This window comes from Psittacula echo (genome assembly GCF_963264785.1).
Source record: "Psittacula echo genome assembly, chromosome: 12".
NCBI classification, from domain to species: Eukaryota; Metazoa; Chordata; class Aves; order Psittaciformes; family Psittacidae; genus Psittacula; species Psittacula echo.
This window is the reverse complement of record NC_137747.1, coordinates 15,998,150-16,139,190: the sequence shown is the minus strand read 5'-3', so window position 1 is coordinate 16,139,190 and position 141,041 is coordinate 15,998,150. Positions and strand designations below refer to the sequence as shown.

Below are 141,041 nucleotides of genomic sequence, written 5' to 3'. Positions count from 1 at the left end.
AGCCACAGCTTCTCTGGGCACCCTGTGCCAGCTCCTCAGCACTCTCACAGGGAAGAACTGCCTAAGAGCTCATCTTAATCTCCCCTTCTGAAGAAGCTACAACTGTTCTGTGTGTTTTCTGATAGGAGCTTTTTAAGCTTACTTGCAGGATAAAAGGGAGAGGTTACTGATGCAGAGGATGCTGTCAGGTGCCGAACAATTCTTTTGTGAACTATTTTGAATGCTGCCAAAGCATGCACACCATAATATCTGGTGATGAAGGCAAAGTGTCTGTACATGCACAGTTGACAGATAGTTGGTTGCCCTGTCATCACAGCTAACTCTGTCTGTAGGAACTTTTAGAAGATGGTCAGATGGATCAATTCCACAAAGCTTTGGTGGAGCTGAACATGGACTCTGCAGAAGAACTTCAGTCTTACATCAACAAATTGAGTCTGTCTGTTGAACAAACCAAGCAGAAAATCCTACAGGCAGAAGTCAGTATTGAAGTAGATGTTGTGGACAGCAAGCCAGAGGTATAGTGTTTTCACCAAGTTAATCCTCCTCTTATGTCTGAGAGATTTAAGTTTCTACACTTAAAAATGTGCCCTTTCAGACTTTTGCTGATGAACTAAGCTTTTCCTTTAACACACTGCAACTCATTAATTTGGCAACTGCTTCTCTCTTTTCCGGCTTTCCTATGCAGCTACAGAAAATAACAGTTCAGTAGGCCTAAGATCAATAACCCTTGTGCTGGTCTGCACTGTGCTCTGATACATACCTTTAGAGTTATATTCCATAGAGTTCTAAGCAAAATCTCTAGGCTTCCTGACAGTAGTTGAAGTATAGCTATATGAAATCAATAAGTTGCCTTAAAAATTTCTTTCACATCTTTAAAGATTTGGAGGAGACAAGAGAATAGTTCTGGTTACTTAAGGTTGACTTGCTAGGAGGTTGTAAATGCAGCAGTTAACATAATGGTTTTGTTCATACTTTAAACCAACCTCCAACTCTGCTTTTGCATTAATTTTGGTGAAATAAGTGGGCCTGGAATGTTAAAGATTTTTTCTCTACCCCCAGTGTCTGACAATTAAAATGACATTAAATTTAAGTACTTAAACAGCAAGTGGTTATGATCCGAAGACAACCAGCCTTAATTGTCAGTAGCCATCTATTAAAGATACAGGAGAACATATGAAGCTTTTTGTTAAAGAAAGCATTAGTTTTCCTTTCTGTTCTTCCCTTTCAGGTGCAGAGAACTTCATGGTAAACAACCACCCTTTGCCTTTATTCTTGCTATCTTTGTTTGGTGCAGTTAAGCAGTATATTCTATTTTGTTTACTTAACAATGAAAGATGGATTGCTGCACTTGATTTTTAGGCTTGTGTTGAAAATGAGAAGCTTAATTGTCTGCTTTGTCAGACTAATACAGACCCAACACATAGCAGCTGCATCTAAGAGATAGTCTAAGGCTGCTCGTGGATTTACTTAAAATTGCCTTTCAAGTCACATAAGAGAGAACTTTCTTAGTTAAACCAGTCTTTGCTTAGCAACAGACAGAGAGAAAAACAGAAAATTGAAGCACAGAGAGTTGTGCCAGGTGCAGGAGTTCATGTGTCTTATATGGAGCTTGAGATATAGCCAGAACTAGCTGGTGAGCTGATACCTTCTAGGTGTTGTATTTTGCCTATCCTTGTCAGTAAGGCTTGTGTAAGAATCAGAATGACAGAGTTTGAGCGAAATTGAAGTAGATGATGAGCTCCCATTGTGCTAAAGAGTCTTTCTGCCCTCCGGCAAAAGAAATTGTCCTAAAAAAAAGATAGCCGAAAGACTATTAGTTTCTTATAATTTTACTCAGTGGTTGTGCCTAAGTTCCATCATGTCCCTGTTCCAACATATCCCATGCTCCTCTTCTTTACTAGGTGTAGCCTCAGGCCTTGGAAGCAAGTGGAAAGCCTTTTTGTTAGGTCAGTGCTTTGTGAGAGCACCTATGGTTATCACTGAATCCTTTTGTGAAGATGGGCCATCCCTCTGGCTGTGCAAAGGAGTCTGAAAGCTAATTATGTTGTCCTGGGGTCTGTGCCAAGTCTTTAGCTGAGTTTTATGCTTCGTGTTGCTGTTTGCTTGGTTGTTGTTTGTTTTTTTTTTTAAGACATAAAAAGAAAGGGATTTAACAAAGCATAAGTGTTGGAGATAAGTTCAGGTGACTTAAGATTTGTTTGCTGTATGGAGGAACACTGCTTACACTTCAGTTTGAGTAATTACTTGGGTTTTAAGTGGTTGTAAGCTAGATACTTGAGAATGCTTGGATGATCTAGCTTTGTCTCATCCTGGTATCGCTTGCTAGACACTGCAGCAAACCTTACAAGTGTAAAATAACAAAACCAAATCTTTAGCAACAAAATACCTAAGGTAACACTGTACCACAAAAATAAAGAAGATAATTAAAACCCTGCTTTTACTTCACAACCATAAAGTACTCTAGGATTTTGAGCAATGCTTTAGGAAAGAGTTTTTGGAGCACCTTCACCTCTGTGTAAAATATAAGGGCTTTTGGTATATTCAAATGCCAGGCAGTTGAAACTGTCAGACATTGTGTGGCAGCTTTGAGCTAGCAAATATTTGTTTTCCAGTCCCATACAAGCTAGGCAGGGAATTTAATGGTAATTATAGAGCAGTTAGAGGTGCTGTGAGTGTACTGAGTTTTAACTAATTTTAAAAGCTATTTTAATAACTTTCAGTATGTTGTTATGTGTAGGCCATGGCTGGCCGGGAGCCTGGCAGTCAGCCTGTTAACTGAGGCCTTTCATTTCCCAGCTGTCATCACAGTAAATTTGTTGAAGGTGTTATCTTTTTATGCTTTGAGTGAATGTCTGTCTTAGCACCTGCTTTCTGGGGTGTTCACCATTTTGATTTCTGTTTTCAGTGCTAGAGAACAGCATGTTTGGTTTCAGGCATGTTAAAAAATTGAGATTTGAGAAAAACAGCATTGAATTTTCCAAATGTGTTGCTAGCATTGAAGTTGTCTGTGCTCAGCGCACCTGAGCTAGCCTCCCATAATATATTTTCTTCTGTTTCCAGACTCCTGATTTGGATCCATTGGGCAGTGAGCAGTCACTGGAGGATGTGGAAAGTGTTAATGAGTTTGAACCTTTATTTGCTGAGGAACAGCCTGAAGTTGAGAAGCCTGTTGCTGCAGTGCAGGTTTGATTTCTATATCTACACCTCATGCCAGAAGTTGCTGCCTCCTGGTTGCACAGCTAGTCTGCTAACACTTCTCCAATGCAAACATGGTTTGCCTGCTCTTGGAAGAGATGCTTAAGCTTATCTGAACAGGACATTGAGAGAGGACAAGTCCTTGCAGTCTTAGCTGATGGTTTAGAACACGGTTATACCCATTTGGCTCACACTGCAGGCAGTGCCTGTTCAGTAGTGCCATGTTATCAGGGAAAAAAGTCCACAGTGGTTTTGTGTGTGATCCATAGCCTAATGTTGCATCACCATGCACACAGCTTTCAACTTGTGATATTGAGCCTTGGGGACTGCGTGGCAGCAAACAAAAAGAAGTGTAGGAAAAGTCCAGCTTCCTTGGGTTTTTGGAAAGTTTTGCAGCATGGCACTTCCTTCGCGAGAGCATAGTAATCTGTTTTTTGTACACATTGTTTGGAAACATTGCCCATTCTAGAACATTACTGTTCTTTAGCTTAAGTTCCTACTACTTTTCAATCTCATCTTTTCAAAGCCCGTGTTTAACCTGGCAGAGTACCACCAGCTTTTCCTTGGCACTGAAAGAATCAGGGCTCCAGAGATTGTTTTCCAGCCTTCCCTGATAGGAGAAGACCAGGCTGGTATTGCAGAAACCATGCAATATGTCCTTGACAGGTGAGTTTATGAAGCTGCTTGACACTCACTTCAAACAAGCTAGTCTTGTTTTGATACCAGCTTTTGCAATTCTGGTTGCTTAGTGATAATTTGAGAAAATATATTTGAATAGTTCTTCTGGTGGGGTTGAGCAGTGCAGGTTAGACGTATCTTCCTGTTCCTTGTCTTAAGTCAGTGGGCTCCAAACTTTTTTTGATTGATTACCCATCAGTAAAAACTTTTTGAGTGTGCACCTCCAATATATGTGTATTTATAAATTACAGGTACTACTGAACTATTATGTACATTTAAAAATATACACAAAACCAGAAATTAAAGAAGGACGAGATAAAAGTGAAATAAACACAATTTTTGTTTATTTATTAATGGTACCAAAAAAGTCACCTTCCTGCACCCCACTGAATTGTCCACACCCCACTTTGGAGACCCCTGGTCCAAATTTGTTACAGAGGGAGACAACAAACCCTGGTAATTATACATCCCATGAAACAATGAGCTGGCAGCCTCTGTTTCTGAGACCAAAATCAGGGGGGACGTTTTTAAGTTACGATATAAGCAGGCTTGCTGGACAGCTGTTTCCAGACAACTTAGCACTGGCAAAATGTCCCTCCTGAACTGTGTGAACATAGAGATTGCATTTTCTGAACTGTGAGAATTGCAGCTCTACTGAGCTGTTGATTTATGGTGCACAGAGTGCTTTAAGGATTTTCTCCTGCCATCCCAGAATTTTCACAAAACAAATTAACACAGGTTTCCATGGTAGGGAAGTGAAGGAAGATTCTGAAAATGAATCCTGAAGACAAGGTATTGGTATTCCCAATAGCTGTTCAGTTCCTAGGAGAGATGTCCTTGAGGAGAACTGAGACTGACATTGATTTTTGTTCCTTGTAGGTATCCAAAGGAACAACAAGCTATTCTTGTCCAGAATGTTTTTCTCACTGGTGGAAATACAATGTACCCTGGACTGAAAGCCAGGGTCCAGAAGGAACTCCTCGAGATGAGACCATTCCAGTCATCTTTTCAGGTATGTGTTGACGCGATGTTTGCATGAACAGCGGTTTGTCTGTGTTCAGGAGTAATTTGGGTTGAGAAAAGTACAGAGCAGGTGGACTTGGAGCATGGGAATGGAGAGTGTTTTATGATGAAACACTGCAAATGGCTTTTTTGACCTGAGAAGGCAGATGGTGGGAGGCCAGTAGCAGTCCTCCGGCATGCTGGACCTATGGCTTCCGGAGTCGCATTGCTTGGGAATGCAGCCCAAAGCAGGAGGTAAACTCCATCTGAGGCAGAGAGTTGTGGCCAGCAGCTCAATGTCCAGTTGGAGACTGGGGATGAGTGGTGTCTCTCAGGGACTGGTGTTGGGACTGGTCTTGTTCAACATCTTTGTTGGTGACATGGACAGTGGGACTGAGCACTCAGCAAAGTTTGCCAAGTGGTTCGGTTGATACACTGGAGGGAAGGGATAGATGCAGAGGGACCTGGACACGCTAGAGAGGTGGCCAGTGCCAACCTCATGAAGTTTAACCAAGCCAAGTGCAAGGTCTTACGCCTGGGTCGAGGCAATTCCAGGCGCAGCTACAGGTTGGGCAGAGAAGGACTTGGGGGTACTGGGTGAGGAGAAACTGAACATGAGCCACTTCAGCATGCGCTTGAGCCCAGAAGCCGTCCATGTGCTGGGCTGACTCAAAAGGAGCATGACTGGCAGGTTGAAGGAAGTGATCCTGCTCCTAACAAAGGTCACTTGTTCTAGATAGGAGCTGTCACAGTCTGCACATTTCCAGCCTAACATACCTGTGTGTGCATGGTCCTTTACCTGAAGCAGGTTTTCCTTTTCCAAGACATCTACCCTGCTCTCTCAGATGTCTTCGGAAAGAGCACCTGTAGCTTTCCTTAACCTTTACCTTAGAATCATAGAATCACAGACTGGTTTCGGTTGGAAGGGACCTTAAGATGATCCAGATCCAACCCTCCTGCCATGGGCAGGGATGCCTCACCCTAGACCATGTTGCCCAAGGCTCTGTCTAAGCTGGCCTTGAACACTGCCAGAGAGCTGTGGGTTGGGAATGTGATACACCCATTTGCTTTCTCTACCTGTAGGAACAAAACAGCCTCATAGAGAATTGATCTCAAGGTCAAAATACACTTCAAACCCATTCTTAATATTGCTCTTACCCAGAGGCACTGAATAATCAGCTCAGACTTCTGAAATTCAGTGGTTTGTGTCATATACCACTATACTCAGGTGCAGGAGAGAAAAGGGTTTTTCTCTCCAGTGTTAAATTGACATCGTTGTTGTTCTGTTTTCCTTCCATCCAGGTTCAGCTTGCTTCCAGTCCTGTTTTAGATGCCTGGTATGGGGCTAGGGAGTGGGCAGTGGAATATATGACTCGCGATGAAGGCTGGATAACCAGAAAAGACTATGAAGAAAAAGGGGGAGAATACCTCAAGGAACACTGTGCTTCAAATGTCTATGTGCCTATTCGCCTTCCAAAGCAGGCCCCACGGACAACAGAGGCATTAGCTACCTAGCAGAGTGCTGACATCCAGCACAGGCAACGCCTGTGAACAGGCATAGCACCATGCCTTGGTCACGAACCCTTGGATAGAGGTAACAGCACCGGGAAAAGAAGTTACTGGTGTGCAGCATGAGCTGGGCATGGAGCACAGGCCTCAGCTGCTTCAGAGAGCCCCAAGCATCTCATCCAGTCCCTTGAACAAGGAGAGCGAGCCACACTGAGGCATCAGCTGCCTGGTCTTGACGCTTGGAATGCTCAGCACAGAGCATAGGAGTACGCATCAGCAAGGAGGAACACCCCAGAAGTACATTCCAGAGAGAAACACCATCTGAGAAACTTTCACAGCAAGACCCAGGTTGGGGTTTTTTTGAGAGTCTGTTTTACAGCTTTTTTTATTCAATTAAAATGTTCTGGTTTTATACTGCTTTCATTGATGATCCAGAAGCTGTGCTCATCAAGCGGTCAGCCTAGCAGGCACCCCCCACGCCTGGCCCGGCGGTTGTTTGTCAGGACGTGTGGTGTTGCTGGATGCTGGTGGGGCTGAGCTATGCCTTCCTTCTGAGGCCTCCTGCACTCCTGTCCGCTTTGATTTCCTGCCTGCTACACGCTTTCTGCTAAACCACCACTGAATCAGCTGTGATTTCAGATACTTTTGACTTAAATTAAGTCAGTAATATTGATGCCTTGGTTGAAACTTTAGAGCTGGTCACATGAAGCACTGTCCAGCTGTAATGACAGGGTGCTTCATAAGGTGCAGGCCAAGTGCAGTTAGGCATTAAGTGGCTTTACAAAAGTGGTGGCTAAACAAGGCAGTTCTTGACTGATGGGACTTTTAGATCAAAATTTGCATTAGCAATTAAGTAAACTTTTTGCTTTACCACTGACTTACATGTTTCAGTGATTTGACTTCTTTACAGACCCCAGCAATACAGATGTATTTGATGGGTTGTACCTTGGAGGTTTGCAGCCAGGCCCCAGTTCTGCCTGCACAACATACTGGAGCTGAAATTTGACTGAGGATTCATTTATTGCACTGAACAACTTGCTTGCTTTCCCAAAAGAATAATCAGTGCCAAATGGTGAGCTGAAATCTGAGCAGACTCTATCACTTTGGCGAAAGCTGTAAACTGTTAGGCTGGAAAAGGTTAGACCATGGGGAAAATATCCAGACCATAACTGTATAAAAAAGGTGAAGAGGTGATGGCTTACTGTCCCCAGGGGCTGCAGAGCATCAACATAAGTTGTCTCTCAGGAGGGATAGAGGTCTTGGTGGATGTCTGCCCTGGTCCTAATAGGCTGCTGGGCAGGGGCAGAGGAGGAGAAGGCAGCTTGCTACCTTCAGGTAACCTTAAGTTTGGACTAATGATCCTACATGGAGGCACACTAACCTTCAGGACTGTTAAGGCAATTCTATGGGTAATAAGGAATGTGGAAAAACATGCTGTGCTGAAACACCAGCATGTCTTTGCTAATATCAATGGCCTGGAGTATGTGATATCCCATTGCTTTTTGACCCCTTTCTGACACATCTTTAACTATTGCCAGAAGTGGCTACTTAGGATACAGAAACCTGGATTCTTGGTGTTGGTTGCTGAACAGATTAGAGGGTGTTGTGCGTAAAACTGTTCCAAAATGAAGGCCTTAAAGGGCATCTGTTACAGATGGTTTTATTACTTTTAAATGTTTAGCCAAATTGAGCCAACCACTTCACTTGCATTAACTCAAAGCAGAGCTGTATAATTCTGTACAGAGATGCCAGATCAGCTGCTTAAACAGCTTCAAGGAAGCATAATTGTATAATCTCCTAAATATTAGCTGTTAATTTGTTACTTTATCCCCACAATAGCTGGAGTAACTAATGAACTTGGACAATGTCATCAGTCACAGGCTGTTCTGAAGGAGCTGGTGAGCATTCAGTTCCTTGGATTAGCACCATGAGAAGTGTGAACGTTGCAGGATTAATCTTAGCCATTTAAGTTCAGTTGCCCCATAGGATTTGCTACCTGAGCATTGGTGCTAGAAGGAGAAAAAAGGAAGGAGAAAAAGGAAGGAGTGAGAGGGAAGCAGGCCAGTTAAGGCACCCTACTTGGCCTCTTTTTAATGGGACTTCAGGTTGTGTGAGGAAGTAGGCAGTAGGAGGAATTGTTACAAAGATCATTCTGTGGACAGGAAGCTTAAACTGATGCTGTGAGGGCCTTTGCAGGTGATGGTAGGACTGCTGTTGAGTGAGCTGCTGTGCAGACAGCTCCAGAGCCTGTGCTGTGTTTATCGTGGCTGGTGTCCTGCAAGCTGCGAAGTACAGAGACCAGTTCAGAGATGGTCAAGTGGTTCCTGTTTGAGCCTCAGTATATTAAGTTCAAAACAACCTGTAACCTTATTATACGATTCACTTATCACCTAATTCAGGTCAAAGAATACAAAAGTACAAGTTTTCAGTTTAACAGCCATGGTGGTCTATTTATTCTGAAAGAGCTCAAATTGGGTTCCACCTTTCAGTGTTCCTAAGACCTGCTCCGAGTGGAAACACCACGTCAGAGAGAAGCCCTGGAGACTAAACATGGATCACGTGTTTAATGTCCCAGATTTCCGTTCGAGCTGCATTCGAGCCTTGGTTTTTGGTCTTCAAGGCTTCTTCTGTTTCCTGTGCCACAGCAACTTCAAACATGAACCGTTCTTTTCTAAATCTCCACTAGGACACCAAGATTAGAATGCTTTGCTTCAGTTACTAATCTCCAAAATACTTAATGTGCTGTGTAAGGCAGCATTCCAGAAGAAAGAGAAGATTCCCATGAACTGTCACTTGAAATTTAGGATTATCCCTCCAGAGACAGCCTGCAATGATCCTCTAACAGTCATAAACCAGAAGTTTTGAAGCTTGTGTGGGATGAGCAGGGGAGGGGAGAATACTGTAACAGATTTAACATTATCCCTAAAGTCATATGGTGGGATTTCTACTCTGGTTCCATACGTCAGGCACGAAGCAGCTGTGCTGATTGCCATTGCTCACTCCCACTGCTTCTGCAGACAGTGAGCTGCTCCCCGAGCATCAGCCTCAACAAAGCTGCTTGGTTTTAACCCCTGACATGGTTTGTCAGTTCTTCAGGCTCCTTTTGCTCCCTCCTTCAGGATCTTTCCTTCCGCTTTTTGAGCAGTGGGCTCAGTTTCCATTTCTTAATGCAGCAGAGACTGTGATGAGAGCACTGCACCCAGAGTCAGGAGACCTTCATCCATTTTTGTGTCTGTTCACTCATGACAGATCATGGCTGTTTGCTCTGACCTCAGTTCTGTGCCTCAGCATCTGGAACAGCAGAGCTAATGCAAGAATGCTACTAGCAGAGTGTGTAGTTACTGTAGAGGACATTAAGGATGGTGGGAAGGCTGGAAAGGGGTTTGTGGATTAGGAGGGGGAGGTCAAGTAAGATGAAGGAGAATAGACCCATCTATGCTTAATGCACAATGGGCCAAGTGGAAGGTGCCTGAAGATGGAAGAAGTGTATAGGAGGGTCAGAATCACTCCGTGCAGGTGTGCTTTTCTTCTGAAGCAGTTGCTGTTGACCACTGTCAGAATATGAAGCAAGCTGGATTTAAGGTCTGACTCAGAAGCTTTTACTCTCTGTTAAAATTCCTGGATTTAGGCAGGGCTAGTTTTTTAGCTTTTTATTTATTTCAAGGCTGAGATGAAGTATGAAGTATCTTCTCTCTTCATCTGTCTGGAAATAAATGTGCTGTGCTGGTGGGGACAGCATCTTTTACATTGCCAGTGAGATTCTGTGAGGGCATCCAGTTTCCTGCACTCGCAGTAGCCATAGTCAGGCTGTTGTATCAAGAGGAAGCTCGCCCCTGTGGAAGCTCAGGGCACTGCTCTCACCGGGTCTGGCTCCACAAATGAGCCTTAAGAAGGTCCCAGACTGCTTTCTTAGGCATATCCACAGTGACATGTCTGTGAGAACTCACCATGGGCGCAGGAGGGCTGTCACAAGCTAGATGCCATCTGCCAGCACTGCACTTGAGCTATTAGTGAGCTTTTTGGCATAAGACTTTGCATAGCTTGTCTAGTACTGAGGAAAGCACCTCCGATTTCTGGATGTGGTAGGGTTGGGTTTTTTTTGTCTTTAAACTGAGTTTTGTCTCCCTTGGGTTAAGCATTGCCATGGCTGGCGTAGCTTCTCAAGAAGCAATACAAGAAGAAATACATTTCAAATCCTGATCCTTAGATTGTCTTTTTTTTTACCACACTACAGCTTAGTTAAAATACACCCCCCTCCTCCTCTCACCCCACATTCCTGCCACATACCTGACATTCCTTCATCCTTAATGAGATGGAGTGGGGGATTTTGCCTTCCTGGAATTTTGGTGGAATACTAAGTGGATTTATCATGAAAAGTCCCATTTAGGGTACAAATCTCCCTGAAAGAGAGCCCCCATATGGCAAACCTTGCTTTAGCTGATAATGGTGAACAAAGTGTTTAAGTCCTCATTTAATCGCTATTTTGGAATATATATATAACATAAATGAAATATATACCAATAGCAACCTGGCACAGGGTGCCCAAGGGAAGCTGTGGCTGCCCCATCCCTGGCAGTGCTCAAGGCCGGGTTGGACACAGGGGCTTGGAGCAAGCTGCTCTAGTGGAAGGTGTCTCTGCTGGTGGCAGGGGATTAGAACTGGATGAGCTTTAAGGTCCCTTCCAACCCTAACCATTCCATGGTTCATTGATTCTGCTTCAGCCCTGTTGTAAGTATTGCTGTTGATGGAGACCATGTTGGAACAAGCTTCTGGAAGTGTGGATGAAGCAGAAGAGGCTTAGATCCTTGCAAATATAGCTAGGGACAGCAGTGGAGCTCCTGGGCTGTTGACACTTGAGATTTTACCAGTCACTACAGTGTGGACACACTCTCCATAGGCAAGGCAAGGTTGTTAAGTCAAAATAGTTTTCTTCAGTCTCAGTGACTATTAATTGACCCTAATAAACACAAAGCTGCCTGGCTGGATCAAAGGTTCTTCTGGCCTTATCCTGATAGTTACCTCCAGGAGATGCTGAGGGAGAAGTATAAGAATAGGAGCAGTAGTGATCATGTGTGTAAATCAGGAAGAAGATTGTAAGTAATTCCAGCTGGTTAACACCACGTACCCAGGAAGGCATGTGAAATGTGAATGTGGTGCGCCTGGAGCCCCTTTTTCCATGGGATCCATCACTATTGCAGGACTCTTTGTTGTGTTGAAAGGACAAGTTAAGGTATCCAAATTACAAGAAGTCCACATTGATGTGGATTTTTCAGTAGCAAAACCGTGCTGGACTGTGACCCTCCCTTCAAAGCACTGTGCTGTGGATGTTGTGAGTCAGCTGTGATAGTCCCGAGCTGTGCTCCAGAAGGGCTGGGACAGGACTCTTGCATCTGGCCGGTAAGCCCAGCCCGGCCTCTTGCTCTGGGAGAGGGGCTTCATTGCAGCCCCCAGGGCAGGTGCAAAGGCAGCAGCAGCTCTGGGCCTGTTGTATGACAGCCTCACGCTGCTTTCGTCCAGCTCCATGGTGGCAAATGGCCACGGGCTGTTCTTGCTGCTGGGGAAACAATGGAGAGGAAGGCTTTGATATCACCAGTGATGGACACCCTCCTGCTCAGGGGTGGTGCAGATGGAAGGAACTGAGGGCCAGGGCTCCTTTTTTTTTTTGCTTTTATCCTTTGTTAACTGCTGGTAGCTTCTTGTTGTGAGAACTGCCACGACCTCTCTTGAGGGTTTGTTTATGCACTTTGGCTGACATTGTTTGCAGCAGGACTTTGATGCACAGCCCCCGGGGCATCCTGTGGCTGGAAACAGGAAGAGTTGAACCCGGCTGAACACCAGTGCTCTCCAGCCCGGGAAGAAGAAGGGCTGATGGCTTGTGCCATGGTGGTGGCGTGCAGGGATGCGACTTCCCATCACCTGGGGAAGATGAGTCAGTCACATGCTATTATGGACTGTCGCCAGGCTGATGGCTTGTGCCCCCCCCCTCCACAGCAGCATCTCATGTGCGCGGTGGTTATGGCCAGGCTGGAGCAGTGGATGGTGCTGCACTGCCAGTGGGTGGAGAAGATGCAAAGAAGAATCTGGCATTTATGGGGATTTGTTGTGGTTGTCTAAGAGAACAACCAGGAGGTTGCATAGGTTTTATATGGGGTTCAGGCTGCAGAGTTGTGCCTGTTAAAGCTGGGAAATGCCCAGCACGTGATCTGGGGAGCTTTGCCCAAGCCTCCTGCCCATGGCATCCTGGGGGTTTGCTGGCTGCTCCACCAGCGCCTTGTCAGGCTGAACTGAGGAAGGAATGATTCCCAGCTTCTGAGGGCTTCACTTCCCAGTGTGCTGTAAAACTTACATATCCATACCTTTTGCAATAGATCTTGTTCACAGGAGGCTTTGTTTCTGCCCTTCACTGCCCAAATCCTTCTGGGTATTGAAAGCAAACAACCTTACTAATGATGCAGGAATGGAGAGGATGGTTTCTGTTTGCAATACTCCTGAGCCCATTCTCTTAAATGCCTTTTAAAAATCACAGTAAACACTGTATTTCACAGCACAGCAGATTCTGCAGACAGCAAAGACAGCTCCCAGGAGCTGTAACCCCCCCGTGAGGATGTTTACCCAACTCAAAATGCACTTTCTAATATTATACTGTGTCCTGGGCTGCACCCGCAGAGCGTGAGCAGCGGCTTAGGGAGGGGATCCTGCCCCTCTGCTGTGCTCTGGGGAGACCCCCCCTGCAGTCCTCATCCAGCTCTGGGGCAACAGCACAAGAGGGACGTGGAGCTGCTGGAGCGAGTCCAGAGGAGGCCACAAAACTGCTCTAGTGGAAGGCATCCCTGTCCTTGGCAGGGGGTTGGAACTGAATGAGCTTTAAGGTCCCTTCCAACCCAACCCATTCTGTGATAATATGATACCACCTTCAACCTATCCTGCTATCTTCCATGCTGGCATCTGATATATGTATAAGCACTGGTTATGCCTCACAGGGTTTGGAAATGAGTCTTTAATTGCAAGCTGGGTGAGCAATGGATGGCAGTTTTTACAAGCAGACATCATTTGAGTCACAGGAGCCAGCAGTCATGAGCAATTGACTGTCAGGTATCAAAGTACAACCTTACAACTGGGGAAGTAAGGCTCATCGAGAGGGGTTTTATCTCAAACTCTAGGCTTTAGGGAAGGTTTGAGAAGATGGTCAAGGTTTCAAGGAGAACTTTAACTCTCAAGTGCCCTCCAATGCCTCACTGCATGGAGCAGCAGCAGCAGGACTGAGCTACACCACTCCACTGAGGCACGCAGAATGTGCAGCTGGTTCAGATGTGAACATCCCTGTTCTAGGAGAAGCAGATAGTGAGAAAACAGCAACAACATAGAAATATCCCCCCAGATCCCGCTGTTCCGATTTTGAATCCCAACCAGCGCTCTGGTGTTTCCACAGGAAAAAACCCATGTGTTCTGGGAAGCTACACTGACAATTCCTTATTTTAATCCCTCCTGTAAGGGTGTCTCAGCAGCTCCCGGTCCTGAACTGGGGAAGTGTTTTCCTGAAATGCAAACAGGAATTCTGCAGGGTTTTCTGGCTCAGGAAATGGGTCCTCAGATCTGAGCCTGACTTCATGGAGCCATGGATCCCAGCAGTTCCCACCAGGCTGGTGGAAACCCAGCAGTCAGGTCCTGCCAGAAGGGACATTTCTATTGCTCCAGCTTGGCGGATTTCATTCCTTGGCATATTTTTGCTCTGTTAGACGATTTTAAGCCAGGCTGCCCCTTCCTTTTTAAAGAAGGTGCCTTGGCTTAAATCTAGGCAAAACCAACCCCAAACCAAAACCAACTTCCCCTCAACTGCTCCTTGGGTTTTTTCCATAAGCATCCTAAGGACTTTCTTGAGATAAAAACAAAACTCTGTCTATTTTGAAAGTGTTTTCATCCTTCAGCTCTCACTTCAAAAATAAAAGGGTTGGAGCTCCCTAAATGTGGCTTCAGTTTCTTCTGAGATGTGTAATTTAAACATTTTGAAATCAGTGGAGGCCTTTAATGTCTTAATTTCTTACTACTGCTGCCCCAACTGTTTAGACATATAAGCCTCTTGATTACAGTTTTATCTTATATGATGAACCATAATTAATGTGATCATGTTTAATTCCTTCCTTACTGATCATAAGATAAAATAATTTCTCCAGAGAAAAGGGAGTTCCCTCAAATAACTGAGCAGGAAGAGTTTTTAAATAATTTCAGGTTTGGAAAAAGAAGTGTAAGCCATTGGCTGGGATCAAAGCAGGATGTATGGAATGCAAACTGCACTACTTGTGGTGTGGGGAGAGAATCCCAGGGGGCCTTGTCTGTGCCTGCACCATCACCCTTTGCCATTGTTGTGGTTTAACCCCAGCTGGCAACTGACCCCCACACAACTGAGCCACTTGTGTCCCCCATGGTGGGATGGGGGAGAGAACTGGAAGGGTAAAAGTGAGAAAACTCATGGGGTGAGATAAAGACAGTTTAAGACAAGAAAACTGGAGAGGGGCTTTGGACAAGGGCCTGTAGGGACAGGCCAAGGGGAATGGCTTGAACCTGCCAGAGGGGAGACTGAGATGAGCTCTTAGGCAGAAGCTCTTCCCTGTGAGGGTGCTGAGGCGCTGGCCCAGGGTGCCCAGAGAAGCTGTGGCTGCCCCATCCCTGGCAGTGTTCAAGGCCAGGTTGGACACAGGGGCTTGGAGCAAGCTGCTCCAGTGGAAGGTGTCCCTGCCCGTGGCAGGGGTTGGAACTGGGTGGGCTTTCAGGTCTTTTCCAACCCAAACCTGTCTGAATCTATGATGATAGGTAAAGCAGATGCCATGCACACTTCCCTTGGTCAGGGAGGAGTTCAGCCACCGGGACAGCAGGGCTCCATAACACAAAAGGGTGACTTGGGAAGACAAAGGCCATCACTCCCAGCATCCCTTCTTCCTTCTCCTCCCCAGCTCTCTACACTGAGATGACCCCATATGGTGTGGGATATCCCTGGGGTCAGTCAGGGTCAGCTGTCCTGGCTGTGTCTCCCCAGCTCCTTGTGCCCCCCCAGCCTGCTCGCTGGTGCGGTGAGGTGAGGAGCAGAAAAGGCCTTGGCTCTGTGAGCACTGCTTTGCAGTAACAAACACATCCCTGTCTCATCAACGCTGTCTTCAGCACAGATCCAAAACACAGCCCCACAGTAGCTGCTATGAAGGAAACCAGCTCTATCCCAGCCGAAACCAGCACACCTCGCAGACAAGGCACAGGGGGAGCAATGGGAATTTCCTGGGTGGCTCCTTCTCCTTCTCCCAGCACCATTTCATGGAAAACACAGAAAAGCCTTTGGTTGTCAGAGCTCTCCAGAAGACATGCTCCGTTTTTCACTGACCTCTCCCATTTTTTGCTAAGCTCCATTTACTCGCCACTTTGGGAAGCAGAAACTCTGTATAGAAGTAGAAATCTCCCTGCTGTCATGCTCAGCCCGTTGGCTTGTTCTTTCAGAGGGGCTCGTGGGTGGTGCGTGTGGCACCATCAGCAAAGGAATATACAAGTTGGGAGCCTGAGCACATGGAGCCGTCCTCACCCACCACAATGTACCTGTCTGTCAGTGTCAAGCACACCAGTGGTGCCATCTAAATGGGAGATGCTCTGGAAAGGTGCATTGGTGCATCTTTATAATGTGCACTTGCACAAGCCGGGGGCATCCTCCATGGCAACATCCCTGCCCATGGGTGAAGCATCCCATGCAGCTGGCAATACTGCCCATCCCTGCAACGCCCTGGTATATCCCAGAGAGTTCACAATCCCAGTAATGATGTCCCATCCCTTTATCTTCTGAACAGCACATCCTCTGCAATCAAGGCCTTGAGCCTGACAACATTTATCTTCTCCTGAAATTCAGTATGAGCAGTTACGCAGCTGGAACGTACTTCATCCGTACCCTGATGTGATGTGCCTATCATAGCCATGTGATGTGCCATAGCCTTGTCCTCACATCAGTGGTTCATGATGGAGCCCTCAGCCTCCATCCCCAGTTTTTGGTGCAACTCAAATGTGTTTGTGTTTTTTCCTTCTACGTGGCTGCAGCTGACAGCCACCTTCCACCGCTCCGGAGGAAAAAGCCACTTTGATGCTCAGGTTGTACCCTCAGGAGAATGCAGCTGAGCAAAGCGTCACCAAGAGGGTGTTGAAACAACTCGTGCTCGAAAATGTGACCTTCAAATTATTTGCTTGAACTCTTGAATGTAGAGGGAGGAGAGTGCACTTCCAGCCATCTGCGTGTGGTGCTGGCAGAGGAAATAAGGGCTGATTTCTGCCTGCAGTCGCTCCCTGAGCTGATTCCCCAGAAGCACTTTGGTATTAAGTTTCCCTCCCGGATCTCTGTGACCTTATTACCAGCAATGGTCACTCAGGTGTGCTGGGAGGGGAGGAAGAGCCTCAAACAGAGATGTCAATTGCAGCACTAGCAGGACAAAAGAAAACGAATGTTTGCTGAGCAGGAAGGGTTCCAAACCCCGGCAGGGGAGGGAGGAGAAGGAAAAGCCATGAGCCTTTAGAGAAAGAACTGTAGAAAATACTTGATGATGCTTCTTAGGGCTTGTCAAAGCAGCAAGGAGCATTCCAGCGTTTGTACCTGCTGCCTCACAGTGATTTGACTTTGGATTCACAATTGTATAATGTGTTTTGCAGCCCGGGTTTTAGCAGGGGCTGAGGTAAGTGGATCCAAGGCCATTGTATTGATGGGGAGAGGAATGTGGTTTTGTGCTCTTGATAGAGGTGGAAATTTGGGCTGCGGGGGGGATTAGGTTAGCGTCAGCTCCCAAAGCTGCCTTGAGGCAAATTGAATTTTTCACAGAAAAAGAGGAAGAAAAAGCCCTGTGACTTAACTGCAACTTAATCACCTGCCACTAACTATGGTGCATGAGCTATTCCCCACCTCCACTTTGCTTTCTAACAGTACTGCAGCAATTACATGGCCCGTTTGACCGGAGCAGTTCTAATCCTTGCAGAATAAAAGTGATTCTGAGCAGCTCTGGCTGTTCTGGGTGTCTGATGATCTGATGGGTTTGAGCTGTTGGTAGTGGGCAGGCAGGAGGTCAGCTCAGTGGGATGGGTTTGAGCATGGAGAAAATCATAGCATCACAGGATGGTCTGGTCTGGAAGGGACCTTAAAGCTCATCCAGTTCCACACACATCCACGGAAGGTGACAGTCCCTCCACTGCCAGGGTGCAGCTCAGTGGGTCCCCACCAAAACTGGCAGGGCTCTAAAGGGACGTGCTCAGGTCACTGGCGTGCTTGACTAAACCTGTTTGTCCCGAATATTCTGTTTCAGCCCAATCCTTAACATACCTGCACTACCAACACACAGGTCCCTGACCTCCTGGCACCAAGCCCATGAGAAGCAGTCACTGGTTGTCCTCCAGAACAATCCTTCTCAAAACCACTTAGAAAATGAGTGGGTTTAAGGGTGATGGTTTCGTTAGGCTTGCAGAGCATGGGGGGCAACCAGGTATTGCTTGGGCACCCTTCCCTTTGGGTGTGTTTAGCGCCTTGAGTCCCCAGGTCAAGTCCTGGTACCAGCACCGAGTCCTTATACCATTAACTCCGCTGGGATTCTGCTCAGAGTGTTCCAGAGAGGACCTATTTCCAAAACTGGGCTTTATTCCTTCACCTGTGGGTGGAATTAAAAGCAAGAGCAATTAAATGCTAAGCAGTTACCAAAATGTAGAGTTCTCATGTGCTTTGCAATAACTGCACCCAATATCCTTTTATCTTTTCATAATGCTTCTTCCCTTCTACATTTCCCTCTTCCTGGAGCTCAAGTAGTGTAATGGCTCCCTCCTTGTTTCCTTGCTATTGAGCCAACACCTCGAACTCTTTCAGACTGAAATGGGCATTTATGTTGCAGATGTTTATGTAAGGTAAGTGGCATAAGGCTTGGGTTTGATAAGTTCATCTGCAGTGGTGTGAGTTTTCACCCATACAGGCACATTTGTATCAGCTCTGCTCAACAGTAACTCTGTTCAATACTAACTCTGTTACTGTGTAAATAGCAATAGCAAAGTGCCCTGCAGGGACAAGGGGACATGGGATGCGGGTAAAAACTGGGAATGAAGCCCTCTGTGGTCTGCCTGATCAGACAGCAAACCTTTTCTCTGGAACTAGGATGTAACAGCTTTTTTCTTAGGAATGGAGGAGTGTGTGAACAGAACTCACCTGTGAACAGCATCATCTTGGTCTTTGCTCCTTTTTTCTTTCAGTATCTATTTTTCCTCTAAGTTTATCCTTATGTCAAAACAGATTAGAAAGACAAACTGTAGGAGAGTCATGTCTGTTATCAGGCTGGCTGCTGCCACACTTAATAAGCACTCGAGCTCCCAGAACAGGAATCTCCCAATTAATAGTGATTAGAAACACTTTTTTTTTTTTCCATTGTAAATACGCTAGCGCAGTGTACGTCATCATCAGCGCTTCTCTGGTTACAGCTGTCATCTTCAGTCTTGTCTACTCATTGGATCTCAATGGAAAGATGGTCTTTCATTTATTCTCTGTCATTAACAAAGCTGATTAACTGGAATACATATGAAAGATCTTGGCCTGCAACAGATGTAGAGCCATGCCTGGACTGACTGCTGAATGTGTTAAGGAAGGAGAAAACATTCGTCTGCTCTGCTAAAAGCTCAGTAAAAGTGGGAACAGTCTGGGGTGCTGCAAAATCAAACCCAAGTTTGTGGTAGGAGTGACTGTGCATTCCCCAAGTGTTTATACACAGGGCTTGTTCTGAGTGTGTTCTGCTCTGTTTGTTGCCTTGCTACATCATTAAACCAGGTCTCAACAGCCTAGGGGAAAAAAGAAATCCCAATGTTATGTGAGTTGTGTAAAAATGAATATGCAATTAAGGCCAGATACCTTAACCTTGAGTCTGCATCTCTCATGTCAGGTAACTTTGATAAAGGGCTGAGCTGCGCATGCCTCCTGATGTTTCTGTTAGTGTTGCTTAGTTCCCACTGTTCCTAATTGCTGATTATTTAAATGTTCACCTATGGGTTTAAAGAGGAAAGGCATTTTATCCTCATTTGGAACTGGGCATGTGTGATGGGACAGACTCTGATACAGCTGACAACATAACCCTGGTTACCTGAGTGCTGCTGCACCAGTCTCTTTCACCTGTACAGTAACATCACTGTGGGGGCACCTGACACTGAGGCTGGCCTTTTTAGGGAGGAGAAAGTCCTAAACATGAAATGTCTGTGTTTAAATCCCTATAACCCAGTCCCTGATTGCCACAGCTCTATGTCTGAGCTGTAGCTGTCCTTGTGTGTAGCTGCTCAGCCCTGGGTCCAGCCCTGCTAAAACTAATGGGAAGGATTTTCATTAACTGTAGAAACTAGATCTGGCCCTGAAAGATGGACAAAGGCTTCTAACACTCCTGCTCCTGGTGAGTCTTTTATGCTTTCAGCTATCAAATGTGTACTGTGCTGAGCAGCATCATTAAAGATGCACGAGCCACTGTCAGTGTCTCCGTTTCCTGACAGGGCAGGCACGTGTTCTGCCCAGGGCTCTGAGCAGCGGTTCCAGCATTAACAGTCTCCTTGTGCTCTTTCACTTCACCAACAATCAAGACCTGATGAATCTGGAGCACCTCTGAAGCCAGACCTGCCAGGTACAGCTGTCTGGTACACTGATGGAAGGACTCGGAGTCAAGGAGGGGTGATGCTGGACATGGGCTGCTCATTGGGGTGCTGGTCCGAGGAACCAACAGTGTGTGGTCACCCTTAGGAGAGGAGCAGGACCTGCAAGAAAGCCCTGCAGCCATGGGAACAGACGGAGAGAAACGTTCCATGAATAAACTCATCTGGAAAATGGAAGATGAAGCTCCTCAGGCAGCAGAACCGGGGACTAAACAGGCTTCAAGATGCAGCAGGGCTGGTCCAACTCAAGGATTGTGTGATGCAAGTGTCAGAGCAAACCAGGGGCTTGGGGCTGGGATTCAGGAAACCTGCTTCCAGTTTTTCTGTACCAAAGGGCTCTGAGGCCAAGTTTCTGTCTGAGATTGGATTCAAAACTACGCTAAACTGTTGTGTATCTGAACAGAAATGCCAGGTGCACCCTTAAACACTTCAGCTTGTCAAATACCTGAATGCCACAGAGGATTGTTTGGCTAAATACCCTGGGTACTTAGTGTAAGCCAGATTATTGCACAATATTTGCTTAAACTGGGGAGAAAGCTCTCCGATGATGATCAATCACTGATGAGTTTCAAGTGGAGTGCAACAGGAGATATTTTAGTTAACTGCCAATCAATGGCTGTCCAGCAGAAGGCAGAAGGCCTTTAATGGGATCAGTGTGTGACAGTGGGTAGAAAATGTCATGTTTCTCCTTTGGTAGTGCTCTGACCTTCCCTCGCACTGCAACAGACTTCTGAAAAACTGGCATTTGCCTTCAAAATTAGTGTTGCTTTTTGTATTTACCACACGTTCCTGTGAGCTGGGCCTATGTTGTTGGGTCTGGGCTATTTCCATACATTTACTTTTTTCAATGGATTGAGGAAACCAGAGGCCAGAGAAACATGTGGTGGTGTGGGTGTTTCTTAGGATGCAGGAGACCCCGTTTTTCAGCTGAACCAGACTCGCCAGCACAGCTCCACGCTGGGTTTCTGTGCAGGTCTCTGCCCCAGGCTGGACAGCAGGAGCACGGCAAGCGTTTCCCAGATTTCTCTCAGCTTTGTGAAATACAATGTGAAGGAAACCCCCATTCCACAAGTGAATTATGGGCTGGCAGTGTTCAAGGCCAGGTTGGACACAGGGGCTTGGAGCAAGCTGCTCCAGTGGAAGGGGTCCCTGCCCGTGGTAGGGGTTGGAGCTGGATGAGCTTTAAGGTCCCTTCCAACACAAACCAGGCTGGGATTCTGTGACTTCTTCAAGGCCAGAAATTGAGAAATTCAAGGACATTATCAGAAATGATGGTTTATTTCAGTCAAGAGAAGAAAGTGGATGTGACTGCAAATGAAATAGCATCATCTTATCTAAAAGCTAAACAATTCTTTAGTCCAATGCTGAGATCTTTTAGTATCCTCTTACTTTGCCTAATGTGATCTTTTCCTAAAAGCCTTCAGCACTGACCCAAGGACTGACCATAAATGCCTGTTTTCAGGTAGCCAGAGGGTCTCGCTTCTGATTCACAGTCCTTTTGGAGGCTGTTTTTTGAGGGTCCCCTCTTCTTGAGTTGCTGTCACTTCTAAACTCACTAAGACAGCATCTGTTGATAATATGTTAGTGCGAGGAGCTTGTGCAGTACCAGAAGTGCGCCGCGCTTCTACGTTTTGACTGCAAGTTGCATCTAGGCCTCAGAACGTCTTCTCAAAGCTTCCCTCAGGCACAAAGGTGTCGAGTCAAAGCGGCCTAATTCTGACCTTCAACATTTGCAGCCAGATGCAGAGTTTGCACCTTGAGACAACCTTTCTAATGAATCTCCCCAGCCTGCTGTGAGGAAGGGGAGCACCAGGCACTAGCTGCCACCCGAGGGCCGGCGGAAAGAAACGCGATGCAGAGCTGTGATAACAGAAACGATTTTCAGCTCCCAAACTGCAGGCAGAAGGAAATGCTCTGCTGTTGAGAGGCTCTTCCCACAGAGCCTGTGGAGGTGGCACCGACGCCACAGGTTTCTCTGCGGGAGCCATGGCAGGGGACTTCAAGCACTACAGAAAATGCAGGGATTAAGTCTGTGATTCTGTGATTAAAGCCCTTGTTACTGAAGGTGCTGCTGCTGCTCCAGTGGGCTCTGAGCTGCTGCACTGTGTGAGGAGCTGGGAGGAGAAAACCGCCACCAAAGCAATCCTTCCTCCAGAGAGCTGCCTTTGTGCTTCCAGAAAAGAGGAGGAAGGAACAGTAGCCTTTGATAAGGGTGAGCTGTGCAAATAGTGGGTGTTGATCAATTAATCTTTTTTCTTTTGCTGTATTTACAAGGTACAAACTGCCACTGGCACCACCCCAAGTCTTGCTGGTTTTTGTGATGGTGAGGATACACTTTGATAACTTGTTGGAGTGTTGGGAAGTCATTGTGCCAGTTTAGTGCCTCCTGCTCAGTTTGGTGCAGACTTTCCTAGGTCAGATGGAGTAACAGTCCCCAGGGCCAAGGCCCCTCCTGCCAACGTTTGCAAAGTTGGTTTTTTACTGTTTCGATGCTCAAGAATAAAAGATGAGTTACTCTTGACTTCTCTTGCTGCAGCACTTTGTTGTTCTGCTGATTGGAGCCAGATCTGTTGTACCCTCTCTCTTTGCCTCCTAGTTTATTTTTTGTCTAATCTTTGACTTCCTTTCATAGCCTTCTACTGAAAGGAGGATCCCAGATACACCCCTCAGCTCTTTTAGTCCCATATTTCTGCTGCTGCTTTCAGCTTTCCCTTGGTATCCTCCTGTGTTATTTTCTCTCTTACTGAGTTCCTTCATCTAATTTTCTTTTTTCATTCAGCCCCTGGTTACTCCGCGTGCCCTCTGTAAGATGTCTGAGAGCCTTTCCGTATCTTCAGCACTTTCCAAGACCTTGTATCTGTTGTTTGTTCCCTTGTTTGCTTTTTTTACAGAGAATAACCACTGTCAGTGTTCTGACTCATCTATCTTTCTGTAGATCACGTTCCACCACTGGCACCCCTTGGTTTGAACATAATTTCCTTTTGTTGTCCCTTGCTGCTTCCTTCTCACCAGCCCACAATCCACAGCTGAATCGCTCCTCTCCTGCCACCACTCCACAATTCCCCTTGCCCTGCACTGCTCATTTCCTCCTGCTATCTCTGTTTGAAACCTCTTGCCCTCACCATTAAGACTGTAAGATTAACATTTCCTTCTGTTTTCTTATCTCCTGTACCCTCTCGGTGCCTTCCAAGCCTCCCTGCCCAGTCAACTTTACCTCCTGCACTGGGCAAGCCTCAGTGCTCGAAGCAGCCCATATTCACCAACCGTGACCAACTTCTGCCTTCACTTCTTGTGTCACGGCTTGCTTCTTCTTATCCCAAGCCCTTTGTGTGCTGCCAGATGTTGCCCATGAGCACTGCCCAGCTGTGCCATGCTATTGCATAGGACACCAGAGGGTAGGTTGCTCTTCTGCTTTGCAGACGCTCATGCTCATTTGCAGTAGGTTTAAGTATGGATATGGTCAACTTCCTTACCATCCACATTGCTTCTTAGTGATGGTAACTATTAGCTGGGGTAAAATACACTGGGAGACCTTGAAAGATCATGACAAGAAAACTTTGCTGTGGAGTTAAGCCTGCAGAGATGTAAGTGTAAATTGAGGAAGTGAGAGGGGAAATGGGGCAGCAGCTTCAGCCCATGCATGGCACTGCTGTCACAGCTCCTCTTGCAGCACCCGGCTCCCATGCAGCCTGCCCACGCTCAACCCTGTGTGTTTTGACAAGTTGCCGCCATGCGAGTGACAGGCACACGCTCTACAGAACAAGGACATGAATTTTACTGTCCCCTCACTTCTACATTCTTAAGCTCCCAGCACAGCCTAAGACTGGCAGCTCTTTGCGCATCCAAGCTACAGGTCTGCTGAGCATCCTTCGGTTGCTGCAGGTTTCCATCTATGATTTTAATCCAGAAGACACAACTTGGTGGCCAGCACCTATTCTGACCGCTGAGTAACTTATGTTTTACGAAAGCACAAGAGAAGAAACCTGTTCTTGGGCCCAGGTGAAATCTCTCTAGCAAATAAGGAACTTGCTAAAGAAAGGATTTTGGAGGACCAGAACTACCTGTGAAATTACACTGAACACTGGATAAGGAAGGAGGTGCCAGGAACTGTGCCTCTGAAAACGCTGGATGTTTAATAATGCTTTTTATGAAACTTTACTTTTGAAATATCTTTTTTCTTAACCTGGATCTCTAAATCTTTTAAATTGTACCCAAAAAAAAAACCAAACCCAACCAAAAAAAAACAAAACAAAGAATCTTGACTGTATTAGCGAACAATACATTGTATTTCTAGTTTAGCTTCAAAGCTTTGTGTTGGCAACAGAAGCAAGAACTTTGATTTGCCAGCAAAGCCGAGGGTGCTGCGGATGCCTGCAGGCACTGACCTGTGCACCCCTCCCTCTGCCCTGAATCTCCACCTTCTCCATTCCTGAGCTCTGGACACCACAAGAGCCTGATTATGTGGTGGCTGTTACTTATCTTCCCAATCACAATGCTCATACCCAGATCTGAATAGCAAACAAGTTGGTTTTGGTGTTTGGTTTTGATCCTCTAGCTGTTCAGATGCATTTCAGGTCTTGGCGCTGACTCACAGGTTTGGAGTGGAGCCAGTTTGTGTGACTGCCCCATCATTACTATACATGCCTCAGAAAGCAGCTGTGCTTACAACACATTTTACATAAACAGACAACTGAATCAGGGACTTCAGGGACTGGTCCAGTGTTGCTCGGCTCTCCAGTGCCCTGGGCTGAGGCTCCAGCTGCCAGACTTGGGATTTGGAAACCTGCCTCTGCCTGGTGCAGCCCACGGCTGCCAAGGTCTCTGGCTGGTGAGGATCTAAGTCTTGTCTGAGATCTAGAGGGGAGACTGAGATGAGCTCTTAGGCAGAAGCTCTTCCCTGTGAGGGTGCTGAGGCGCTGGCCCAGGGTGCCCAGAGAAGCTGTGGCTGCCCCATCCCTGGCAGTGTTCAAGGCCAGGCTGGACACAGGGGCTTGGAGCAAGCTGCTCCAGTGGAAGGGGTCCCTGCCCGTGGCAGGGGTTGGAGCTGGAGGAGCTTTAAGGTCCCTTCCAACCCAAACCAGGCTGGGATTCTGTGATCTGTAACTAAACTGTAACTTGGATAAAAATTTCTCCTCTTGTCCCATTCTGCACCTACACCTCCGTGAATCCAGTGAAGAGGAGGACATGGGCATTCTTCTCATCAGCTTTGTGTTCCAGGTTTTTGCATGTACAAATACAGCAATAAAACAAGCTTGTACACACTAAGACATGTCTCCGTGTGTCGCTTGATGACCCTTAAAAGATGATTCTGCCATGTCGCGTCAGTAATATATGAATCCTGACAGAGCTCCCAGACACTCCTTGGAGAAAACTCCCACCTTCAGCAGACTTTCACGCTCTGGATGCTCTCTCGCACTTCTGTACAATTAGTTGCAAAGTCCAGGTTTATTACCCACAAACACTTCACCTTATGTTTTCTTGTTCAAAGGAGCGAGTCGCATTTCAAACCAAAAGGCATTCGTTGAGCAAGAACATTTGAATGAAACCCTGCAGCTCAATGGTCAGAGCTGTCTCCCTGCTGATCTGTTAGGCCTGGGTGGAGGCCCTTTCTCAAGGAGGAATAGCACTGGTGGTGATTAATCCTCCAAACCTCCTGAAACCCATTTCACCCTGGAGAGGCAGCCGGTCCCAGACACACGACCTGACAGCAGCATCAGGAATTCTCTTTGCACGGCTCCCAGCCCGCACAGGGTAAGCGTGGGCTCCCAGTGCCGCTCCCTGGCCCAGGAGGCTTCCTGGCTTCTCTCCCAGCTCTGGAGACAGGTTTGGCTCCTGGCAAAGACTCTTATCTGCCTTTCTTTGTCCGTCTATAAAATGGGCATGAGGCATTCTTCAGGAATGGTGTTTGTTGCCAGCCTCAGTCACTGTGCTTTAAAAGCCTGACGTTGATTACATGCGTTGGGGATGACTTTTAGTTTCTCCTCAAAAGCGCTCTGAGACTTCATCCCAGAGACTTCATCGATTCACTTTGTGGCATACAGGAGCCTGCTGCTGTGCTTGCTACACTGAACCAAGGGCAAGCCAGTTTTTAATCCAGATCCCTCCCCAGCCCTTTCACTGACAGTGCAGGCAGCAGCATCCCAGAGCTTGTGCTCAGCCAGCACTCAGGGCAAATCGCAGCTACAGCCACACTCGGCAGCCGCAGGAAGGCCGAGATGTGATGGCTGCCTTCCACCAAAGCTTGGGGACCTTTTTTTAATATTTATTTATTTAGAGAATCATCAGAGAATCCCAGCCTGGTTTGTGTTGAAGGGACCTTAAAGCTCCTCCAGCTCCAACCCCTGCCATGGGCAGGGACCCCTTCCACTGGAGCAGCTTGCTCCAAGCCCCTGTGTCCAGCCTGGCCTTGAGCACTGCCAGGGATGGGGCAGCCACAGCTTCTACCCCCGCAACGAGCCCGAGCCCAGCCCGCACCCCCGGGGCTGCCGCTCCCCGCCCCGCGCCTCAGCCACCTGCGGGCCCCGCGGCCCCTCCACGGCCCCGCCTCGGGGCGGAGCTGCGGCCGGAGCCGGAGCCGGAGCCGGGCGGGGGCCGGGGCTGCGCGGCGCCGTTGCCTGCTGCCTGCTGCGCCGGGCCCGCTGCGCCGCAGGGAGCTGCTGCGGGTGAGTGCGGGGCCGGGTGGCGGCGGAGCTGGGCGGGCCCGGCCCGGCCCGGTTCGGTTCGGTTCGTCCGGGGGGGGCAGCGGCCGAGCGGGATGCGGTGGGCGCGGTGCGGGCCTCCCCGCGCTCCTTCCCCCGGCGCGGGGGAGGTGTCCGTGTGTCCCCCCGCGCGTCTCCGTCTGTTCGGGTGTGTCCCTGCCCGTGCTCCCCGCCCGCCTGCTCCGCGGGGTCCCCACCGCGGCCCGGGCAGCGCCTGCGGTCGCCCCGCGGAGTTGGGGTAACTCCAGCCCTGCGCCGTCCTGGACCGGGCTGGCCGGAGCCGCCTCACTGGGGTCACCGGTGCCTTTCCCGGGAGCGCCGCGGTACATGTGGGCAGCCGTACCCCAGCGCAGCGCGTGGTGAGGACGCGGGTACCCCTTGAAGCGGTTTTTATTCCATGGAAGGGTTTCGCTGGTGCTGGAGTGCGTGTTTGTACCGAGGGGCGTTGTGCAGAACCCAGGATGTTAATTTCTTGCGTTTGTTCGTGGATGGGTTTTGCTTATTGCCTCTAGAAACCCTCTCCCTTTTGGCATGATTTGGGTGTGGAAGAAACGCACTGGAGGTAGCAGAAATACAAGCAACCGTAATTCCTGAAATGGCATCAGGGTTGCAGTTGCTGGTTTCTGTGGGAGATGAAGGTCTTTCTTGGAGACAGTCACGTTCAGATACAGGCAGACCAGGCAAACTTTACTGTGAACTTCAGCCCCTTCTCAAGCTCCAGGGTTGAGGTGGCAGTGCTGCCAGAGATGCTTTTGGTTGACTTCACAAGCCAACAAGTTCATGTTTAGATCTTTGCTTACTTATTCTGAAAAGATCTTTTCTGCATTGTGGTAACCACTCGAGGGTAGGATGGAGGATGCTTCAAGCTGCAATAGCACCACAGAAAAAGTGGCTTTTCACAAATGGTTGGGGAAAGGAGAGGGTTCACAAACCAGGACAAAACCCTGAACGAACCCTGAGCCCTCCTAACAAACCTGCAGAAAGCCTCGGGCTCCTGCCTGCCCTGCCCTCCACCTTGACCCTGCGCCCTGCCACTGCTGCTCTGTGCTTTTTCCAAGGTGGAAGGGTTATGGCCGAGAGCAGAGGTGAGTTTTCTGTCTGGAACTGAACGGAGCCTGGAAGGGGGTTGTGTTTGTTGTGAAAGATGTAATGTATTAAATCCTGAACATGCAGAGCATGATTTAATTTATGATTTCCCTTCCTTTTCTAATCTCTACACTAAGGGTTGGACCAATGGATGATATTGAAGATACACTTATTACATTATTTTCATGGGTTTTCCTTCATGTCTTGAGATGTCTCATGAGGTCAAAAAAAGCCCCCCAAAAGGCAAAGCAGTTTGTTTTCCTTCTGATTGGAAAATGTACGTATCTCATGCGAAAGAACAGGTTTAAAGTATTGAACTTCAGATATCTGTGGTGGATGGGATGAAATTCTGAGATACTGCGTTGTCTTCTTGCTATCAAGACCACGTGTCTGTGCTGCCCGTTCCTAACAATGTCTTGTTGTTGAGTCTGTTGTTGCATGAAAAATGACTCTGTGTGAGTTGCTGGTACCAACTGTACGAGCTCCTTGGTGCTTCTGCAGCCACTTTGTTGGAACCTCATTTTCCCTTGGTTTAATAATTTATAAAATGCCTGCTGCCTCTAGGCACGTTTCATCCAGTAAGAAAAACATCAACCAGTGTTTACTGCTTACGGAGCCTGAGATTGACGAATAATGAAGCTTTTGTGGCTGAGGGCATGTCTGAATTTTATCTTACATAAATGGGAAAAGACGGGGTTCGTGCTAAGTCTTCTGGGGATGTTGCTCCTTTCTTATCCCCATTCTTAAAAAGGTCTCTTGCTCACTGGTGGCAAAGTGTGACCTTCCTTAAGGTGGTTTTGGGTCTGCTTCTCCTTTTTGCTTTTACCTATGTCTGACTCAAGTTTGGGAGCTCTTGGGTATTTAATGATTGTAAAGTAAGATAGCAAAAATCAGGTCCTACCTCTTCACAGGCTTAGTTTTGTTGGCGTGAAAGAAGTCAGTCTCTTCTTGGGCAATACATTGCACTCTCAAGTCCTCTGCCAGATGCTTATGAACCATTATCATTAACTGCATTTCGAATCACTCATAGGGCTGGAGGGGGAGAATTGGCTTGCAGTTCATCTTGTCTCCTTTGAAAACTGCTAGGTGATGATTCAGTGACCTTAGTGGGCAAATTATACCACCAGCTAATTTGCCGAAGAAGAAAAACTTGCCTGATGTCAAACAAACTGGCATTCTGGCATTATGAAAACTTTGGTGCCCCAAGTGATACCTCCAGTTTCAGACACTTACGGGTTTTTGTTGTGGCACTGGAAAGGGGACATACTAAACTCAGTCATATTTGTGCATGGTATTCACTCCACCTCCATCGGGTTTTGAAGGTATTGTCTCTGAAAGTATAAAAATCACAGAATCATGTAATCCCAGCCTGGTTTGGGTTGGAAGGGACCTTAAAGCTCCTCCAGCTCCAACCCCTGCCACAGGTAGGGACCCCTTCCACTGGAGCAGCTTGCTCCAAGCCCCTGTGTCCAACCTGGCCTTGAGCACTGCCAGGGATGGGGCAGCCACAGCTTCTCTGGGCACCCTGGGCCAGCGCCTCAGCACCCTCACAGGGAAGAGCTTCTGCCTAAGAGCTCATCTCAGTCTCCCCTCTCCCAGGTTCAAGCCATTCCCCTTGGCCTGTCCCTACAGGCCCTTGTCCAAAGCCGCTCTCCAGGTTTCCTGCAGCCCCTTTAGGCACTGGAGCTGCTCTCAGGTCTCCCCTTCAGGAGCCTTCTCTTCTCCAGGCTGCCCCAGCCCAGCTCTCTCAGCCTGGCTCCAGAGCAGAGCTGCTCCAGCCCTCGCAGCATCTCCATGGCCTCCTCTGGACCTGCTCCAGCAGCTCCACGTCCCTCTTGTGCTGCTGCCGCAGAGCTGGATCAGGACTGCAGGGGGGGTCTCCCCAGAGCTCAGCACAGGAGGGAATCTTAAAAATGTTATTTCAAGCTTTCCCTCCTTCATGGAAAACTCTCTCCTCCTCCTCAGGATGTGAAACTCCTCACTGGGGTGTAATGGTTTCGGAGGACTTGGCTCTGCCAGGGATCCCAGCAGAGCTGAATTTATTTAAGAAGGAGGCTGAAGTGTGGTTCAGGGGTCTTGCTCATCACCTTGCCATTCCCATCCGTGCTTCAGCAAAGCCCTATTCCAGAGTGATGTGCCTCCTCAGACTTGCCTGGCTGCTTGTGGCTGGGTGCTGGGAACGTGGATCAGGATTAGCCCTGGCGTGGGCAGCCAGAGCTGGCTGGCTGGGGGGGCAGCGCAGGACGGGGTGCACTGTGCCCGTGGCCAGCCCGGCCATGCTGCCTGTTTGCTGTGCAAAGCAGTTGGGGCTGGTGGCTTCTTGGCAAGGCGGGCTGTACTGGCAGGCAGGTGCTGATGTGGAAGCATCCAGGCACGGCGCACTCAGCTCTCCTTGCTGGAAGAGCCGCGGGAGTGAGTGGGGATGTGTGAAAAGGGTCAGCTGGCGGCTCTTGGCAAGGCTGTTAGTCAGGTTACACCACCTCCCGGGAGGGCCCTGCCAGCTGGCTCATCTGTTAGGGAAGTTTAAAGAGGCTTATCGCAATCTTACTAGAAATCTGTCGTCTTCTATTAATCTCCTTGTCTTTCCTCATCTCCTCTCCACGTGCTCCTTTGCTCATTCATTTTGACAGCATCATTCTGCCTGTGTTGCTGCTGGTCGGCGCCAGCTGTGTCACTTGTCCGAGTCTTGTTTTAGGGGATGTTATTTTATGGACTGTCATTTCTTGCTGTTCAATGTTGGTTTTATATATATATATCTATTCTAAATTTCAAGTTATTTTTCTTCGAAGGTGACACTCAAGCTGTGCCAGGAGAGGTTTACACTGGGTATTCAGAGCAATTCCTTCCCCAACGGGTGCTCCAGCATTGGAACAGGCTGCCCAGGGAGTCACCGTCCCTGCAAGTGTTGACACACCGTGTAGACGAGGTCCTCAGTGCCATGGGTTAGTGGTGGCCTTGGCAGTGCTGGGAAATGGTTGGACTTGGTCATCTTAAAGGTGTTTTCCAGTCTGGTTGATTCTAGTACTCCTGAAAGATCAGCAGAGCCCTGGTGCTTTGCTGGCTGGGGTGGAGGTGCAGGAGAATCACAGTACCCAGGAGCAGACTGCAGCTCTGAGTAAGCCAAAGCCCACTGCTCTGCCAGGTCCTGCTCGGCAGCGGGCGTATTGTGGGGCACAGCTCGCCTCGCTGCTGACAGCAGCTTGAGGGACTGGTAATAGTGGATGTGAATCACGGGCTGCTGGCACCTTCCCCCTGGCAGTCAGGACAGCTTCGGGGGGCAGTCCTGCACTTGGATTGGGCAAGGAGCATGGATGAACGGCAGTGGAAATAACTGATGAACTCTGGGAGGTGAGAGGAATGAACGGTGCACCCCGAGTCTCATGGCAAAGTGGGAAAGGGTTCATCAGTTTGAACTGGTGATACTGGACTGAGTCTGAACTCATCGGCACCCCTCAGCGCCTCCATGAGCTGGTGTTGCTTTCAGAGTAATGCCATTTTTCCTGATGGACCTTTTCCTTGCAGGTCTTCCAGACATGTGTCAGTACTGGGGTTAACAGCCACGTAGGCACCAAGGGAAAGAAAAGAATAGCTTGAGGAAGGCTGAGCCTTAATACCCAGACAAAGCAAACAAGTGGTGTGTGGTTTGACCTGGATTAGCTGAGCTGTGAGATCGCTGGCTCTAGAAGCCTGGGCAGGGAATGCCAAACCTTCTGCAAAGATGTCTTGGCTGTCCTGCTTCCAGAGACAGCATCCACATGCTCCTGGGAGCCACCCCTCTGCCTCTCCGCTCCACTGTCCCAGGGATGCTTTTTCTCCTGCACAACGTGTTTGCTACCCGTGTATGTTGCTGGCTGACAGGGAAAGAGATCGGTGTGGTTTTTTTCCAGGATAGTCAGCTGATTTCATCCCGGGGGAAGTAGTTGAAAAGCAGGAGGCAGTTCCTGCTCCTTAGCCTTCCATAATTCCAGCCGGAGAAGGATAAAGCAGTGCAGTTGCCGGGTACTTCTCTGTGTTTGCATTTGAAAGAGCTTTGATAGGCTGTGATTAATGAGGCTAAAGGGAAGCTTGATAAATGGTAAATTCAAATGAACCTCAAACAAAAATGGCTTTATGAGAAGGCATTTGGTTGGTGCAGAGTGCAGCTCATGGGTTTCACGTAGCACTGTTTGGTTTATGGCTGTCAGAGCATGTTGCGTGGGCTGTCCCCCCACCGAGGTGTGTCCCCGTGTGCCTGCTGCAGGAAGAGCTGCTGTGCAGCAGGTCCTGCCCAAGCCGTGTCCATGCAAGCCCTCCGGCAGGCGGTTGTTTCTTTCCGGGGTTAGCTTACTATGTTTCCAAATTGGACTGTCTGCATCCTGCAGCCCCCGTGTCCCCATATCCAGGCTCTAATTAAACATGCTCTCAAAGCAGCAGGCCAGCTGCCAGGGCCTTGCAGATGAGAACCATTGGCCTAATCTATTTTTCAAGTGAGTTAAACTAGGAAATGATACTGCCATTCTAGAATAAGAAGTTACCTGGGGAGTTAACCCAGAATAGTTGTTCTGCTTTGAATTCGCACACTGTCTCACTTCAGAATAACTTTCCTTTCCCTATATGCAAGCTCTGTAAGCACAGAATACAGGGCATGACTTAGGCAAGATCACCCAGCAGAGGCAGGAAAAGTCTTACTTTTCCTGAGGTGTTCTCTGCATTGCCTCCTGGCAATACACACACGCTCCTTGACGTTGGCATCCTTTTCTGTAGGAAATCTGCCCTGTTTCTTGCTCCATCCCATGGAGAGATCTGCACTCCTGTCCCACCCCCACCTCTCTGGTTTGCTCTAACACCCTGACTGGAGCTTCCCACAGCCACATCTGCTCACCTCCTCTGTATGGCTTCTGTGCTGGTCCTGCACAGTTGGCATGAGCATCCCGAGTGCTCATCTCCCCTAAGGATCGTGGCAGGGTTGCACAAAGATCTTTTCTTAGGCTGGATGGGACCTTATCCCCTTTCTGGGTGAGGCAGTGTGAGCGCTGGGTAAGAGACAGCGTCAGGCGCCTTCATGTGAGCTGGGACCAATGACCTGAGCTGGGACCAATGACCTGAGCTGAGCATAGGTGGCAGCTGTAGATGAGGTGCTGCGGCTGGGATGCTCTCGTCCTGCCTGGGCTGGGAGGAGGAGGGGGATGTTTGCACAGTGTTTTGGGTTGTGCTGAGGCACTCTGCTGTTACACTGCTCCTTCGGATTTGACAAGCTCAAGTTCAATGTATATAATTTTAACATCTCATGATTCTTTAGAGGCTGACTCATGGTTTTTTGGCCTGAATGAATCATAGCTCTTGAACTCCATTGCTAAATTCATTATGCAGCAATTACAGGGTTGGAAATGCCACCTTAAGTGCACACAGACAAGCTGGCAGCAATTTTCTCCTCCTTTTCTCTCGCCCTGTGTTGCCAAGAGACCTTCCTTGTGAGTCTGCTCATCAGCTTTTGCCTCTGCTCTGTAGCTGAGGGGCTTCTCGGCCACATCTCGATGCTTTGCCCTTGAGCTGGAGGGTGCAGGAGTTGCAGGTTGGGTATTTCTGGAAGGGAAAAAAGGGGACAGCCTAGGAGGGAAGGCTGGAAATGCGCAGCTTCACTCATCTATGCCAGTTCCCTTAATCTTGTCCCAACTGCTCCATGGCCATTATGGTGTAGTCTTGGCATCTCTAATGATCCGTATGGGAAAACCCCAAGTATGAGGCATTGCTCTACAGTGGCAATGCTGGATGTTGGCAGCACTTCACAAGCACAGATTCTGCTGCAAGTGCTCAGCAGCTCACAGGTCAAATACCCATTGGAGGATAAAGACCAAGGAAGGTGCTGGCTGTGAAGTGTCTGCTAATATGCACCATTGTTTTCTCTACTTCAAGGTGCTAAGTCTAGATTTGGGAATTTGCATAGGACTTGGCTTTTTATTAGGGAGGTCTTGAGCAAGAGCTCATCTGGTGTGTTATATTGAGAGGGGCTTTGCGCTACGTAGGCTTTGCGCTACGTAGGCTTTGCTTGCTGACTTCCTTAACCCACCAGAGCAGCTAGTGGGAGCTGTGCTGTAGACCTGACATACAGAAGGGCCATCTCCACCATCTGCAGGCTCAGATCAGATCTCTGCCTTTTAAGATGCCCCTGCTACCTGAATTACATTTTCACTGCCAGAACACTGATTTTTCTGCCATCCAAATAAAACTGCTTGTTGGAACAAATACTGAGCTGAGGTACATCCCAAGTGGCAGGGTGTGTACCTGTGCTCAGGATGCCCACCAGAAAGTCTTCCTTAAGAGCAGCCGTTCTTTCCAGCTGAGTTCTGGCCCTTAAATCTCCATATCTTTGGAAACAGTCTCTGCCCTGGGCAGGTCTGGCTGTCTGCACATTCTGCATATGAAGACAGCAGAGAAGGATGGCAGAACCTTGTGCTCATGGGTCATGAGGTTCTCTTTGGTGGTTCTTGGCTTGTGGCAGCAAAGCCCTAGTGCTTGTAATCCCAGAAATGGCAGAAGCAAAGTAAGATCTAGAGTGATGATGAGGAGAGCAGTACCAGCAATTCTGGTGCCGTGGTCATAGTGAAGTTAACTTACAGCATCCAAAATCATCTTTTCAAACTAAGAAATGGTAAATATTTGAAACTGAATTTCAGAGCAACTGTATTGTCAGAGCAGCAAGCCAACGCAGTGTACCGTCTCTGACTGTGGTCAAGAGTAGATACAGAAAACACAGAAAGTTGGGCATGTATGGTGATGTGGAGGTTGATAACTGTGCCTAAAAAATAAGGTGCTTTAGAAACACAAAATCTGCCTCGCCAGCGAGGCAGTGGCAAGCTGTTCCGAGTGTCTGATTTAAGACTGAAACTGGTGATGTTGGCACTGCAGAGAGCTGTGCTAGTATTTTGTTAGCATTTTGCTAGCAAAACCTGTTGTTTCAATCTTATGACCCTTGTCTAACATAAGGCAAGTTACTCTGGAGCTGTGCTTGGGCAGAGGTGAAAGCAAGGGGCTGTTGTTGGAGGTGCTTTTCCTCAGCCAAGCCCTGCCAGCCACAGCCTGCTTCCTGTGCAGGGTTTCTGCTGATCTGCATTTTCAGAAGCCTTTGTCCCCTTGAAGTGTTATGGCTTAACTTTCTAGCAGATGCACTTACCATGTTCCTTCAGGCTTCAAGGAAAATGGTCTTGATTGCTCTGCAGTAACAGCTCGGGTAGTGCTGATCTTTGCTGCTGTTGTGAATGGGCTGATGCTGGTACCCTGTAGCCGCGGTACCATGCTGCTTGTTGGCACGTGCAGGGTAGTCTGACCCACTGTGCTGAAGGTTTCTTAGTGTTGAATCAGCATCCTCAGGGAAAGCCCCTTTCTTACATGCTGGACTTTGACCTACAAAGGCTGGGTGTACAGGAGGATGAGCTCTTCGGAGTGGAAGGGTGAAATGTTCATGGTTTAGCAGTGGAATAATCATAGAATCCCAGCCTGGTTTGGGTTGGAAGGGACCTTAAAGCTCCTCCAGCTCCAACCCCTGCCACGGGCAGGGACCCCTTCCACTGGAGCAGCTTGCTCCAAGCCCCTGTGTCCAACCTGGCCTTGAGCACTGCCAGGGATGGGGCAGCCACAGCTTCTCTGGGCACCCTGGGCCAGCGCCTCAGCACCCTCACAGGAAAGAATCCCCTCCCTCGACCTGCTGTTCACACTCTGGGGTTGAAAGAACAGCACACGAGGAGGGTTCTGGGTTGCAAGCACATGCAGCCGGGTCATGGAAAACTTCACCAAGGTGTAAGGGCTGTGTCTTAGAAAACAAATCTGGATGTCTGAGCCATATGGAGCAAAGCACCCTACACCATAGCATGGGTAATTAATTTTCCCCAAAATCTCGCCTCTTTACTGTCCCAGCAGAGCCTGTGGGAGCCTCACTGGTCCCTGCACAGCAGAGGAAGATGAACAACACCATCCTGAGTAGACATACAGGCTTCTTGATGGATGCAGGATGGGTTGGAGGGCATGTTTTTGTGTTATTTGGTAAAGATCTTTTGAGGATTATTGGAATTGTTATGGATATGCTCAAGAGTGCCCATAAGCATTAGAGCTGAAAGCATTTTTTTTTTTTTGCAATAACTAAATACAAATGCTGTTTAAAAAGGATAAATGAGATTGTTGGGAGGAATATCCTCTCTTAAATCTCCCACAGCATCAATATTCCTCCTGTGAGGTGTGTAGCAAACACTTCCAAATCTTGCCAGTTGTATCCAAGCCCCCCATGAATCACCACATCGTTCTGCCAGCAGCACTTCTTAGGAGTCTCTCCACACCTCTCTTGGTGCTGTGGTGGCTGTTTGGCATGTTTGACTCTGGCACTTGGGTGCTCTGGGTTGGGTGATGGTTGTGCCCAGCTGGTGACATCTGTCCTATGGCCAGGGGCGAACACCTGGTGCCAGCAGGCTATGTGGTATTCGTGTCTGTGGTCTGGTAGTCTGAGCCTGCAGAAGCCCTGCTGCTGACACATCCCGTGTTGGCACGGCCGAGGTGCCTAGGAGCTGTAGATGGAAAATCCAGGCACTTATCTGCCTCGCTGCTGTGCCAGAATAGGGCTGTTCCCAGGATTTTTTTTCTTTTCCCATGGGCCAAAACGTGTGTAAGTGACCTTAAACAATGGAAGGATTTCTGTTATAAAGACTGGGGTGCGGGCGAGCAGGGCTTTAATTTGTATCTTAGGGGAAGGGTGTGGGCTCTTGCAATGGTGTTTTTGCAATTCGCTTGGAAATTAGCTTTGGTTTTCCCCCCCCCGTCTTATTTTAAAGCCTGTTTTAGGGGGAAATTTGTTGTTTTTCAAATGATATTTCTCTAAACGCATAGTTTAAAATGTCAGGAAGGGGAAGACTCCGCACATCTTCTGTTGCAGGGTTGCTAAAAACCAGAATCTTTAACCAGGAAAGAAACCCCCAGAAATCCAAAGAAAAGGAGGTAGTATCACTGTCTCAGATGACTGGGCTGCTTTCCCTGCAGGTGCCTGCGTTACAAGCCATGCTCACACATAATGTGCTGTGGAAAAAATAAATGGAAAGCTGAATCGGAGACTTATGCCCTCAATTAATTTTTGTTCCACATAATTGGAACTGCTGCATGCCTTTCCCTCAGTGTTTAGCTGCCTGACACAGAAGATGGGGCTGCTCTCGTGCAAGGGAAGTTGGGATTCGGTTCATGTTTGCACAGAAATCCTGTTCTGATCTATCTTTCTTTGCCTAAGGGCAGGGATCCCGCTGCTTCTCTGGTGCTAGAGATAAATTTTGTTAGCAGATGCTTTTCTGCTAAGGAGAGCAAAGGGGAGAGGGGAGAGGTATGTAATGAATTCTCAAAGGAATAAGATTTCCTGGTTTTCAAGCATTGTCTTCTCTGGAGTTCTCTGTGCTGCCTCAAGCCTGTGACTGTGCTGCCTCCGGTGCAGTCACTGGGAGCACAGGGGAGAGCTCTGCTCGTGGCTTCATTTGTGCAATCCTCATCTGTGGAAAGCATGAATGAGTACAATTAGTGCATATTCTCTGCAGAGGTACAGGCTATTGAATGGTTTTCTCTATTGCAATAGGTTAGAAGGGGATGGTTTGTTCTGGGGGTAGCTTGAAATGGAGCCCCGAACTTTGTTTCTGATTTTTTAACTCACTTCAAAATCGCAGTTAGATTTTCAAGTTCAAAGTAACTGCAGTGACCCTCTGCCTGCCTTCAGTAGAAAGGCAGTGACCAAGAGCCCAGGGTGTCTGGCTTTAATGATTTCACTGGTGGACCAGAAAGCAGGAGGCAAACCCAAGGCTTCACCCTTGTGAAGCAAAAGGGAGCTGAGCAGTTCCTGCAGCTCCAGGGTACCCTCAAAGGTGCGCCCAGCACCCACCCAGAGCTACCCCTCAACCTGGGAGTCAGCAGAGCCTACTGTGCCCATCGATGCGGGGGGAGAGCCAGCGAGAGTGGAGCTTGGCCACCGCGCCTTGGGAGCCTGTGGTCAGGAGGGTGCTGGGGAAGCTCTGGGGCAGCAGCACAAGAGGGATGTGGAGCTGTTGGAGTGAGGCCAGAGGAGGCCATGGAGATGCTGCGAGGGCTGGAGCAGCTCTGCTCTGGAGCCAGGCTGAGAGAGCTGGGCTGGGGCAGCCTGGAGAAGAGAAGGCTCCTGAAGGGGAGACCTGAGAGCAGCTCCAGTGCCTAAAGGGGCTGCAGGAAAGCTGGAGAGGGGCTTGGGACAAGGGCCTGTAGGGACAGGCCAAGGGGAATGGCTTTAACCTGCCCGAGGGGAGACTGAGATGAGCTCTTAGGCAGAAGCTCTTCCCTGTGAGGGTGCTGAGGCGCTGGCCCAGGGTGCCCAGAGAAGCTGTGGCTGCCCCATCCCTGGCAGTGTTCGAGGCCAGGTTGGACACAGGGGCTTGGAGCAAGCTGCTTCAGTGGAAGGGGTCCCTGCCCGTGGCAGGGGTTGGAGCTGGATGAGCTTTAAGGTCCCCTCAGCCCAAACCAGTCTGGGATTCTATGAAGAAAAATGGACGGGGAGGAGAAACCCAGACCTTGTAGTGAACATAAAAACTGTCCATGTGAAATGTCTGGATTTAAAAATCTACCCGGGCAAGGACAGTTTTGTGCAGAACAGTGGCAGCCTCGGCAGCGCTGCGTGGAGCAGGTGGATAAAAAAGCATTTCCTCTGCAGAGCTTCTAGATGAAGGTTTTCCGAAACGCCTCCAAGTCCCACTGCCTCTCACTGGGAGTTTTGCTCAAGGAGCAGCTTTGCACTGGAGCCATGTGGAGGGAAGCAAGCGCTGCGTTTGGGTGGTTTTGATGCTCTGGTGTGCTGCTGAATCATGTGTGTGGTCTGTGCCTGGGCTTGTGTCCTGCGGAACCAAAGCCGTGGTGGCTGTGTCCACTGAACAAAGACGCAGCTCTCTGATAGGAGGTATATATACATCTGGGGACCTGTGATGAGCAGATCTGTTCTGCTCGTCACTGAGGTGCCACTGGAAGGAGCAGCGTGTTTCTAGCATGCTGATGAGGGGGAGGACTGCTTGGCACAGAAAGTCTTTTCTCAAGGAAGCCCACGTTGAAATATTGATAGGAAAAAGAATGTATATTGTGCTGTGTGGGGTGTTTATAGGAAATATAGAGCGAAAATACTGAGGGGCTTTCCTCAAACAACTGCCAGTGTTGTTACAAGTGGGACAGTTGGGAGGAGGAAGGAATGAGGCACTTCACATGTCCTGTTCCTGCACTGGCTCCAAAGAGGGGTGAGAGGGGTGGTTTTTTTACTTGCTGTTTTGCTTTTTTCCCTGTGCTTGTATTTAATTCCCGCTGCTGGGAAGGAGCTCATTGAAGAGGGAGGGATCATCAGGAATAGAGATAAAGCAGCCAGGCCAAAATGTTTTTAATTCTCTGGAGAAGAATTTCGCTTTAAATTTTGAGCTTTCCTTGAAGCTGGAAACTCAAGTGAATGTTGATGCCCCTTCAGGACCAAAGTGACAGTGAAGCTTACAGTGAAACTTCCTTTGCTGCAGACGGGTGAAACAGTAACTTCACTTCAAGAAGGTAATTGGGGCATAGATGAGGTTACTTACTTTGCATGCATGAAACCTGTGGGAAAGCCAAGAATCTCTCCTGAAACTCCTGATTCCTGATGAGATCTTTCTTGTCCCTGCTCCTCCTCACCAGCACTCCAGGCAGACTGAAGGAGCCCCTCAGGGCTCTTGGCTGAAATACCTTATTTTTGTTTTTTCTTGAAAGTGATGTTTCCTGACACTTTCCTCTTCATTCCTTCAGCAGGAACCATTCATCCGGTAGTGCTGAGCATGTGCTGCTTGAAGTGCTGCAGAAGCCCTGAGTGAGGGAAGGAGCTATTTGCTTCTGAGATACCAGCACAACTAAATCGTGCAGCAACAGTTTTGATCGTTTTCACTCCTCCGTGTGGTTACCCTGTGGGTGCTGTGCAGCACGGTGCAGGGAGCATCGCATGCTGCGTGCAAGAAGAATTTGCTACCAGAAGCAACAGTCAGGGCTGTCAGAGTAGCACCAAGGGACAAGTAAAGTTTCCCTCATGGCTGCAGCGCAGGACTAGAAATAATAATCCTGAGGTGGGAGTGGAGCTCTTGCAGTGAGTTTGCTGCCTGGAGTCGGGCAGGTGGCCTTGTTCTGCATTCATCTGTTCATCACTGGCTGCTCTTGAGCCCTGGAGGAGGCTTTGTTGCACATTATTTTGAAGGTAGCTGTAGCTGTGTTGTCAGGCTGTGGTTTAGTGCCCAGCCCTGGGCTGTGCTCCCAGGGTGTGTGTTACCAGTTTCCGACTTCAGCTTTGCTGCCAGCCCTGGCATTCCGGAGGAGACGGTGGTCAGTGCCCGCTGCCAGACAGAGGATGTGGTACAACCTGTCTGGCAGGGTGTGATATTAGAGAGTCATGGAATCCATTCCAGAAAAGAAAGCAAACCCTTCAGGAGGCTGGAAATGCAGCGTTTCGACGTGCTCACCCCTACAGCCTCTCACTGCGAGCATTCTCTCCTTCCCTGCGCTCTGTGGGAAATGTGGCTGTCCTGGAGCTCTGCAGGTGAAAACAAGTGTTTTGGGACCATTATTCCTCAGAGGAGCAGATATGTCTCCTGTGATTTGAACTCCCCTTCGCAGTCTGCTGTATGGTTGCTGTTGGTATCTGACTGTCTCTCTTCATTTGTAAGACCCAGTGGCTGAATCCCCTGCTGTGGGTATATAAGGCTGTAACAGTTTGGGTAGTTGGGTGGTAGGGCTCGATGCAGTGTCCTTGTGGACAATGCTCTAGTGAAATGTTTTTCCAAAAGGCATGAGAGGAGAGGAGCAGTTATGGTAAGGAAGGAAACCCTGGTTCTGGGCTATGGCTGTCTTGGCATGAAAAGACCCTCTTGTCTTGATGCACAAACAACCCAAACCAGAATACGTACAAACCCTAGAGCTCTGGCTCCAGAGCAGGGCTTGCTCTTCCCACCACAGGCCAGAGGGCAGCTTTGGCTTCACATCTTCCCAAAGGTATTGCAGGCTGCTGCAGGGAGCAGCTTGTGTGAGGGTGGAGAGATGGGGAGTGCCTTGGCTGAGCCAGCACCGTTATGTGCTCACCCGGGATATGGGTCAGGGAATGACTTGGAGTGTGTTCCTCTGGGGAGGGTGGGGAACACTGCTGCCCTTCTCAGCCCTGGTCTGGCTGCAGAGAGGGAGGGGATGGACCTCAGTTCTTTGTGTGTGACCAGCCCCATGGCGCATCCACGCCTTGAGCAGCCCCCCTGTGTCCTCTACCTTGTTCTCCGTTGGGGAACAGTTGAACTCCTGTGCCTGCCTTTCCCTATTGCTCCCGCCTGTCACTCCTTCTGCCACCTCCTCCTCTGGCTGGCTTCCTGGCTGTCTCTGGGCAGGGTGGTGGCTGCTGGGCTGCCAGTGGTCTCTTCCCTTCACTGGGGATCAAGCAATGAAGAGCTGCTCTGCTGCTTCCTCCAGACCTCTGCGTGATCCCGGCCAGCGATACAGAACGTGGGTCTTTGGCTGCTTTGTGTCACCAGTGACAATCCTGGACGTGACGCCTGACAGAGAAACCTGTGAATTCTTTGTGCTCATTGCCAGAGGATGAGTTCAGCAAAAGGCTGCAGCGGGCTGTCAGCTAGCATGTCATGGGGCAGGAATAGGACAGGTTGGCCTTTGCCCTCGTGGGAATCAGAAGGGGTAAATCTGGCAGGTCCTCACCGTGCCATGGGGCAGGAGTTGACTCTTGATGAAACAAATAAATGGGGCAGCCACCTCTTCTGCAGGCTGCTTATGTGCTCCTATCCTTGCTGTAGGCTTTGGTTCTTGGCTTCGAACTCCAGTGAGAGAAAATTAGCTTGAGGTGTTGCTCTTCGTGCCACTCACTTGACTTTATGCTGCAAAGGCAGATGCTTCACCTAATCAGCTGGGCCCCATCCTGCAGCTGCCTTCCCACAAGCAATCCAGTGAATAGGAACAATCTCCTTGACTTCAGAAGTGGCTGCTCACATATCTGGGTCTTGAATTTTATCTTTGTTTGAAAGATGCACGACCTAGAAGACTTGTTTAGTTGCTAAACTATTTCATTTCAAGGTGTTTCATTCAAGGGTTGCTCTTCCATGGTTTGTATTCATTCTTAAGTGGAATAAAACCCAAGTCAATTGATGACACTTAAGTGAAGGACTCTTGAAGTGTTTGTGTTCTGCTTCAGTGTCATGCTGTGCTTTAAGTAGTGCTTTGGGGAGATGTGAGGGAGGATTTGCAGGTCTTTGCTCCAGCTTCATTATCTGATGGGGAAATGAGGAGGCTCCCCAGCATCCCTCAGCAGTGTGGCTGTTTTAATGGATCCAGCTCCAACCTCGGCAATGTTATGGCAAAGTGTCTGCAAGTGGAAAGCTTTGTAGGAAGGTCAAGGGGGGCAGCTCCAAGTGTATGCTGGAACATGAAGATGAGCGCACTCGGTTTTCTCCTTTGTGGGAGGCAAGTGCCAGCCTCTAAATGCCACATGGAGAGAAGTATGTGTAGAGGAGCTGAAGGACTGCTCCAGGCAGGGCTGGTGGTGAGGAGCTTGTAGCAACCACTGACTTGGTAAACTCTCACTTCGCAGCATTGCCATCTCTTCTTGTACTGCAAGTGAGTAACCAGTGCCCCAAAAGTCCTCTTGAGCTCAGTGAGATGAATCTCATACTAAGGTGAGACAGAAGATTGTGTTTGCCCTTGCTTGCATGCCCTTTGTAGGGGCTGATCTTTGACATGGTTCGAGCGGGTCTTGCTCTGCCACAGCGCCCAGAGGATGGCAATGGCACAAGCACAATGCACTGTGAGCATCTGGCCTTCCTCTTGACCCCTGAAGTCATGGTCCGTTGTCGCTGCGGGGCTGTGTGTGCCTGGCAGGATGTGCTCGGCATGGCAGCTCTGATCCGCTGAGCTCATGGAAACACGGCTCTGTCACACATGAGGAACAGCACTTTTCTTCCCTCCCCCACCTTTGAATAAAAGAGAAACCAAAATGCGATGCCTTGCAAACCAGAGGCACCCACGCAGCGACACAGCCAGCTTCTGTGTCACTTTGCAGGTAAACAAATGCTGGGGCCTGAAACTGGGCTATAGTTACACCCACCAGTTTGTGCCATGAGAAGTCAATGTGCCACTTGTTTGGTACAGGAAGAAACTAGGTCCTTGGAGACAGGCAGCTGGAGCGATGGAGCCAGTCTTTCTGAGGCTCTGGGGTCCATGGACGGTGCAAGGGGATTTGTACGTCAGTCTGGAAGAAGTTGAGCGGTGTCTCCTGCAGGAAGATCTCTCAGGGTGAACTCTCTGATCCTTTAGAGATCCATTTGCTACTTGGGTTGAAGAGATGCTGGTGGCTGGTACTTCAGAAGTCTCTTGGTGTCTGCCCATCTCTCCATTTTATTCCCCTCTGCAGGCCACCTGAATCCCCCTTTTGTTCTGTTGTGAGAGCAAAAGAGCTGCTAGAGGACAAGGTGTGTGCAGGAAAGCTGAAACACGGGCAAGCAGAGCAAGCACACTTCTTTCTTTATAAATCAACATCCTGTTGCTCTTTGCAAGGTGCAGTCCTAATACCACCAAGAAATACTGCAGCTTTTTTTGCGTAAACAAGGAAATGCTGAAATAAGGTTTCTTTGCTATTAGGAGAACCCAGCCCTGCAGAAGTAGGTCCTTGCTTCTGCTTCAGGTGTGTTTTGGAAAATATTTGTTCATCTTTCAGCACACAATGGCAGAAGTGGCCTGGAAAAGGAGCAGGGTGGGGGTGCCGCATATTTTATGCTGAGAGGCATTTCCTGCCCTTATCTCCCCTCCTTCGAGGTATTGTGAACGGGGCTTCAGATCTGCAGCCTGTGTTACTGGAGTGGAGATCGCCAAACCAGATACCTTCCCAGGAATGTCCGCGAGGGGCAGAGCCTCTGCGGAGCCCAGCTCACAGGAGGTGCTGAAGAGCTTTCCATCCAAGTGCTTGTGCTTGGAAAACGTGCCTGCCCCAAAAGGAAAGTGTTTGGAAAGCTGCGTTTCCACCGCTCAGGTGGGCAGGGCGCCTGGGGATGTTGTGAATCCCTGTGGGCAGGCAGAGCTGTGCAGGGCGCTCGCCCCATGGAGCAGCCCTGGAACACTTTCCTTGCTTCCTGACATTCCCAGTCATGAGTTGGTATTTTTCATCTCGAGCAAGTGCTTGATTTCTAGGTTAGTATCTCTCTTATGGAAAGCTTTGCAAGGGTTTGGCTTTGTTGCTATGAGGAACTGAAGCATTTTTTGTTTTTTTTGCAATCTTAAGTTCTCATGGGATGGAACACTGTTGTGGTTTTTTGTTCCAGTTTATCCTGAAACCCTCCAAGCAGGGTTTACAGGCGCTGCTGAAGCTGCCCTTGGCCTTCTGTTGACCTTCTTGCTCTTTGCAACAACCTGGCAGGAGGACGAAGCCAGGAAGGGGCTGGGCTCTGCTCCCAAGGAACAAGGGATGGGACAAGAGGAACCGGCCTCAAGCTGCACCAGGGCAGGTTTAGATGGAGCTGAGGAACAATTCCTTCCCCAAAGGGTGCTCAGGCATTGGAACAGGCTGCCCAGGGCAGGGCTGCAGTCACCGTCCCTGCAAGGGTTCACACAGCGTGGAGACGAGGCCTCAGTGCCATGGGTTAGGGGTGGCCTTGGCAGCGCTGGGGAACGGTTGGATCTTAAAGGTCTTTTCCAGCCTGGTTGATTCTAGAATTCTGTAATTTACTGGATAAAGAGACTGCTCAGACCTGCCTGTGTGCTCTCGCTGAGTTTGTTTGTTTTCAGCTCTCAAACCAATTATCTCCAGAGGAAATGGTGTGTCTTGGTGCCAGTCAGTTGAGATATTTATAGGTAAGGTCAAATCACTGTGAAAGGTCTGTAGCAGTATTTGCAAGGAGTGGATGTCTCAACCTTGCGAATTTACTGGGAGGTGATGGATGTGCTGCATGGCATGGACATTTCCCTGCAGCTCCTGAGGGTAAAGCCTCTCTGACTGGGCTGCTTCGGCCTCTGAAAAGGGATGAATGGTGGCTTTTCCTGGCTTGGCTGGATGGGGTTAGGTCTGTATCCTCACCATGTCTCTCATCTTGTTTTAGCTACCCCTCTTCCGCTGCTATTTTACCCATAGATGCTTTGTATTCACTGTTTGTGAGACTGTTTCTTCCTCCCCTTTGGAGCAGGGTAGTTGAGAAAGGAATGGCTTCAGCTGCCTTGTTGGTGCTTTCTCAGGTTCATATTTAAGCTCTCCATGGTCTCTCTTCCCCATCAACTTTTCCTGCCCTTCCCTTCCTTTAAGCTGGCTGAACCATAAGATCTCTTCTCCTACACGGTTATTTGCAGCTCAGCTCACTTAGGCACGCTCACCTGGCCATTCAGTCTGCTTTGTGCAGGTCAATTTGGAAAGGACTCATGCAATTTGCTCATGATATTGCTTTACTTCAAATGCACCTTTCCTTGTTGCTGCTTAAATCTGGGGCATGTTTCCTCCTCCTGTGCAGCAGAGGATGCTGCCCATGGGTCGCCCAGTTGATGGCTCTGTGGGTAGTGCTGCTCAGAGGTCTCTGGTGTTCTGGTCACACAGTGAGTCTGGGGCTGTGATTTAGCTGCTCGTGTTGATCTACTTATGGAGTCTGTACAGTGGAGCCAGAATGAGCTGACATGTGGTAAATAAACCTGAAGGAAGAGAGAAATGAACACAGGCCTCTATGTTTGTAAGTACTTGAGGCGATTTAAGTGTTAGTAATGCCTCCCTGAGAGCCATGTGCTATCCTCTGCCCTTGGCTGGGGTGAGAAGGGGCTGTTGGAGTGAGTCCAGAGGAGGCCATGGAGATGCTGCGAGGGCTGGAGCAGCTCTGCTCTGGAGCCAGGCTGAGAGAGCTGGGCTGGGGCAGCCTGGAGAAGAGAAGGCTCCTGAAGGGGAGACCTGAGAGCAGCTCCAGTGCCTAAAGGGGCTGCAGGAAACCTGGAGAGGGGCTTGGGACAAGGGCCTGTAGGGACAGGCCAAGGGGAATGGCTTTAACCTGCCCGAGGGGAGACTGAGATGAGCTCTTAGGCAGAAGCTCTTCCCTGTGAGGGTGCTGAGGTGCTGGCCCAGGGTGCCCAGAGAAGCTGTGGCTGCCCCATCCCTGGCAGTGTTCGAGGCCAGGTTGGACACAGGGGCTTGGAGCAAGCTGCTCCAGTGGAAGGTGTAGAAGAGCACAGGCGATGCTCCTGGGTAGAGCTGCTCTGTGAAAACCTGCTAGGCCTTGGTGCACCAGGATCACTGTTTATCTGCAGCCTCTTACTTCTGGGTTATTTGTGCTGGGATGGCCCCATCTTGTGCCTGTGTCTGCTCTGGGCTCTGCCACTGCAGCCTTGGTCCCCTCTGCTCTCCGTGTTGCTGCTCAGTTCAAGCAGTTCAAATGCAGTTACGTGAGCTGCCTTTTCAGCTGGTAGGTGTTGCCTGTCGGTTTTCCTGCAGGCTGGTCTTGGTTGCTCCTCCACAGGGGATGATGAGTTGATGCCTCATGCGTTCCTCCTTGTTCCAGGTTTCCAGCACATTTCATTGGTCACTGCGATGGGCCTTTCCCTGCCTGACCCCAGGATGATGGTATAGCAGCGGGCAGCTGCAATCCAGAAGACTTGTGGTGGGCATCGTTTCCTGCTGGGACAGCCTTCGCCCCGCTCCCCCTCTTAGCAGAAGCCATGGATGCCCATGTGGACCTCCTGACAGAGCTGCAGCTGCTGGATAAGGTGCCCACACTGGAGAGGCTCCGGGCAGCGCAGAAGCGGAGGGCTCAGCAGCTGAAGAAGTGGGCGCAGTATGAGAAGGAGATGCAGCATAAGAAGCGGAAGCATGAGAAGAAGAGGAATGCTGTTAACCGAAAGAAAGTGTCGTTTGAAGCCAGCGTTGCTCTGCTGGAGGCTTCTCTGAGGAACGACTTGGAGGAAGGTATGACACTTGTGTCTGGAATTGCTTTGTTTGGCTATGTGTGAGGTCCGTGTTGTGCTGTGGTGTTCAGAGGCATCTGCGTTGGCATCCATGGACTGGACTACCCTTGATGTCTGCTGGTCTCTAGAGTGTTGCCATCTGTCATATAGCTGTGCAATGCTCAAAAGACTGTGTGACCACCAGCATTACCTAGACTGACATCAGGAGTGGGCACGTGAATGCCAGGATAGGGCAGGAGTTACGACTGAGGTTTTGGGGAAGAGGAGGCAGCTTTCATCTTCCCTTTCACACTTTCTGCTTACAGAAGGTGTGAAACATTTCTTTGCCTTCTGGGTGTGCCTCTTTTAGTGGTTTTTATAGAAGTCTGTCACAGAGTTTTACATGTCAGTGTAAATCTCAGCTTCCATGCTGGGGGGATGGAATGAGAGCTACAGGGATGCATGATTTTTCCCTCCTCATTCAAAATAGCACAGGTTTGCTTAATGCTTCCTATAGACGAGAACTGCAAATTATTCAGAGTTTGGTTTAATTGCACCACTTCAAGGTGCATCAAAGTGCTTTGCTTTTGCTTCAAAATCTGAAGTGAGGAAGGAAAGAAAGTCTAAAAGTTGATCTCCATTAACCTCAGCAAAGTGTGAGGGAAACCTGTAAGTGCTGGGGAGCTGGAGCTTACTTCTTTGCAGAGAAGTATAAGCTTTTCTTGGAGGACATTTGGAGCAGGCTTTGGGGTTGCTGCTCTGCCAGGTAGCTGTATCGGTGTGATCTTCCTGATCCTTTGCCACGGTGGAGACAAGGGAGATGCCAAGGAAATGTGGCCAGTTGAGCTGCATCTCTGCTGGGGAGCATGGCTCTAGTTTCCAGCATCTTTTGCAGGAAGCAGTACATTGTTACCTGGTATGTGGATGGAAGGCAAGAACCTTGTCTTTTCTTGTGAGGAATCTCCCCAAAGTCATGTCGCTGTTTCTGAGAAGGCCTTTTGTTCACTGTAACCTGTCCTTGTGTGCGTGTTTGCAGCAGTTTGTGACTGGAGCACTGTGGTGGTGGGCATTGACGGCCTGGGCAGTGTGTTACAAGTGTTCGACAAGCCCTGCTGCACATCCATTGTTTTGGTGCGTTTGTAGCCTCTCTGAGAGAGCAGACCTGGGGTAATGCCCTGGAAATTGCAGCGTTTTATTTGTTTCTTCCTTGCTATGAAGGTTTTACAGTTGTTTCCGGCTCTTTGCTCCAGTGAACCTGTATTCTGAGCTGTTGTAGTCTTCTAGGAGAGCTCCGACAGCGAAGCCCCCAAGAGCCCTACTGTGAAATCATGTCTGTAAATGTTGCCTGAGATGACAGATTTAGGACTTGTTCCAGCTCTGCCTGTGCTGGTAGATACTTGGCTGGGTATGGCTTTGGGTTTGGTACCCAGCTGCTTGCCTGTAAGTGACAGCTCTCAGCGTTGGAGTGGATAATAAATGTTTCATCCTCCTCCTCATGTGGTGATGGTGCCTCTGCTGAGTGCTTGGGTTGGAGGGTGTGATGGGGCCACGGGTTTTCGAGAGGCTCAACCATGTAGTTTTGCTTTCTGGCTCTGGATCTGGTCAGTTTGGTAGGGGGAAAGCTCCTTCATTGTCTGTCTTTCATATTTTGTGAGAGATGCACAAATGGCAGAGGTGCGTGCAAACACGGCACTGGAGGAGGTTGGTTGTGCACGCTGGTGACAGTGAGCAGGGCTGGTGTGTTAATGTACTGGTGTCAGAGGTCTTGTGTACAACAGTCTTGCATCATGTGTGGACACGGACACTTGGCTGTTGGGCAGGCAGGAGTTGAGCTTTCAGCTCACAGCTTCACTGTTTTCTTCCTGTAAGGCAAAATCCATTGCTGCAGGTCTCTTTTGGTACTGTAATGACAGAATCACAGGCTGGTTTGTGTTGGAAGGGACCCTGAAGCTCATCCAGATCCCCTCCCTTGACCTGCCACTCGCACTTGACCTTTTTCCATAGGCAAGCCCACGTAGCTGGCTTTAACCCTCGGCTGTTCTTCGAAGTGATGCTGGTTACACCAAACGTGATAAAGGCACTTCCCTGTTGGTGCAAAATCAACCTCTCCGTGTGGTGGGGAGGGCAGGAGCAGGATCCCTGGTGCCAGACACGCTTCCCCTCTGGAGCTGGGTTTTTCAGATGCCTCATGGTTTTAAATTTGATTTGCTTTGTGGTCATTTACAAATAGTGTGTGGCCGTTTCTGGCCCTGCCCCATCCCCTCTGTGCTGTGGAACCAGTGTGAAGGGGAGGAGGGGACAGAGTTAAACAAAGATCCCAAACTGGGAATATTCCTTAGCCAGTGCGTGAGGCTGAAGTGGGGGAATTTGGGAATTCGTGGGCTCTTGGAGGTCCCAGGTAATTGTTTTGGTGTATGAATCATCTTTTCTTGTGTGTGGGAAGTGGAGGGGGAGGTGAAGTATAAATGATGAAGAAGTTGAGGAGTTGGCGTGAGGCAGGTTGGAGAGCCGGGGGTGCAGCGGGCACGTGTCTCCTTTGCAGCTCTGCGTTTCCGTCCTGTGTGACTTGTGTACTTGTGCATTTAGTTTGAACGTTCTCACTCCTGCAGTGGCAGAGGGGATGCACAATGAAACTGGGGAAGAGACACTGATGTTGGTTAATGGATTGGCTCTTTGTCCAGGAGGTGTCCTGTGCTGTGATGTAACCTCCTGGTGGAGGCAGTGGGTTGAGCCCTGTGAGATGGAGTCCGTGGTGCACAGCCCTGCCCTGCTCTCCAGGAAGCAGCCCCGTGTCCCTCAGGACCTGGACATCCTCACTTCACTGTCCTTTGCCTGTGCCTTGCCAAGATGCAATTGAAAGAGCAGCTCCTGTGCACCCACAGCTATCCCAGCCCCCATTTCCTTCTGCCATCAATGGCACAGGCACTGTGCTGGCCCACCCCAGCTTCCCACCGAGCCCGTGGCGAGCGTGACAGCCTCGGGGGAGAGGACATCTTTCCCATATAAGAAATGCAGGTTTGTTTGAATTCCAGCTTGGTTTGTGTTGAAGGGACCTTAAAGCTCCTCCAGTTCCAACCCCTGCCACGGGCAGGGACACCTTCCACTGGAGCAGCTTGCTCCAAGCCCCTGTGTCCAACCTGGCCCTTGTCCACGGATGGCTGGTGTGTCACAGAACTGCTGTTTCTGAGCATGGTGGCAAAGCAGGAGTGAAGGCAAGAGCTCCTGGAGAGTATCACAGAACGATTAGAGTCGGAAGGGCCCTCTGGAGATCTTCCAGTCCAGCCCCTTGCCGGGGCAGGGCCACCCAGAGCAGGAACGTGTCTGGGTGGGTTTGCAAAGGGACTGTGAGAGCTGCTGAAGGCTCTGGCCATTCAAGCTGTCCTGCAAGGTGGTGGCCTGAAAACATGGTGAGGAGGCTGTTCCCTGAGCAGCATGGCAGCCCTGAAAGCAGCCTTGGTGGCTGCAGAGCTGTCGTGTCCAGGTCTTTCTGCATCACTGAGCTCCTCTAAAAGCAGCTCCAGAGCAGGGGAAAAGGCACTGGTGTTTCGTACATTGACATCCCAGAGGTAGGTAAAGTGGATGCCAGTACAGACGTGTGGCTCCAGGGAGACCTTGTAACAGCCTTCCAAGACCTAAAGGGGGTTAACAAGAAACCTGGAGAGGGGCTTGGGACAAGGGCCTGTAGGGACAGGCCAAGGGGAATGGCTTGAACCTGCCAGAGGGGAGACTGAGATGAGCTCTTAGGCAGAAGCTATGATCTGCTGTTGTGTGCTTTGCTTCCTGGCAGTCCCTTTGTACACCCAGCCCGTTTGCAGGGGGAGCTTCCACTCGAGTGGCAGAAGCTGGAGGTGCTGGTGTTGGCTGGCGGGTGAGCTGCATTCCCTTCGGCAAACCAGCAGTGAGGTAAAGCCCCTGAAGGACTGGTTCACCTTCAGCAGCGCTGGAAGTGCCCTGGTTTCTCCTGCTCTTAGGTGGGAGTTGCCTCCTCCCAGCCATGGCTCTGGGAAGCTTCGCTGCAAAGTCCTTCAGCTCCCACCTTCTGGCACTTCATCCTGTAAAACTTTGAGTGCCAGAGCGTTGCATAAAGCAGCGTTTCTGCAGCAGTTTAACCATGTACACGCAGGTCGTTTGGGCTGGTGAGCAGAAAGTGAACGAAGACTCGGGTTTGATGACCTTGGACTTGGCCTTCAGCAGAGTGATCCCTGTTAGCAGAGCAGCAGGCGCCAGCTTGGGGCTGGCTGTGTTCCGCACTGGCGTGGGGAGGATTTCCTTGGGGAGGGTTACAAGCATTGCACAGCTTGTTCATAGCAGTACACCCCCATGTTTCACTTCTTGCAGACCCTTAAATGTACTGTAGGTTTGTGGTAATGACGAGCGTGGTAAACCTTTTAGGAGCCATCCCCAGGCACCTCCTTCCGTGCTCCTTTTGCACCCTTCTGGAATAAACCCAACCTTGTCATTTGCAAAGGCACTTTAAAAAGAGGCCCTAATTAGTGTCTATAAATTGCTATCTTTAACCTTTACAAGGTGATGTGATCTGTTCCCTTGTTACTGAAAACCTTTTATGAGGCGCTTTAATTTTCCACCCACATTATTAGTCTCCTGAAGCTTTTTACGTGGGGTTCCTATGTCCAAATCTATGAGCAAGTGCATGGACAGATTTTTCTGTCTGAGATTTTTCTCCTGGCTTTGGTGCCCTTTGAAGGGCTCTGGGGGGGAAAAGCCCCCGATTTTTTCTCTTTCTTGTGAGCAGCCTGAGTGTATCTGGGTATTTGGGGAATGCCTTGAATCAGAAACGAAAAGTTTCAGTTCAACAACAAAGGCATTTGTTGAGTTTTAAACTCCATAGGTGTGGAAATGAAGGCTGTGGTCCTTGGGAAGCTGGGTGTGGGAGCCCTTGGCAAGGATGGATCTTGTTAATTTTGTTAATGGGGGTTGGTATGTTTTCCAAAAGCAGATTCACGTATTTGGCCACATTTAACTTGGCTTTTTCACGCAATCTGGATACGATGCCAACCTGGGGTTGCTTGCATATGGCACTAACTAGCTGGCATCTGGGAGCACGAGCGATATTGAAAATGCAACTTTCTCTGTTGTCATAACAAGTAAATAATCTTTTTCTTTTTCTTTTTTTTTTTTTTCCTGGCATAGTGGGATTTCAATCCCATGCGATGATTATTCCCATTTCTGTAAGAGCTTGAAATGCCAAGGTTTCTGTTTGGAAATTAATGCTGAAAGTCCATCTTGGGTTTACCTGGGATGAGGCCCTTGCCCTCCCCAAACCAAGCATCCTTTTTCAAACACTTTCTTAATCAAAAAAGTTTGATCAGAAATACTTAAAAAAAAATAAATTAAATAACAAAATGAGATAAACCACATTCCTGAACTTCAGAATGTGGTTTATAAAGTGTGACACCGGCTGTTGTAGAAGAGCTTTGGTCTCCATCAAGCATCTTCATAATCCCTTTCAGCAGGCTCGAGGTGTCTGCTCTTGGGCCCTGGCTGTCGCATGCACTGGGCATTGCTGCTTGCTGTTTCAAGATGTGTGAGTTGAGAAACAGACTCATTCCAGACTAGAAATTGTGCACCTTTTGAGTTTCTCGACTCCCAGCAAGTGTCATAGCACAAGCGGTCTGCTCCATGGCCCGCACAGTCAGCAGTTGCTTTCCTTGGCTAAAACAAGGCTCGAAAGTGTGCACACGAATGTCCTTGCTGAGAAATGGTGATGTGGGGATCCTGCCTGGAGCTGTTTTGATCAAAACTTAAGGACCGCCCCCCACCTCCATGGACACATCTCTCTGTGTGCACCTGGTTTAGGCAGCGCATACGTTCTCAGTGTGTGTGATGCAAGTGGGTTGGTTTCACATTGCTTCAGTTTCTGGCTCTTACACATGTACCAGCTTCCACTGATTCTGATACCACTGAAAATGTTTCTTATGTACCTTGTAATAGCATTACAAGATAACGCATGAACATTGCATTCAATTACTTGTCCCTTCAGTAATGACGGTCTGTTTGGATTCAAGGTGTTTTAAAATCAAACAGGAATTGGCCAATGACTGTTGCCAATCACAGATTTTATTTTTTACTAGAAGAGGCTTAAGTAACTTAGTTGGCTTCTAAAATGTGGCTGCAATGTGCTCAGGAGGGGAAATTTGGAACCTAAATGCAAATTGAGCTTTTTTTTTTTGTTTGTTAGTATTTTCAGTGACTGCTCCTTGGTGCAACCGTAAGGAGTATTCCCTTTTGAAATGATATCTGTGCAATGGGGAGCAAAGGCTGGAACTCTTAGGGTTGTGTGTGCAAGGTGCAGTAGGTAGGATATGTAAGGTCACCATCTGCTCCACAAACCCTGCTGGGCCAAATCACAGCAGGGAGAGCTCAGGACGCAATTGCTGCCTTCACCGGGAGCGTCAGGACATGCTCAGCCAAAGGCAGATTATCAATGGAACCTTAATTCAGCCAGGAGATGTTCCTGCTAAATCATTGGTGTTTAACCTTTCCCTTCCCTGTCCTGGCTGCTCTGCTTCTGAGGGTGTGGAGGCAGCATTATATGGCTGCTTATTTTCTGATACCTACAGGCTGCCAAATGTCAAAGCTAGAACTTCCCAGTCCGAACCTGATAATACTTGCTTATTGGTAGCTTTTTCTAGACAGTAACTTCACAGCTAGGCTGTCTTTGTGATGTCCCAGTGGCATCAATGCCTGCCATCTGCATGAGGGGGACCAAGGCATGCGAATGTAGAGGTGGGTATGGGTTGGATCAAGCACTGAAAGCACTGCGCCTGACTGACGGCTTGGTAGGATAATGGCATGGAAGGACTGCTCATAGAATCCCAGACTGGTTTGTGTTGGAAGGGACCTTAAAGCTCATCCAGTTCCAACCCCTGCCACGGGCAGGGACCCCTTCCACTGGAGCAGCTTGCTCCAAGCCCCTGTGTCCAACCTGGCCTTGAACACTGCCAGGGATGGGGCAGCCACAGCTTCTCTGGGCACCCTGGGCCAGCGCCTCAGCACCCTCACAGGGAAGAGCTTCTGCCTAAGAGCTCATCTCAGTCTCCCCTCGGGCAGGTTAAAGCCATTCCCCTTGGCCTGTCCCTACAGGCCCTTGTCCCAAGCCCCTCTCCAGGTTTCCTGCAGCCCCTTTAGGCACTGGAGCTGCTCTCAGGTCTCCCCTTCAGGAGCCTTCTCTTGTCCAGGCTGACCCAGCCCAGCTCTCTCAGCCTGGCTCCAGAGCAGAGATTCTGATGCTACAGCCCCACCAGCTCCTCACTCAGGGGCTGTGACATGGGGTTTCTTGCAGGCACCGTGTTTCTTGCCTGCTTGGCTGCCCTCCAGGTGTGTGCTTTTTCCTATGTTCCGATTAGCTGTGTCTTTTGTCCCACTCCAATAACAAGAAACTAGAAAGGGTAAATAGGAGCTCAGTTGGAGACCTCTGGTATCTTGTGCATAATAAGCAGTAGGAACCTGGAGTGAAATATCATGTGTCTTCCCACCTTGGCTGTGACCTCCCTTAGCCAAAGCTCTGTCTTGCTGTGGTGCTGTGTTACGATATTTAATACAATTCTGGCAAAAGGATGTATGACACGAGCCTGATCACTCATGAGGGCTTACTGGTACCTGGCATTTTGCAGCATCTTTCTGTTTTCAGGTGTATTTTGTCAAAAAAGAAACGCCAAAACTCCAAACCCAACCTACTCCCAGAGTCAGAGCTCTGCAGCTGAGCACAGAACTCTTCTTTGCAATGAATTGTGGTGGGGAAATTAATATCTTTGGAGGTGAAGGCTTCTTGCAGAGCTAGACCTCACTTGTCTGCTTTACCCCGACCCAGCTGAAAACATGTTTCTGGGCAGGAAGAACTTGGCTGTGAGCTGTGGTTGCAGGCTTTGCTTTCTGCCACCTCTGGTCAGGGAGAACTTGAAGAGTGGATTACATCTATTCCTCCCTCCCCGATTTAAATTCCTGCCTTTCTGGATTTAGGCCAGCTCAGCTCAGCTGGTATAGATTTCTTCCTCCTAGAATCATGGAAAATAGAGGTTGAGAGGGCCTTGGGATGTAATCCACCTCCTGCCCCAAGGCAGGATCAACTGTAACTAAAATGCTTGCTAATGAGGCTAGAGTTAGGTATCTTAGTGTATTTATAGGCATCTCCACAACACGAGCACGTATACCGGTGTGAGTGGCCCTGCTTCTCATTCAGTTCTGCATATTTTTCCTACTTGCTTATATTTATCTTCCTGTTTCCTTTACATCCCATCCTCATGCTTATTGACTGCGAGTTTTCCTACTTCCGTGGAGAATGCTCTAATTCTTTCTTTAATCGCAGTTGCTATGGCAGCTGCTTCAGGCAGTGCCTTATAACCTAGCACAGAGCTGCTTTTGCATCCACTTTCCCTGCTTGTTTTTCCCCTGGAGCCTGGCCAGAGCTCTGAGGACCCTCATCACCCACTGCCAGTGCCCTGACAGAAAATAAAATGAAATCAAAAGAAGTCAGATTCTGGCACAACTATTAAAAACCTCTTCTGAGCCCTGCCTACCCTCTAACCCATCACCCAGAGGGTGCTGCGAGGCCAGGAAGCCAACTGTTTAATTCTGCCTACTGATGCATTGCAATCAAGAGCCAAGATGCAATCAAGCAACCTGTGCTCCTTTGAATTCAGGGAACAAGAGCCCATGTGCAGCTACTTGCAAGCGGATGCAGTTTCCACTGAGGTCCCTGCAATTTGCAACTGCTTATTGCTGAATTTGGCTTCTGGATTCCCCAGGAAGTGAGATAGAGACTGCCTGTAAATGTTACTATGTAGGAAACAGGCTTTAGTTGCTCTGCTGTGTTTCTCGTGCTCCGTATGCGTTTTGTAATCTGCAGCATCTGTCAGTTTGGCCAAGGATCTCAGGGGAGATCTCAGTTCCCTTATTCCTGGTGGTCTTATCTGCTCTACCTAGCTTTGCTTTCACAGTGGCACAGAGGAGGGGTCCCTGCCTTGAGTGTAAGAGCACCAAGCTCTGAACTGCAATGGGAAACTTCCAAAGTCTCATTTATCTTTGTGTGCCTTTACCTGGGCTGACAAGTGAAATCCTGTTAATTATAAAAACCAACCAACACCTCCCCCATGGAAACACAACCAAAACCACCCACTTATTTATTTATTTATTTCCTCCTTAGAGCTACTCCTGTAGTGTTCACCTCTAAAAAGGGGATTCTAGAGCAGGAATTACCCTGACAGTCACCCAGCCCTGTTTACCATGGCTGGCAGCTGATGGTTTCCGCAGTAGAGAAGCATTATCTGCACACAGCTTGTACATTGTCCTGTGTTACACCTACATCTGCCTGGAAACAGCCACCTTTTGAGTGGGTGGGGGAGATTCTAGCACCTTCAAAATATTTCCAGTCTGGTCTGATTCAGAGCAGCAAATGGTGGAGATTAACCGCTGATACTTACATGGTTCTGGTTGATGATGATAAGGCTTGGAAGTAGTGAGACATGATTTCAAGTCTTTCAAATTATCCAATCTGAAGGATTCCCTGTATCAAAATGATTTATTTCAATAAAAGCAAAACTTTAATGTCAGAATATTATTGAATGAAAATCATGAAGGCCTTGCACAGGCATAAGCAGCTCCGCTGCACAGAAGTTTCATTGCTGTGGGACATCTACAGCATCTATAGTCTGCCCGACATCTTGTGAGAAGGAAGTCGCCTGGAAATCCATGCCAGCTCTCAGCCTCTTGGAGCCGGAAATGAGCAATGACCCTGCAGCAGAAACAGGTATCTCACTCATGTTAAGGATGTGGAAAGAAGAGGACTTTCTCCATCTGTCTACCAGTGCTAGGTTCAATTCTCATTCTACCTGTCAGAGGAGACAGGTGAGATACGAACTGGGGTGCTGTGATTAGCCCTCTGGAGAGGTTGTCAGCTCTAGAGGCAAGGACCTAACTTAAGAGACCTGGAGCTGGACAACACAGAGAACAAGTTCCAGCCTCCTTGGGAGCTCAGACCCTTTCCGTGACTCTTGAACTGTTCAGACCTGGGTTTTTTTTTCACTTCAGATCCTGTCAGTTTGCCTTAGCAAGGCAAGAGCAGGGCTCTGCAGGAGCTTAAATGGGATTCCTCTTTTAATAAAAATCTGTGTTTGGTAACCTGGAATAGCAGGCATTAGAAAGAGCCAGAGCTCCAGCCAGTCCCTGAGGATCTGCAGTGACACCCTCCTGGCTGTCAGGCACTTGATCACAGGGTTTTGTTCCTCCTAAAGTTGTTGCTGTCAAAACAATGATGCGAGTCCTGAATGTGATATGAAGCTCCAGTCTAAGCTGTAACCAGTCAACTTCCAACCTGCTGCTGGATGCTGTGCCAAAACCATGATGTATCTGCATTGGTAGGTGACAGCGGGTCATGGAGAGGTGCTGGAAATCCATTCTGCTTTCATTAGAAGGGCCAGTGAGTTTAAAATTTGATCTTAAAGGGCATCTAAGCAGGATTTGAAGTGTGCTTTCACAGTAAATTTATTCTTGCATCACTTTAATCATGTGGCTGTAAAATAGCTGTGAAGAAGCTGCTGCTCTACTCCCTGACCCAAATTATTCTCATCTGTGCCAGTTTTCTATCACTCTTCAGAGCAAGGCAAACTCATTTGAGATTTGGTCAGTACTGAATCTGTAGTGTGGATCCAAGGTTTGGGCCATTGTTGCACTGTGTCACCCACTGCTCTAAGATTTCTCAAGTGTTTAGTAACAGGAATGTTTGCAGTGTTGATCTGTCCAGTTATCCTAAGGAGAACAAGAGAACAGGAAGTATTCTTGCTTCACTTATATTCAAAGACTTGTCTTCTAGTTGAAGGGCAGCATTTGTTGACTGACTTCCTCATGTGAAGTGGGATTGATAGCCTTAATTGCAGCTACATGTGGAAGGGCCTGTGGGTTTTCCAGCCATGGCACAGGAAAGAAATAGGGATCCTGTTTACCTACCCACTGAGCTGCTCACATCTGTTTAAAACCTCTCCTTGTAACACGCTGTCTCTCTGTCTCCTGGAGACATTCCAGGCCAGGCTGGATGTGGTTCTGGGCAACCTGATGTAGTTGAAGATGTTCCCTGTGCTCATTGCAGGGGGTTGGACAAGATGAGCTTTGAAGGTCCCTTCCAACCCAAAACCTTTTATGGGTGACCAGTGGAGCAGGAGCCCAGGTACCGAGCAAGTCACTGGGTGGCCACATTTAGTGCACAGTAGCCACTTGTAAGCAGTGGTGGTAGCTGTGCATGAGCTAGTCTTACGGGGGAGATGATCTGATGGAGGAGTTGGTGGCTTCTAGTTGCCCCAGATGGTCCAGGTATCAGCATCCATGATGTGTTTTGGGCTTCCCTGTTCCTGCAAGGTTCAGCACTTCAAGCATCCCAAGGGGAACACCAGCATGTCCTGCCTTAGTCCAAGTGCTGGCTTCTGTCAGGGACCATATCACCACACTGATGTGCATCCTGAAGGCAGGCCGCTTGGGACCCATGTGTGGGCACAGCCAGTGCTGGAACAAAACCATCCTCTTCCCAGAGGCTGAAACGAGCTGTGCCAAAAGCCTTGGTCTGGCAATGCGGCTTGGGCCTGCCCAGTGCCAGCAGGCAACCAGCATCACTTGATCGCATTAAATTGGGGCAGGGGGTGTGCATCTGCTTTCTTCTATGGCCTATTTTTTTTTGGTTTTGGAAGCTGTTTAACTGGGAAGGGGGGGAGCTGGCCTTATTTAAAAAGGGTCTACCCTTAGCCTGTAAATCTGGGCCAGATCCACCGGTACGTGCTGGTTGCTTTCTGCCACCCTGGGAAGGAAGAAGACCATAAATGTCACTTCACAGCTGTTCTGCTTTTCTTGATGAATCTGGACCAGTGTCTCTCTCCCTCCTAATCGAGTTAGTTTTCTTCTGATCTACCTTTGTCAGGGAAATCTAAACTGATTTAGCTATTCCCATTTGTTTTCCATTCGCCTGATGCCTCTTTCCACAAGGCTATCTTGGCTTTACCCTGATTGCTGTTGAGTTGCCTAGTGCTGTAGCTGGTGATGCTCTGGTGTATAACTTTGTAAATCTTAGCCAATATTCACTGGGAATTTTTTTGCCAGATGTTTTCTTTCCTGTTTGGACAGATTAGTTTTAAATTTGCAAGTGCACTGGATTTAAGGAGAAGACAATTGCTACTAGCTGTCAAAAAGAAAACAGTAATTGTCAATCGTGTTTTACTGAGCCTCTGCTGAACTGATTTGCAGTAGAAAACATCATTTTCTTGTACTCTTCAGGAAATCTGGTTTTGGTGAGTTCTGCTCTCTCGATGGTGGTGATGTATGCTACAGCATAGAAGGGAGAAAAATTAGCTCAGGATTAGAATCTGTGACAGCCTGGAATTTAACTCGCTGGTTTTTAGGAGCATAAAACCTGTAAGTGTGCTGGTACGGCATAAAATCATTGCAGATGTGTGTTCCTTGTCTTTTCTGCATGGAAACCCTGTGCCTGTGATTTACAGCGCTTTCCCGGACGCAGCAGGGGTTAGTGAATGCGGCAGCTTGTTTGTTTGTGCTGAATAGGCTTCAGTTCTGAAAACGAGCCTCGAGTTACTGCGAGGCAAGATAAGAATAGCCGGGGGAAATCTCGGTGTTCTGCTGCCGCTGCGCTTCCTGTCGCATGGAGCAGCCGCCTGGCTTCCTGCGGGCTCTGCACGGCTGCCGGTGCGGCCGTGCGTGGGGTGAGTCGGGGTTTGAGCCAGTCACTCTCCGCTGCCGTCATGTGCGATGCCCAGGCTGTACCTGTGTGCCCCTGCTGGCTTTACCACGTGCGGACTGGCTGCCTGGAGAGGCGGGTGCAGGCGAGGGGCCTCTTCCCAAAGAGGCTCAGGTAGCCCCTTCCTGACTCCAGGCTCCTCTGACTCCTGGGGTAAGTCGCGCTGGGGTCGGCAGCTTTTATCAAGCTGTGTTTCTTGTGAAAGGGAAGTGTTCTCTGTGAGGGGCGATGCAGTGTCCTGCGTGACGGACACGTGGAGCTCATCCAGAAATGTGGCCAAATGAGACCCGTCACTGGGTCAGTGTAGCCTGGCCCCTGTGTCTCGCTGCTGGTTTAGTCCTGGAGGATGTGCTCCATTCAACAGCAAATTTCTCCTTATTTCCAGTGAGAATATTGGAAAAGAAGGGATTGCCAGCCAAGAAGTTGGGGAAGCCTTTTCACTCACATCTAGTCCACTGTCTGAAGAAACGCCGTGATTTAAATACTCTGGGTAGAGGGAGAAGGGACCAGACATTGTCTGCTGACAATGCAAGGACCTCCTTGTAAGAGCTCCTCCTGCTCCTCCCACAGTCCCTTGAAGAACCTCTGTAATGCTCTTGGAGTTTCACTGCAGAACAGGAGTCCGAAGGGAGTTGCACATCTCACCTGGCTGCTCTGGGGCTCAGGTCTGTCCGAGCTCCCACCTGTGCGGGGCTTGGTGCTGTGGTGGAGGAAGTGGCTTTGCCTTATGCCTTGTCCCCTTCCCAGGATGCCTCTGCAGATCCCAGCTGCTGTGATTTGTTCCTCTCCCTGTGGTGAGGATGGTCTCTCCTCTGCGTGCTGAGTGTTCGTCTTTGCTTCTATGATTGTTTGATTTACTGATCCATGGTGTGACTGTGCTCAGTTTTAGTCTCTTTGATGCTGTTGTGCATTACAGGCACAGAACACCTGAAACCAGTTTGGTTTAGTGGGTCTGTCTAGAGAAACAACCCTCTTGGAGAGCAGCTCTGCTGGGGAGCAAGGCTTCAGCAGTGAAGAGGTTAATGGAAAACCATCTGTGCCTCATGCCAAGCCTTGATTGTCATCTTGCTCCTTTTAGGCCCCGCAGTTGTTCTGTCCCCAGAGCACCATATGCGATCATTTGATCTATGAGGGATGAGTGTTTGTTGGGAAACTGCCCCTTCCTTCAGTGCTTCTAGTGCCCTGTTAGGTGGAAGAGGTAGCACCAGATCCTTCTTGTGTCTTTCAATTGAAAGTAGGTGGTGATGCATGGAGGTCTTGGCCGGCAAAATGTGCTCCGTTCCCTACTAATAGGTTGCACAGATTATGCAACTTACACAACCAGGGCCCATTTTAACTCTGTTTTTGATGGTGATCCCCTTCTTTCCAGGTGTGCTGGATAGAGGAAAGGTGATGATCCGATTGTCCATGGAGCCAAGCCAGAGTTTACAGCTATAAGGGCTGGCCAGAAGCAGTGTTCAGCCTTCACGTGCTCGCTTTTCAAAGGGGAATAGATAGAATTTGATTCAAGTTTCATAGGTCAGGTTTCCATTATACAACTGTACTGGTTGCAGCTGCTTGTGTGAGATCCAGACCTCGTTGGGTGCTCCTGGTCTAGCTGGCTTCTTTCCCTGAGCGTTATTCTTTATAATGAGATGTACAGAAAGAAATAGGATTTCTCTGTTGTAACACTACTTCGGGTGGTAATGGCAGCTTGGATTGGGATTTGCTTCAGTCTGTGAAACGTGGGAAACATCTCGGAAGTATTTGTCACAAAAAGCTGCTCGGAAGGAAGGAATTTTTTTAAGACTGTGTTTTACAGACAAAGGTAGGACCAAAAACAATTGAGGAGGGATCTTATAATTGGTCACAGAGGTAGTAATGAGGATCCGACCTCCTGTATCTCCAAAACAGGTACTTGTGCTCTTGGCACGAGTTGCACTGAGCATGTGGATCTCTGCCTGTGTCTGAAGGACAGGACTGTTGTGTGTGAGGAAGGTCATACCTCTGGCTTAGTGAGTGAGAGTACAACCCTCCTGATTTATTTCATGGGAGATAAAATGGTCCATAGCATCTCCGGGGACCAGAGTGCTTTGACTCCTGTCCTCATGCTGGTCTGCAAGGGCTCTACACCACAGCTAGCCAGCCCCACTCCTGTTCTTGAACAACTTGCTCTTGAGAAGGGCATTGAGCAAGATGCTGCAGGCTGGAGGTTGGTCAGGAGAAAAATATGTGTTCTCTCACCATAAGCTGCTGAAGTGGGCAGTCACACTGGAGATACTGAATTTCAGGTTTGGTAGCAGGAAAAGGTCAGGAAGTGCTGGATCTGGTCCAAGCAGTTGGTTGAATGGGGACTGCACGTCATCCCAGGACCGACTCCTGGTTCCCTGTGCTGTCCCTGGGACCCGCCTCTGCAGCCTGTAACAGTGTTGTCAGCAGAGCAGTGTAAGCAGCCAATTTAGCATTGATTAATGAACTTATTAAGGTGGTGGTAATGAACTTATTAAGGTGGTGGTAGCTACTGAAGCATTTTGTTGTTGCTATATGTTTTTAAGTCAAAATATTAGACTGTGGAATTGATGGGAGATGATGCAAAGCTCAAGCCTGGCTCTTCCTCTTGCCTTAATATTCAAAGTGTGATAAGTGGGATGCTTTAAACCTGTGTAAGAGCTGTAGGAGTCTTCTAATGTGGTGGTGTAACCCATGTATTGTATCAGTATCAATGAACTCAGTGTGAAAATACAAGAAAAAAAAAGAAATAAGAATAAAAAAAATCAAATCCTTCTCTGTGCTGAGATGGAAGTGCTCATCTCAAACAGCATGAACCATTCAAGGCCGGGTTGGATGGGGCTTTGAGCAACCAGGTGTCCCTACCACTGGCAGGGGGTTGGAACTGGATGACCTTTAAGATCCCTTCCAGCACAAACCAGCCTGTGCTCAGTAACCTGGTCTGAAGCATTAAGGCAGAGAATTTCAGCTCTTTTCCTCTTTACATTAAGTAAAAGACCCCTCAGCTGACCCCAAACGTTGTTGTGGGTAAATGTTTGGGGGTCCTGATCTGACATCCCTGGTGTGAGCTGTGCCTGTGGGTTTGGACCCCAGACTTCCCCTCAGGGAACATCCTTCTTCCTCTGCCGTGATGTACATAGAATCATAGGATGATGACGGTTGGAAAGAACCTTAAGATCATTATGACTCCTTGGTGCTTTGTGAGGGGGAGCTGGTTTTGTCTCTCCAACCAGCTCTGATCTGATGGGTTTTGCCCAATTCAAGTCATATTCTGCAAATGAAAGGTTTAAGGTGACTGAGGTGGCTTTTGAAAGTGAAGGAGCCACAGCAAAAAGGAAATTGCTCCTGACCCTGTGCACAGCTTCTTTCTTCTTATGCTTTGCTGCAGTAAAGCCCAGCAGAGCAGAGCTGGCAGCACAAGCTGTGTCATTTTGAGCTTGCACAAGGCCGGTGCTTTGGTGTCTGTGGGGATGGCAGGGATGGGGGAAGGCACCAGGCTGGACTTTCTTTTTCCTTCTGAAAAGTCTAAATGAGCTGTCAAGCTTTGCAGCTGCTTCCCCGTGGGCTCACCTCCCAGCAGCACATAGACTGCATCATCCAGCCTGGGAGCACTCAGAGTCTCCTACCTGAGGTGGTGGGAAGCACAAGTCATGTAGGCCTTGTGACAGAAGAAGTCTGAGTGATTTGTCACATGTGTGTGATGAAGCAGGTAAGATAACTATTAAACAAGGTCTGCAGGCAGAGCTCTTGGCAGTCAGGGTGTCCACCAACCCAGGTCGTGTCACTGCGTGCACAGTTGTTTTGACCTAATTTAAAGGGCTGATATGCGGTCCCTGAGGACTCATGGAAGGGGATTTCAAACCTTCTTCAATGAAATTAAGAAATATTACAGAATTTAACTTTTTATTCACTATTTTTTATTTTTTTAACTTGGATGCTCAAGATAACGGGGTTAAACCTGGGCTGCACAATAGGCAACCTGCACCAAACATGCCATGGTCTTTATTGAGCAAACCACTCTCAGCTGGATCAGGCTCAGGGCCCTGGATGGTCTCCAGCTTCAGCCCCTGGCTTGGGGGATGAGTGTCCTCTGTGCACAGCAGCTGTCACACAGATTTCTCTCTGGCCTGTCTCATATATTGTGAGTATTATTGTAGCTGTGAAGAACCTGCATTTCTGCCAAGCTCAGGTGCTAAGTTCTGATTTAGTTCTTCAATGTACAAACTGTCTTTCATGCAGTGTTGGATGCCTTAGAGGATGATGTTCATGAGTGAATTCTCTTGACTTCTCTGACAAGGGTTTGTCGGCTGCCAAGAGCTAGGAGAGAGCTTTAAAGGTCCCTTCCAACCCAAACCCTTCTGTTCTATTCTGTGATCTTAAAGATCTTTTCCAACCTACTTGATTCTGTGATTCTAACAGAGAAAAGGGGTCTCTGAAGTGGGACCTGAGGAGCAGCAAAGGGGTGAGCCCAGTCTGCTGGGCGAGCTCCCGGGCTGTGATCAGCAGGCTGTCACTGCGGGAATCGTTTGGTATCAATTCATGGCAGCTTGGAAAGCAGATGTGTGTTTCCCCACCCTGCCGCCAGCACCTCTTCCGTTACTCTAAATAGAAAGTTTCCTGGTTTATAATTGAGACTCTCAAAAACATTCATGTGGTTCAGGTCAACACACAGCTGCTCGACTGAGGCCACACGGTGCCTGAAATAGGAGCTGGGGCAGAGGCTGTTGACTTTGGAACCCAATAACACTTTCGAATGGCAATATGAACTATTCCCTGCTGCACAGAGCATATTAGAGTATCCTCTTGCAAACACTGGCCAACTGGCTTTGCGTGGAGCTTGGGGGTTATTGCAGTGCTGCTCCTCAGATCATCTCTTCTGTTGTTGTGTTAATGTGACTGGGGAAGCTCTTCATGTGCTCAGACAACTGCAGAATTTACCTCCTGACACCACTTCTCTCTTTTATCCGAACACTTCTGAAGCTGTGATTTCTGTTAAAGACTTTTCTTTTTTTTTTCTGCTTTCCTTTTTGGTACCTTTTTTTGATTTATTTTCTAATAAGCTTAGTACGCATATCTCAGGTGAAGACTGCTGTGTGTCTCAGTAGATAGATTTTGGTCTACTACATCAAAATAGTCTGTGAACAGGTATGTAAGTAGGATCCTCTGTGCTGCTCAGATAAATAGGCTTTGATGTTGTGTTGTCTGGGTGCATTTGCATGTGTTGTCATGACTTCCAAGAAGAGCTTTTTTGTAGGAAGAAAGCTGGCAGTAGCCAGAGCAGTAGAACAGGAGGTCCTTTACTGACTCTGTAGGTGCCCTTCAACTAACTCTGCCTGAAACACAAAGAGAAGCAACAAGTGTTGCTTGCCTGCTTGCACCCATCATTTCAGGTGCAAACTCATGAGGTGGGGATGTAGGTTGCTATCAAGCTGCTGCTGGAGGACGTGGCTGTCCCTCATCCCTCTCTGTTGATGTTCCTTGCTCAGGCCACTGACCCGTGTGGCTCTGCCTGAAGTGGGACGCTTCCCTCTGTGCCTGGTCAGTGCTTTCTGCTGAGCACCACTGCACCCTAAAAGCCAGTATTGCCCTGCTCATCGATACAGCTTGCAAGTCATCCTCGGGAAACTTGGCCTTGGTCTCTTTGATCCGTACATCCATAAGTCTGACTTAATTTTTGCTTTCTGAGTACTCTAAATTGGCACCATTCTCATACCTGCTCTAAAGAGAGAAGAGGCTTTTTGGCAGCCCAGGTGTCCCTGTCACAATGATGTTGGGAATCTGCTTTCCTGGCTCCCTGCCCACAGAAATCCTGCTGAAGGCAGCTGAGCCCAAAGGTTGTGTAAACCATTCATCCCTTTTAAAGCCCATCATCTGTTTAAAAACCATACTGACATAATTTAGTTATTCTTCCAAAAACAGATGAGGAATGGGAAACCCAGAAAATTATCTCTGACTTCACTTTTTCCTTGTGTGTTTAGTATCTCCTGCATGGACCAATTTTACTGTTAGTCTGAGCAGGAGGAAGGGATGGTGATGCTTTTGAACATGATATTTAGAAAGGCTTGTCAGGTGGCATCAGACTCTAACTTTTGTTTTCCCTATTGAAATGAATTTGGCTGCGTCCATTGGACATTGCTGGTTGCAGATGGGTAACTTGCACACTGTTACTAATCTGAGCAATCCCAGGTAGATGGCAGCCATTGAAGAAAGAGCGTGAATTCCCGTAGATGCAGAACAGGAGAAATGTGGGATGCAGTAGGGCTGGACATCTGGCTGTGGCCCATTCATCCAGGGCACTGCTGTAGGTAGTTATCCCTTTATAGCATTCTTCTTGTGCTGTGGGTAGGGGTCAAAACATAAAGCAAAAATTGGTTGAAACAGACACAAAGAGGGGAGAAAGAATTGGACTCTGTGCGTTAACTAAACATAGGAGTTGTTGACAGCTCTTACCTACTGGAATAAAATGTGTCTGAACTGGGCCCCAGGCTCTGCAGGAAGAGCTTCTCAACTCCCTGGGGCTCAGGAGGGGAATGCCTCTGGAGGCAAAAACATCAAAACCAGAAATAGCTTTTCTTTGTGAGAAGCAGCACCTGGGCTGAGTGTAGCTGCATGAAACGTCCCTGCCCATATGAACACGGCACGAAGCAGATGGGGCTCTGCTGGTCTCTTTCCAAGCTTCCCAGATTTTGTAGGCATATAAACTAGGTGCAGAGTGTCTTAACAGGCTTTGAACCTTCCAGAGCAAGCGTGGTGGTCACTGCTGAGGGGATGTCCCAGTTGCTGGCCCAGCAGGTAAACTGGGCTGTATTTATTTTAGAGGTGTACTAAATGTTTGAACCCCAGAGTGTGGGGTTCTGTTTGCAGAGGGGACTTTTGTCTTTCAAAAAGCTTTAGGAAGATGCAGATTTTAACAGTGGGCCAGGATGAGCTCTCAGTTGTACGTTGCAGTGACTGGGGGATTAAGGCTGAGTAAGTTCATCCTGTTATTGCTCAGGGTTTAGATATGCTTTTAAATATGAGTATCCTAGTATGCGGAGTTAGGAAGCTGGATGCTTTGCTGGCAGGGTGCTCATAGCTTCAGTGTTGTTTTCCTGGCAATGTTTCTCCTGTGTCATAAATACCCCTGCAAAACCACAGCAGTAAAAATACAGCTTTGAAGTAGCTGTGTCCATCTGCAGGACCGTGCCCGGCTGGCTAGGATCAGCCTCTTACACCTCTGCCAACACTGATGGGGCACAGACACCGCCAGTGTCCCGCTGTAATGCTGGGAATAGTAGCAACCACCACGCTGGGATTTTGACTAAAGCTAAATTTGAGTGGAAGTGACTTCCAGCAGTGTATAAAAGCACCCTTCATAATCCAAGTGACACTTCATATTATTGAGTGTATAACAGGTATAAACATACAGGAATTATTCTAGTGCCGCAGAGCCTCAGTGTAACTGTAGCTTTTACAGGTGGTCTGAGAATGGGGAAGTGAACGAGAAGAGTTTAAATATTTTCAGGAAGCAATCAGCAAGTGAAAGGGTCAAAACCAACCTGAATTTGTAAAAACGAAGGGCTCTGTGTGTGTAAACTCTGAGCACCCAAGGCAGCCTTGCCAGCATGGACAGCTGGCCACTGTGCAGTTCTGGGATGAATCAGGGCCTCCTGTCAGAAAGGTGTTTGTTTGTTTGCTGGTATTTTTCCCTCTGTGGTATCTGTATCCGTTTCAGTTGGCTTTTTCTCTTATGAGATACTAATATTTGAGGTATGCAAATGCTGGGTATAGATGGGAGTGTAACAGTATCCAGAATTTTACCGTGTAGCTTATCAACTTAGGAGGAACTGCACTAGCAAAGGTGGCTTCTTCTCCATGGAAAAGTCTTCGCCTGGTTCAGGAACTTTTCTGGGAAAGCTGTTTCCAGTGCAAACTTAAGTAGGCAGTAACATCAATGAAAAGCGATGGTGCTGTCGCCTCTTACCAGGTGAGAGCTGGTTATCCTGTGCTCGATTTTCCTTGGGCCTGAGCAGTGTTGGGGCTTTTTGTTACCTCTGATTTATAGGTTTTGTGGAGGACTAGTGAGGCTTGGACATGCCTGGGAGGAGAGGGAGCTCCTGAGATGGGCACTGCTTGTGTCCAGGGAGGAGAATCTGTCTGAGGTTGCCCCAGGGCATGTGATGGAGGATGACTGAAAACCTGAGCTGTATTTTCACAGCCGCTGTGGGCTTTTTCCATTTAACACAGCACAGATGTGAATTATAAACTATAAATTGAAGACTAATGTGCACCATCGTGGCATGTGAGAGGTTCAATTATAGGCAGAGCAAGCAGAATAATGGAAAATACATGTGAGTGATTGTTCAGTTAATATAATTTGCAATGAATTATTCACAACAATTTGTTCACTGAGCTCTTATTGTAATCATTTTCATTCCTTCATTTGCTATGCGTTTGAAACTGCTTCCCACCAGTTGTGCTTGACATGTAATAAAGTATATCCATGCATCCAGCCCCTTCTGCCCACCTGCCCCTTGCCTACATGCAGAGGACAGATTTTGAGCTTGGTGTTTTAAGCACTGAGCTCTCTTTAAGAAGTCAATGGTAAAGTGTTAAAAGGGAGGCTGCTGTCTGCTGAAGCTGCTAATGTGACCCATAAAAGCCCTTTCTGTTGGGCTTGGAATGACCTGAGCTTGCAGAAGACCTGTTTCCGTGCTCTGCCTTGCGTGTATGGCCTGTGTGGAACTTCCTTTCACAAGTGCTGTGCTGAGGCTTGACCTGACAGAAAGCGACAAGTTGGTTGTGGCCTCGTGAGCTGAAGCGTTCGCTTCCTACCTGCCTGGCATCATTTACGCCTGGAGGAGGTGTTGGGCTGTGCAGTGAGGCACATGGCTCCGGCAGGCTTGAGGAGAAGCACTTTGCTTGCTCAGGTCCCTGTCTCTTTTGTTGTTTCATGCTGTAGGCAGTGGAGCCGGTTGGTGGGTCTAGCTCCCAGCACTGCAGAGTGTCACAGTTGTGACCTTCCTTTCCTGTTCCTAAGGCACTGGGAAACCCACAAATGTGCATTTCATAGAATCATGGAATGGTTTGGGTTGGGAGGAACCTTAAAGCTCCTCCAGTTCCAACCCCTGCCACGGGCAGGGACACCTTCCACTGGAGCAGCTTGCTCCAAGCCCCTGTGTCCAACCTGGCCTTGAACACTGCCAGGGATGGGGCAGCCACAGCTTCTCTGGGCACCCTGTGCCAGCGCCTCAGCACCCTCACACGGAAGAGCTTCTTCCTTATATCTAACCTAAACCTCCCCTGTTTCAGTTTGAACCCATCAGCCCTTGTCCTGTCACTGCAGTCCCTGATGAAAAGTCCCTCTCCAGCATCCTTGTAGCCCCTTTCAGACACTGCTCTGAGGTCTCCATGCAGCCTTCTCTTCTCCAGGCTGAACAGCCCCAATTTTTTTAGGCTTCAAAAATCCTTCTTTGAATCTTAACCCTTCAAGAACTCTTACAAGCTCTGTCAAGCCACGATTGAAAAGCCTTCAAACCCCCATACTCCAGAACAAGCTGAGATTTGTGCTGCTTCTTCCCATGGAGGGTCAGCACTTGTAAGGTTAATCTGCCAGCATCTACTTGTCCAAAGCTGCATAATCAGGCAAAGGGTGATTATGGAGCTGTACGTCATTAGTACACAATGGCTTTTAAATGACTGAGATTCAATTAAAACCTGATGGCAGAGGATCCAAAGTAAGTAAGAGACAACTGACCCACTGGTGAGTGACTCTTCTATCAGACAGCTTGGATGAGGAGAGCAGGAGCTTGGGGCTGGCCAGAAACAGTAGAAGCACAGTCATTAAATGGAATCAGCGCTGCTGTTCCTGTAGGGCATGCGGTGCCGGGGTGCCAGCTGGGTGGAGGTGTGGGCTTCCAGCCCCAGCCTCTGAGCTGGAGCACTTCAGGCAGGTTGGGCTCCTGTGGGGGGTGAGTTCTGTTCTTTGTTGTTTCCTGCTGTTTTGTGTCAGTCTCATCGAGCACGTGTCAAAGCTTTGGTATGATTTCCAGCAAACGTGGATTCCAGCAGTCGTTCTGAGCGGGATGGAACAGCCTGTGATGCAGTGTGGTTGGTTTGGGATGTGTGGCGGTTGGTTTGTTCCCCCCTGGGCTTTGCTGCTGTTTTGATAACGTCAGACCGGTGGCTTCCAAACACAATTCCACTTTGTTTTCGGTTTGCTTTCCTTTTGAGTGTGTTTTCCAGCTCTTTTAACATTAAATTAACATTGATGTCGTTGTGGAGATGTTTTCCATGGTCACCTTTGGACGCTAGAGGTGCTCAGTGCCCAGGGACAGCCCTGCCAATGGGTTTCCCTATGGATGTGCTGGGGAAAGAGCTCCCTCTAACAGCGTGTGTGTAGCAGCAGAAGCGGAGGCTGCAGGAGTCACTGCTTGGGGAGTCACCAGCCCTGCAGCTCTTTTGATTGCCAGCTCTGAAGATGGTTATTGCCTTTCCAGCTTTGCCGGTGTTCCTTACTTTGCAGCTCTGGTTTCACTTAATGGCTGCATCCTTGCCATCAGATGAGATGGGACTTGGGTATCTGTTGCTACCGTGGCCCAGGGAGATGATTGTGAACTTCTGGCTTGTGCCATTATCTCTGGCTGATTCATAATCAATGCCACTGTGCTGTCAGTGGCATTTGAGGTGGAAAAAGCATTAGGTAGGGAAATCTCTGGAGGAAAAGCAGGGAATGAGGAAGTAAACAACGGAAGATGGGTATAGATCATCCAGGTCTGCCAGCAGTGTTGAATTTGAACAGTTCCTGGTGTTATTTATGCCCTATGCCAGGCTTGTTGGTGCAAGATCTGTGCCTCAGAGTAAACCTTATTTTTCACCTCGGGTGACTTCTCGCGTGTTTCAGAAATTTACATTTTGATGGAACAAATCTTATCTTTTCCCCTCAAAGCAGCAATTTCAAAATAAAGCCTCTGTGAAGCTTTCTTCAAATACTCACCAGTTTATGTGCACTGTCCAAAGCAACCCCTGTGAATCTGAGGTGTGGCAGGTCCCTGAACTTCCCAAACTGATAAATTCTTGAGGGAAGACCTCAGCCTTCCCTCTGTGAGATTTCTCTCATGGTTTTCATTCAGATGCCCAAATCACCGGTTACCCTTGAGCTCTGCTGGGCTGCAGTGTGCAGGGGCTGTGCTCAGGTGTTGCAAGCACAAGATCAAAATGTAGACTGTTCCAGCACAACCCTGTGACAGTGCTGGCTGTGACAGCAGTCTGTGCGGAGGGGAGCTTGGGGAAGCTTGTGTGTTGATGCTCTCTTCTGGATTGTTGTGGTTTAAGCCCAGCCGGCAACCCAGAACCACGCAGCCGCTCACTCACTCCCCACCCCTTCCTCCCTCCTCTCCTGGAGAGATGGGGAGGAGAATGGAAAGCATGTAACTCCCATGGGCTGAGATAAGAGCAGTCCAGTAACTAAGGTATAACACAAAACCACTGCTGCTACCACCAATAGTAATAATGATAAAGGAAATAACAAGGGAAGAGAATACAACTGCTCGCCACCTGCTGATACCCAGCCTGACCCCAGCAGTGATCTAACCCTTCCGGGTAACTGCCCGCAGTTTATGTACTGGGCATGATGTGCTGTGGTATGGAATACCCCTTTGGCTAGTTTGGGTCAGGTGTCCTGTCTCTGCTTCCTCCCGGCTTCCCCTCCTCCCTGGCAGAGCATGAGACTCAGAAAGTCCTTGGTCAGAGTGAACATTACTGAGCAACAACTAAAAACATCGGTGTTATCAGCACTGTTCCCAGGCTGAAAGTCAAAAACACAGCACTGCACCAGCTACTAAACAGGAGAAAAATAACTGCTACTGCTGAACTCAGGACATGGATAAAACCAAGAAGTTTTTCTGGCTGGCACTGTGGTGGCTGCAAGGTCTCCTCCAGCTCTGCCCACACTGGAATACCCTGATGGTGTTGGTTGCCTTTGCCTTGAACTGGCCATGGTTAGCTGGGAGTGAGAGATGTGTTAGGATTAGTGATCTGACTCTCCTTTCCTCCTGTTTCTGTCCCTTGCAGTGTGTTACTTGCTGAAGAGCAACATCAGCCCAGATCTGTGCAATGAAGACGGATTAACTGCGCTGCATCAGGTGAGGAGGAGGAGAACGCGGGTCCCTACCGCTCGCACTGTGCGCCTTCCCACTGCCCTCTGAGCAAACCCAGAAGGATAAAAGCAGAGAGCTCTTGAGTTCCGTTGTTTTGCTCAGTTATAGCAGTGAAACTTCACTGTGTTGTGCTGGTGATGCCATTTCTTGGCAAGCAAACTGAGATTAGACCCTTCTGTTGCTGTATCCCAGACTTTGCTCAGTCATAATAAATGCTCAGGAAGCGGGGCTGGATTTCAACATTTCTCCCACCCTTTAATTTTTGCAGGGCTGGGTTATAAACTCTTAAAGCAGCTTGACTCACATTTAGAGACTTTGGCAACTGATGAGTTTTGAAGCTGGTTTAAATAAATGATGCCCAGGGTGCTTGGAGAGCTGGCTGATGATCTCTGTAGGCTCAGGGACTCCCTAAAGTCTGTGTGATCAGCAGTGAAATACAGACTTGCTGTAGTGGTGTGTGTCTGTCCTTCCTCAGATGGCTTCCACTGACCCCATAAGGGTTGTTCTAGTCTTCTTAAGGCCCCCATCCCCACCCCTCCTCATGTGTCCTTGTTCTCAGTACCTGCAGAAGGCCCATGGGACTTGCTGTGCCCAGGATGGCCACCTCCACTGCCACTGGAAACAGAAGCGCGGCTGCCACACTTGCTCTGAGTGCAGGACAGGGACTCATGGGTTTCTTGCCATTTGTCTCTGCTGTAAATGCTCCTATTAACTCGGGGGTTTGAATCCTTCTGCAAGGCACTTGCTCTCTTCAGAGCTGGATGGATGTTTGCTTAAAAATGCAAACTGGTTTCTGGGAGAATAAAAGTCCCCCACCACCAGCACCACCTCTCCAAAGAGCTGTTGTTCTGCACATGGAGAAATGCTGACAGCCTCATCACTTTCCCAGCTAGGTACTGAATCCATGGAGAATCACACCTTGCCCACTGAAGGTTCAGTTATTGTAAAGGATCATTTGGGAGCTGAGGTGGGAATTTTGCATCCACAAGAATTAACTGAATCGCTGAAGAGAGGGAAGCTCCTATTTGAACGCTATTGCCCATAAGCAGTTGCTTCCAATGAAGGATGCAGTTATACTCGTGTGGTAACTTGGCTGTATGATAGGCATGATTTTAACCTCACTTCCATATCCAAATAAGAAATAGAAATGCATAAAGGGTCCTTGGCAGTCAGCTAGAAAAATGTTTGTTGTGGGTTGTTATTCAGCCCCGTGACAAGCCCATCCTGCAGTGCTGAGCTGTGAGTCTGCTGTGGGGGTCTGCAGTAATGCGTAGGCCACAAACAGGCTTCTTGCAGAAGAATTAATCTTATTTTAGTGTCTTTATCATACTCACGTTCATGTCAAGAAGTGAGCACAAGATGGATCAGAAAGCAAATTCCATCTTCCCTGAAGGAGAGTGGTTGAGCTCCTCTTTGCAGGCTGCCCCTGGGACTGTGGTGTAGATGTATCAAGGATGCTGATTTTTTTCAGGAAATGAAAGTTGCCCTGTGAAGTACCTCATAATCTGAGAATCCAACTTACATCCCTTCAGATAACCATGGCAGGTAGTGCGAGCTGCTGAAAAGATTTTTGCTCATCACATGCCAGTGTGTGGAATTTTCCTTAAGAAAAGGGAATGTCAGCTTGTCAGCTCATCCCTTGGTATGTGGTTATACTGGTTACGGTGAATTTCTGCTGTGTTTGCTCTTGAATATGGAAGACCCAGCCGAAACAGAAGCTGTGTGCACATTTGCTATTATTCCTTATTGGTTCTGTCCCCAAACCAGAAGGCTCGGTAAAACACCAGTGACCTTCAGTGTGCTCAGCGTAGGTGTTCTGCATGGCACCTTTCTCACCACTTGTGCTCAATTTGGAGATGCTTGTTGCCAAACACTGCAGGTTGCCGTGTCTGGGTACCCTGGTGTAAGTGAGCAGATGTGAGCCCTTATCTTCCCAAGGTTTAAAAAACCTGATCTGTCTGTACCTCTTCCTCACCAGTGCTGCATAGACAACTATGAAGAGATAGTCAAGCTTCTCCTAAGCCATGGGGCCAATGTCAATGCAAAGGACAACGAGCTGTGGACTCCATTGCATGCAGCAGCTACATGTGGTCATATCAACTTGGTGAAGATCCTCATCCAGCAGTAGGTGGCTTTTCTGTGTCTGTCCCTTTCTACAGATCTGATTCTACCCACAGCTTCTGTGGATGGAAACCGAGACTGCTTAGTGCCTTGCCAGATTGCAGCAGTGGTGATTATTCCCTGCTTTCAAGCTGTTCATTGGATTCCTTCCTGCTTGGGGGAAAAGAGGGTGGAGGAGGAAGAGCAGAAAGGTTGAGGACACACGGTAAAACCCTAGGTGACTTGACTCTGTTTCATGAAGCTTCTGGAAACTGGGCCAAAATTTGCCACAGTTTGCCTGTATTCTGCTGTGTCTGTGTTTGTGCTTGTTGAACCATGCTGGATAGGTAGAAATAGGAGCAGGCAGCAGAATGCACCCTCGAGCTCTTAAACACAACTTCAGGTCTTCCAGCTGTATTCAGAGACATTGATGTAGGAGAGCAGCATGTTTGTGTAGCTCAAAATCTTGAGTGAACTTTGTGACCTGTCTTACTGGCTCTTAATTAGTAACCTGTTAGCTTCTTGTATTGCTTTTGTTTCGCAGGGTGTGACATGAGGTTTTTGCACTGGACCTTCCACTTGGCTTGACCAAGGCACTAAAGCCTCAAGCCTCTCCTAGGCTTGTCAGTAAAGAGGAAGAAACCAGATGTGCTTTGAGCTGTACCATGCACAGCATTTAATGGGCACCTGCTGTGCATCCTGCCTGGAGCAGATAGTCCTGGCTCTGTATGGAGCCCTCTCCTCCATTTCCTGGAGTAGTGGTGTAGACAGCAGAGTGTTAACCTGCTGCCTTGCACAGCAGTGCCTGCTGCTACTCCCTTGGGGAGGGAGACTTCTCCCTGTGATGCTGTCATTAGGGACACTGACATTGACAATTTGCCCCTTCTTTGGCTGTATAATGATGGAGGTGGAGCAGAGGATGCCAACAGTCATCCCTTGGAGGATGTTCCTACTTGGGTTAGGCAATTTTTGAATGAGGGGCATAAAACCAGAGGAAATAAACTTGGAACAACATAGTGCATTCCTGAGTCTTGAATGAAGATAAGGGAAGGTCACACGGATGGCTGACAGGTGAGGAACTAAAGCTTATGGACTTAGTCATTGTAGGCTGCCCTGTATTGAGTAGCTGCCATCAAATTCAGACTCTGGTAGCCTAATGTCATGATCCCAAGCTCAGAAACAGTCTTCCCTGGGCCTTTTGAGGAATGGGGGGGATTTAATTAGTTTTGCTACAACCAAGGTTGTCCTTGGTGGCATTTGGGCAACTATTAAACCCCAGTTAGTTTTTCCTAAGCATTTATCCCAGTGTTTGGCATTGTCTGCTCTAGGATGTCTGAGGTCCTTTCTTGTGTAACTCAGTTTTGTCCTTGCAGTGGAGCAGACTTGCTGGCAGTGAATGCTGATGGCAATATGCCATATGACCTCTGTGAAGATGAGCCAACTCTGGATGTCATTGAGACTTGCATGGCCTACCAAGGTAAGGAGAGTGAGTTCATGTAAAATACAAAAATGGGTCAGTGTAGTACTAAAAATTACCTTGTTTCTCAGCTCATGATTTGCCTCTGGAGAAAAGCAGGGTGCTGCTGCCTGGCATAATTTCTTAAGCCTGCTCTGTCTCGTTTCTCTGATTCCTAAATAACGATGAGGGTGAAGGACAGTGGACTACAAAGCCTCTGAAAAGGATGTGAGGTCACATCAACCAGGAATCATAAGTCTAATTCTACTTAAGCAGTAGAGGGACAGACCTTTCCAACTCTCCTCTCTCTAACTGGAATTTTAACAGGGATTACACAGGAAAGAATCAATGAGATGCGGGCTGCTCCGGAGCAGGTCATGATCTGTGACATTCATGACATACTTGCAACAGGACAGGACCTGAACAGGACTGATGCCCAAGGTGCCACGCTGGTGAGTGAAACTCTGGCGGCTTCAGTTTTGCCTTCCTTCAGCCTGGAGGTTATGAAACCTGCCCTGTGGCAGGAGTGACACAAAATCAACATGTGCAGGTCACTGAGAGGAGTGAGGAAGCTATTTGGATCTTGTTCCATGCTTTAGCTTATTGTCACATAGCTGTCCATGAGTACAGCTGGCATAACTTACTGTCTAACCCTGCACTTCTTGAATCAAATCCCTCGTCTGTGTGAGCTCTGTCAGTTGGGCAGCAGCTCAGGTCCTGCAGCAAGGGTCCTGTCTGACAGTGGCCAATAGCAGCAGCTTCCAAAGAAAGGTGCAAGAAATCCCACAGTGAGGAGTTGCAAACTGCAGCACTCGTGCTTAACACATGGGGAGATGGGGCTGAAAGACATTCCGGTGACCTCTTGCTTCTCACCAGTTGTGTAGTCTGATCGGACTCCTGTGGAGCAGACGTGAGTCCTCTGGTTTTTGTGAGAGCAGGATCTGGTGTTGGGCGATCTGACACATTCTGCCTCTTCTTTCTGCTTTGCACAGCATCTGCCTCATGCACAGTTGATGAACTACGATGTTTATTCATATAGGATGGCACCTGCCCCCGGGCAAGGAGAGCAACCAGGACAAACGTACAGCAGAAAGCAAGCTGGCATCTGATTTGACTGGATGCTGTCATCCAGGGATCAAGAATACCGAACAATCCTAGTCCTATTCCCTCCTTTTTCAGCTGAAAAAGTGTCTCTTAAATCCTTGCTTACGGAAGTCCCAACCCAGGGAAAGTTCAGTAATGCTATCATATGTGTTGGGACTTTCATGCAACCTTGGTCATTTGATGCTTGAGTGCAGACATAACCGATATACAGACCACCTGTGAACATCTGCTTGATGGTCAGACCATGGCAGTGCTTTCAGGTTTCTTAATCTAAATTGTCACCTGTAGCATATACCAAAAGTGTAAGGGGAGGACAGGCTTGCTCCAAGATAAACTTGGATGACTGAAGCTTTTATTCCAGCTTATTTTTTAACACGCTTTCCCCTTTAACAAGGATTATATACATAAATTTAAGCAGACCTCTTGGCTTCCCTTTTAATATTGCCCCCAAGTGATTCCTTGTTAATTCACCTCTAGAGGGTATGACTCAGTGCTATAAAATTTATGTAGAAATCAGTTGAATTGCAGAAAGCATCACAGTTTATTTCCACTTGAGGGTTCAGCGTTGGGTGGTGGAATCCACATGGGAATTTTTGAGAAGAAGCTTTCATTCTCCTCTTCAGCACGGCTGAAGCAGAATGGGCGCTGACTGGAGTTCAGAGTAGCACCTAGGTTAGTATTTTGCTCAGAGATGCAACAGCAGACTACAGTTATGAAAACCATCAGAGACATGAAGTGTTGTGGGGGACTAAAGGAGTCTATTATTGATGTCTCCAAGGTGGTTGTAGTTGAAGCCGATATCTGAAAAATCATGTTCCATTAAGTAAAAGTAGCCAAGGATTAAAATGGTTTTGGTTTTGAAATGGTGAAAATAATTATAGTGCGAGTGGAAGCGCAGTTGCACAGAGAGAATTGGGACCAAAGCAGGCTGAAAATGTGATAAAATAAAAAATGACATCTATGGCACTTAAATGGGGAAGAGGAGACATTCTTCTGCCATGAGAAATGCAGTTTACAGTGGATGATGTTCCCCATTGCAGACTTGCATTTTAATGGTGCTGTTTCCTTACAAACTGGGCAGCACTTAAAAGCCCATGTTTAATGCAGGTAATGCTGAGTTTCAGTAACAGGAACAACCTGCTTTTGACCTGATGGTGTCTGCCAAATGTGGAATGTGCTGCCTGTCTGGATCTAGACTCAGACTTTATCCAAGATATTCCACTGAAACTTAGTGTATAAAACCATTCGTGGTCCTTGCAGGTGGTTCATGCTCTGTTCCTTATCTCCTAGCTGCATATAGCTGCAGCCAATGGTTATCTCCATGCAGCTGAAGTCCTCCTTGACCAGGGGGCAAGCCTGGATATTAAGGACTGGGACGGCTGGGAACCTCTTCATGCTGCTGCTTTCTGGGGACAGGTAATGATTTTGTGGCAAGTGTCATGTGTGAGGGCGATGTTTCTTTTTGCCTGGGCAAGCTATAAAGTACTCTGCACGCAGAATAAACCTGTGCTAAGGCTGCACTCTCTGGACAGCATCAGATGAGGTCCTTGGGGTGCCAAAAAGAACATGCTGCTGAGAAAGTTCAGGGGAAGTATGTCCATGCAGTTGAGTGATAGGAGCAATGTACCAGAATAATGTGAGGCGAGCTGAGCATGCAGGCCATTGGTTTTTATCTTATTCCAACTTTTCAGCTTTGAGGAAGAAAGCGATTGCCCAAAATACCTCTATCAGCTTGGCTTTCTTTCCCTTCCTTTAGATGCAGATGGCTGAGTTGCTTGTGTCCCACGGGGCCAGTTTGAGTGCCAGGACATCTTTGGATGAGATGCCAATAGGTGAGTTTATTAAGCTTAAAAAAACAAGACAAAAAAACCCTTTTCCTCTGAGTGGAGTCTTCACATGGTGCTTTCAGAAGCATTAATATCATTTTTCAGGTGTCTTTAGAATCAAAGTTGCTGTTATTTAAGTGGGACCGAAGTTTTAAAGCACCTACTCTGTTCCTTCTGAAAATGCTTCTTTCTGCTCATAAACCCAAAAGAGAATGCGTTTCTCAAGCACCAAGTCTTTCCCCTGTGTGTTTCCAGTCATATTATCCATCTGTACCTGTGCTGGGTACAGGTACCTGCTCTTCCATTGCAGTCTTTGATCTGAGCAGCTGTTGAGTGCAGCCTTAATACTTGGGTGTCTAACTTTGCCTTGGTGCAGTGAAGCGTGGTAAGCTCTGAGGGGTTAGGAAGGGGAAAGCACACACAGGTGTCGGAACAGATTGGAAGTACAAATGCTAGCATCTGGCCATGTGTATTATAACCTTGTGCCAGTTTTGCTTTTTGAGCCTTTATTGAAAAATCTGTGCATCTCATTTGGAAGGTTGGAAGTTCTTGTCTTCTGTCCTGCTCTGGTTTAGGGGGTTTTTGTTGTTTTGGAGGCTTAAGTAAAAAGTGCTGTATTCAGGGGAGCTGCACTCTGGTAATTACAGAAATCTCTTGTACTCCCATCCTGAAGCAGTGGTACAGTGGTGAACTCTGTGTTTTGTGGGTAAAGGCACAACATCCTATAGGAATGGGACAAAACCCAGCTGAATAGCTGGATCATTGCAAAGCTGAGCCCCTCTCACAATCAGCAGCTCTTGTTTTCTGCTCCTGTTGAGGTGTCCAAGCCATTCTGCCTTGCTTAATTTGTTTAGAAATTAATGCCCTTAAGCATATTCTGCTTAAATTTCCCTTCTCTTCCTTCTAGCATTTGTAGTTGTATATACTAGGAAGGCAGACGGTGTTAATGGTACCACATTTGAACTGTCTGATTAACAGCTTGGTTTGTGTGTGCCATAGATCTGTGTGAAGAGGAGGAATTCAAAGTATTACTTCTGGAGCTGAAACACAAACACGATGTGATCATGAAGTCTCAGATGAGGCATAAATCCTCCCTGAGTCGAAGGACATCCAGCACTGGCAGCCGGGGGTAAGTGTGTTGTTCCTCACAGGTACCCAGGGCAGCAGCTTGGCCACCCAGATGTGGCTGCAGAACACCCTGGGGTCGGTGTGAGAAAAACTTATCTGTCCTTCCTGAATGAACTCTGAAGGGCAGAAGGTGACTTTGGTTGCTGAAAGCAGAGCTCCTTTGAAGGGTGGTTCTTTCACTAGAAAGAGGTGTTATTTCTTGAGGGAAAATGGCTTTGCACTGTCGTGGTTTAAGAACTGCTCCAAGCAGAGGAGGAAGTGGTGAGAATTTACCCTGTTAAACCACTGATACTGGTGTAGGAGAATCAGTGCTTCACATGGATTAACTTGAGCTTCCCAGTAATATGTCTCACGGCCAAGATACTGTGCTCAGATACAGGTTTTTAGAAGATGTTTACTAGACACCAAAGCAGTCCTGCAGACCACAAGCTCCCTAAAGAGCCCGTGGCCTGTTTCTCTCTACATTTCCTCCACTGGTTGCAGAGTAGATCCATTGGATGAGCTGTCTCAGATCTAACACAGATTTGCTATTACTACTTTAAAACTCCTTAAAATTCCTCCCACCTTTAATATCCACACCAGTGCCTTTGCTTTGCGTGGGTGCCACGAAGCTAACTTCACATTCCATTGCAGTGGGAGAGGCTGTAAAGCATGAGGAGGAGGTGAGAAGGTCTATGGGGTAAGAGGAACTGTCGTGTCCTGCTCACGCCTTCGATGCCCCTCTCCCCTGTCCCACAGGAAGGTGGTGAGGAGGGCCAGCCTTTCGGACCGAACAAACCTTTACAGGAAGGAATGTGAGAAAGAGGCCATTGTCTGGCAGCAACTGGGCGCAGCAGAAGAAGGAAGAAACTCGGGTCTCATTGGAGAAATTGGGGAGACTCGGTCTGACCAGGAGAATACAGACCCTGTAAGGAATCTCTTCTCTGTTCTGGGAGTCACCAAGGAGGGCAGGGAGCGCAGGTTCAGTAGCAGTGGGTGCCCCAGGATTGGAGGTGGCTGAAAAATCTGTAAATCTCATCCATCAGATGTAAGCAAAAGGCCAAATCCTCATTCGGGATGAACTGGCATAGCCCATTAGAAGTGGAAAGATGGTGTTGGATTTACAGCTGCCTGGTTTTGAGATAAGGCCCTAGGGAACCCGGAAGTTCAGGAAAAATGCTGTGTGCATTTCTCTTTATAGGTAACAAACTGGTAATCACAAAAGAATTGTGACCTTGTTCTGCAGTTATTCATTTAATTTGGTTATTGTCATGTTAATTAATATGCTTATTTAACTCTATTTGGGTTTTTTTCAAAGTGAGTCCTTCTGAGTTAATGTTCCATGTTCCTGGTGGGGAAGCAGCTCCTGGTTGGGGCTCACAGCGTTACAGGGTCCTGTTAAGTGGGTGAATTCAACGTCTGTGCTGCAGTACCTGTCTGGTGGAAAGGCTGAGTGTGAGCAGGCTTAGGAAGTTGTCACAGGGGTGAAGTGTGCTATGGTGGATGGGAGAAGATGCTCTTCTTTCCTGTCTTCTTGTTACAGAATTCACTGCTGGACAACTCTTCCCTCCTTCCGGAGTTAGCAAACAAAAGCACCCAGTGTGACTCTGAAATCCCCCTCCAGAATGGACTCATGGCATCTGCCAGCACTTACCAGTACACCTTTTCCAATGGGGACATTTGGAGCATGCATGCTGACCCTGAGAGCAATCCAGGCCACATGCTGCCCTACGGCAACCCCGGGCTCCCTGACACGGAGCAGTTCTGGGGTGTCTACAAGGAGCACAACCATCAGACGCTCTCTGAACTGAAGCGGCAGCGAGCTGCAGCCAAGCTCCTCAACCACCCTTTCCTCAGCACCCACTTTGGCAGTGGCATGGGAGGTGTTGCCGAGACCGTGGGTGAGGCCAAGTCGCACCTAATCGAATCCAGGACTTCTCCCTACAGCTCCAATGGGACCTCAGTGTATTACACAGTGTCCAGTGGTGATCCACCCCTCTTGAAATTCAAAGCTCCCATGGAGGAAATGGAAGAGAAGGTGCATGGGTGCTGCAGGATTTCCTAGTCTCATCTGTTTCTCACCCCAGAGGAAAGAAGGCATGAGTAGGCTGGTTGGATCTCTCACAGAGGCCAGGTTGTTTGCATTCCAAAGGGAGAATTTGGTTATGGACATCCTGACTGTGGTGGCCGCGTTCATCTTGAATTGTACTTTACCCTGCCAATTACTTTCATTGCCAGTAGAATGAGTAATGCAGGTGGTGCAAGGCTCTTAGGAGAGGAAGGGATGCGCATTGATATGATGTAAAAAGAGTTGCCCTACTCTTCCTCCCTGAGGAAGAAGGTATGGTGCTCTGCCTCCCTGTCCTTGGGAAGTCATGAGATGCCTTGGAACAAAGAAAGGATCTGAATGAAAATCTTTGCATCGGCGCCTCTTGCTGTAAATCACTGAGGAAGGTGACAGTTCAGACCTGAATGTTCACTCCTGGGTGATGCATATATCCTGGAGGGGAGATCAACCCCAGCGTGGGTTCGCAAGAACGGACAGAGCTGTGTTCCGTCCAGCTGGATCCAGCACTTACAGCCTGAGCAATGAGCAAGCATCGATGCTGCACTTGCTTTAGGAAGTTTGCAAGGTGCTATCTCCTTGCAGTGACAGCTCACTAACAAAAACTGTGTCCTGCTGTGCTCATGTATGGTCATCACTGCAAACTGCCATCAGGTTTGAAGCAGAACTCTTCCTGAACAGGCTTCACTCCACAGGCTAAACTGATGTTGCAATACAGGGCCCTGGCAATAGAATTTTACTGCAATAAAATACTGACAAAGGTCTATATTGGGATAAGCAATTTAAGCTTATTTGTACTATTTAGACTCTTAATTTGTTTAAAACTGAAAAGACTTTTGCTGGTCTCACATTCCTGTTGATTCTATTTGTTTACTGTCTGCTCAGCACAGATACTAGGGGCAGTATGCTTCGTGTTCTGATTTCTTCTGAGTTTCCGGAATCACAGGGCTTAGGAGAGATGAGGAGGAAAGGCTTGCGACACTAATCCAGAAGCACCATAAAAGCATTTCTGATCTCCCTAGGGTTACAGCACTTGCGTTAACCTGCAGTCTTTGGCTGATAAATAACTGTTAAAGCATTGCTTTGGTAGTTGAACACTGCAGCAGGGCAGGAGGTTTGTTTCTTTTGATCTGTTTTCCACCTCCCATTCTGAAGTCATCAGTAGTGGTTAATAGCTGTCAAAAGAAGACTTAAATGCCTCTGCATAAGGGAGTTGCCTAGCACCATGCAGTACTTGGTAAAGCTTCTGCTGTTGAGCAGTTGGCCCGCCAACACCAGTGGTTTAGTTTAGTTCATGTGAGCTGTGACAGGCTGCCTGAGAGACACCAGCATGGTATGACCAGGGGTGCTGGCACTGGCTCATCGTGAGTTGTCTTTACATACCTGGGGAGATGAGCAGAGAGTGCCCTGGGGGGCACAGCTGAGGGACTGGCCACGGTTAATGAGTTGTATCTACAGAAGTAACTGAAACCTGCAACCCTTTTTCTGCACAGAGGGGCTGTTGCACACATAACTGTTTGCCTGCATGAATATATATTTTCTTGAGCAGTTTAAATTTTAGGCTCTGAAAACAGATGCCTGTTTGGGTCTCTGTAAGCCGTCAGTGGATTAAATCCAGCTCACATAGTTGTGCTTCAGCCAGGCAACTGCAAATGCAGCTTCCACCCATCTTCCTTCTAGCTGGCAGCTATTAGACATCAATACCACACTTCACACGTGGGGAATCCTCACAGCCTTGCCTTTTTTCTAGACTATACAAAGAAGACTTAACCTGCCAGTGACTGTCAAGGGCTACGCTCTGCTTCCCAGCAAACAGAGCCCATTGCTGGGGCTGGATATGTGATGATACAGGGCTCTGGGCTTCTCATTCTCAGCTGCTGGAGGCTGCAGAGGTTCAGGAAACTCTTTTGGACCTGTGAGTTTATTACCAGGCTGACAATTTACTCTTTGGAACCCTAAATTCTTCTAGCTGTGATCTTGAGCAAACCAACAATTGATCTTCTATCAGGAGAAAGATATTACAGGTTCTAGATTACAAAACATCCCCCTAATTGGATGTTGTATTGTAATTGTAAAATTAGCTGCAATACAGCTCTTTTGGCTCTGTCACTGTGAGCTAACGGGCTCACTGAAGTCCAGTGGCATCTGATCAAATGTCATCAATTCTTACTCAGATGAGAGAGTCAGTAATCAATAACTCTTCCAGGGTATGTTTCACAGCCATGCCAACTATTTACCACTGGCTTTGGGTTGAAATTGCATTAGAGTGGGACTTGGAAGGCAGTTGAAGAGCGACCTAGTATGGATTCATGCTTATGTGTTGGTGATGTTTGGGATATAACAGCCGCTGCCTGTGGGGCACTGGCAGATACACTCAGGGAAGGAGCTGGCAGTTCATGCCACGTGCAGAGTTGTTGGTTGTAGGTATGGGATGAGCAATTCTGTGAAGTGGGTATTTAACCTGCTTTTGGTGAACTATTTTGTAGAGACAAACAGGCTTTCGGGGGAATAACAAACACACAGATACTCTCATATGTGCATTGTAGGAGCCTACCTCTGGGAACAGGGCTTTTTATTATGAGATTTAGCTGTGTTAGAACAGCAGTGGTTTTTCAATATCTAAGTGTTTTAAAGGCTGACCCAGTGGAAAGCTCTGAGGTACACTGCACGAGGCACGTGGCTGTTTCACTCATTAGCATTGCTAAAAAGCTGTAGAAACTAGAAATCATGTTGTAACTGGTGTATCTAGCACATAGAATCGTAGAATCAACTGGGTTGGAAAAGACCTTTAACACATCAAGTCCAGCCACTACCCTAGGACTGCCAAGACCACTTGGCTTATTAGAGGAAGATTGGGAGGAAGAGGGGGGAGAGTTATGCTTATACTCTGTGTTTTTAGGCTCAATAAACATTGAAGTTGTACTTAGATTCAAGGTCAGATTAGAGTCCCACTTCTGTTAGCAGCAAGCCAAAGGCTATAGTTGTTCATACACAAAGATTAGAATGTGGGTGTATTGCTGGGTCTATTGTAGGCAGAGCTGCACATAAGTAACCTTTCTTGCAAACACTTGTTTTATGCTGCAGTCACACGGTTTCTAGCAGGCTCACTGGTTAATGAGAGCAGCTTTATTTCCATGTTAAAAGACTTTGTTTTAGATGGAAAATAAAAGATGTCTCTCAAAATTGTTTTTCTACTTTACTGAGTTCAAACCAATCCCAGAATGTTAAATAAGGGCTGAAGTACCATGATTGGGGTCTGTTTGATGTCAGATCTGGCTCTGTATTTCACGTACCAAGTGATGTGATTACTTAGCCTCCTTTCTGTGGTGCTCCAGAATCAGCAAACGCTCCTAGTCTTGGGAATGATGGTGTGATTCTGTACCATCTTGAAGACAGTGGTTGAAGAACCACATGGATGAGGAACGCCTGGTTGGGAAGGAGAAGAGCATTGCAGGGCAATAGCAATAATGAATAAGTGATGCAATACTCAGCGGAGGTGGCGAGTTCTGTAGTTTATTGAGCAGAGTCTTAGTTCATGGGGTTGAAAGAAGTTACAAGCTCCCAAATGGCATTACAGCTTGCTCTGTGTCCTTCTGCTTGAATGTCAGAGCTCTGTTTACCCAAATCTCTGTGGAAACTAAATCAGCAATACCATGAAATAGGAATACCTTAACTGAGATGGCAATAGCACTGGTCTGCAGTGAGCCACAGACAAACTGGTGTCCATCTGCTGGAAGGGGCTCTCCCTTCGTCTGGATATTTCTGTGCCTTATCATACTTGCTAAAGGTGACTCGGTAACTGGAAGTTATTGAGGTTTGGGTTGCTTTGTGGTGACTGTACAGAAGAATGTTTTGCAAGGGAACAGTTCAGAGCATACCAGATTTTGAAGTTTTTATTTGCTTTTACAGTTTCTTTCATGATAACCTCCCTCTCTTCCCAAATATACAGAAATGAAATGCACAGGGCCTTCACTCTAATTCAACAGATCATATTGACCTACTTTGTTATAGCAGTTCTCTGCAGGCAGAATCCAGAATACGCTTGTAGCAGCAGTCTCGCCTCTTACTACAGAACACAGCTGGTATGTACACTGTTTGGTTTGTTTCGCCTGTGGCTGTACCACAGAACTTGTGGTCCCTGGTTGTTCTTCAGCTTTATTCTGCTGTACTCATGTTGGCCAAACGGGTAATGGGCTTCTCAGTTCCTCCCCTCCAGCTCGAGTACTGCTGGGCTCTTCAGGCAGCACTCGCAGCACTGTTATGACCTGGAATATTCTGCTGTATTTCAACTGCTGAAGCAGTTTCAATGGTTGAGGAGACTCCGCTCAAGATACCTGTTCCCAGCCCTACACCAATGCAATTATCTCCACCGCAGGCGGGACACAGATACGGGTTTTTAACCACTGCAGATGCAGCCTCAGCGCTGTCAGCTCTGCGTCTTCAGCCGTGAGACTGCAGCGTGCAAACGGGCTGCGGGAGTGTCAGTGGCCCTGGTGCTGCTGCGTGTCTGGGGTGGCCACAGGTGACAGTGAGCCTTCTGCAATAACACGTGATTCCAGCGATCAGTAGTAAATGATGAACCAATAAAACTTGATGACATGTATTTTATGTGAAAAAAAATAATGTAAGAAGTGTACATGGTATTAGCAGCTTTATGTATAAAATGGCATTTGGCAATCAGAGTCTAATATATTTAAAACTTTTTTTTTAAAAAAGGATATTTGATATTGTATGGAATTGACACTATTGCTACTGTATGAAGATGGTTTCTTAACATGTTGAAGCAATGCATAAAATCTTAAACGATGTAAAACTCATGCCAAAAGGGTATATCTGACAGTATTAGCACCTGACTCCATGTCTTTAATAGATTGATTTTTTTAATTTAAAAATTATATTAAACTTGTTTTAATAATACAAAAATGCCACCGAGTTTTATTTCATGGGTTTACGGTTGGGGACTCTGCTTAAATGTCTGTGCCTCCCCCCTCAGCTCCAGGACTTGTCTGGAAGAATAAACCCAGGCCGGCGGTAAGTGGAACTTTTAGTTTTCAGCCGGTAGCAGCAGCGTGTGACGGGGACGAGCAGCAACGACGGCACCGGGGCTGCTGTCCCGGGTCTCATTCTCTCCAGGGCATCAGGCGTTCGTCAGCGCGCTCCTAACGGGGGTCCTTAGCGGGGGCTGGGCTCGGGCGGAGACAGAGGGCCCGCGGCACGTGGGGGGTGAAGGGAACAGGGCCCCGCTGCTGCTCCGCCGGGGCGCCCCGAGCCGGGCACTGCCGGGGCTGCGCGGCCCGGAGGCTGCGGAAACGACCCCGCCGGCGCCGCCGCTTCCCACGGCCGCAGAGAGCGGGGCCCGAGGGGCGGGGCCGGCTCCGCAGCAGCCAATCGGGGCGCGGAGCCCCCACTGGCGGCGGCGGCGCGGCGCTGTTTGGATTCAAACCCGCTATAAAGGCGCTGCCGGGGCGGCCGGGGCCGATCTGAGCCGGTCCGCGCCCCGCGCGATGGCGAACCCGTCGCAGTGGCTGGAGGAGGGCGCCGGGCGCTGGCCGCCGCAGCCGCCCGGGCCGTACAGCGAGGCGCAGCGGCTGGCGCTGGAGGAGCTGGTGGCGGGCGGCCCCGAGGCGCTGCGCGCCTTCCTGCGGCGGGAGCAGCTGCCGCCGTTCCTCTCGGAGCCCGAGGTGCAGGCGATCGCGCGGGGCGCGCTGCCGCCCGCCGCGGCCCCGGAGCCGGCGGCCGAGCCCTTCGCCGGCGCCTCCCTCGACGCCTCGTCGCTCACCTACTTCCCCGAGCGCTCGGACCTGGAGCCGCCGGCGCTGGAGCTGGGCTGGCCGGGCTTCGCCAGCGGCGCCTTCCGCGGGCTCACGCGGGTCGAGGCGCACTTCCAGCCCGGCTGCGGGGACAGCATCTACGGCTGCAAGGAGGCGGTGCGGCGCCAGATCCGCTCCGCGCGGCAGGTCAGTGCGGCCGCGGCGGGGCGGCTGCGGGCTCGCCTGCGCCTGGAGCCCTGCTCCAGCGGGGCTGCGACCCGGGACGGGGATCGGCGACGGCATCGACGGGCGTCCCCTTCGGGTGGCGCTCAGCGAGGTCGAGCGGCTTTAAAACCCCCGTCGGGCAAAGAAAGCTTTGTTGGAGCAGCTCTGCTCTGGAGCCAGGCTGAGAGAGCTGGGCTGGGTCAGCCTGGACAAGAGAAGGCTCCTGAAGGGGAGACCTGAGAGCAGCTCCAGTGCCTAAAGGGGCTGCAGGAAACCTGGAGAGGGGCTTTGGACAAGGGCCTGTAGGGACAGACCAAGGGGAATGGCTTGAACCTGCCAGAGGGGAGACTGAGATGAGCTCTTAGGCAGAAGCTCTTCCCTGTGAGGGTGCTGAAGCGCTGTCCCAGGGTGCCCAGAGAAGCTGTGGCTGCCCCATCCCTGGCAGTGTTCAAGGCCAGGTTGGACACAGGGCTTGGAGCAAGCTGCTCTAGTGGAAGGGGTCCCTGCCCGTGGCAGGGGTTGGAGCTGGATGAGCTTTAAGGTCCCTTCAACCCAAACCAGGCTGGGATTCTGTGAGTTGATTCTGTGACAATTTCATAAACACACGACTGGTGCTCATTCCTCCATGTTTGTTGATGTGCTACACCCATGATGTCTTGCTGTCCCCCTTCTTGTCACTCCAGAAGGAGTGGGCCAAGTGTTCCCTGTCCCCAGTACGACCTTTAGATCCCCTGCTGCTGTTCGCGGTCAAACCACCCACTGCTTACATGCTTATTTTGCTCTTTTTCAAAGTGGAAGGTTGCCTTTTCTGTGTTCCTTACAGATGTGCTCTGCAAAACGGATTTGCATGCAGAAACCTGCTGTTATAAAAGGGTATGACACAAAAAAAAGGCCTTTCTTAAAAAATCTTATTTGCTATGAGATAATCCTCTGATTATATCTTTTTTCTTTACCTCTTGCCTTCTTCATCTCATTGTCTGTTTTTAATGATGTGCAGAGCTGCTCCTAGTAAGGTTTCCCTCCTACAGGAGTGGATTGTTTTGATCTGGTGCAGAGTATGGCGCGACGGTCATGCAGCATACTGGCTTCTAACTGTTCTCTGTAACTTGTAATGTTACCCGAGTTTATAGCCTCCAACTGTAATCCGTGGGAGGGAACCACCCTTCTGGTGAGCAGCCACTCAATGGGCTTAGCTAGAATTTAAATGTACAGCTTCCTTTTCAGTGGCCAGTGAAGCAAGCCCTGGCTCTGCATAACGTGTGTGCACATGGCACACCCTGAACAGCAACTGGGCTTAGTTCTAGCCCCCTTCCGAGTGCAGGAGCTTAGGGTGTGTATGAGGATGACATGAACAATGGGCTTCTCGCCAGAAACGGTCACAGAGGGAGGGCTGTTCTCAAGGGATCTCATCAGGTGGATGAGACTGGTCTGGTGACTCAGGAAACTCCATGGAATTACCTGTTTATCCAAAAAGCTGTTCTTGCTTGTAGTATCCTTCCAAATGCCTTCCTTTGCACCAAACCAAAAGCCAGGGAAACTGTTCCTGCCACTGCCACGTACTTGTCTGATACAAGAAGGCTTTTTGTAGACACAGAATGGAGAGAAATTTTGGCTATCAGCTGCAGTGTGATATTGCTCAATCATGTCTGAATTTTTTGGGTGAACTTGAGAAATGGGAAGACTTCAGATGCTGTACAGTTTCTTCGCAGCTCGCTCAAATGCCGTTAGTTTAAGTGATTAAAGGGGACCCTGTTGCTATCTTGCCTCTGCCGTCCTGAATGGATGAGTGTAGAGAAAAGGGTTTTCTCTCCCTCCTCTAAACATAACTGTACTCTTGCACATTTTGAGTAAAAGTGTATTTCTTTTCAGCTGCTGATTCTAGGATTAGAACCCAAGTATACCATTAATTGAACAGTCATTTGAAGGCATTAGTGCTTCCAAGGTGTTTAGTGTGATTTTTTCTGTGTTCAGGGGTTATTTTCTTACTCATCAGATCTTGTGAAAACCATCTTACTTTTCTTTATCATCCTTGGTACTTTGACAAGTGATTGGGTGGAGAAAGCCCCAGGAGAGATGTAAGAAGCACAAGCATAAACTAATACCAACGTGACTGTGTGTGTTATGCCCAGGAACTCATCCATATGGAGCCAATCCCTTAGGGAGCAGGACACAGATGGGAATGCAAAGCTTAGCCAGTTCTTGTGGGAAGTACAGGCAATGCCACCCACAGAGCAGCTGCATTATGAGCAGGCACACCTTGTGCAGATGCCTTATGGATCTGACAAGGGCACGTGCTGGGTACCAGCAGTGGTTGTATCATCGTGGTTCCTGATGCTGCTCTGATAGAAACAGAATAGGAAAGTCATGAAATCAAATCCTTTGTTGTGTCCCCACAGCAATGTGTACTCCTGATTTTGAAGGGTGAGAATTCTTGCACCAAAATGATGTGCAATCTGGCTCTGAATTTTCTAGAGAAGGGGGTTCACAAACACAGGACTGTCATCTTGTCTTTGGCCTGTTGAAAGAACATCTCCCCATCTTAGGACTTGCCTCCTGTAGAGAACGGTTGAGTGAGTGGATTTCTTGTGAAGGTGTGTGGTGGAAACTTAGAACACACCAAGTAAGAGTCTAGAAACTGTGTGTTCAGTTTGTATGTTGTCACAGAACTAGCTTATGTCTTGGTAGCTTATTTAGGACAGCATTCCCTTCCTACCAAATAGAGGAATCAGTCGGGGGTTGTGAGATGCTCCGCAGTGACAGTGAGGGGGCCAGTCAAGCTGATTCTCCTGCAGGCAGTGGCTTCCTGTAGCAGGTATGGCACGCTGGGAGAACAGGAGGTGGAGGTGGCTGGTCTGGAATTTGGTTCTGCTCTGATGGCTTCCCCAGTGTTACCGAAAGGCCAGATTAGAGGAGATTATGTATGAAAGCAGGATGTGAAAGTGTACAAAAGCTGCAGCAGAAGTGAGGAAAAACCTCTATAGGCTTACTCTTTGCTATCCAGGGCCCAAGGAATTTACAGAAACATTGTGGGAATATGGATATCTTTAATAAGTTGCCAGGGCCTGCACAGCAGGACAAAGAAATGTGCATCTGGCCTCAGTGGTGGGAGCAGAGGATGGCTGGGGAGGCAGTGTTCTGGCCTTGTGTAAAGTAAAGCCCTGGAACAAATGCTGTCACTTCTCTTGCAGGTGATTGCCCTTGTGATGGATGCCTTCACAGATATTGATATCTTCAGTGACCTTCAGGATGCCTTTAACAACCGCAAAGTCCCTGTCTACATCCTTCTTGACCAGGACTCTCTACCCCATTTCTTGGAAATGTGCGACAATCTGGGAGTCTGTCCTGAGCAGGAAAGTGTAAGTACTGACTGGGGGTGCCTGGGATTAGTTTGGCTTTATTTTTTGTGCTACAGTTTATGGTTATGGACATCCAAGCTACACTTCTGTAAACCAGCAGACTTCCTTGGAAGATTACAGCATCCTGTCTGTTTGGTAACTGATGTAAAAGGGGATTTTCTGACATGTTTCTCAACTTCTGAAGATCAAGGCTCAATATCTCATGGTTTCAGTCTCTAATGCAGCATGTGAAACTGCTCACAAACTTGGCAAAAGCCATGCACATGTCCTGCACTTTGCTCCCCGTGTGTAGGAGCTGCAGTCTACCCTGTGCTGGGTTGGCTGTGCACTGTGATCCGCGTCCTGAGGGAGCGATTAGTTTTGCAAGATGTAAGTAGCTTTGTTCTTTGGCTCAAGGAGCTGCTTGCTGAAGAAGCGGAAACATGGCTGAAGGGTGGTATAGCTCTGGTAACATTTCGTTTCTTTCCTAATACTTTCTTTTGAAAGGGTTTAGATGATGTGACCCAGGTAATTTATTAATTCAGAGGAATACAGGCTGACATAACTGTTACAGCATGGCTTGGTATGGCTTATGTTCACTTCAGTGAGAGCTTCTCTGGATGGGGAACACTTCCAGCCTCCTGGGCACTGATGAATCAGAACCGGCTGTTCTCTCCACAGACTCTCCTAATCTAACAGAAATTTAACTAATAACATGTGCAGACAGTGTGAGGAAGCTGATTTTGTTCCTGTCTTCCATGGTGTGCATGGCTGCTTTCAGGTGGAATTGCTAATCAAAACTTTTTGGAAGTTACTTAGGTCTGATATTACTTTTCCCCTTTTCTGAAACAGCTGCTGAGAGTTCGAGCCCTCACGGGGAGCACGTACTACCTGAGATCAGGTGCCAAAATTGTTGGGAAAGCCCACGAGAAGTTCATGTTAATTGATGGCATTAGAGTGACAACAGGTTCCTACAGGCAAGTATTGGGATCTGATGGTGCTAGTGAAGCTACAGAAAGGGGGGATTCTGCAAGAAGGATGTATGACCTTTGCTGTTTGCCTGGTATTAATGCAAGCCAATGGCAAGTGGACTGGCTGAGCCTAGGTGGGGCTAATGCAAAACTGGAAACAGCTTTGGAAAACTGTTTTAAACAACTTGTTGCTAGCAAAGCACCTGGCCATGACTAAATAGAGTCCTTCCTGAAGGAGAATTAATAGTTTATGAAGTTTATACCCTCCTTTATGCACAGCAGTTCTAAGCTAAGTCTTGCTATCTGTAACTATGTGTTGAAATGCACTGGAGATTAATTGTGGCTCTTGGTTTGTTCCTGATAGTTTCACATGGTCTGATGGGAAGCTGAACAGCAGTAACTTGCTGCTGTTGTCAGGGCAAGTGGTTGAACACTTTGACCTCCAGTTCAGGATTCTTTATGCCCGGTCAATGCCCATCAGCCCTAAGTGTCTGTCCAGCTGCAGGAACAGTGGGATATTCGATCACCTGGTGAGCAGAATAAAGTCCTCTAAAGAATATACCGTGGAAGGCAACTTGAGAGCAGAATTTGCCAGATTGTCCAGTACTCCAAAGAAGCTATTGAAAGAACCAGATCAGGCTGAAGATTGTTCTGGAGAAAGCTTTTGTAACCTGGGGCATTCTTGGCTCTCTGAAGGGGCAATAGAGTTCAGCAATCGAGTGGCCATTGTGGATCGGAGAAGCACATCGACTCAAACTGGCCCATGGGAAGAGAAGCCAGCAACGACTGTGTGTAATACTGCCACACAGACCTATTTTGTGACAGCAGAAACTGGCACGCAGGCGTCAGTCAGTGCTAGAATGACGGGCACTCAGACTTCAGTCTTGTTGAAAAGTGCAGTGACACAGACTAGGGAAAGTGAGTACACAGAAACACCCGTGCTTCACAGAAAATTGTCGAAAGAATGCTCTTCTCTGTCTGGAAAGGCTGTATCAAGTTCTAGTCTGTGGTCACTGTCTTCATCCTCATCCCAGTGCTCTCTCGCCAGCTCTACTGGCTCGGTTTCTTCTCTCCGGTCCTTCGAATATCCTGTCCATCACAGGGCAGAGTATTTCCAAAAGCTGCACAAGGAGAGGCAGTTCCACTACTCCACTATCAGGTCGAAGCTGAGCCACATGGTGCATATCCTATCCCGGAGGGGCCGTGAGCCTGAAAGCTACACATCCCAGTACATGGGAAGATGCCACCTGAAACAGAGGCGTGACATCAGTGCCAGCTTGCGCAGCCTCCGGGACCTTTCCCTCTATTCTCTGAATAAACGATGACTTCACTGAATGCAGAACATGCAATCTCCAGTCACAAACTGCTGTCACTCTGTTCCTCCTGATTACTCCACTTCCTTCAAGGACATTCCCTTTTCTTAATACACGTGTACATCCCCCTCCAGCACTTTGTTTTATACTATGCAGTTTAAGCAATAAAAAAAGAGGTGTTTATTTGCATGGTAAGTTACTAACCTGTTCCTCTTATATGCGTTAGTGGTGAAGGTTCATTTTAATTTTGGATGTATAACCTGGAAAGTAAACTGATTACTGCTTCCTAGGGTTGCTAACGCTCTGGCTTTATGTACATTTGGCAAAACCGCAGTCAAATGGGAGCAGATTCAGTGACATCAACGTATACTTTTTTTTTTTTTTAATATTGGCTTTTTTTCCTATTTTATCTTCAGCATGAGGGGAAGCAACCTTTATAAAGAGCCAGAAAGCTGATTTTATTCTGACTTCAGCAATATATACATTACTCATCCATTAAAGTTGTGAAGGGTCTAATGGAGCTGCTGCAGGTTCTTATCTTCAGCTGTGTCCTTTGCCCATTGTTCAAACCTTCTGAAATGCCCTGAACTAATTTAGCTCTTCAGTTTGATCATCCCCTCGTGCCTTTGTGTAGGTATACACACACACACACACTTTTGTGTATATATATATACACACACTTTGGTGTGTGTATATATGTGTGTGTGTGTATGTGTGTGTGTATATATATATATATATATGCACACATTCTCAGAAGAGCATCACTTTAAAACGAGGACTGGGAAGTAGCAACTTAGCACTCCGTTATAGCTGTACCCATTTCAGAGACAGTCCTGATGTAAATGTTTTCAGTATTTGGAGCCAAAAGCTGGTTCTATTGGACCTATATGACTACTGATGGGAAGGTGTTGCTGAAGTCTTGGGTTTTGTGCTTGTGAGCAGAGCTGATATGGTATCTCAGCTGTATCCTTATTGTATCTTATCGTACCTTGCTGCTCCATACCTGTCAACTCCTGTTTTGGAATGACTTCAAGGAACGTTGTCTCTTGTGCAGCTTGTTACACAAGAGTTAACAGTTTCAATTGTAGCACTGTAAAATGAGCTTCCAGCTCTGGCTCAGTCTAGGAACATATGAGTCCTCTTGCTTCTATTCAGAGACCTGTACAAGATGTAAAGGTGAGACACTCACTGAAGACACACGACAAAGCCCCTGCTTATAAACCAAACTGACGTGCACTACAAAATGTTATGGGTTATGTTTGGTAATGTTGTACAAATGCGAGAGTGAGGAAAAAAAACCCAACCCCAAACGCGCCTTTTAACTGTCCTGCCTGAATTGTCCTCTGTTTCCTGCTCTGCTTATCCTTTCCCCACCACTAACTTGGGTTAAGGAGCTGCACTGTTGCTCTAGTTTTTCAATATATTCTGTTTTCAGTATTAAATGCATCCTAGGTTAAGTTGCTTTGCAGAGACACGATGTGGCTCTGCCAGCAGCAGTCGTCTGTGTGTGTGTCTGTGCTTGCTGGATTACTGGTCTGAGCAGTGTGGAGGTTCTCTAAGACCTGACCTGTTCTGTTCTCCACTGGCCCTGCATGTGAGTGACCAACCGGCCTGTTCAGTCAAGTCAAACCAGTTTGGGCTGTGTATTTTCCTATTTATCCACACATGTGTCCAGTAGATGGCACATTTAAGCTGTTGTCTTTAATATTCCCCTAAACAGCAAAGAATGGGGGAATAAAGAAAAATATCCAAAACACAAAAAGGCTGCAACTCCAGTGTACAGAGCAATGCTTTTTTTCTCCTAACTTAAGTGTTCCCACCTCTGAAATCATAGATATCTATGCAGGATAAAGAGGTTTAGCTATTTGTATTGCTCGGATTTCAAAGCAGCCACTCCTTCCGTGAGGAAGGAGGCAGATGTACAGAGAGGTGCAGGTTGAGGAAGAAAAGCTCTGTCTGTGATTAAAGAGGTAAGAAACTGGTCCCACGAGCTGGAACACGGGGTAGTGTCTCAGAAGTGAGTAGCAGAAAGGGAACTGAGATACACTGTCAAAGCCAATTTCGAGTGCCTGTGCTCAGCAGTGGTTCTATGTATGTAAAATCAACTTGCGTGCTATGTACCTTTATTACATTGTGCAGCTGTTATGGTGCTCTCACAAGAACAAGCAGCAGTTTACAAATAAACTCATTTTGCCGTGCAACCTGATCGTTGCAGAGCTTTGTTTTCTGTGTTTGGTGTTTTGGACTCAGATGTCTCTTAAGCACGTCCGTGTGCTTGAAGCTGTCCTGCAGTCCTGGGCTCGCAGAGCAGGCTGTGCTGGGGCGCCTGCCCGGGGCGGGGCCTTGGCCCTCCTCAACCTTGGGACCAGGTCTTTGATCACCGGGGCAGCAGCGCCAGGGCTGTACTTACTCTCCCCGCTTAATACGAGGTCCGTGTGTTTGCGGATGCTTCCCCCTGGGCGACTGATCCCAGCCGTCTCTGCCACCCGCGGCTTTCCAGCCGCCGGGAGGAGCAGAGCCTGCTCGACCGCCCGCTGCCACCGCGGGGCCGGGCGGGGGGCGGAGAAGAGCCACGGAGCGTGGGAGCCGCCCGCGGAGCCGCTATAAAGTGGCGGCCGGGGCCGATCTGAGCCGGTCCGCGCCCCGCGCGATGGCGAACCCGTCGCAGTGGCTGGAGGAGGGCGCCGGGCGCTGGCCGCCGCAGCCGCCCGGGCCGTACAGCGAGGCGCAGCGGCTGGCGCTGGAGGAGCTGGTGGCGGGCGGCCCCGAGGCGCTGCGCGCCTTCCTGCGGCGGGAGCAGCTGCCGCCGTTCCTCTCGGAGCCCGAGGTGCAGGCGATCGCGCGGGGCGCGCTGCCGCCCGCCGCGGCCCCGGAGCCGGCGGCCGAGCCCTTCGCCGGCGCCTCCCTCGACGCCTCGTCGCTCACCTACTTCCCCGAGCGCTCGGACCTGGAGCCGCCGGCGCTGGAGCTGGGCTGGCCGGGCTTCGCCAGCGGCGCCTTCCGCGGGCTCACGCGGGTCGAGGCGCACTTCCAGCCCGGCTGCGGGGACAGCATCTACGGCTGCAAGGAGGCGGTGCGGCGCCAGATCCGCTCCGCGCGGCAGGTCAGTGCGGCCGCGGCGGGGCGGCTGCGGGCTCGCCTGCGCCTGGAGCCCTGCTCCAGCGGGGCTGCGACCCGGGACGGGGATCGGCGACGGCATCGACGGGCGTCCCCTTCGGGTGGCGCTCAGCGAGGTCGAGCGGCTTTAAAACCCCCGTCGGGCAAAGAAAGCTTTGTTGGAGCAGCTCTGCTCTGGAGCCAGGCTGAGAGAGCTGGGCTGGGTCAGCCTGGACAAGAGAAGGCTCCTGAAGGGGAGACCTGAGAGCAGCTCCAGTGCCTAAAGGGGCTGCAGGAAACCTGGAGAGGGGCTTTGGACAAGGGTCGGTAGGGACAGGCCAAGGGGAATGGCTTTGACCTGCCAGAGGGGAGATTGAGATGAGCTCTTAGGCAGAAGCTCTTCCCTGTGAGGGTGCTGAAGCGCTGGCCCAGGGTGCCCAGAGAAGCTGTGGCTGCCCCATCCCTGGCAGTGTTCAAGGCCAGGTTGGACACAGGGGCTTGGAGCAAGCTGCTCTAGTGGAAGGTGTTCCTGCCTGTGGCAGGAATTGGAACTGGATGAGCTTTAAGGTCCCTCACAGCCCAAACCGTTCCATGATTCTATGATTCTTTTCAAGGTTTTCTGCCACACTGATGAAAATACAGTCATTACAAAGTTCATTCAGGGAGTTGGCACCTGAGAGTGACATGTTCCTGGCTCTCTTAATCAGTTGTTGCTTCCACATCCTGCACCGGGTACAGGCAAACCTTTTTCTTCAGTCTATGTGTTTTGTTGTTGGCTTAGGTTTTTCTCATACTGTTTCTTTTTGCACTTGAAAAGTTTGATAGACTCTGGAGAACGTACGCTTTGGAAATCAGCTCATTATTTTCTTCTGGCAGTGCTTTTGAGGAAAAGACATCTGTTCCCGGGGAAAAAATCCCTCTTGCCAAGTAATCGGAAACCAAATTTGTCTCGCACAGAAGTAGACCCCTGATTTTGCCGTAAGTCAGGGTTAGGAAGAAACTTGAAGCAATGATGCACTTTGTCACTGTTCTGGTTCTTCCGAGATATTCCAGCACCCCAAACATATCCACATTGAACTCTGTGCTCCTGTTACACCCAAGTTATTGATGTAGATGAAGAAGACTGACAGCAAAATGTCTTTCTTTTCCTCATGCAAAATACTTGTTTATGATCTCAGTTAAGGTTTTGGAGAGGTGTCAGGTTTCTCTCTGCCTGTGTAGGTCTTGGCAGTGCTCTGGAGTTGGGGGGAAAGGAGCAAACACTCAGTTTTCTGTAATTTTTCTTGGAAGGTGATGTTATGTAGTAAAAAAAGGAATGTTTTAGAATGACCTCAATTAAAACCCGTGAGCAACTGACTAGATGCAGGAGGTCTGATTGCTGCTAATTAGTGATGAACTCTGATTTTTAAAGACAGAAAAGGTGTCTTTCCACAATAGGCCTTCATGGTAGATTATCCATAACTATGGAACCAAAAAAGATACAGATCCTAACAAAAGAAGCTTCAATGTCCACTGTTGAAATTACAGGATGATCTTAAGGTCCTTTCCAACCCAAACCATTCTGTGATTCTATGATAAATCAGTCAAATGACAGCAAAATTAGGGCAAAGAATCTTTAAAAACAATTTCTGCCCATAGGCTCAATTTCTTTTTTCCAATTTATGCAGGAACAGCGTCATAGTGAAGGGCGATGTATATTGTATCTCCCATACCTCAGTGTACTATACTTGGTAATCACCTTTACTAAAACATCCTTCTCTTTGCAGAAATTTATTCTAATCATTTTTTTTCTTTCTCTTTCTATTATGTCTGTAAAAGTTCCAGCGGTCCTGTGAAAAACAAATGGATATATCAGATCAGAGAAGTCTGTCCCATATTCCATAACCACCAATAAAAAAAAAACGGGGAAAGAGAGAGATAGAGGGAGATTTAATTTGAAGGTCAAATTCCTCCTGTGCCATCTGCCTTGGGGTGCTGTGGAACCAGCCTAATGATTTCTTCTGAAACTTGTTGCAGATGATTGCCCTGGTGATGGATTCCTTCACAGACACTGATATCTTCAAAGATCTCTTGGAAGCTTGTAGCCAGCGGCAAGTTAAAGCCTATATCCTTCTAGATCAGTCTTCATTTTCCCACTTTCTAAAAATGTGCAAAGATCTGGGAGTTGACCTTGAACAGGAAAAGGTGAGCCTTGTCATATTCATAGGGACAGACTTGATCCTTTTATGGCTGTGATCTTTGAGCTATCACAAGAAGAAACTGTTGTGTCTGCTGCCACAACTTAAATGGGGTTTATGTAGCTATAGCTCTTGCTTGAATATATAAGCATAAGAAGGAAATGAATAGAGAAACTGAAATCTTTGTATGTGGATGTTACAAGTGCTTTCTGAGCACAAATACTCATTGAATATTAAAGGCAATGCAGGAGGAATGTCCAGTTCCTAAAGCATGAGTGGAGTTGGTCAGGCTCCCTGAGACACTGCAGGCTGGTGGAGAAGCAGGTTCTTGGGACTCTGTGGAACATGCATCCCTCTGAGGTTAAGTGACAGGAGTTTTTACAGTCATATTTTGCACAATCAGCTTATGGGTTTGCCCCTTAATGCCACCTCTTTGCCTCCTAAAGACAAAATTATCATTTGGTTCGTAAAGGGTGGATCTTGTGCCATTGTGCAGCAGCCTTTGCTAGTTCCTCAGTGATCGTTGTTGTGTGTTATTCCTTTAAACACATTTACCTTTGAAATCCACGAAACCATATCTTTAACAGTTGATGAGAATCCGAAATATCACGGGGAACACATACTACATGAGATCGGGTGCCAAAATCGTTGGAAAAGTCCGTGAGAAGTTCATGTTAATTGATGGCATTAGAGTGACAACAGGCTCCTACAGGCAAGTGCCAATTTCTTTATGTTGCTTAGCATGATTTCTTTACATGGAAAGGAAAATGAGCTATATTGCAAAACTGCTTTCCTCATCAGAGTAAATGGGTAATGTTTGTCCTAAAAAGTGGCACACTGCCTATCATTTGGATTATAGGAATGATTTAACTTAATATGATGAAAGAGAATTTTCAGTTAATACTGCCATTTATTTTGAATTAACTCAAAATTTTCTGATCCTTCCTTTGCTAGTTTCACGTGGACAGATGGGAAGCTGAACAGCAGTAACATTTTGATCCTGTCAGGTCCTGCAGTTGCACATTTTGACCTGGAATTTCGGATTCTTTATGCACGGTCAAAGCCTATCAACCTCAAAGAGTTATCCAGCTGCAGGAAGAATAAGGTGTTGGACCAGGTAGTCAGTATAACAGTGGCTTCCAGAGACTTGACCAGGGAAAACTTCCTGAGAATGGAGTTTTTGTATCTTAGAGCATTTGTAGGGAATCTCAACAGGAAGCGAAGCTGGCTGCATGCCTCAAGGGAGGCCGTCTACGTGTCAAATAATGTAATGCATGCCTCTCCTCCACTGACTAAGAGGAATGGTTCCCTAGTTATGAGGCCACACTGGATCATAGAGAGATGAATTGCACGTTCACTCAGAGCGAGAAGCAGAACCTCAGGAACCACATCCAGTTGTCCATGTACAGTGCTGTCTCGCAGAATGTCCGTGAGAGCAGCTGAGAAACAAACCTTGAACTGAGAGAAGTGATCCTGGCATTGTGGGTTCGTTCAAAGACCACTATAATGCAGATGAACACATGCAGTTAGGGTATTGTCTTCAGCTCAGGTATGTTTTTAGAAAAAACCAAAACCCCTATTAACACTTGGAAAGCCATTATTGACTTCTGGTATCTGTCTTCTGTCAGATTTTCATTTTTCAACCATTCTCACATGTATTCAGCTGATGGGTTACCAATGGCTTAGCTCAGTAACTCAAATCTTTTTGTTAAAGTAATTTAGGTGTAGGAAATACAACAATAAACGTCTTCCAAAGATGAATAGCAGGACTGCTGCATGGCTCTGAAATCAGTCCTGTGCGGCACGAGCTCCCTATGAATGTTTTAATGACACAGAACTGAAGTAGAGTAACCATAGCCTAGAAACTGGTAGATCAGTACCATGTTACTGGTCCTCAAATATTACATTATCTTTAAGTGAGGCTGTGCTGCCTGGGGGGATGAGTAACACATCAGGCGAACAAGGGTTTTGACTGAATTTCAAATGACCTTTTCTTAATTATAAGAATGCTTGGCTTGCTGGACATCATGCAATAAATATTGATCTAAATAGACACATTTTTAGAAAAAAACCCCAAACCCTTTCTTAACACCATTATTGACTTCTAGTCAATATCTAGTCTATCTAAGTAGATATTTAGAAAAATTTAGATAAAAATCAATAAATGAATATCTAAAATATTTATTAGTTGAGTAGATCTGAAATTTGTGAAGCTGCTGCTACTTCTCAAAAGCCTTACTTCAACCAGACATGCAATAATATAAAAATCAGCAATAGAACCATTTATTCTCAAGGTTTCATGCAAGTTTGATTTTTTTTTTTAATCCCTCAGTTTGCAGAGAAAACCAAAAATCCCAAATGAAAAGGCTATCTGACACCTCCCAGGCAGCTGTGCATGGAGGCACTGAAGTCCCCGCAGCCTGCTAGTGCGGAAGCTTGTCAGTCCAACTAATGAGTGGCAGCTGTAGCAAAAGCAAAGGCACACCATTCCTCAGGTTGCTCTTGAGGTTCTTCCTACTGCAAAAACCTCACGTATATGCTTGCATAAGTGTTGTGTGGGTTCTGAGCTTCAAAGGGGAAGGTTAAAACTTAGCTGGGGCATTTCATACGCATCTCTGCTAAATCTCACCAGGATAACGTTAAAGTGGACATGTGGAGCTCACAGAAATGGTTTTTTGGACAGTGCAATGATGTACTGGCTAGGATATGACTGATCTGCACCCCTTTTCTTCTGCACTTAATGCTCATGGAAATGTAATAGTTCTGACTCTCCTAATTTGTAAATGTTCGATAGTTTATAGTTCAATAGTCTTAGCTTTCATCCAGATGTAAAGAAGTTTGAAATACATGTATTTTTATTCTTAACTGTGTTTTTCACAAGCCAAACCCATACAATGTTGTACTCTATGCAGAATATTGTTTGTGCAATCCTATTATCACAATAATTATCTGTGTATGTTTTCTCAACTGTAAGTTTTTAACTTCGTTGTTCATCTCATCATTTAACAGGTAACTCTTTCCATGTGCCATTAGTAGGACTTTTTCTCAATAGTTGGTTAATATCTTGATGATACGAAATAGTGTGAGAAGTTGTGTTTATTTCTGATACAGTGGACTTAATCTAGCTATATATTTCAATGTGGTTTTCAGAATTTTAAGAATATCTTTAATTCTAACTGAATATCCTCTTTCTCAAGTGATACCTAGACTTGACATAAAAAGTGGCTGTGGAGGTATAGTGTTGGGAAGTGTGGTTTTTTGTTAATCCACAACTGCACTGCTACTGTGTCCAGTCATTCATGAAGAAGGAGAGTGATTAATAAGTATATAAAATGTGTTTATTTTCCATAAGCATTAATTTTGACAGTATTACTAAACTTACTGGAAGCTGTTTGTTTCTTTTTTTTTTACTCCAGCCTATACTTAATTAACTCAAAATCTACATTAAATTTGATTCACCAGCCACTGTCATGGGCTGTAATGAGCTAGCGGTAGGGCACCACTGGATCTATTAATATGACTGTAATTGTTTTCTTTCTAGTCCTTCAGCTTCCTGATATAGAGTGCCACAGCTGTGGTGCACGTAGTGTGGAGGCATCCTTCACGTGGAGCAGGGAGGTGATTAGTTTTACTTGATCAATGAGACAAGGACTTTTTGGAGGCAATCTTTCAATTCTGTTAAATCCTAGCTTCTCCCGCAGGTTATACATTTCAGTCACATCTGGAAGGTTTGGCTCAGACTTGCCCTGGGCCTGCAGTATTTGTTTTACTGTTTGCCTCTGGGCTTGGAGGGGAAGGGTGGTCCTCAGCAACATTGCTTCTGTGTGGAGCTACCAGCATGGCGCTTACACATGGTGCTATAAACCCGGAGCCCTTCTTGCCGTTAAAATGGGGAAATGCCCAAAGCATTTCATGGTTTCCCCATCACGTGCAGGGTTGGCAGCTGACAGGGCCTTTTGTCTGTCTGCGGAGAGCTGGGGCAGTGCTCCGCTCCCTGCCTGTACCAGCGAGGCTCCCACCGGAGCTGGCTTTCACATCCTGGGCTGCATCAACAGGAGGTGAGTGGTAGGTCATGGAGGTGATCCTGCCTCTCTGCTCTGCTCTGGTGAGACCCCACTTGCAGCACTGTGCAGTTCTGGTGTCCTCAGCAAAAGGACATGAAACTGTTGGAGCAAGTCCAGAGGAGGCCACGAGAATGCTCAGGGGCTGGAGCACCTTCTGCATGGAGGCAGGCTGAGAACATTGGGGCTGTTCAGCCTGGAGAAGAGAAGCTGCGTGGAGACCTCAGAGCAGCTTCCAGTGTCTGAAAGGGGCTACAAGGATGCTGGGGAGGGACTCTTCATCAGGGACTGTAGTGATAGGACAAGGGGTGATGGGTTCAAACTGAAACAGGGGAAGTTTAGGTTAGAAACAAGCAAGAAGCTCTTCCCTGTGAGGGTGCTGAGGCGCTGGCCCAGGGTGCCCAGAGAAGCTGTGGCTGCCCCATCCCTGGCAGTGCTCAAGGCCAGGTTGGACACAGGGGCTTGGAGCAAGCTGCTCTAGTGGAAGGGGTCCCTGCCTGTGGCAAGGGTTGGTACTGAAGGAACTTTAACGCCCACCAACACAAACCAGACTGTGTTTCTGTGATTCCCCCAACAGAAGCAATTGGCTCCTGAGGCCCCGAGCCCGCCTCGGGCAGCGCACAAGCTCCCGCGGGCTGCCCGCACCACGGCAACGCACCACACCTCACGTAGGCCCCGCCCCGCCGCTTCCGGTTGCCCTCTCACCCCAAGATGGCGGCGCCCGTGGGACCCGTGAAGTTTTGGAAGCCGGGTGAGGGGCTGTGCGGGGGGTCCTCCCCCCGGCCCGAGCCGAGGCAGCAGCGACAGCCGCAGCGCTGTCCCCGGCGGCTTCTGGGGGTCGCACGGCGTTTAGGCCCCTAGAGCAGCGGAGAAACGTGCTGCCTCTCCGCCGCCGGGGCTGCAGAGCGGAGGGGTCTGTGTGGCTCCAGCCGGGCGTTGCCCTTTACCGGGGGTGGCGGGATTCAGCCCCCCTTCAGCCTGGTGGGGTGGATGGTTCGGTGGCGTCGCTGCCCTTCGGGGGTTCGGGGAAGCGCACAGGGGAACCCCAGGCAGTTAAAGGCAGGTGCGAGGTCCTGCGAGTTGCCACACGCAGGCAGAGCACCTCAGCAGGAAGGAGCCTAGGGAGCCCTGTGGGCTGTGAGCTGAGCGCGGGCCATTGGTGATCCCTGACAGCAGAGAAGGTCACCTGCATCTCGGGGTGGGTGGGGGAAAGCATTGCTGTTGGGTTGAGGGAGGTGATCCCTCTCCTCAGCGCTGGGTGATCTCTGAGCTCCCCAGCACCATGACATGGACTTACTGAAGGAGGTGCACAAAGTGAAGGGCCATGAGTATGGTTGAGATGTGATGGGGAATGCTGAGAGAGCTGGGACTGTGCAGCTTGTAGGGGTCTCAGGAGGATCTTTTCGATGTATGTAAGTACCTCGTAGAGGAGTGTAAAGAAGATGGAGCCAGACTCTTCTTGGTAGTTCTTACTGAGTACAAGAGGCAATGAGCACAAGCTGAAATGTAATAAAGTCAGCTTAAACACAAGAAAACCCTTTTCTGTTCTGCGGGTGGTCAGGCTGTGGAACAAGCAGTCAGGCAGATTGTGGGGTCTCTGTCCAACTGACTGAGGACCTGAGCAGCCCCTGTAAGTGACTCTGTGGTAAGCAGAGTGTTGGCCTAGAAGGTCTCCAGAGGTCCCTGCCAGACTCTGCTATGCTGTGGCTCAGTGATCATTCCTCTGTGGTCTGGGCAGTTCGGTACCTTCCCATTTGCTTAGTCCAAGGGGAGCTTGGTGGATGTGAGTTTGGCAGGTTTAAAACATTGCCCACTCTGTTGTGGTATGCTGTGACTTGCAAAGCTATTTCATAGTTAAGGTTAGTTTAGCAAAAAGCTTCTTAATCATTTGAATATTATAGTAATATGTTGTAGATGCAACTTGTGTATGTATGGCAATATGATGTCAATAGTGTATTGAAAAAAAACATAGAAAATGCTGTGAAAGAAAATTGGTACGTGATGAGCAACAATGTTCATTAATTCTGCTGATTTGTCAAGATCCAGATATTCAAGTCCCTGATTCTGAACTTCTCCATCTGTAAGCTACTAGGAAATAAATTAACTACCCCAGCGGAAACCAGGATGCCTGGGGAGTGTATAGTTCCTGGAACATTGCTAATCACTCTTCTAATTCAATCAGTTTGCTATAAAACTTGAATAAGGACTAACTGTTTTTAAGCAGTGGGAGAAATAGGAAAAGCCCAAACAAGCAAATCCTGCAAAACATGGGAATCTTCTCTTTGCCCTCAGACTTTCCCAGTTGAATCTGTAGCTAGAGATGTGATACATTCTGTTACTGAGATGAGGGTTTGTTTCTAGTTCGTTTGCATGATTCAGCATATTTGATAGTCAGTAGTTTTATGGTAACCTGCCACAGGAATAAATTAAGTTTAATTTACTGAGGTAAATTCAGATATGAAACAGCTGGTGTATCTCATAAGCATGCAAGGTTGAATGTTTATATGGTTGTTATTAGTTAAGGGAAGTTCTGTTAACTGTTTGAATGGGTGGCATAAATTCATGGACATACTTCTGGGAAGGGTATTGAAGTTGTATCTGAACTGTTGCACAGAAAAAGAAGAAAGTTCCCAAGGTCTTGCTGTATATTTTTACTATGTGGTTTTTCCCTCAATTATCATATTTTAAAAATCCAAATACTTATAGATTTCTATTTAACCAGCAGAAGACACAGATTTCATTTGAAAGAATTTGTTTACTGTAGTTGATATTTTGATTATTTTAATAGGAAAGTTAGTCTTTTGATATATGCTGCTACCCATGATTCCTGCTTATCAGAAACTTGTTTATTTTGGTTGTATTGTGTTACACAGAAGTGTTTTCTTCCAGTTAAAATTAACTTATGTTACGTAGGCACAGAAGGTCCTGGTGTCAGTGTCTCAGAGGAGAGACAGAGTCCTGCTGAGAGCAGTAGCATATCTGTCATCTATAATCCTTATGCTTCCCTCTCTATTGAACAACAAAGACAAAAGCTGCCTATTTTTAAGGTAAAAAAGTTCTTTTGGGTATATTAAATCTGTTGTATGATGTCTGTCTCTTATGCCTTTTTTGAAAGAGCAATATATTATCACTTTACAACATAAAGTAACAATTTTATTACCTTGATCTCTTTTTTTTTTTTTATTGGAATTGATTGTCCTGGTTGACAGCTGTTACTGACAGTTTTACAGGCTGTCTTATTTACTATATGTTCTATATGTCACTTACGGATTTCTAAAGGGCTGTTTAGCTTTCGGCAGTAAATCCATGTAAAATGAATTTACTGTCTCTGCCTGATATGTAAATATTGTCATTAATTAGTTTCTTATTTTTGTACACATCCGGTTTTGATACTTGAATGTCATCTTCTGTTTCAGCTAAGAAATCACATCCTTTATCTAGTGGAGAACTATCAAACTCTGGTGCTTGTTGGGGAAACAGGTTGTGGGAAATCAACCCAGATTCCACAAGTAAGTGTCCGTTTAACTTGATAAAATCAGGTATTCCCTTGGGGGATTTTACATGAAACGTTAAACCAGCAACCCAGAACTGCACTGTGAGAAGGGAAGTCCCCTGTGCTTGTGTGTGCGACCAATAGGAGAGAAATAGAAGCAGCTGGCATGTCTGTAACGTAAAACCTTCTTCCACTACAGGAAAGGACCGGAGACAACACATACTTTATTCTGGTACAGATAGTAGTCACTGTGCCGCAGTAGGTGTTGATAATCAGTAATGTTTAAAATTTTGTTGAAAATATGTTTTTAAGTAGGGAAATAAAGTACACTTTCCTTAGGAGCTTTCCTGTTGGAAATTTTTCGAATGTTGCATATTTCATGGGTTTGCAAAATTTTCTCATTTGTGAAGGGAATGTAGAAAGTCTGAGAATGTTTCAAAGTCAGTTCTTGAGTAACTTGGAAAATAGCAGACCAATGATGAATGTCGTCTGCATCAGTGTGACTGCAGGGCTTGTGCTGCTTAGCTTTTTTTCTTCAAGGGTTTATAAAATAAAGAAGAGAAAAATTAAGAAGTTAAAAAATACTTAAGACTAAAAGAACTGCTCTTAGGTGCTTTCTGAAAGTATATGTGTTTAGGAGAGATTATATTATACTGTATTACTTCTAATTGTGGGATTAATAACACACAAAATCTTTTAAGTAACTGATTTGCCTGAGGATGTCCATCAGATGGTGTCAGAACCAGCAGAAAGCGCACAGTGTAGAGAACTAACACCTCACTGCAGTCACAGCGTGACCAGTTCATTTCTTACCCTCCATATTTGTTTGCAGTACCTAGCAGAAGCTGGCTGGGCAGCTGAAGGAAGAGTTGTTGGAGTGACGCAGCCTCGTCGGGTTGCTGCTGTTTCAGTGAGTTTCTCCATGTCTGTATTTTCCCCGTTTAATCTCATTATAACTTCCAGTTTATTAGCAGGAATGGTGTTGGCATGTGCTCCTGAATGAACAGATATTTCCTTCCTCACAGAATTGCTGGTACGATATGCTGAATTCAACTAGATTAGTAGGTCTTGCCAAAAATTCCAAGTCCAGAATTGCAGATGTAGAAGCTTTGAAAAAAAATTGGGTGGAATCAGCAGAACTGTGTATGAAAGTTAGACCTGTGGTTGATTCTGGACTAGAACTGTGTGTGAACCTTAACTTTTTCACAAAGTAAAGTAGTGATGTAAATCTGTGTACAGTAACATAGCTGTTGAAAGAAAGAGGAGGTTGTGTACCTCTTTCTAGCAATTCACACCAAAGTTTTTTGAATCTCTTTTCTGTATTATTTTTTTGTTGTAGGTTTTTCTTTGTATGTTTTTTTTGGTTTGGTTTTTTTCCTTGTAAGATTGTCATGGTAAAGAAACGACAATTTTATTGTGAGAACTCTTACTGTATAAATAGATATATATATATATCTTTTCCTATATAGACATATAGATATATAGATCATATAGACACATATATATAGATATATAGATATATAGAATATACATATAGGATGTCTGGGAAAGCATAATGTCAGCTAGATGTACTACAAGAAGAAGAAGAGGGGATGCCAAGGGAAACAACTTGTACTCTCTGATAATAAAGAATAAGTATAAAAAAAGTCTGTACGGAAAACATCCAGTACTCCTTGTTTTCATAACTGCTGCCAAACACTGACTCGGTGGGCTGAAGTTTCTGCTGCAGCATTCCTTTTACAGAAAACTGTGGTGCTGTTTTGTAACCCTCATTTTGCTTGTTCTTTATAATGTATTAAAGTAAGTGTACCTGCAGCAAATCAGCTTATGCCTCCCATGAAAATGTAGTAGACTGAGCAGCTGTACAGCTTGCCCTTTCATCTCTTCCAGTATTCTTTGATCATATCCAACATGGAAAGGGAAACAGCAGTGATCTGCATCTTGTGCTTTGGGCAATCTGCCTGCAGTGTCTTCCCTTTTCTCCTTCACAGAACATCCAGCTGACAGTGCATAGTTTTACAGGAGATGTTGTGTATGCTGCAATGTTTTCTCACAACAAACTTAGTTCTCTTTTCTCTTTCATGTCTTAACACATTATTTTTAAGCCTAAAATAAAATGATTACTTAAGCAGGGGTTAGTATATAGACACAGTAGGATTTTCCTTTGAAATGCTGTTGGAGACATGGACTGTATGGCTCTTACAGGGAGATGAGAGATATAGTTGATGATTGCTTTGTCTTGAATTAAAAGTGATCTTTTATTTTAAGAGGTGTTATGTATTTATGTTATGTAATTATTTATATTATGTATTATTTATATTATTATTATTTATATATTTATTTAATATATTTATATATATTATTATTTATAATATTATATATTATTATATTATATATTAATTATATTATGTAATTATTATGTTATGTATCTGCTTTCTCATCTAGAGTATGGGGGGGAGTGTCAGAAGTAAAGACAAGTTGTTGCAGAGGCATAAGGCACTGTTTAGAAATTCCTGAACTTCTGCTTGGATTACCCAGGCTGACAATTATCCTGAATGCTTGGGCTGAAAGTGATGGAGTGATAAGATTCTAAGTGAAATAATGAATTCACTGCCTGTGGGTATGGTTCAGAATGTCACTCAAATGACTGAAAGTAGCTTGCCCTTGGAATTCTGCTAGGACTAATGTATGTATTGTGGGGTTTTATTGTGCTGTTAGGTATTAAATGTCTTTGTAGCTTGCTGAAACCATGGCCTGATAATATCTAATATTCTGTAGAATAAGTCTAAATAACTCAAGATTTTTAGCTAAAGGAGCTATTGGCCTAAAACTGGTCCAGGGTAGTACTGTTGCTTCTTTTAATTATTCTGCCAGTTCTCTGTTTTCTGCATAGAAGATTCTCTATTATTAAAAGTACAGTAGCATCTTTATTCAAAAAAAACCCAAACCAAAACAAAAAGGAAGTCTGAGTAAGTTCAGGGACAGATCAGCTTACCTGGTAACTTCTTTCTGTATGCCAAATCCCTGCATTCATTCCCTTTTTGCATGCTGACTGTGTTCTTAAATTGCACTCCCACAACTGCTGCTAGGTGGTCCTTTCTTAGCGTTGTGACTGATGGAGTAGCTGCCTTTGTAGGTCTGTCAGAGTGCTTATCACAGAAAGGTATCTCTATGGCTTTCCTGATTAGAAGCAGCTTAAAACATTTACTAAGTTATACTAAAATATTTTAAAGCATTTACCAATTGTATGTTCAGGATGCACTGTTTATGTCAAACAGAATTTTGTGTTAGAATGAAAACAAATAATTCTTTGGAAGCATCAGCTCTATTTCCTGTTTTGATGCAAATTCTCTACAAAATAATGATACAGTGAAGAAATGTGCTGTGAGCTGTCTATCGTTTGTAAGAATCTTTTTTTCTCAGATTGCAGGCAGAGTGGCTGATGAAAGAGGTGCAGTGTTGGGGCATGAAGTTGGATATTGTATTCGGTTTGATGACTGCACGGATCCACAAGCTACAAGAATTAAGGTGAAACATGAACAGTGTGTGGTTACTCTGAAAGGGTTAGCTGAAACTCTCCAAGTACTTTTACAAAATTAATGAGAACCTTATGATGCCCAGTAAAGAGAATATATACATTGCAGTTTTCCAGGTGGGTATCCCGAAAGTGTGCTTGGAGAAGCTGTGGCTATCCAAACCTTACTAAAGCGTGTACGTGTTCTTTTCTGCTAGACTGGCAGCTACCACTGTGAAATTAAAGGGGATTTTCAAGGGAGATGTGACCAGATATTGGTACAGTGCTAGTGTGACCTGATGCATCACACAAATTCATAGGGAAAGGCTGCAGTGAATCACAGCTGAAGTATCCTCACCACCCTAAAAATAGATTTTGGTTAAAAGCGCAGATTAAACATGAGATGAGTAGGCTGACTGAGTACAATGTGATGTGGATTCAATAGTAAGCTTTGCAGCTGTTCTTCAGTACTGTGAGCAATGTTAATGTTGCTTCTGTTGGTACGGATGAGAGTTTGCTTATGCTGGAACAGCAATGATGATGAATGAGGCAATTTACTTAGATTTTTGATTTCTGAGGCTAGTAGCCCTTTTAAAAGCAGAAGAAGTGGAGATGCTTGTTCATTAAATGCAGCTGAAATCTTCAGGTCTTTTTTGGGATTTTTTTTTTTTTTTTGGTTGGGTTTTTTTTTTTTTGAATGTGATGATTAATCATTTGGAGTTGGAATTCTGGAGGTTTTCACCTTGCATGCCAGTTCTTGCCTAGTTCAAGGCCACATTTGGAATCCCAGGTCAAACTATTGATGACTACATAAAGCTGGTTGAGTTTCCATGGGCTAGTAGGAAATATTAAATTTAAATGTTGCGTTTTGTTGACGTGTGAAGGGATGTGTTCTGGTCAGATATTACGTGGTCTACTTTGAAAGGGTCAATATTGCATTGACATGCGGGATGTTACTGGTAGAACTGATTTAGCTATGTTACAGACAACAGTGAAGAAACTTCTATTGCCATGTTCCAGTGCTGCCAACCTGTTATTTTATTTTTTAGTACAAAAATAGCTTAAATACTGATTAGAAACCAGTCAGTCTGATCTCCTCTGGGTTAGCATTCAGAAACACAGGCAGTCGGGAGGAAGCAGAGACAGGACATCTGACCGGAACTAACCAAAGGGGTATTCCATACCATAGCACATCATGCCCAGTATAGAAACTGGGGGGAGTCACCCAGAAGGCCCAGATTGCTGCTCGGTTTGGGCTGGGTATCGGTTGGTGGGTGCTGAGCAATTGTGTTGGGCATCACTTGTGTTTACTGTTTTTTTTTTCCTTTCCCCTTTCAGTTTCATATTCTCTCCCCTTGTTTGTTCTCTTATCACTATTATTATTAGTGGTAATAGTAGTATTTTGCATTATACTTTAGTTACTGGACTGTTCTTATCTCAGCCTGTGGGGTTTACATTCTTTGGATTCTCCTCCCCATCCCTCAGGAGTGGGGAGGAAACAAGAGGGGAAGTGAGTGCATGGCTGTGTGGTTCTGAGTTACCAGCTGGGCTTAAGCCATGATAATGACAATAAAAATCACATGACTAATTAAGACTACTTGGTGGGTGTTGTTTACATTTTTGTTTGCGTTCACTTTTAGTTTCTAACTGATGGTATGCTGGTGAGGGAGATGATGGCTGATCCTTTATTAACAAGATACAGGTAAGGAACCATGGAATGAATGCTTGCTGAAGTGTAATTTGATAAACAACTGATTTTTTTTTTTTTTTTTTTTTTAGGCTGAGGAATGTTTATTATAAATTAAATACCAAAAGATGTGAAAATCACTTTAGGAGTTTGACTGGTTGATGTTATAGAGACTTAGAAAATCAGTTGATCATTGCAACACCAAGCTCAGCAAGATTTGCTACTGTGGTTTTGGAACAAAAGCTAAATGGGCTTTAGAAGAATTGTTTAATTTACTAGTTTTAAATTAACTTTTTTTCTGATGCCAATCAAATTAAAAATAAAAAATCACCAACAAAAGCACACATATTCCAGTATGCAGACAAGCCGTGCAATGCAGTAAAGCCAGACCCTTTTTTTTCTACTCTTTTCCAAAAGCTAGCCTGAATAAAGAGCAGTGTGTATGGGCCACGTTATCTACATTTTTCTCCCTACCTTGTTTTATGGCTTTTTTTTTTAACTTCCACAGTTTTCTAAGTGGATTTGCACAGTAATAGTCCAGTAGCAGATTTCAAATAATGGTATTTCTGGAAGGTGGGAAGACACTGATTCTAGTGTCAATCATCAAGCCATTTCTGAAATCTTAATCTTTCTGCTTTGTTACAGTGTCCTCATGCTGGATGAAGCCCATGAAAGGACGCTTTATACAGATATTGCCATTGGCTTACTGAGAAAGGTTATTTATTTTAATGTTCTCTGTAACCATTTTCATTTTCATCCTTTTTTTAAACCTCTGATCCTGATGGCTGATTAGTGAATCCATTTGAGAGAGGGTGATTTCTGATTCCTTATTATCCTACAGCATGTTGTACATGCCCAGCTATTTACTGTAGACATCTGTCACTCAGGATCTTCGTGTTTCCTCCCCCCAGTGCTGAAATGTCTCCTTATTAGCAAAATGGTGGTCTTCAATCTGCTGCTGCTGATCATGTGAAGTGATCTCATAGGGGGTTATTGTTGACTTTCAGCCTGGTGAAGATCTGACTCCTACCAGAAATTAAGAGTAAACAATAATGATTACAGGCTGAATGGCATTAAAATGAATATATAAACCTCCAGCCATCAGGCTGTTAGATCTGTGGAGTGATGAGCGTGCTTCAGTTCCTCAGCTCTTTTGTATTGTCAAAGTATTTTTAAAGAGAAGTTATTGGTAATCTTGGTTTTAGCCTTTTATCTCAGAAAATAGTTTTTATTCTAGATGTTCTTGGTCTCTGTCCTAGATTCAGAAGAAGCGTGGGGATCTTCGACTGATTGTGGCTTCAGCCACCTTGGATGCAGAGGTATAGCTCCAATGTCATTTGAAATGAAGTGACCTTAAGTGGCAACTCCACTTATATATATATGTGTGTATATATATATTCTCTGTGGGCCTTGCTTCTTACGAAACATTACTGCTGTTTGAGTGGCAAAGAATAGAGGAAAGAATGCAGGAAAAAAGTCTACAGTAGTTAGGTTGCTGCATTTGGTTTTCATTTTGTATTAGCAAACTTTCTGGAAGTGAATTTAAATAAGAATCTGCTTCTCATATATTGAAGTCTCTGTTTTTCTTCCCCCTCCTTCCCCCACTCCTTCCAGCCCTCCACTGGTATTGTGTGTTCCCTTGGCTTAATCTAGTCTAGTAAGAGACATTGGTTTAGCTCTGTTTTGCTGATGGCAGTAATTTGAGACAACCACAGGTCAGTAAAAGTGAGCGATAAACGAGTAGATTCAATGTCAGTGAGATCCTACTAGTTCCCTTGATAGGCCTGTGGAAGCTTATGTAACTTACTACAAATGTTGTTAATTTACTGTTGAGTAGGAACAGAAAACATGCTCTTCTAGATCAGAGCAGTGTTTCATCCAGCCCAGTGTTCTTTCTGGAGCAGCAGCAACAGTAGGAGATGCTGTTAGGGAGAGTGTGGGAGCCTGTCCAGCTGCTGTGGGTCTGTCTGTGAGCTGCCTCAGCACCTGTAATGGTTGCAATAGAGACATTACACAGTGCATTCCTGCGGTTTCCTTCTAGTCTGTGTTTATGGACCTGCTGTTTGTTAATTTGTCTTCAAATCTGCTCGATGAAGCTGTAAGTCTTCAGGACATCACATGAGAGCAATTTTCAGAAGTTTGCCACCTGCTGTGTAATGAAGTACTTTATTTGATTTCTTCCTTTTCTGCTCATTTCTTCAAGGACCTCCTGGTTCTATTAGTGTGGGATTTGCTTTTTTTTTTTTTTTTTTAACACAACAATAACCAACACCAGTTTTACATTTACTTTATTTGTCACCTTTGATTCTGTGCACCTCAGCTGTGTGACTTTTCAAACTGTTGCTCCCCAAGCAGAGCCCCAGCCTTTTCAGTCTCTCATAAGGCAGCTGCTCCATTTCCTTTATTGTGTTCCTTGCGCTTCTCTGTACTTTTCCCAACTCCTCTCTGTCCTTCATGAGATGTAGTGTTGAGAGCCTGTGTGCAGCACTGGAAGTGTAGGTGTACTGAGATTTCCTTTAGTGGCAAATATCATATGCCATAAATTTTTGATTGTAAGCTCTGGTAGCACTTGCATTGCTGTGTATTCTGTACGTTAGATAATGTTACAGTACTCTGCCTTTGCAAAATTTTAACTGCCAAAAATAGCATGGTTCAAATAGCTTACAGGTAATGTTGAAAATAATAAGAGCAAAATGATTAGTATGACTATATTAACGTTTGTTTAAATACAGAAAGTTTATGGTATCTCTGTAATGGTCATGAAAGCCAAGATGGATTATTTGGGTTCTTAACTTTCATTCTTTTACTATTGTGCATTTAAAATACTTTGTGGCAATAAAACTGAATTTATGAAGGTGTCTCGCAATGCAGAAGACAAAAACCAAAATCAGCCTAAGTGCTTTTACAAAGTGAGATGGTGGCGTTCAGTAAGAGCTGTAAAATATACTTGCTCATCCAGAAATGGATGAGAATATGCAAGCCCTACCTGAAACTTTGAGGACCAATAATTTCTAAGTTCTTCTTAGCTTTGACTTTGCTCCTGTTATAGATCCAATAAGAAGTTTGTATATCTGCTTTGTCCAGTAGTATCAGTTCTTCTAAGTAACTTTATTACCTCTTTTTGAGCTTTGCTTCTCAAAAGCAATAAACATGCAAGACTGTGTGTGTGTCAAGTGCCTTACGCCGGACAGGAGAAAAGGCAGCAGACCCCAAATCTAAAATTTTTAAATTGGCACTGTCAAATTTATGAATAGAACACCCAAATTGTAGTAATTGAACTTCTTCATGTCTTGAGGTTTCTCCCTTCATTCTTTGAAATATCAAACTGAAAGTGTTTCTTTTTATTTTAATGTAGAAATTCAAGAATTTCTTTAATCAAAATGATACCGGTGACCCCAGCAAAGATACCAGCGTGATCCTTACAGTGGAGGGGAGAACGTTTCCAGTGGACATCTTTTACATACAGAGGTGTGTCTGATCTTGTCAATGGTGCTTAGGAGGGTGTGCAACTGTGGTATCATTTGGTCTATGTTAGAGCTTAGATGTTCCCAGAAGGTGTAACCTTCAATCTGGCAAACATTTGGATATTGCTTATAGCAGCTGACATGTTTTTAGGCTTGCTGTAGTGGAAAGGAAACAAATTAATTGCTGATTCCCAAGGATGCATCATGAACTAAATGTGCTGTGGCTGTTGTGTAGTTCCAGAAGCTAGCTTGCTTTTTGTTCCTTATGGAAATGAGGAGGCTGTACCTATTTTTCTGCTAATGTCTCTCCTGTTTTCTCCCTGTAGTCCTGTTCCAGACTATGTAAAATCAACTGTGGAAACTGCAATGAAAATTCACCAGATGGAGAATGATGGTGATATACTAGCATTTTTAACTGGCCAGGTACAGACATAAGCAATATTTTTGCCTTACAATACTGAATTGTTGACTTTGCGAAGTGGCCTGAGTCTCCTGCCTTCCTTAGCTGTGCTTCTTTTAGTCACATTAAAGATGACAGACATTTTTACATTGATGGGAGCGGAATTAGGCCAGTCACAAAGACTTGTAGAAAATGTATGGCCTGGATTTATCAAAGCTAGTGATGAATAGTTTTTCTCATTTAATACTTTCAGCCTTGTTAATAAATGGAGTAGTGTGGGGGTTTTGGTGCTGGTCACACCTGCAAAGTTGTTAAATTGACAGTGAGTCATTGCTAATAGTTAAGGCAAATGGAATTTACATTTGTTGGGCTTAACATCATTAACATGACAGACAAACAAATTTCTGTGAGATACGAATTTACTTGTCTTTTCCTCTCTGTTTATGCCTGTCAGCTCACTTTGCAGCTGAGGAGTAGCATATCATTTTTCCAGTAAAGAGCTACCTTGAAGAGCTTCAATGACATCTTGCATATTTTCAAAAGAAAATTCTTCGTCCTCCCTATTGATGTAGTTTTTGGAAGAATGAGTTGGGTATCTCAGGAGGCTATGTCTGATCCTTTTGTTGTCTGTGTTTAAGAGTGAGATGCCACAGTTGATCTCTGAGATTAAGCGTGAGGTTGAGCAATAGGTGTTAATGAAGTTACTATGTCATTTCTGCTCAAGACCCACAGCATTCTCCACTGTCAAAATAGATTCGCCTCCCATTTTGCTTTCACAAGTTGAGATGGAGAGGAAAATATACCTGCTTTCTCCTGAGCTTTGTTCAGTCCTTTCCTGGTGATTTTGCTCATGTATTTGTGGTGTGACATTGTCTCAAATAACAATGAACAAAAATATTAATATGAACACATATTTATTATGAATAGCAATTTATGCAAGAATATTACGAAATTGAGCTAGTCAAAAGATCCCAGGGTTTGAACAATTTGAACTGGGGTATTTTGGTGCATTTTTTATATGTAGGTGACAGCTATGTGGTGTTGAAAGTGAAACCTCTCACATTCTGTCCCCTGTCATGCTCTGGCTTTAGGAGGAAGTGGAGACTGTTGTTTCTATGCTCATAGAACAGGCTCGGGCCCTCTCACGCACTGGAATGAAAAGACACCTCCGTGTTCTCCCCATGTATGCTGGGCTGCCTTCTCCTGAGCAGATGAAAGTGTTTGAGAGAGTTTCTCACAATGTCAGGAAGGTAAGGCTGCTGTGTATGTCTCAATTTCTACCACCCAGAGGGGTGTCTGCATTACACAGATTGTATGTATCTGGCTCACATCATGAGACTATTGCAAACACTTACTGAAGGAGTCTTTCTGCATCTCATAACACTGCCTATCAGTTTTCAAACTGTGAACCAAGAGCATGTTCTCTGGCTTGCCTTACCACCTTTGATCAGTCTTAGATGTGTTAATTCTAACTTTTCTGTTAACCTCATCAATTTTCAATTTTCCAGAGTCTTTGTATAACCTCGTATTTGTCTATGTCCAGTTGCAGCTTCTTAATACTCTTAAGTCTTTTACCTGGTTTTGTTTCTTTTTGTGGTCTGAGTGTCTATGGCTGTTTTCTGCCTGTAATGGAAAAATTAGTGTCAGAGTGTGTAAGTGCGTGCTGTGTTTTCATCTAAGAAACAAGTAAAACTTGCTTGGTTTTAGTAGAAGAAAAGCTTTTATTTTTTTTATTTATTTTTTTTTCTTCTAACAGTCTGGTTCAGTTATTTAATGTCACAGAACTATATAACTGGTCATGATTAATGCTTTCTGCTAAGGCAGAGCCTGTGTTGGGGCTGAGATAAGCCCACAGAATTACACAGGGGTGACTTGTTATAATTTTGTTCATGCTGCAGACTAAAAAGTGGAATTGTTCATCTGGTGTTGGAGAGCATTGAGTATAAATAAACCACAGAACCACAGAATACTTCTTTTCTCTCCAGGGTATGACATTAGTCAATTAAGTTCCAAGATTTACTTTTTTAATTTCAGGTGATATAAGGACTAGGTTTCTCTCTGTCATCTGGGAATGATTATTTTTTAATATTTTAGGACATAAGTGTATCTCTCCAGGGATACTGAACGTGGGACACTTAACTGTTCTCCTCCTATCCCCTGCCTTGCTCCAGTGTGACAGGGAACAGCTCAATAGAACTGAGAAGAAAGAAAATACTTCTTCTTACATAGTTTGCTAAATAAGAACACCTGATTTACAGTCAGTTAATGATTTTCTCTGCAAACACTGCCAAGCTCTTCTACAAAGAGAGAATAAATTTGGATAAGAAAGTGATTATGAAGCTGTAAAAACTGGGCTATTTCAAGCTGACAGCTCTGTCTGCTGCTTTACTGTATCCTTTTGTACTCCAGAGTGTGTTTACTGGAACTATCTGTTACTGAGATCTTTCACGTGGCTTGTATTTGAGTCCTGGTTCACTGATGCAAGGCCTCGATGGTGTAATTGAGACAGGGGAGTTCACCATATCCTCACTGTGTCTGTCTGTAGGTGGTAGTTGCCACCAACGTTGCAGAGACCTCCATCACGGTTCACGGAATCGTATTCGTAATTGATTGTGGGTTTGTGAAGCTTCGTGCCTATAACCCCAAAACAGCCATTGAATGTCTTGTGGTGGTTCCAGTCTCTAAGGCTTCAGCTAATCAGAGAGCAGGACGTGCAGGACGGAACCGCTCTGGTAAATGTTACAGGCTTTATACAGGTCAGTAATCTGATATGTAGGGAAGGTGAACTTGCTGATGTGACTTCCATTTTGCTTTACAGTGGTTTTAGTGTTATATAAAGAACAAAACTGTGTTTTTTCTTTCAGCAGTAGATAGAAGAATGATAAAAGATACACAAGCGAGTCCAGAGGAGGCCACAGAGATGCTCCAAGGGCTGGAGCAGCTCTGCTCTGGAGCCAGGCTGAGAGAACTGGGCTGGTTCAGCCTGGAGAAAAGAAGCCTCCTTAAAGGGTGACCTTAGAGCAGCTCCAGTGCCTAAAAGGGGCACTGGCACAGGGTGTCCAGAGAAGCTGTGGCTGCCGCATCCCTGGCAGTGTTCAAGGCCAGGCTGGACGGGGCTTGGAGCAAGCTGCTCTAGTGGAAGGTGCCCTTGCCCATGGCAGGGGTTAGAACTGGATGGTCTTTAAGGTCTCTTCATCTCCAAACCAGCCTGTGATTCTATGTTTCTAATATAAGGACTGCTGGAGCTGCTGCTGCAGATTTCTGTGAAGAATATTTCAAGTAGAAGTGTACAGGTGGGGCAACTGCAGAATCAGCGGTGTAGCCAAAACCATTGAATTTTCTGTTTAAAAAAAATCGTCTTTAAAATGCAGTAATTGGAGAAAGGTCATCTTTGAGTTAGAGTTCTTTCAACACCTGTTAATTCATACTTGATAATTTTAACTTGAAACGGGTATGATTCTGTGTTCTTGACTGTACAGGGTCTTGACTGTACAGGGAGTTGAAACTCAGTCCTGAATGGCTTTGTTTTCTCCCACTACAGAGGAGGACTTTGAAAAGTTGCCCAAGTCCACTGTTCCCGAGATGCAGCGCAGTAACCTTGCCCCTGTCATCTTGCAGCTGAAGGCTTTGGGAATCGACAATGTGCTCAGGTTCCCCTTTCTTTCGGTGAGTTGTAGGCTATAAAGTCTGTCATCTTTCCTTACGCGGAAGGAAAATCAGTAGATGACTTGTTGGTAATGCACAGAACTATTGCCCTGTTAATTTGGAAAGCATAACTTCTTGTCAGCTTTGGGCACTGGGAATCAACTAGTGCAAGTAATGTGTGTGACAACTTAGAAACAACAACTGTTTGTATTCTAGAGATTGCTGTTCAAAGTATTGGCAAGTCAAGAAAGGCCTAGAAAGGCAAACTGAGATTCTACAAACTAACTGTAGTCCCTTTGCATTGAATTTAACAAGAAAAAGGCAGGGGGGAGGGAAAAGGTACCTAGAGAACTAAACCAGTGCTTGTCTGTTTTGTTAAAAAGAGCAGGATCAAGTTTTAGATTTGCTTTCTGTAAAGTTTCTAGCTACTGTTGTATTGATTTGGAAAACTCACTTGGTGGCATTAGAAGAGAAAGTTAAGCAATTGTTCTGATCTGATGGTGGTGAGCCTGTTGAGATGATTTTGACTCGCAGCATTGCAGTCAGTGGAAGGGTGAAAGGAAGAGTCTGAGACCTCTTTCCTCACTATACAGGAGTAGAAAGATAGGTAATTAGAACTTCAGGATTTTGTAGAAGAGGAAGACCTAAGAATTTCTGTGATAACTCATGTGTTCTGTGATGATAACTTTAAATAATGAGCTTTTTTTTTTTCTCCACAGCCACCTCCTGCCCAGTCAATGGTGCAAGCTTTAGAACTGCTGTATGCTTTAGGAGGTGAGAATATTATGCTTTGCTTTATTTATAGTTAAGTTACATGAGATATGAAAAAACCTATTAATTTGGATTTGGTGATTGGATGGACATTAGCCAAACTTGCATTTGAGAGCTATGCTTTGAGAAAGGGATAACACAGCCTTGACTGGTGGAAGCTTTCTGTTGGCATGTTTTTAAAGTGTACCTCAGCCTCCTCTGAACTTACTTTCTTTTCCTCCAGTTATTCCAGACAGGTAAGCAAGCAAAAGGCAGCAGTAACTTTCTGGGAGCAACTATAAATCTATTTCATAGAATATAAACTACAAATTAAGTGTTTAGATGGGCAAACATATTTTATAGCTATTATCTGTGTATTTCCTTGCACCTTCATGGAAGGAACCAGCTATTTATCTTTGGTAGGAACAGGGCTCTGAGCTGATGAGGGTGTTGGTGTGATTCTCTTAGGCAGATCCTCTGTGTTTCTTCAGACCTTACAGGGGGTTGGAACTGGATGAGCTTTAGGGTCCCTTCCAACCAAAACTGTTCTAGGATTCTATGAATTACTAATCACAGCTTGTTCTCAAATTCAGTAGAGAGTCTGAACCATGTTCTTAGTCATATGGTTTGGTGTTAGGTAGTTCTGCGAGGAGCAGGGAGCACGACTCAGTGGTTCTTAAGGTTGAGTCACTTGCAACTTGAGGTATTCTATGACTGTAAAAGTGTTAATTTCTGTTTTATTCATTATGCTGCTGTAACACTCAAGTCACACTGTAGTAATATTTTCATACACAGTTTTTGATTCCTTTTTGTTGTGAGTGGAATGAATGCTGCCTGATTTTGTTTATAGGAAGGGCTGTTATATTGTTGGGGCATTTGACAACTATTTAATCTTTTTGAATGCAGCAAACTTAAACAAAACAACTTGACACAAGAAGTAGTAATCAAAATGAAACAGTCTGACTCTAACTCAATGTTTGTGGTTAATTCAAAGTTAACAATATTTGCCCCATAATATAAACATGAAGAAAAGGGTAGTGTGAAGGAGACTGTGTAAATGTTGGAAGCATCCAGAGGTTTGTGACTATTTTGACATCACTTAGAAATGCTGTGTTGTAACTTGTGGCAGTCTGCTGTCTTATTCTCATGGAGCTGTTATTCTCTGCCTGGCCATGATTTTGCTCTGTGCTGATTCAGTTCCATCTTGCAAAGGAGGGTTTTGCTTCAGGCACTTGGTTCTTGGCAACCTTTCCAAGCTTGGAACAAGGACCTTCACAGTGGCTCAGAAGCATGTTGCAAGGATGAATTCACAGCCAAAACCACCTGGGGAGATGGAGAGGGAAGGTCAGAAAACTTACTGATTAGCTGTTTGATGTTTTGGCAAGTGTTACTATGCTCATGGTAACTTCACAGGGCAGTACAGAGCTGTCACTCTCTTGGCTGCCCAGCTTTTGTAGCAAAGCAGAGGAGTGCTGATGTTGATGAAGATGGAAAGAAATGTGTGTGGTGTTCAGATTCACTCTTAAACATTGCTGAAGTTTAAGGTGTTAGATGGTTTATTATGGAGATTTTCTATAAGTTGCAGAGGTGAAGCTGCTCACGCGTTTGCAGCTGCAGTAAGGATTACATTTCTCTTATGCAAGTGTGAACCTGTATTTCAACACTTGCATTGTAATTGCATGCAAATGTGCAGTTTAGGGTCAGGACCCTACTGTGCCAGTGCAGTGCCAACAGAAAAGCAGATGCTCTTCAGATTGAGATAGTTCTGTTGAATAAACACATCACTGTTTTTAGACTGATTATTTTTACAGTGATACAAACTGATTACATCAGGAGTATCTCTTCTCAGCCTTCTCCTTTGATGCTTTGAAAGTCTGAATTGTCAGTTGAAGTTTATTGTTTTTAAGCATCATTTAGGAAGTAAATAAGCAGGTAGAAAATGGATTTATTTTTAGCTTTGCTTCAGATCCAAGGTTTTGTTGAAGATTCGTTTGTAAGTTGTCACCTATCAGAAACAACCAGTCTACCTAGAAATAGAGTGTTTTAGTCCCTCAGCCTGTAACATACTAGTGCCACAGTACGTGAATAGTTTCTTCTGAGCATCTTCAGTAAAAATCTTTGCAGTATCTTTTCCTAAGATCTCCAATTTCCTATATAGATACAATAAAGTGGTTGCTTCCAGGATGATTTCAAGGCAACTTTTACCTGTTCTGAACTAGTATCCATTGTAGGCTTACTGCTGCAAAGACATCTGTGCATGAGCAAAACTGCATTGAGATTTGTAAGATGAAGCAGAAGCCAAAGGGTTTTGGCTTGATGCACATGGAGAAAGTTAAAAAGATGGTAATTTATCCTTTTTGCTAGTAGTAATGCAGTTACCCTTCTGTAGATGAAAGACTGCATATTCTAAGGTATTAATTGTGGTAGCACTTTAACCTCTCATATTGCACTGGTTAAGTGAAAGCTGTCAGACCTTCATTTTTGCAGCGTCTGTGACTTGGTGTTTGTATCACTTCATCATATCACACAAGCTGCCTTTTGTGCCTGCTTCTGAGGAAAATATTGTGACATTATGTGAAAGGCCTGTTAGGTTTGGTTGGACAGTGTAAGGGTGTGGCAAGTGAATTACTACGTTGCCATAATAAGTGAGATGATAGCATATCATATAATAAACACTTGATAGAGATATCTGTGGTTTTAGATATGCTGACATGAGTTATAAAAGATCTCATTCTTTGACTTGATTTGTGGTTTTGCTTTCCTCTGGGAAGCAGGGCTGAAGTACAACTGTGGAGGTTTTGGCACCACAGTTTGACAAATAATGTTTATATAATGCATGGGCCACAGTTGCGTTTCCTCAGTTCTCTCTGCTGAGGTTACTTATGCAATCAGCAGTGCCCCAAAGTCCTTTTCATGGGCTCTTGCTCATCCCAACTGTAGCTTTTCTCTTGTGCTCTGCCTCCTTGTTGTACCTCATACAACTTGGTTGACTTGCAGTTTTCTTCTGCAATTCTTACTCTTTGCTGCCTTTTGTAGTGAGCTCTTTTCTTCTTGCTGTTTTTATTAATTCTATTTCCTATGTCCTCTTGCAAAGGAAATGTTTTTCCATTTAAATCATTCCTTGAAATTTCAGCATAGTGCTCTGAGTAGGAATAAGACCTAGTGGCTTGCATGGGTAAACCTTACTGCAGGTGTTTGACTGTAGGAAGCTACACAACTAAAATGATAAATGTGCAGGGTTGCTCTGTGATATCTGGGAATCAAAAAGCAAGCTGTCCTGCCTATCTGCTGTCCCAACTCCAGTAAAAAGCTTACAGTTGGAATGTGGCTGACAGTTCAGTTACTGATGCATGAGGCAGACTAAACTGTAGGCAGTCTTCATCAGCTGCACATCTCTAGTTTAGGTTATATTAAAGTTAAAATGATTTCCTCCATGAGCTCAGCAGATGTGACTCAGAAAAATGATGCCCTACCCCACCACCCCATCAGTGCTTCCTCTTTCTACAGTTGTGCCTGTTCCATAACTGTGCCCTTTTTTATTCTCATGAGGACTCCTGCTTCCCATCCGCGTGAACAAAGATGTTGCTAAATACTTAAATAGGAGATGCGTAAGTCTAACAGCTAATGGGCACTCTGGACATTGCATTGACTTTGACTGCAGATTTGCTAAGTCTTTGGCAGTAGCAATGGAACTTGGTCAAAATGAAGAAACTTGTGTGTTCAAGTATGTTTGAAAAAAGGCAAAACAACCCACTGGCCCACAGCAAAGTAAATGGGAATTAAGGAGTGCCTTAAAGCTTAGTTTAATATACATTCAGCACCTCTTAGGTGCATTTGGTGTATTTTTGCTTGTAATTTTTGCTTTTTAGTACTTATTAAATCCTTAAAGAAGACTTTCTGTGCTCTTTTACCTGCATCATTGCTATATTGATTAATATGCTGCAGGTTTGGATATGCACTGCCGCTTAACAGAGCCTCTTGGAATGAGAATAGCAGAGTTTCCTTTGAATCCTATGTTTGCAAAGATGCTTCTGGAATCAGGTAGGAGGAAAAAATATCAGATTTTATTCTTAGTTTTGTGATGAGGAGAGGACACTGCCACTTGTAATGCTAGTGTAGTACTAGACATTTGCTGAATTTGAAACAAACTGCTTCATCTTGGTATGGTGTTTACTGATAAAAATTGGTTAAACTTGTGGCTGTCTCTAATAAATCTAACAGATTTGTCTTCCAGTTTTTCATTAAAACATTCACTGTTATACTAAAAAAATCCAGCAGTTCAGGTATTTTGGTTTTATGTATCATAAAATATATTCTTCTTCTTTTGCTTTTTATTCTGTATGAGGGTAAGTTGAACGGAAGGTGATTTCCTTTACTGAATTTCTCCTCAGGAAATTTTGGCTGCTCCCAGGAGATTTTGACAATTGCTGCCATGATGCAGATTCAGAACATCTTTGTGATCCCTCCAAATCAAAAGTCTCAGGCTGTAAGTTCAGTTGTCTCATTTTCTTTTGGTTAGTTCCACATTTCTGGAATTCTGCCAAGTATTTTATTGAAAACTGTTACAGATTGCAAGTTTGTATGAAAATAAAACAAGGTCTTGAACTGTGCCTGTTGGTTATAGGTAAAAGAAGAAGCTGAGTAACAGTGGGAACATCGGAGATCTTTGCTAGTGCTAAAAGCCTCCTTCTGAAGACTAAAAATATGAAAGTTTATAAGCCAATATTGTTCAGCGTATGAGTTGGCTAAAAATACCCAAACCTCCACAAATACCACTTCCTTTTAAGAAGAAGGTATTACGATGTAGCAGGAGCCTCACTTTAACGCATCCTTCTCTTGGATTTTGGGGGTTCATTTTCAGTTCATTTTTCTAATTTCACTTTTAGAAGTGCTCCTGAATATAGGTGGGCTAGTAAAATATTGCTGTTGCCTAGAGGAACTACCCTGTATGGTAAGAACTGCAACAGTCACCAGAAAATAGGGACGTTAAGGGAACTGATTTTTGCAAAAATCAGTTTGCTTATTAAAAACTATTTCCTCTTCTCTAGGCCAGGCGACACAGAAAGTTTGCTGTGGAAGAAGGTGATCATCTCACTATGCTTAATGTGTATGAAGCCTTTGTCAAAGTAAGTCAGTTCAGGCGTAGGTGGACTTGCAGGAATGGGAAGAACTTGAAGTGTTCTGGTTGAATTCAGTTCTGATTCTTGAAGTTGTGGATACAGCTTCCTCAAAGCTGAGGACTTACCAAGTTTATTAAGTGATAATTCTGCTTTAAAAGACATTCTGGTCATATTTTGTCACAGACCTTCTGTAGTTCCTCTGAACAGGGAATAGAAGCAATTTGGTTTGGATACAGCACAGAAGTCTCATGGGTAGACAACTGTTTTTTCAAGGAGATTGGGATTTTTGAAAGGGCCTTGGAAAAACAGGAATCCAGATTCCTAATGAAGTTCATATTCTCTCATCTTTTCTTTGGATATATCTGAGTTTTACTGATTATAAACTGCATCTAAATCTAGCAGTCTTTTGTAAAAAAATTGCCTCGTTGATAATCGTGTCCTCTTCTTCATTGACCGTATGGATTTATCCAAAGGTTTGACACCAATCTCAATACTTCTCTGTAAGCTCAGGTTTTACTTAACTGTTGTGAAGTGCTAGACCTGTTTGGGAGAAGTGTATTTTGCTGGTATAAAGCACTTCTGTATTAATATATTTGCAGTATAACCACACAGGTGTTTGACTTCTCTCTCCCAAGGCCCAAAGCAATCAGTCAGGCACCAACTGAAATTTGCGCTTTAAATTTTATATCTGCATAGTTCTCTTAGAAATAGCCAAATGCAGAGAGAGGCTCTTGGAGTAAGTGCTGGCTTCTGGAAAATAGTTCTTTGCATAGGGAAGACCAATGAAAACTGGGTACCGAAAAGGTTGTTTACATTTTGAGGTTGAAAACAGACTAGTTTGAGATGTTGCATTTGTGTGTGAGAAAGGAACGACTGATGCTGTTCTTTCACCACATATGAAGAAACGAAGCACATCTGTTGAAAATACCCCGTAGTATTTGTTCTGCTACTATTTAGAAGTTGTTTGAAATATGTTTTGTAGTTATTTGGGCTATGTATCCTTGTTAGTTTCTATGTAAATAGGTACTTTTCAGGGAAAACAATAAATATGTTGTAGGAGTCAGAAGAAAGGCAGAACAAGGCTATGTGATCCAAAGAGATTGGCTTTTGTTTTGCTGATTGTATCTCATTGTAATTTTTTTATTCTTCTTACTGTACAGCACAGCAAGAGCTCTCAGTGGTGTCAGGAGCACTTTCTGAACTACAAAGGGCTTGTAAGAGCTTCTGTTGTAAGAGAACAGCTGAAAAAGCTTCTTGTCCGCTTTAAAGTGCCAAAGAAGTCCAGTGAAGGTGAACATGTTTTTAACCTGTTGTCCAGTACATATTGATCGTAGTCTCTCAACCTGACAGTCTCTTTGTGCTTTTCTTGTAACCTTTGAAGTCTTTTCTTCCTGGCCAAAAAATAAGGTTAACTAAACCCAGATTTTTCTCCTAAAAATGAGCGCAGAAGAGCATTCTAGCCAACTTTTGCAATTAACATTTAGTCCGGTCTTTATTAGTTACGTTTTCCAGCAAGAGATTATAGCCACAAATTATATATTGAATGGACAGATTTACCAAAAAAGTGATAAATAGATCACCCCGTTCCCTCTTTCGGGTTTCCAATAAGCCGTATTTCTAGTACGTTCAAAATGATGTACAGTCACTGGGATCTGATTGCCGGCTGCGCTGTGCATGCAGAGAGGCCATGAGCAGTTCTCAGCACTTGTCTTTAACTGCTCTGAAAAATCAGAGGTTGATTTTTAGCTGTCACACAAGGTTGCTCTTAGGACTGTGAAACTATCTACAGGGAGACACCCATGGCAACAGTAGATTTTTACATGGTAGTCTTGATTTGCTGTGAAATTAAAGTCAAAAGAGATTGCAGGGCTTGTCTTCCTTCCAGCCTTCGTTATTAAAGCGTGATGCATTGTAAAAAGTTGTTTGAGATGATTAAGTGGTATGTTTGGTACTTTTGCCATTCCATTGACTCATTTTAGAGGAAAATCTTTCTTTTCAGGTGATCCAGATCCTGTTTTGAGATGCATAGTTTCTGGATTCTTTGCAAACGCAGCTAAATTCCACTCTACTGGAGCTTACAGGTAAATATATACAGTTTCATTACAACTGTTGCTTAGTTGAAAAGCTCCTTTGACTGGATAGGTCTAAGTATAATCAACATACAGATGCTTCTTTAGACAATTGCAATAAGAAACACGTGACAATTGATTTACTAAATATGTGAAGTTTTGTATTTTCAAACTGCTTTAGTGTTTATCTCTTCTCTTTGGCAAATGTAAATAAAGTTGCTGATAGTGGGAAGCTGTTTCTAAGAGTAGTTTGTGTTAATGTAAGCAAGTACAGTTGTAGTGCAACAGTGTTATAGCACTTCGAGGGCACTCAATAAAAGCTTGAAATGCTGCTTTTTCATTTTAATACAGGTAGAAGTCATAGGATATTAAAGTGTCAATTGTTCCTTTGCGCAGGATTTAAGCTTGGTTTCATCTGTTCATTAAACACAAATGGTTTTAATTTGCTCCAGCTCTTTTGTTGTTGCCTTTTATTAACATTCTTACTGGGGATGAAAGGAACCAGCTGTTAAACAATGAATAGATGTACAGTCTGAAGTGCTGTTTTGCTTTCAAGGACTATCCGTGATGACCAGGAACTTCATATCCACCCCACTTCAGTGTTGTATGCAGAGAAACCTCCACGCTGGTAAGTTAAACCTGCTTTCACTTCTTTCGTGATCTTGGAAAGACAATTTCAGCATCCAGACATTTTCACAAATGACCTTTCCCCATCAGTGGAGGAATAGATGTAGAAGGTCATGGTTCCCCCGATGAGAATTCAATTGCTATTTCCTTTGCAACTTTTTGTGTAGGCAGTGTCCAAATAAATCAGGGAAATAGAGTGACATTTAGCTGCCAAAAAAAGCCTGCAGAGGCTGGGAAGCAGAGTCAGGTAACCCTGCTTTAACGGGCACCGTATCTTGCACTCAGATTGCTCTTTGAGTAGTCTCTGTACCTATATAGAACTGGGGTTAATTTACTTTTATTAAGCCTATTAGGAATATGATTCTGTGAAATATCCTGTCAAGTAGGTGCTGCAGTAATTGCAAATGGCTGATGCAACAAGTTCTGTCTGTTTAGCAGGTTGAGGAAAGAAATGGTTGTACTTTTGTGTTAGTGAGGATTTTAGTTTCATTTTGTATGTCAGAGATGCTCAGATGACAAATAGACGCATTCCTAACAATCAGGCAGCACGATCAATCTGAAGTGTTTGGACTCTTGTCCTTCTTTGCCTCTTGCTGAGACTTCGAAGGATAAACTTGGCCAATGTCATCTGTTATCTTTGAATTGGACTCCTCCACCTGGTGCGTTGGATTTACAGAAGTATAACTGATTGGAACTCGGCCACCAATTACATTGGCTCACGAAGTAGAAATGAGTCCAGCTCATTGTACCAATTCTTCAGGGCTGAGTTAAGCAGCGTGTAGCTCTGTAGATCTTGTGATATTGCCACAACCAACTGAAAGACACTACTTGGCTACAGGGGTCCTGTAAGACAGAAGTTTAACTTATTGAGGAACTCTGATTTCCGTGCTACTGCTGCCTGGGCAACCATTCTCTACTGAAGGCTTCAGTTGTCTGTTATAGGTGTAAATTGAATGTGTTCTTGTTTGTTTTCCCCAGGTTTCTCTTTAGTTGTATTAGTTTGTGTGTCTTGGCTGCATTTGGCAGAGAAGAGAATTTTGGACTTGTTCCTCTTTGCTTTTAAGAGCAAAACACCAATTAATGAGAGGCCACAAACCTTGTGGGCTTGCAGCTCTACTGTGGGTAGAGGGCAGATAATGTGGCTTTACACTTCCTTGGTAAAAATTTCTTTTCCTGCTGAAGGGTGGCTTCAGAAATAAGTTGTCCATGCTGGCAAGCTGTTCAAGCTGGCAGAAGTGATTGAGTCCACAGGGTTTCTGTTTCTAAATCTCTTACAGGAAATGTTCTGGTAGTAGTTAAAGGTGTTTTCTACCTCTAATCCTTATCTTGACTGTCTGCAGACAGGCACCAGAGATAGTCATGCTGTGGTTTGTGCCCTACTTGTTATGGGTCCAGAGTTTTGGTGCTTTTAAATCCTTATTCATGGTATCACAGAGTAACTAACATTCTCTGTTCCAAAGCATCTGTTAAGAGTCCCCCTTGGCTCCAGTGTAAGATATATTCTTTCTTCTATACCTTGCATCCAGATGTCCTAATAGTGAGTGAAGGTGTTTTTAATGGTACTCTAAAGGTTGTATTAATGTGAAGTACTCTGAAAACCAGAGGGAAGGAGGTAAGAGTTTGTATTATAACATAAAGACTTTCTTGTCATTCTGTAAGTACTGTATCTGTCAGTATATATGTGGAACTATGTACTAGATACATGTATAAATACCGAGTCTAAATATAGAATCACAGACAGGTTTGGACTGGAAGAGACCTGAAAGCCCACCCAGTTCCAGCCCCCTGCCACGGGCAGGGACCCCTTCCACTGGAGCAGCTTGCTCCAAGCCCCTGTGTCCAACCTGGCCTTGAACACTGCCAGGGATGGGGCAGCCACAGCTTCTCTGGGCACCCTGTGCCAGCGCCTCAGCACCCTCACAGGGAAGAGCTTCTGCCTAAGAGCTCATCTCAGTCTCCCCTCTGGCAGGTCAAAGCCATTCCCCTTGGCCTGTCCCTACAGGCCCTCGTCCCAAGCCCCTCTCCAGGTTTCCTGCAGCCCCTTTAGGCACTGGAGCTGCTCTCAGGTCTCCCCTTCAGGAGCCTTCTCTTCTCCAGGCTGCCCCAGCCCAGCTCTCTCAGCCTGGCTCCAGAGCAGAGCTGCTCCAGCCCTTGCAGCATCTCTGCAGCCTCCTCTGGACGCGGATCTGTCAGCTCCACGTCCCTCTTGCGCTGTTGTCACCAACATAATGCTGTTCTCATCTCTCTCCCTCATTGCTATAAAGCGAACACTTTTTAAATTTTTCTTTCCTTCTCCTAGGGTAGTCTACAATGAAGTCATACAGACTGCGAAATATTACATGAGAGATGTGACTGCTGTCGAATCTGCGTGGCTCTTGGAACTGGCACCTCATTTTTACCAGCAAGTAGCAGTACAGGATCAACATAAAGCCCAAACGGTACCATTGCTGTATTAGCAACTCTTGCATCTGAACTTCTAACATGTCTGTGTTTTGTTGTTGTCTATTTAATGGTACAAAAATAATTTGGTTTTGCTCATTTTAGTGGTTATAATATAAAAAAGAATATACTAAATTGATTCATGAAAGCTTTTTCCTTATAATCCGGCCAACAGACATGATCTCAAACTTACAAAATAGGGTATCACTAGTAAATGAAGCCTTCAACCATTTTACACTTGAATATAGGCACTTGGTAGCACTTTTCTGAGGAGCACTATGGGGAAGCAGTGGTTATAGGTTGCATAATAATCTAGGAGAGTTTTTACATGCTTTGCAAATCTAAGCAGATTTAGAGCCTTTTTTTGAGCATTAATTATATTTACTAAAAAAAAAAAATAAATCTGCTCTTTTCAAACTTGAAATGGCAAAGGAAAGCTGCTATTTGTACAAGGCATTATTACAGATTGTTGCACGTACATACCTTTTAAAATCCCAGACTGGTTTGTGTTGGAAGGGACCTTAAAGCTCCTCTAGTTCCAACCCCCTGCCACGGGCAGGGACCCCTTCCACTGGAGCAGCTTGCTCCAAGCCCCTGTGTCCAACCTGGCCTTGAACACTGCCAGGGATGGGGCAGCCACAGCTTCTCTGGGCACCCTGTGCCAGCGCCTCAGCACCCTCACAGGGAAGAGCTTCTGCCTAAGAGCTCATCTCAGTCTCCCCTCTGGCAGGTTAAAGCCATTCCCCCTTGGCCTGTCGCATTCTGCAAGTGTGGTGTGTAAAGGAGATGAGCTTATGTTCCAGTTAATATCAGATCTCTTCCTTTTTGACTCATGTATTTACATGTTGTAGCATCCCATGTACAACATAATGTCCCCTTATGATATGACATCTTCATGGGCGAAGTTTGGGTTGACTTCCTTCATGCTTTCATTCCACACACTTCGGTAGGCCTTTAAGAGCCTGGAGGTTCAACGGTCCAGTGCAACTACAGCTGCAGTGTTAATACATTAGTTAAAGTCTTGTACTTCATGCACCTACTCCTAGTGTGTGTGCAGCTGTGTTGTTGGGAGCACACATACCTTTATCTGCATTTTTACAGAAATACTAGAAGATTGTATTTTATACCAAGCCAGAATCACACTGTAGGTTTTCAATTTCATAGGTTTATTTTAGCTATATCAGTAACAAGCACAGCTTGGGAAGGGTTGTCTTTGATACTTGTATAAGAATTTCTTTAATTTGAAATGACTGAACACATTCTAGTTGAAATTTAGTCCAATTGTGCTGTATATGCTAAGCAGTTTTTCTTTTCTTTTCTTGCAGCATCTTTCCTTGACAGCAAAACGGGCTAAAGTGGGAGACCAGTGATTTGACATGACTTAAGTCTTGTGTCATCAGATTCAGAGCCTACCAGTGATTTGAAGCTGGCTACAGTCCCTTCAGGAGTCAGTTCATTAGCAATTTGATCTTCCATCAACTTAAATGTTTAAATGCCTGCCGGGATCTGTAGGGGTTTATGCATGACCAGTACATTGTAAACCTGTGTAGAGCTTGCATTGTGGACATTTTATTCTTTGCCTACTTGACCACCGTTGTTAATCTGGGCATGTTGCTCCTCCTTAATAGGTAGAAAAACAATTTAAAAAGTAAGAGGACATACAAGACCACAAAAACCTGAAACCTTCAAGAAGGAAACTGATTTCCTAGAGTGGTATGGCTGCCTGATGAGATGTGGAACAGGGTACCCTGCCTCCTATTACCTAGAGCACTGTGACTACTACCGGCCAAACTGAGCCAGGCTCCTGACAGCAGGAGCTCAGGGCAATGAACTAGCCCTTGAAATACAAGGTGCTGCCAGCAAAACATCGATTCTGCGTTGGACCATCCCAAACTGGTGCAGCAAAAGTCTCTGCCTGTGGTCAAGCTGCCCCTGGCTCCCTGTGCTGTGACAGCCCTTCTGTAGAACAGTGTCTTGTTTCCATATACGAGAATTCAGTTTGGGGAGAGGGAGAAGGAGCAGCTCAGTATTTCTTTTAGAAAGATAAAGATTTTGCTCACTCAGGGGATACTCACATGTGGTACTTTGCTTTGCCTTTTTTTTTTTTTTTTAATTATTTTTTCGTAACAAGTGAAAAGATGGAGCTTCACTGCTTGGAAATCCAAGAAGATTTGAGCAGGGGTTTATCATGCAACACTATTTTTTTAGCAAAGAGGAAAATGCTCTGTCCTTTCCTTTAAAGAGCACAATCCTGTATGTTTCTTTCATTAAGGATCTGTTCTTTGTTGCTTGGGACTGTCCTTAATGTGTTATTGAAGAGAAAGATGTTCTGAACAGTTGCTGCTTTAATCAGGCTCCATGGCTACTTTTCAGTAAGGAACTGCACATTTTGTATACATATATTTATTTTAGAAACACATTGTTTGAAAATGTTCTTTCTGTGAGGCAGCTGATGTGATGGATGGGTTTGGGCATCTCAACTAGAATTTTATTTTCTTTTTTTAAAAAAGGATGTAAATAGCCAAAAATTTCTACGTAGAACAAACGCCTTCCTCATCACAGGGCTGCCTTGAAAACTTTCTTGAGAGCTTCTTTACCCTCTCCCTTCCAAACACCTGCAGAGGGAAGATGTTGTGTCACGTGTAGTGTGTGTCTGCTCACTGTCTGTGTACTGACTGCCAGCACAAAAAGTTGTACCAGTCTCCATGTATAGCACCAGCAGCATGACAAACCACATCACCTTCCTTCTTGTTTCCCTGCGAACCTCACCTTTGGATTTCTCTCTCTTAGAGAGGAAGCTCTTTGGGGCAGGGACTGGCTCCTAGCCAGAGCCCAGAACAGTGTTGGCACTTACTAAAAAGATTCAGTTTGCAGGTGTTTTTTTTCCTCTTGAAGGATTGGGGAAAGAGCTGAAGATGAAGGCATGTAAAATGTGCATGTCTCTGTCCTCTGGAAGTATTCTGAAGGAAAATAAAACCATTGAATCAAGGAAGCCTGAGAGTGTATCACTTCTGCCTGAGTAGTGGGTGATTCCTCAGCATACAGGACAGTTGTAGTGAGCTGGTCTGACCTGATCTGGGATGGCAGTGGATGACCACTTCTCTGCTGCTTCTGGGCATTTCTGGTGCTTCTGGAAAACTCTCTTCTCTGGGTGCTCTCTTACCTGGCTGTGCAGCTGCCAGATTTTCTCTTGGAATGATTGTGACTGCTGCTGAGTTCAGACCTAGGGAGGCACAGCCTTCGGACGTGCTGCAAGCAATTGTGCTTTTAGAACAAGTGCAGTAGGTCTTTGTAAACAAAACCAGAACCCGAGCCTTGTGTCTTTAGCAGTTTTACAAACTGCTGAGGCTTTGCCAGAGGGGCAGGCACAGAACAGGCAGACTTTATACTAGCGAGGCAGAGTAAGGAGAGTACCTGTGGGGAGAAAGCACTCTTTGCATCAGAAATGTGGACTCTTTGAAGGTGTTTGAAGATAGAGACCCAAAACTTAGAAGACCTGAAAATCTCTTTACTTTGTAAAATGCTGGCCTACATCTCTCAGATTTATACATAACATTAGGCTTTAAATAACTTTGATTGAGGAGATGAGTAACTGTGCCTTGTTCTTGGCTCTTTGCTGCATAAAGAGTCTGTGCTGTTGGGGAGGAGGCCAGAGTCATTTGAAGATGATTGTCAGGAGTTTATGAAACAGATTATGGATTTTAAACCTGGCTTTTAGAGAGTGAGGTTAAAATACAAGGCTGTTGAATCAAAAGGCTTATGTTGGCATGAAATAGAAGTCATGCCACCACTGGCAAGGAGATATATTGTTTTGAAGGGTAACTTTACAATCCATTAATGTCAAATTACCATGGAGGGAAAGAAGAAGCTATACTCCTCAAATCCGTCAGGAAGTGCTCTCAGTGCTCCTAGTCATGACCTTATAACATGTCCATTATAAAATAAGATGTAGCTAAATAGGCATAAAATTCGGCTGAGACAATATTAATTGGACTGTATTTCGCATCTTGTAGATTAAAAATAATTCTGATACACTGATGGAAAACCAGACACAAATCTCCCTGATTCCTCTGGAGGCAGAGACAACTAATTAAAGACTAAAATGAAAAAAGGGAAATAAATAAGAGATAGGTGCTATTTCTTCTTGCTGCATGATGGTAAAAGTGCCTGTATAATGCAATGCCAGGTTGGACACAGGGGCTTGGAGCAAGCTGCTCCAGTGGAAGGGGTCCCTGCCTGTGGCAGGGGTTGGAACTGGGTGAGTTTTAAGGTTCCTTCCAACCCTAAGGTCCCTTCCCCAACCCAAACCAGGCTCCGACTCCATGATATGTAATTGAGTGATCACCCAGCAATGTGTTCTAAAGGTACATCAAGGTAATGTGATGTAACTTGTTTTTAAGCTGAGTTCATTTTATCTATGTGTTATGAGAAGCACAGATAGGCATTGGGAAAAGAGGTAAGCATGTATCTTTTACCAACTCCCCTAGTTTAGCAGAGCCAGGTACCTGCGTAACTCATTCTAGATCTGGTGGTTCAGATCCCTTCTGGCTCGTGCGCAAGGGTAAACAGTGAATAGTTTCCTGACCCAGCAAATGTTAAAACAGGACAGAGGTGCTGAGGTGGGAGTGCTGGAGCAGCGTTTCTGCATGGGGAATGTGAGGCCCTAGAAATGTTCTTTAAAACCAGCTGTATTCTTCACAAACTCTTTCTGATTACGAGGGAGGGATGGGCTGCTCTGGTTCTGCTGGGAGCCTTGGTGGTGGGAAAGGAGGGAAAGGAGGAGCAGAGCAGCAGAGCGGTGTCTGCAGGGAAGCTGCAGGATTTCTTCACCATGGGTTCACCTTGTGACTCATACAGGGCATTGCCTGATGACTGCTCTGAGTGCTGCTGAGCAGGTAGTTACTGAGCTGCTGGCTTGGTCAGTGGGAAACTGAACTTCCAGAAGCTGATTGGGAATGAATTAGCAGAGCCAGTACTGCTGTGCTTGTGCCCTTTGTGGGACTGTGGTAATAGAACCCCCAGCCACCAGGAAAGTCTGTCCTTCTATCCAGGTTCTGGATGTTCTCAGACTTGTAGAGCTTTTGTCCCTGGGAGATTGGACGGGGTTTTCCTTCTGTCAGTTTAAACTTTATCTTTCTCTGGAAGCTTTCTCAGAGATGAGCATTTTTGGCTTAAACCTGACTGCACTTTGAGCAAGGTGCCGGTAGGTGGCAGGCGGCGGTTTCGAGTGGTTCTATTTGGAAGGACAAATAAATGACCGATTCATCTTAAAAGGCTTTCCTCCTCCTTCAGTTCTAACATTTAGCTGGTTTAGTGATAAGTGGGATGAGAAAGGGAAAAGGAAAAAGCTATCGTTAGTGTGGGATACAGTATAATCTGGAGTGCGGTGATCAGTGGAAAAGCCCATACTGCTCTGTGCCCCACTGGTTTCCCTGCAGTGCAGAGGCATGAGTTCCCTGCTTTGCTTGTGCAGCCTCTGCCTGCGAGGGTCCTTGTAAGGTCAGTGGGTCTCAGACCCGACTAGGAGGTCGCCCACTGGCTCCCTGTACACCCCATCCTGTGATACTTTGCTGGGCAAAGTCAAAAGTTCCAGGAGAAAGAGCAGGACATAGATCAAAAACTTGCAATGGCTTCTTGGCTCCATTCAGGACGAGAAATAGGTTGCTCATTGCAGGTGACTGTTGGCACAAAGATAATCCTTTTGGACAGGGCATGCTTTGATGCCATGAAACATCTTCCATGGGACTTGTGCTGTTTCTCTTTTCAATATCTGGTGAGATAATCAGGGTTTCATAGAACCACAGACTGGTTTGGGTTGGGGAAGGGACCTTAACACTCATCCAGTTCTAACGCCCTGCCACGGGCAAGGACACCTTGCACTAGAGCAGGTTGCTCAAACAGGTTGTTCATAAGCGACCTATGAGCTGTGCAACAGCCAGGCTGAAGCGAGAGCAGGGAAGGACCCTTTTCAGATGAGCTAGGTCTTAAAAGAGCCAGGCTCATGTTCAGTCCTGCTGCCAAGAGCAGGATGTTTTGTAAGGCAGAATTGATCCTCTCTTCTTCCTATTCTTCCCCTTGCCTATTAATGCTCCGGGAGGCCAAAGACTGTTTCCAAGTGTGTGGGTATGCACACGAGGGTTTGGTATCTGGGACAACAGGGCCCAGACATGGCCATGGTGAAGGCATGCTTGTGCCCCAGCCTTGAGAGCGCAGGGAGCCCCTAGGATGGCACTAATCAAAGTGTCCCCACTGGTGCTGTTCTGCAAGCAGGATATGTGGCACGTGAGCATGTCTGTAACACACACTGTGGGTAGAGCTCTGTATCGTTAGGGTAATTCATCTTTGCACCTTTCTATTTAAGTGCCATTTGGAGGCCTCCTGAGGATGTGCTGGACCACAAGGAAGACTTATGAAGATGAGGGAGGAAGTCCAAGTGGAAAACACTTGTCATTAAATGAAGAATGGAGGGAACAGTGGTGAAAGGAGGGCTGCAGATATATGCCTGGTAAGAATAGCTGCTGCTCTGGACCTGCTCTACGTCCTCCTGCTGTTCTCCATATGTGAAAGCTGTTTATAGATGCCTCCTAATTCTTGTCCTTTTGTCACCGAGTCCTTTTGAGTCTATTTAAGGTTTTATTGTCAGTGTGAGGAGTGGAATACAGAGGGAAGATGTATTGTAAGAGGAGATCCTAGGGACCAGTAAAGCTGGGATGTATGGAAACCCCCTACTCAGTTCTTACTGACTTGAGTGAAGTTCCCATTAGGGTTTGGAAGCTTTCCAGGAGCCTTTGTACCTCAGCAAGCAATAATTGCTAGCAAGATGGGTATTTTAGGTTTTGCCAGAATTCCTGCATCAGGTGCAATGAGAGAGGAGTTGAGCTGAGCCTAAGGGAGCTTTGAGCAGGGCAGAGCCACGCTGACAGCACCCAGAGGAGCTGTGGCAGAAGGTACAGCGCCAGCGCTCAGCACCAGTGCAGGCCTCTTGAGGTGGGTTCTCCAGGGAGAAACACCCTCATGGAGCCCAACAGACTGCTCTGGAGCAGGCTCGTTGTGTGTGTATTTGTGCTTTGGGTTTACAGAAGTTAGAAGATAACCATTGTGTATCTGCCTCCTCCTCCAGTGTTTTATTGTGGAATGGGTTTTCTATTGGAGACAGAAAGAACTGGCACATCTGACTTTTTCTCTCACTGGGTAAATCCACTTGTAGTTCATTTGACTGAATTGTAAACACAGTGAAATTGTACCTCCTACAGCAGTAGGAGAGTAACGTCTGTCAGATACATTGACACCCACAAACACAATGCTTTCTGGAAGGCAGAAACGATTTTGGCAAGTGTGTTTGTGTGTTTGGAGTTTTGTCACCAAAACTGACTGAAATGTTTTGAGAGCAAACTCTTCTTTCTACAGCTAACATTAACAGATTGCTGACATCTGATGTTTCCTCGTGCTCACTGATCTTTCAGTGCTTCATTTGAATTGCACAGTTTTCCTCACTTCTATGTCTCTTTTATATGTTTGGGTTTATTTATGTCACTTGTCTCCCTTTAATTCCTCCTTTATGGTCACTAAAGGAAAAGTAGTAAATAAAGTGAGTCTCCTACCTCTTCTTTCTCCTAACATAGTCGAGTGGCAGGAAGCAGTCTGCCATGCCTCCCTCCTCCCCATGCTTTTCTTCTGCAGAAAGGTGCAGCCTCGCAAGTGTGTGTTGCTTTCCCTTTCTTTCTGTTTGAGGAAAAAAGGAAACAGAAACAGAGAAACTCCAAAGCGTAAACAAAGTTTTAGAATCTTCCTTAGAAAAAAGATAAAAACCTTTTTAATGAAAAGTTTTCCAAGAGTTGGGGGAAAGAAGAAAGGTTCTGGGCCCCTCTGCACCTGCCCAGCCTCGTGGGCTTTGTCTCTCCAAGCTGTGCTCTGCACAATCACAGCTCTCCAACTCATGGGGCCTTTATAAGGAAATAAAAGGTCAGTTCTTTAGACCCCCGACCTTCCTCGTTTGCTGCTTCATGTCCGTGTTGCGTTGGCTGAAGTGCTGGTGTGGTGCAATGGAGGTGGGAAGAATCAGAAAGCTCCTGCTGCCCACAGGCTGTTGCTCAAATCTTGGTGCTTACGTGATGCTGAATAGGCAATATGGGACTCCCAAATGGAGCAACATGTGGTAAGTACCTAAGGAAAAATGGGAAGTGGATCAAAATTAACGATTATGAGGAGCAGCTTTTCCAATCAGCTTCTTGTCTGAGTAGCAGGTATTGCTCAGTGTTTCGGAAGGTCTTTTAACATCTTTAAAGATTAAAGCCTGCAATCACTGCAGTGTAAACTTGCATTAGTTATTTACAGCTATGTGTATGAAAGGGCTCTGGGTGTGAGTCAGGGATCTGCAAGGTCTAACTCCTGGATGTCTGGCTCCAGCAGTGGACACCACAGGCTTGTGTAGGTGTCTCATCTTCAACTCAATGCAAAGGAACTGTTGATGCTAAAGGATAAGTTTCAGTTTGCTTGATAGGACATCCACATAAGGTAGCCAGGGAAAGGTGAGTTTGAGGTGGTAGTACCAGTGGGAGCTCAGTTCTTTGGGGTACTGTAAAAACTCCCGTGTAACTGAGTTTCTAAAAGCCTCCCAGAGGTGATGTAGACAGAGGTGAACCAGTTCCGAAACTGGAAACCCAGAACTCAGATGTCAGTGGGATGCTGATGACCAGCAGTGATTCAGCTGTGCTTGAGTTGCATGAGGGAGATGAACTGAGTTCCCCATTTCTTTGACCTTTGAAAGTAAGAGCAAAGCTGTAAGGATGCCAGGTTCCTGGCTTTAGCTCTTGGGACCTCAGCACCACTCTGCTGCAAAACAGTTAAAATTAGGATTTTGACATTTATAGGATGAGATAGATAATGGTAAATTCCTACCCTCTGTGATGCCTCAGTGCTTGACTTAGGAGACCACAGTGGGGCTTCTCAGGCCTCTTCAGTTGAAGGTGGTAAAACTCCCCACCACCATGACAGAGTCTGAGGGTGCACCCTCTGAGTGCAGACCAGCTACCTCCTGTAAAACGTAGCTAGCATTGCATTGGCCTGGGGAAGGAGTGTGACTGCAGCTCTGCAACAGCAGCTCCCCAGGGAGTGGGGAGATCCAAATCCCTGTATCTGCATGAGAGGGACACGGGGCAAAACACTTTGCTGGGGCTCTGGGGCACAGCAATACCTGGGACCAGGCAGCCCGTCCCCACTGAGCTGAGCCACCGGAGCTGGGCACGGGCACTGGGGTCCATGGTGAAGGCTGGAGAGTCAATGATGCTGACAGCAGGGACAGCCGGGCTCAGAGGCACTCAGGTAACAAATTGAACAGTGAATATCTTAAGATGACTTTGGTTTATTGTCCAGATCAGGTCACTGGAAAAAAATATTGGGAGACTGAGCAAAGAGACAGGCTGCTTTAGCAGATAAATGGACTGATCATTTCGTATTGAGGAACAATCTCTAAAACATAGTTTACTGCGCAGCTGAGGGCTGAGGCATTTGCTGATGCCAAGAGCTCCTTCTTTGACCCTAGGCACACATGGAATTAAATGGCGCGGTGTTTTTTGATGGTTAAACTCCCCGAAGAAGACACTTCATTTGTTACCGGGGCTCTGATGAAGTAAAGTGTGGTTTATATGTACAAGGCCAGCCTTCAACTCATCTCAGAATGAATGGAGAGGTAAAATTGAATTTTACACTCCTGCTGCTATGATTAATGTAGGGGCTTTCGGATCCGGTGGCTGGCCGCAGGAGGGCAATGCAGGCTCACTCTGCAGGAGCCTCCTGCCTGCCTCCACTTATGCAAAGGGATGCCAAAGAGAGGGATTCTGCATAAATGAATAGCTATTGTAAGAATAAACCTGTTATAGCAATAAATTCCCCGTGTACCCATCTCAGCACAGCCCTCTGATATGAGGCTGCACCTGACAAAGGAATAAACTTGTTAGATGAATAAAAGAGCACATGTGCTTTAAATCAGAGAGTCTAAGGCCAGGAGACTAAGAGAGGGCTCTGCAGCACTGGTCATGCAGCTTCCCTGCTGCACCTTGCTGAGGAATGGAAACATGATAAGGCTGCTTGAGGGAAATGCTCAGTGTTGGTGGGGATGTGCGGGGCTGGATTGCTTCTGATAGACCTTCAGCCATCTTGCTCTGTCCTCTAGGATGGCTTGGAGGAAGGCACAGTGAGATCCTAGGGGTTTTGAAAGCTTCCCACAGGCAGGAGAGGGACAAACTGCCCAGCGGCCCTAGAAATGTGCATTGTCCTCACCCACTTCAGGAGCAAAGGAGCGGGTGAGACCTTTCACCATCTCTGCAGCTCGGGACTTCAAAAGGCTAAACATCAGAGTCTGCAACAGGAAAAGAACATGGAAACCTGTCAGTTCTGGTCTGGTGAAATCAATGGACTCCTACATCTGTGGCTTTAATGGACTGAAAATAGAACTGTGTAAATCATTGATTTTTTTTTAAATTTTAAGCATCAAAGTGAAGCATCTTTTACTTTGTATTTGTTATTGGAATGCAAAATTGGAAATACTGGGTTTGATCTTACCAGGTTTCTTATTCCAGGTCAGTTAATTCCAAATTTAAATACAATTGTAAGATTCCTTCACTAGAAACCTCTCCCAGCCCAAGGTGTGAACAGATCCCACTGCTGGTGAAGTGTGCGGGAGTGTTGGGAAAGCCAAAGCTCTGGAAGGGGGCCTGGCTGGAGGAGCAGCTCTTTCTGTACCTGGGAATATTTCTCAGATGTTGAGCTTGGAATGAGCTGACTCCCCTCGGGCAGCATCTTGTTAGTCTGAAAGTGAGCAACCTCCTGCCAGTGGCGTGGCTGGAACGGCTTCTCCACCCTCTAGGCAGGTACAGGGTGATTAAACACTCTGTGCCTGCAGGAGGGCTGCCCTTTGCAGTGTTCCCCAAAGCACCTCTGGTGTTTGGTATCATTTAAACAGAGACCTTTGGAAGCTGTGGCAGCACTGCTGCTTTTTCTGCGCCACACAAATGTCATTTTAGTTTGCTTTCTGAGCTACAGAGATGGGAGGAAAAGTTTTACTTTTGGTGATGAAGGTGCTCACGATCCTCTTAGCTCAATAGTGAGAACATATGTGACTTGAGGGGACAGAGTCTGTATAGAGGGATCTTTTGAAAAAGCTTTGATGTCAGGAAAAATCCACAAGGAAACCACGTCTTCTTTCTTGCTACTGTGAAGCTGCAGCACTCATTTCCCTGCTTTTCCAGCCAGCCCAGTGTAAGCCCATGGGTGAGATGTCTGCTCCAGAGGAGGCCATGGGGATGCTGCGAGGGCTGGAGCAGCTCTGCTCTGGAGCCAGGCTGAGAGAGCTGGGCTGGGGCAGCCTGGAGAAGAGAAGGCTCCTGAAGGGGAGACCTGAGAGCAGCTCCAGTGCCTAAAGGGGCTGCAGGAAACCTGGAGAGGGGCTTGGGACAAGGGCCTGTAGGGACAGGGCAAGGGAATGGCTTTAACCTGCCAGAGGGGAGACTGAGATGAGCTCTTAGGCAGAAGCTCTTCCCTGTGAGGGTGCTGAGGCGCTGGCACAGGGTGCCCAGAGAAGCTGTGGCTGCCCCATCCCTGGCAGTGTTCAAGGCCAGGTTGGACACAG

At 46.4% G+C, this 141,041-nt stretch overlaps 5 protein-coding genes across 8 annotated transcripts in view; all 5 read left to right on the top strand.

Annotated features, from left to right (window-relative positions):
- The window catches only part of ACTR5 (actin related protein 5), an 11,733-nt gene extending 4,937 nt beyond the window's left edge, over positions 1-6,796 (top strand). Inside the window, 6 exon segments of the mRNA XM_080627562.1 lie at positions 333-515; positions 3,061-3,183; positions 3,722-3,861; positions 4,753-4,885; positions 6,178-6,384; positions 6,386-6,796. Of these exon segments, the coding sequence (XP_080483688.1) occupies positions 333-515; positions 3,061-3,183; positions 3,722-3,861; positions 4,753-4,885; positions 6,178-6,384; positions 6,386-6,436 (837 nt within the window). The 3' untranslated portion in view covers positions 6,437-6,796.
- A 39,709-nt stretch (positions 6,797-46,505) lies between these two features.
- PPP1R16B (protein phosphatase 1 regulatory subunit 16B) lies at positions 46,506-81,279 on the top strand (the record flags this gene model as incomplete). 2 transcript variants are annotated; one of them, XM_080628002.1, is made up of 10 exons in its annotated part: positions 46,506-46,767; positions 71,536-71,606; positions 73,600-73,745; positions 75,095-75,198; positions 75,505-75,629; positions 77,572-77,697; positions 78,038-78,113; positions 79,107-79,236; positions 79,974-80,142; positions 80,758-81,279. In XM_080628002.1, the coding sequence occupies 10 exons, from the start codon at positions 46,521-46,523 to the stop codon at positions 81,277-81,279; spliced, it is 1,716 nt and encodes a 571-aa protein (XP_080484128.1). The 2 variants fall into 2 exon arrangements, with proteins under 2 accessions (XP_080484128.1, XP_080484127.1); XM_080628001.1 differs by lacking the exon at positions 77,572-77,697 and having other exon boundaries at positions 46,521-46,767.
- A 5,504-nt stretch (positions 81,280-86,783) lies between these two features.
- Positions 86,784-92,885, top strand: LOC308226202 (protein FAM83D-like; the record flags this gene model as incomplete). Its single annotated transcript, XM_080627700.1, has 4 exons — positions 86,784-87,236; positions 90,443-90,610; positions 91,442-91,566; positions 91,925-92,885. 4 exons carry the CDS (start codon positions 86,784-86,786, stop codon positions 92,883-92,885), a joined length of 1,707 nt encoding a protein of 568 aa, XP_080483826.1.
- A 2,638-nt stretch (positions 92,886-95,523) lies between these two features.
- LOC308226201 (protein FAM83D-B-like) lies at positions 95,524-99,589 on the top strand (the record flags this gene model as incomplete). Its single annotated transcript, XM_080627699.1, has 5 exons — positions 95,524-95,976; positions 97,986-98,153; positions 98,734-98,858; positions 99,101-99,263; positions 99,509-99,589. 5 exons carry the CDS (start codon positions 95,524-95,526, stop codon positions 99,587-99,589), a joined length of 990 nt encoding a protein of 329 aa, XP_080483825.1.
- A 3,305-nt stretch (positions 99,590-102,894) lies between these two features.
- Positions 102,895-132,321, top strand: DHX35 (DEAH-box helicase 35). Of its 3 annotated transcripts, none has more exons than XM_080627988.1 (22): positions 102,895-102,958; positions 105,121-105,254; positions 105,624-105,716; positions 106,533-106,610; positions 109,124-109,228; positions 110,855-110,916; positions 111,547-111,616; positions 112,161-112,220; positions 114,257-114,369; positions 114,692-114,788; positions 115,857-116,015; positions 117,311-117,521; positions 118,307-118,431; positions 119,130-119,184; positions 123,106-123,201; positions 123,552-123,646; positions 124,209-124,286; positions 125,441-125,570; positions 126,280-126,361; positions 126,906-126,977; positions 129,276-129,414; positions 130,741-132,321. In XM_080627988.1, exons 1-22 carry the CDS (start codon positions 102,919-102,921, stop codon positions 130,783-130,785), a joined length of 2,139 nt encoding a protein of 712 aa, XP_080484114.1. In that variant the 5' UTR covers positions 102,895-102,918; the 3' UTR covers positions 130,786-132,321. The 3 variants fall into 3 exon arrangements, 2 of the variants coding, with proteins under 2 accessions (XP_080484114.1, XP_080484113.1); XR_013957877.1 differs by having other exon boundaries at positions 102,912-102,958; positions 129,281-129,414; positions 130,741-130,755; XM_080627987.1 differs by lacking the exon at positions 123,106-123,201 and having other exon boundaries at positions 102,912-102,958.
- The last annotated feature ends 8,720 nt before the right edge of the window (positions 132,322-141,041 follow it).

What these genes read in the sequence shown, in the direction of transcription:
- DHX35 (XM_080627988.1), top strand. Translation starts at nt 102,919, where the DNA reads ATGGCGGCGCCCGTGGGACCCGTGAAGTTTTGGAAGCCGG. An exon ending in CGTGAAGTTTTGGAAGCCGG is followed by an intron (nt 102,959 to 105,120) that starts GTGAGGGGCTGT and finishes TATGTTACGTAG; the next exon opens with GCACAGAAGGTCCTGGTGTC. An exon ending in ATCAACATAAAGCCCAAACG is followed by an intron (nt 129,415 to 130,740) that starts GTACCATTGCTG and finishes CTTTTCTTGCAG; the next exon opens with CATCTTTCCTTGACAGCAAA.